Source organism: Anoplolepis gracilipes, chromosome 1 (genome assembly GCF_047496725.1).
Source record: "Anoplolepis gracilipes chromosome 1, ASM4749672v1, whole genome shotgun sequence".
NCBI lineage: Eukaryota > Metazoa > Arthropoda > Insecta > Hymenoptera > Formicidae > Anoplolepis > Anoplolepis gracilipes.
In genome coordinates, this window is record NC_132970.1 from 10524158 (window position 1) to 10668336 (window position 144179).

Here is a 144179-nt window from a genome sequence, read left to right on the forward strand (position 1 = left end):
AATATAAAGTAAACTACCCAACACGTTATCGTGATACCAACAAGCAGCGTTGATTGAATATTGATGTCTTATTTTCGCTTCAAACTAGATGGATTTGAAATAAAACGAAATAAGGTTTCTATAGATTAAAGCTTTTAAAATTCTATGTATTTTGCAAGAAAGTGTATTGTTATTATTTTTGATAACTATTTTAATTTAATTTACAGCAAGAGTTGGTTCAGAAACAATTTAGCACAAACTTGCCTGAGATACAATAATGATGCAGTTATGGACCACAACAAGGGTTTAACAACGACGTGACTAAGTGCACTAGAAGCTCCTACCACGTGGAAATTTTCTAAAATTACCGTAATCCTGTCAAGGACTTAAGACCACCGACCCTCGAACTATCTGCCTAACTCGAGATGGGCTTCGTTGTTTCACCTGCTAACGTGATTTCATGTCGTCGACCTAACCGTGTGGTCTTCACAACTAGTGGTCTTCTTTCATAATAGCTTCAATCTTCTTCTCGATATATATATATATATAACTTGTAAAAAAATATGTGTCTAATAAACGCGTTTTTGCCTTTTTTAAAAATAGCATAATATACTGAAAAATGTTTGTTTTTGTTATCCATCTTATTTAATTATAACTCTTTAAAGAAGACTCACATGTAATATCGTTATTCTTTATTTTTTACTTATTTTGACTTGGTCAATTCATTCTCTTAAGATGAAACGTGATTTGATGACATATCCTGTATATAAGTGTAAACAAAATAAAAAGTATGTATGAGCGTATTATACATATTATACAATTTATAAAATTTTAATATAAATCGTTTTTTTCAAGTATCTATAAATAGTTATATAATAAAATTTATCACTTACTATTTATACATATGTTTATTATAAATTATTATTTATTAAGCTAATAAATCTTAATTTCTTAATAACACAGTCAAATAAAATGTTAAATATTTAAAAATTTTATACATAACATCACATACAGCAAGTGTCACCTATTGACGAGCAGGTAGAAATCTTGTTGTATTCACATGGATCAATACCTCGCTTTGATGGTAAGCACTACATGGTGTACTTTCACTTATGAAGCATGGGTTCTGTTCTAAACTATAATATATTAAATTTAAATTTAACTCATTTGTGCTATTATTGAAATAAATTAACTGAAATAATTGTTTATAAATATGAGATACTAATCAATTAATATATTTAATTTTTATAAATGTATGTGCGGGATTTGTTTTTGAGAAAAAATTGCAATAAATTATAATACTTACAATTAGTAAAACTATTAAAAACATTACATATTAAAAACTTAAAATATTGAATATCGCCTATACAAAAAATGTTCGTTATTAAAAGCATTTAATTGTAAAATATATAATTTTTATTGAATTATTGCTTATGTATGTCATGCGTAATACATTTATCTTATTAATGATTTTTATAGCGCATTTGTGTTTATATATTAATATTATTCAGAAATATAAAAATGTGTCGTTTATTTGTTGGAAGTATTTTAATTAAATTAGACATCACTAATCACAAAAATTACAGGAAAGCCAGTAACTCTTACGATTCAATATGTTTATCTTTATTTACTTCATTACAAATGCACAAAATCAATTTTAATATTTACAAATTAAAAATAGCATAAAAAAAGAAAGTTTACAAGTGTCAGTATTAAAATCTGTGTTAGAATATGGAACATTCTTACTAGAGATATATGACTTTTGCATTAAGTATTGTAATAGATTCCAGTAAAATACTAATTTTAGTTTAAGAAAAATAATGTATATGAATTAAATTTTTTAAAATTAAGTTGACAAAAGGCATCATCAAAAAAAATGTTAATACAAGCATATTTATGTTGACCAGATGCAACTTTATTTTTTAATTAAAATAAATTTTATTATATTTGCGTTTCTTTAAGGATTCATTTTTTATGTATTAATATGCATTAAATATTATTTTATTATTTTCAAGTCATAATTTTGCATATTATTTCTTGGATATTTTGCTTATAATCCTTTTCAAAAATCTCAATAGACATGTACTTTCAAATATGGCAGTCAGCCATTTAAGAGAATATCGTAAGAGGGAAAGAACTATCGAAATTCTAAGATTACTAGTCGAAGTCTTGGCAAGCTGTCAGAACCAATAATACTGTGCAGTTTCAACATTGATTTTTCATCATTTCGCTTGCAAAATGCTGATATATACGGCTTCTATGGGTAGGATCTATGCGATTCTTGTCGTTATACTCGATCGACTTTTCGTCTCGCGGGAATATAAAAACGTGGGACAATCACGTGGGAAATATTATGGAATTATTTCCTGACAAACATAGACGGATATTGCATAAAACTATTCTATATCTTACACAATTAGCAAGATAAAATATGCATTTGAGAATATGTTTCACATTGCATACATTGTGTGAGATGTTTCTTTAAATTGTCTTAAGTATATTTCTTACTAAAAAAAACAATTTTTTAATATTTATTTAATATTTATTAATTATTCTATTATGCCAATATGTATTTTAATTTGAGGTATTTTTAAGAATTTATCTAAAAAAAATGGCGGCATTTTGAATGTTCATGTTGTGTGATTGATATTTTCTCTCTTAAAAAAATAATTAATTAAATCAATTTATACAAGTCGCTGAATTTTTGTGTCCTTGTCATAATTGGTAAGCTGATATCACTGCATTACTTTTTTAAAACATTTGACCTTCAATTAGATCTAAGTTAATTGAGTTTCTCAACCGGTACAAGGATGTATTCTTACCTTGTTTTTTACGATTCACATTTGAGATAATTATGTAATAATTGCTATATAATGTTTTTATTATATTATTATATTATCTGTTATTAGAGGATTCTTTATTGTAAAATAAAATCTGTGATTACTCAATCACATCAATGATTTTTAATAGCACAAGAATATTGTTGATGCAGACACCGCAGCTATTGTTCTTTCATATCGAATAGGCGTAGAATGATACTTATTTTGACAAATCATCGTCTGATTAATCCCATTATATAACAAATTAATATTGGATGTCGTGATCAGCAAAAATTGACTTTTAAAGTCTCCCCAATAAAATTATTTAATCAATCTTGATAATGCTGTTATATGTATTACATACATAATAATGAATGTGTTAAAATATTGCAATAATTGACTTAAAATCAATGATGATCTTTTAACGTATGTAAGAAGAAATACATATGCTTTATTGTAAGTTCATATTAATATCGCTGCTAATAATTTTGTTCACACATATATCACATTATCAATATTATTCAGCGAATTTCTTATGCACTATCACTAATTTAGCTCATCCGCTATTACTGTACATATATAATAATCTTTACGACCTCTTTAGAAAATTGATTGCTCTAAGATAACTGATTGCTATCAAATTGCACGCGTAGTTGATGTTTCCTCTTTATATTGCATGACAGTGCTTTAAAGCGTAATTTCTCTTTCACTGAATAGCGCATGGTTATTCTATTTTCCAATACAATTGTAAAAACGCATATACACATTATATACAATGTGTAGATATAAAGCATATTATTTGAATGTGTGATTTATATATTATTTATTTTATATTCTTTTATATTATTTTTTAATTCTTTAAATTATAGGTCTTTAAATTTTAATTATAATATTAAATGAAATTTTTTTATAGATACTATATAAATGAGAAAAATTTATAATAGATGTTTACGGATCACATAAACTTCTTATTGTAATACTTTGTCTTTATTAAAAAGAGTTTTGAAATAAATTTAACATTCCTCTCTTTTGACAACTTCCTAATTTATGCCATTTTAAGTTTGAATAGTTACAGAAAAATCTGTCGTAAGTTTTTTTCATATTCTTTACGCGTCTATTTACGTCATTTCACGTTATTTACGTTATTCATGTTGCTTCTTTGTGAAACAAGCATGTTACTTGCCAATTCATTGTTACACACATCAATAATACGAAATAATGTCTTGAAATTACATGTGATAAAGATATACGAAACAGCGTTTCTTCGGTTTTGCAAATTCGTTGCTTTTTCGTGACAATTTTTACTGAATCATTTCATTTCATTCACACAAATTCTTGTAAAATTTTTGAAAAATACAGACATTACTTCAATGATTATTATAACAATATCGCGCAGGTTATTTGAATATCTAATATTTCGCTCGTTATAGTCGCCTAACAATATTCAACTAATAATCAAAGCAACACAATCTTCTTAGATTTTTATTTCTTTTAATAATCAGTTTACAAATTATTGATTTTTATTAATATAATTGGGAATCGATATTAGATAAAATTTGCTTTTTGATAAAATATTATAATATTCGAATAAAACATCCATTATGTGACATCTTTGTCAATTTTTTATTTAAAAGACGAAAAAACAAATAGTATAAGTATATAGTTAATGGCTAATGCTATGTAAATGATGAGAATATTGGTATGTGTTGAGAAATGTATTATCCAGTAAAACAGTTTGAAATTTATGTCAAGTGCAAACATATATACGCAATGTCTTACGTGCACATCTGTGCAAAAATGCAATCAATGAAATTTGTCTAATATCTAATCTAATGCAATGTATGAGCTTTTTCAAATTCTGGCTTACACGCAAATGTAATTAATAATTAATTAATAATTTATTAGTTAAAAATAATTTTATTTTGATTAAAAAATATTATAAAATAAATTCTTGTGTAATATTTTATGTTCTTTAAGTATAAAATTAATAATTGATCAATGCGTCATATTTTTCATTAATTGAATTATTCAATTTCGGGATTTATATATTATTATATTTTTTCAATCCAGAAATACTTTACGTACTATAAGATATATATACATACATGTGTTTATGTATCTTGGCATGGTATTTGTCCTTGACGGCGCATAGCGAGCTATTGTATGTCGCGATCCTATTATCATTCGCACGGCGACGCTCGAATAGTAAGGTACGAGTATAATACCTGAGTGTTGGCTTACACCTTTTACCTATTTTTCCGCGCGTCGAATTTTCTTAATAATCTTGACAAAAGATGCCCGTAAGTTAAAATCTTTTTTCTCTAATTAAAACATAATTAATAAATTTATTGATTCTTTAAGCGTGGTTGTTTATACAAATTTTAATAAACTCTAATTACAAATTACAAAATTAATTATTAATAATAAATATTGTCTAATAAATCGTCGTTTATTAGTTGTGATCCAGTCTGAAAATTTTGAATCAATTTAAAAATATTATACCAGTTTAAGAAGTTTTTATAATAATATCGTATAATAAGCTATTTTTCTATTTTATTTTTAATTATATATTCTGTATTAAATTTTGTATGATACTTTGTATAAAATTTTGTAATATAATTTATAATATATTTTCTGTATTATAATTATATCAAAATGTACGTACAATATTAAATATTCGTATGCTATTAAAATTTGTAAAGTACACTATATTAAATTTTGCATTTATTATTCTGTGTTCTTTTATATATTTTATACAGTAGAATGATTTGTTTTAAAATAAAGCATACAAATATAATACAGATTTTACTTCCTCAATGATATCCAACTTAATGAAGGCACTTGTGAGGGGGTTTGAGTATTCTAATGAAGCTGAGAGCTGTGCTGGCGGAAATGTAGTTACCGGTCACTCATATCGGACAGGTCGAAGGGTAAAAGTCAGCCCAAGAGAGATATGCATATTACATGTCATGAAATATTTCATATATTATCATCAGTTGAGTGAAACGCGGATCTGGAGTCCTTAGAAATTTGCCACGACAGCTACTCGATAAATGCAGGCGAGAGGCTGCAACGGCAACGCTTGCCTGATAATCGATTGAACATTTGTTCGGTAGACTGGAAGTGCCCGATACTCTCTCGAGGAGAGGTAAAAGTGACGCGCAAGCACGACGTTTCCTCGTCACGGAAGCGGAAAGTGGCACCGATTTGTACGAACCAACGGGAACAACGTCTTTGCAACGTGACGAATGAGATAAAAATCCATATAAGTGTCGCGAGACATCTTTGAAGAAGACTTTCTCGTGTCACGCACCCAATTTCATCTTTCCTCTCCGCGCAAAATTAACATTCTGCATCTTTTAACGCTAAACAATTTGTATAACCGCTTCATAAATGTTAATTAAATTTTGTACTATTGCGTCGCGTTTTTTCATAATAATAAAGCATACATTAATTTTGGAAAATATTCAACAAGATAATACAATGAGGTGTAAATATCTTTTGCTTATATATAATATATAAAACAGGCAATTTTTATTTTTAATAGTGAATAATAAAGTAATAATTATCTTAAATATTAATTTCTTAGAAATTTTAAATTAAAATTTTTAAATTTTTAAATTAAAATTAACATTTTTTCTTTTATTTAGATTAAGATATCAAGCACAATCATATTGACTACATCTTTCGGCGTTGAAATATGCAATTACTATACTTGATATAATTAGTGTGAAATCGTTGTTTCTAAAAAATATTTCCTTAGGTACTTGTAAAATTATTCTTTTATTATTTATAATAGAATTACTGATTTTGATCTACAACGACTCTAACAGGGTATATTAATGTTCTCTACATACTTTCAAATCTTCTTTGAGCTGCCTAACACGTGGCTATAGTTAGTTAGCTCTAGAATGAATAAGCGCTCTCAGTGGATCTCCACCGGATCCTTATCTTTCTGCGCGGATATACGATACACCTTACATGAATCATGCAATCAAATCCCGCGCACAATGTCGCAATGTCGTGATGAATCTCACGTTGATCCATCTTTAAATAAAAAATCCTACCGGTTTTACAAGAGAAATTCTAGCGACGATGTGTCGTAATTTTTTGAAGTCTGTAAATACGTGTACAAAAATTATAGCTGCATGAATAATTAGTGGAATTTTTATGCGATTCCTACGCGATTATCTCACACGAATAACCTGCCTGATTCGTTATGAAATGTTTTCACTTAGGACTAATTAGCAGATCATGCATGAAAATACGCTTATTAACTGACTATTCGTGATACGTTGAATTGCGATAAATAGATAAATGTGTTTAAATTGAAAACTAATACAATGCAAAATATAATATTTTGAATTATATCCTTTAATAATTACTAGCTAATTATTATCAATATAAATAGTATTGTTGATATTCGTATATTCGCATTTCAACGAAAATTTCACTGTAATCAAAATCGGTCTTGAAACTCTTGGAAGATTACAGATAAAAAGTTTCAAATAAGCTCAAATAATAAATAAAAATAGGCTCAAAATAATAACAATCATAATGATAATGATAATGAGCCGTTTATATTTCAAAGAATATAAAAATATAATATTTACAACTGTCTGTACTGCAATTTTCAGATATAAGATTACGAATAATCATGCAGCAGAAATTATTCTTCGACCATTATTTTACATATAGATACATAATTATTTAATTTAACTTTAATCGCGAATATAAATCGTGATTGTAAAAGTTCCGCTTATTTCTATTTTTATTTATATCCATTTTGCTTGTAACTGAGATTAATATTTGTGCTTTTCCTAAGTTATTAATGCACGACAGAGAGTAGACTAGACTTTCGTTATATATTATAAGACACAGTTTCTCCGTCCGCGGAGATCGAGTGAGAGTCTACGTATAGTTGAAGGTATACGTGTTTGAATATTCCGAGCGCGTGTTCAAATAGTTGCAGGAAACTTTCGTAATTACCAATACACGAGCGCGAGTAATACAGCGCCCGATAGTAATTATCGTTGTCGTGTGAGCGTCGTGCACCACAGATTTCGTCGCGGATAAGAGGGCTGTCTGTCGTGTTTATCATTTTATTGGCAAATTTCATTCCTGGACGAGATCTGCTTGAGAAACTGAAAGGTTCCCAGTGCCGTTCAGGGATATCTAGATTCCTTAGAGCGGTTAAAGTGTCGTGAAACAATTATTGATGCTTTATTATTAATCTTCAATAATAATTTATTACAATTAACGAATTATTAATGAAAAATATAAATATATTTAATCAAAAATTTTTAAATATATTTTTGCATTTTAATTTATTTTACAAGATGCGTATATAACATTTTTTATTGCGATAAAGGGTATAATAAGACAAATATGATATACGAGCAGCCACTTTTTTATTTCATTTTTATAAATACATAATACATATTTACAAGTTTTTTACAAAAATTTTTATAAAAATGCTCTAAGATTGGTCATATTCATGTAGGTACCTGCGGAAAATTACATAAATGCGGACTAATTATACCTAGAATGCGGATGTTTTCGGAGCCATGGATCAATAAAGCTGCGAATTTACATATTTTCGCCAGTGCATGCCCCGCACGATTAAAACTGGCGAATGCGGTTAAATTAGCCACGATAAGTAAAACGTAGAACATATCTCGGGTTAAAAAAAAAAATCGCAGTTACACGGAAATCATTATTGTTACATTGGCAATACCTTCATTGAGGTTCGCGGCTTCTGTCCATTTCTCTCTTACTCTTTATCGTAATGCATACCATATTTACATATACGTTACGTATTACTTGTCAAACTGCATCGTGCTGCAGAACGACATAACATTTTGAACACGGATCGGTCTTGGAATCGTATTACGACTATTCGCCCGGAAAAGGCTATCTACACTTAATTAAATCGCCATTGCAGTCGCAATAAATAACTTACCAGTAGGTAGTAGCAAAACACATACCACTGGTTTTAATAATTTTTTTTTTTTTTATAAATTCAGCGGAACGCGGGCTCGCTTATATTTACCGGTCTTTTTATAAACAGATATCTCGACTGTAATACCGGAGCGGATCGCAACTCAGCCTCGCTCGCTTTGTTCTAGGATTGCACTGTCGTACACAATGCTTTCTGTTGCTATTAATTGTGCACACCTTAACGTTACTGCCACGCAAAGGCGTGAGTACCCGTAATATAATGCACCATAAAATACGACTTGCACTTTCGTAGACTTCATTATGCAGATAACGGACGTTCTTGTTGCCGTATACGGGATTATTATGGTGTTAGATAACAAGACCACAAGTAGAGAGTATAATATCAATTTCAATATTAATGCCGTTGATAATAGATTGATTGTAAATAACCTTTGAAGAGATAAGAAAGTGTGGATTTCATTTACTGTATGCTGTTTCGTAGAATTTTCATTTTTTTACGTAAATACTTTATGAATTATTCACTATGCTTTGAGAAGGAACTGATCTTTCTAAATTCTTTGTTATCGTATACTGACACATACTTACATTATTCTATTTATATTGTACTAATAGTTTTTCTTATCTTGAGAGCTTTACATAATCCAGCAAAATTAATGAATGATAGAAATATTCTCATGCTTTTAATCATGAATAGAAAAACTATTGTTAAAAAATTACTTTAGATTCGTCCTTCTTTCAATGGCCACATATAACGCCGCGAATTTATCACCAATTATGTAGAATCTGGGAGACGATCTTGATCTGACGTCCAAAATCTTGACCTTCTTTAAGTCGTCATCTTTTTGCTATCGTTCGATATTTAGTAGTAGAAATAAGTGAAGTAACCTGCAACATATAGATGAAAATTCAATTCTTTTCAAATATTTTTATGCATTTGGAACGTAGATGTATAATATTATATGTAGATTACGTGTTTTCAATGTCTTCAATTGTCAAAATGCATCAGAAAATAGAAAGAGAGAGCATACTTCGGATCACTATTCTATCTTTTTTTAACGTTCTTGTCAGATAAGCTGTCCTTGTCACGCCAACGGTAATTTAAAGCATGCTCTCTCTGTTCAATTTTTAACATATTGAGCTGAACGCGCAGTCTATATATTATACATCTATGATTTGGAGTAATACTAAAATAATATTTTTTGAATTCGGTGACAGAATAATCGATTATGTCAAGAGATATTTCCAAATTGTTAGATTTAGACAAAATTTATTTCTTATAAATTTATCGCGGCTATATTTCTTATCGTATATTTTGTAAATCTTTAAGCTATGCTAGAACGACGTGTGGGTTTAAAGAAACTATTCTGATCTGTCTATCTGTCGTTCCGCTCGCAAAACTGTAAGAAAGCAAGGGAAAGATTAACTTTTGTTTTTCCAACTGCTTGTACTTTCGCGCTCGGGATGCTTAGCAGATTCCGTCAGATTCTTCAGCATCGCAAGTAAAATCACTTTTAAACTTTCTCGATTTTCCTTACGCAATCAAATTTTAATTATCTCTTTCTCTCTCTTTTCCTCGGGTGTTTTTCTCATTATCTTTATCCTTCGATATTCTCGCGTGACTACTCGCTATCGTAGAGAATTCTTAAATTTATCAGCGCGAGATTCGTTCAACAGTCCGTGTGATTTCCATCTACGATTGCTATCGCCGAAAGCCTCGGAGTGCTAATACCCAGAGCATCTGAACGTCTCTAATGAGTAGCGAGGGGTGATACCACTTCAAAGCTGCTAATTATAAGACCCTCGTCACCTTGTCTCTCCACCCGCCATGGCAGCACTGACCCCATCCCTTTCGTTTCTACCCTTTGATTAGTAGGTGCTCGCTTTTCCGGCCCCCTAGTGGTGCTCTCTCAACTCTCTCTCTCTCTCTCTCTCTCTCTCTCACTTTCACACATGTGCGTTAGCAAGATCGTACGCAGTGTCGATAATAAAGTCGACCGCGAAACGAACGAGGGATTCGAATGGAAGCCATTAAGGGGACCGAAAAGAGTCTGCTAGTTCTGATTAAAGTCAATTTAAATGTCTCAACAACGAATGGTAGCGTTCAGAAATAATCGTCAGGTAAATGGTGGCGAGCGAATTCGGCTTAAAAATAAATTGCACGATTAAAGCGCGAATTTTGCTATTTCCATCGTATTTCTGATATTTATAAATGATCTCATTGATTTTATATTAAAAGATTCAACGTTATGCAAATTACAGAATTTGACGTTAAACACATGCATGACTTTTATTTGTTTGTATTATGATTTATTGTCCAACGATGTTAAAATATTTGCTGTATAAAATGTAATTAATTTATTTAATATATAATAATAAATATATGTATAATCGATGACAAAGTGATAAATATCTCGTAAATAAGTTGCACTTTTTTTTAAATAAACAGAACGTTACACTGCCAGTATAATATTATTTGCAACTGTTTAATTAAATATATTAAATCACTACTCGTATTTTTACATCGAGTCGCTATAAAATTTTTTTACACATCCGTGCAACGTCTTTTCATTTCCAAGTTCTAAATTAATGTCCCGTGAAAAAGTATTTAACAGAGATATCGTTAAGTTACGAAAGTTTCTTCCCACAGGGAATACCGACGACGAGTTTTCGGGAAAATTCGCCCTCCTTCTTTCAACCCCTGATAAATTTCTGTCAAGGACGTTCGGAGGGGTCATCAGTTTTTGCGTGTTGTGTAATTAAATGCAGATCGTCAAGTTTAATGGTTATTAAAGGGAATAGCCATTTGATCCAGAATGTTCCTAGCTTCCATTTTGTTTGTTTAGTCGCACAAGATTTACAGAGTTGCTCGTTGTCGATATGAGATAATATTATGCGTAATTGGCAAGCGCAGACAAGAAGATTCGCACGCGCTCGTTTTTACGAATATCTCTTGAGTTTAAGAAATAAAAATGGTTGCAGAAATAATTCATGAACGGAAGTTGCTCGCACGCAAATTGCATCAATCTCGCTTCTTCTCATTTTATTAACCCGATTAGTACGTGTTTCAACGTCTTTCAACGATTCTCAGCGGCTTTATTTCTCCTGCCAGAGAATTAAATTATACTTTACACTCGTTATCTGCTAACGGGCTGGTTAATCTTCGAAATTGTCCCGATAAAGCTGCTACCCTAACTACAACCTCAGATCTTACTTTCAGGCTTAACGTTTCTCGCCCTTAATGCGCTACGATATTAATCACGGCTCGATTGCTGAGATTTCTCTCTCGCGTCGAGTTGCGTGTATTAACGAGTACGTAAGTATTATAAAATGCGAAATGTGCAGGTCTTCCCTCGATATTCCAGCTCGCGTTTCTCCATCCAGAGGAATTTATTTGCTTGCCACTCACTTCTTTTGCGCCGTACGCGAGTTTTATAATATCGTTATATATATATAGCAATAGCCCTCATTAACTTTTATAGAACCTGCGCATCACATAGCGTTGCATTATATTCACTTGATATGTTTTCTTATCTAATGCAAGACAACAAATGTCTAAAGAAATATATTCACTACTAAATATAATTTATGAACCTTTGTTCTTCGTTAAATCATAACCAGCCCTCGTAAAATTGGGCAATTATTTGCCAACGGAAATACATGTCGGTTTATGAGAATAAAGCTTGATTGCGTCGAGCCGATTGCAACAACGTACTTACGCATTACGCAGTTACGTTTTTTCTGCGTTTTTTGCATTAAATTTCGCAGACGCGCTCAATCGAAAGAGTTCTCACTCCTTTTATCGATCAATAATTACAAACTTGACTACCTGACTTCTCGAATAACATTGATCTTTCAGAAGACAGCCTGTAACGAATCCGATTAAAATCGTCTCTGTTGTTTTTTTTTTTTTTTTTTTTCGAAGACGTCATAACATCTGTCGCTTGCCATAGGGAGAAACGTAATTTTATTATTAATATAGTATTGAATTATGGGCAATCATTTATTCGAATATAAACATTTGTTGGCAAAATTTTTCAATAAGTTCAAACATGAATGTGTTATATAATTCTTCCAATCGACTAGATACATACTTTATCTTTATGCATGTTATATATCACTGTCTGACTTTCGCTTATGTTAAAAAAAAAAAAAAAAATCAGTTGGATCAAACTATCATGAATCAAAAAATTGCCTTTGATATCGTAATCAGAATTAAACGAGAAGGGACATGATTCGCGTGGATGATAAAATAAAGTGCTCGAACTTGACCGCGCATGACCGTCAAGTCTGATTCGGTCGGGTCAAAGACGAGCGTTGATCTTCGCGAGATCCTTTCTTTCAGATCTCTGTCTTTGCACAAGTATATGGTATAACAACGCGTCACTGACCAAAAAGGCAACCTTGTCGCCTTGTCGACCTCGTAACACCTGTTACGCGCAATGGAGTAACTTAAGTAAGGTTACGCGCAAAACGGGTTTAAGCCATACACGAGGCCACGTAGCGTCGAAATCGCTTTCACTGAAACCGTCGCGGACGCTCCAAGTGTGTTCCAAGGCTGAAGATTCATCGCGCGAGAAAACCGGTATCCAGCTGCGTTCGCGGAAGAAGGAAGTATAAAGTTCCAGCTCACGCTCCTTTTCTCTCGTGGCAATCTTTTTTTTCTCTTCCTTCCTCTCATAATGTCTCTCTTTATATCTCTTGATGAGTCTATTTCGATAACAGGTGCGAAGGACGGCGCGAAAAAATGAAAGCCGCGAATACGCTTAAATTACCGGAAGAGACGTTGCCTACGTATTACGTCGCGGAAATCGAGCAGCTGATTACGCAAGGAAATCTGTATGTATGTTCTACAATATGTTTGGGGTTTGTATATAATATATTCGTGAATATATGTAGAACTCGATCTCACTTTGTTCCCGTTTCGAGCAAATGACGGTAAATAACGATTTTCTTGGATATAACTGACAAGATAATGATCTAGCAAAAGTTTTCATTATTAAAAAAAGATAATTTAATCACCGTGACCTAATTATGAATAAGCGGAAACATTTATTGAACATTTACAAAATTTAATTATAACAAAAAAAAATATATATATATATATATATTCCGTTATATAGATTATAAATATAATTTCTCTATAAACTTACCTGCATGTAATGTTATCTATCTGCTAGAGTGCATTTCTGGCATGCTGACGGAGATTTACTGCAGTGCACGTTACTAGAGAGTGACTAAAGAACCCACGTACCACATATTAGTATTGCGTTTCGCTCTGTCGCGGTTTATCTCCTAATCGCGATCGCCTAATTCAATGGGAATTGTAAAATGGAAGTGACAAACGAGACGTTAAAGCTTAGCATGCTCGCAATTGCAGCCATTTATTGTAATGCTATCCCCACGTACAGTTTCTCGAGGATGTAAAAGGAGGAGAACTGATATTCTTGAACGCTGAACGATGGGATATCATTAGCGGACTCGCAAAATGACGTACTTGTAGAGATTCAAGGATTAACGCTAGGGGAAGTAACAAAGTCGACCTTCGTGAGAACGTAATGATTTAGGGTAATGGGAAAATAATTTCTGCGGTTTGCCAATTTGAATTCAATCGTGTGTATTCATCACACACAATCGGAATTACATAATTTTAATTTTTTAATAAACCAATTTTTTGTTATTACATAACATATAAAGGAAGAGATCGAAATTTGTACAACGATTATACGTACGTCAGCTTTGCAACGATTATTTGCTATTTTTTTTTTATTAAGTTACAGTGCATTTATATATTATAATATCTTAACAACTATGAAAATTGTTCAAACAGTCGCGCAATTCTTTCACAATAAAGGAAAAACCGCGTTAATATAGTCAACATCGGTTGAATATTACATTTGCACAATTTTTTTTTAATATCGCATTGAATTTCATTATATTATCAACGTTAACGTTTTATATAAGTTCGACGATATTAATAAACCAGTAATGTTATTATAATTACACATCGTATTTTTTTTCGCGACAAATTTACATAATTGACTAAAACACGCTCTTTACTTAATAATTAGTCTCGTATACATAGATATTCTTTTATCGCGTGATGTCATTGCTTTGGAATGTTAACATGCGTATTAGCTTTATGTGACTTCTCGAACGGTTCGCAATAATAATTACAGTGTTACACATGCACGACTACTTTGAGACAAAATTAAAATAAAATTAAAGTTCGGGAAAGGGTTGTGGGTGTAATTATCGACTTATTTTACAGATGACAAAAATAAATAGTGCTTATACAATATAAGTTGGGTGCAAAGAGGCGAACGAGGCATTGCGTGATGAGAGATATGTACTCTCTCTCTCTCTCTCTCTCTCTCTCTCTCTCTCTGTCTCTTTCTTTTCGTTGCATTCCATTATCCTTTCGCTTCGACGACTCTTTAAATTATTTTACATGCAGGGATTGGTCATATGAAGGCTCGCCGACTTGTATTCCACCACCGATCCCTTTCAACCTTCTCGTATCTTTTTTTTTTACTATTTTTTTTAAAATGCCCCTCCAAATATCTTTTGATTCTCAGAACCTGGTGAACGAATTACCTGCGGAGGGTGGCACAAATCCATATCCACTCGCGCCCACGATGACGCCACTGGTATCAGCCGAGTTAGGTGGCGGCCCAGGTGGGAATAATACCGGACCTACGGAAAGAAAACCATAGGTATTAAACGCATTCTCACAATCTCCTCGTAGAAGCTGTAATCGTTCTCACGATTCCATTCCATGTTCGTCATGATACAAAAAATGTAAGCTTTAGTTTACGTTTGCATTTTTTACCAGTACATTTTTAGAATTTTAAGGCAATGTTGAATTATATAAGAAAAAATATATATATAAGATTTTTAGCATAATTTTCACTGAAAAATCCCAATTATTGTTTCAAGAATATTAATCAACAATTTATAATCAAATATTGTAATACAATAATATATACTTATTAAATGTGTCTAATAAATTTGATAATTTGCAGATATATCAAACAGTATTACTTATATGTAATATCATAAATAACAATATACAGGGGGGAATCTATTATTTTTATCAAACTATTTGACAAAATTGAGAAGACTTGATTGAATTTTCAAATCAACTACAAAGATTATTATTGGTTTTATGTGCGATTGATCACAGAACAGAAAATAAACAATATTATTAACATATTAAGTATAAAAGAATTTCACAAAAGCTTGATTAAAAACTTCTATTCACGTAACAGAAAAATCTTTTTTATACACTATATTTTAAATATTGTATTTTATTGTTAGAAACACATGTAATTATAAAATATTATTTAATTTTATATAAATACACAATTGCATATGGATTATATTATTGTAAGATCTCTTAATATCATAATGTTTAGCGGTAATAATATTATAATTACCGATTACGTGCTCGTGTAAATTACTCCAACTCATTTATTATCCATTTAATACTTTCGAGAACTGACGGAAGCTATTATTTTAACAAATATAAACGGCATGTAATAATTTTACCAACGTTTAAAAGTAATTTTAAAAAGCAATTGTTCTCTTTAAAAGAAACCTTGTGAGTGAAAATTACTTCCAAATTGCTTTTATTTATCGTACTACTTACATTATTCAATAGAGCGCATTCAATAATAGCATCACGTTGTTACGTGCATGTTGGTGCATTAAAAGAAAGTTGACTTTGTCTACAGAGGAGCAGTGAAAATCCTTTCTAATACCAGGAAGTTGTTTTCTTCATGTATTACATTAATCAATTTGCTATAATATGATATATATATATATATGGAGATATTATCTAGATACATTTAAATTTATGAAAATAATTATTTTAACGATCATAACATATAGATGTAACACACCAGTTTTCGCGTCTTTTCCTGTCTATTATTTATGATCAAGTAGTAATAAAAATATGAGAGCTAACCGCACCTTCAATGAGTAATCGTTATGAATATTTAGCAGTAGGAAAACGGGCAATTTATTTGACTGATGTAGACTTCTGTTATCCCGATGATCGCAGATTCCTTGTCATCAGCAGTAGCCTTGATATGAATGAACGCGAGATAGATTGTCAGAAGCGTTAATCGTTTATAAAGTGCAAAATAATTTACATTTACATTTAAAAAGTTTTAACGTTTAACTACAAAAATTTTAAATGCATGAGCTAGAATAAGGAGCATGAATATTACAGAGTAGATATAGTAATAACAGAATAATACGTTCTATTAGAATTTCTATTGCGTATAAAACTTGAACGTTAAAATTTGCGTTGGCTGATTTGAATTATGATTTATATGACTTAAACTACTTGTTCAGCATTTCGTCAGACATATACTATGCTATATTATTTATCATACTTGAATTTGAACTTGACACTCATTCCGATGCCGTTACACGCATAATAACGCTGGAACTAGTTGCAAGAATCGAATATCCTGTTCGTGCAATACTGTGTTTATGCATCGTTTAAATAACATGAAGTTCAATCAACCTTAGAAGTCGAAGAATGCAACGTTAACATGATATTGCAATATTTTTAGAACATCACGTTTAATTTGTATGTTTAGAATTGTAAATAGTTATTATATTTTATTATATTAATTTAATTTAATATTTTATATTTAATTATATATATATATATATAATTATATATTTAAAATTAATTATATTAAAATAAAATTTTAACGTAAAGGAAATTATATTTCTCCATATATACATATATAAATCACATTTTATATGGCATTATAAAATTCACACAATATTTTCTATAAAATATTACCATATCTACTAATTGTCAATTATACCCAATACAGGTACAGTATAATTGACAGAAACTAAGTGGTCGATGCACTACATTATAAAAATTTTGCCATAATTTACGATGCTCACGATACATAAACACTAGCCTTTCCTTCCGTTACACGCGTACACAAGTACAAGTAAATTTCTAGTTAGTCTTGCTGTTCCGGTAAAAGTTCCATACCGTCTAAGCAAGGTATAGGTATTGCATTAACTGCGAAACTCTACAATTCAATTCGGTCTCGTTCTTCTCTATTGCAATCAATCGTTTGATTATACGACAGTGCACTTTACCAAGAACATTCCTTTTATATCTTGGATCGCTTTACGGTCGAGTGAATATACCCGTCATAAAAACGTTCATTGTTAGATTGTTAGTGTTGCATAAATGTTATATAAATAAACGCGGTACAAGTAATGAGAGCTGTAGTAATTAATCCCCTAAAATATTTCCGTATAATTTTTTTATCAACTTTATTTATTAGTTTTCTAACTAAATTTTACTCTAAAACCATTAAATAAATTTTCAGGATTACAACAATTTTAAGCTTTTAATCTTTAGTTTATTCTAATCATTATATGTCAACTAATTTAATTTCAAAATTGAGTTATGATTTGAAAAAAAATAAAGAAAATACTAATTATCCAGAGAACATAATATTTTTATTGCGAGTTTTTATATTAAAACGAAAATTATATATTGTTGTATAATTCTAGTTTTTGATTATTAGTGTTTCGCAAATATAATATACTGTGCCAAGATTTTTCAGATTAATGCTGCAATATATGAAACAATAATTATACTTTATTTCGTCTTTCGATAATCTAATAAATGAGAATTCGTTTCCAAAAGATATTTTACAAGATAGAACTTTCCAACGATTATGGAATTCTAGGGAGCAGTGTCAGAATGTCTATCTTTATTTCGTAAATGAAACGAGGCCGTTTCTTGTTGGCGTATGCAAATGGAAGAAAACAAATTATCGTAATGGTACGATTTTCAGCTTCCTGATAATAGAGGATATACAAGGGGAAAACGAACGCTTCCGAAGCATATCGTAAACTTCAACGAGCACTCGAGAAATCTAATAATAGCGTACAAATAAAAAAGGAAAGCGTAATTGTTTCATAGCAAGCATGCAGCTCCAGTAATGATATAGCAACAAATCATCTTCGAACTATGCAAATTGATGTAGCTGCAATTATAAAAGTGCAAAGGTTACCTCAGATAACCACATCAGAAAAGTTACATCAGAAGTCTCTGTGTATTTGGACAATTTCCCAACTTTATATCGTAATAAAACATTAATGATACATCCAGTAGTAAGTTTAGAAAATAAATATAATATAGGATGAGTCACAGAAACCTGACAATTTTCAAAATAAAATAAATAAATAAAATATAACTTAAATATTTAATTTTTAGTAGATAATAGAATATATAATCCTATTTGAGTATATTATTTGATCTTATTTATTTTTTACAATTAAAAAAAATTTTTGACATTTATGAAATTTTTTTTTCATTTAATTTACATTGTTTTAGTCTATCACGTAGATTCGCATCGCTGTTTGCATCATTGTCTTGTATAACTAATTAATTTAGTTGTAATTGTAATTTAATTTATAATGTAATTTTTTTCCTTTATATTGATTTGAGTTTGTTAATATACAGAAAAATTATAATTATAGTATATGGAACATACAAATAGCAAATGCGAATCTGTGTGATAGACTAGAGAATCTGGAACTAAATGTAAAAATTTTTTTTAATTAAAAAAAATAAATAAGACCAAGTAATTCTCAAATAGCATTCTATATGGTCTATTGCTATCTGAAAGGAAATAAATTTTTAAGTTATACTTTATTAATGAGTATTAAGTTATATTTTATTTCTTTATTTCATTTTGAAACTCGTCAGGTTTCCGTGACTCATATAAAAATTACATGTCAATACTTTATGTAACTTAATAAAATGCTAAAATTAATGTCATATTATCACTATTTTTTAAAAAACTTACCTCTATTCGATCTCGGATCCCTTACTGCGGTTTGAATATAAGGACTAAGTCCCGCGAAGAAATGTCTGAAATTCTGCGCCGAGACTGCTGTCAGAATAGCCATGACAAATGCGACTAGAATTATCTGCAAGTAAAAGTTTGTTCATAAAATCATTTCTCATATAGATACAAGGTATACTTTCTAAAGATTATATTAATTTTCTGTTTCCCCATAAATTTAAAATTAGATTTTTCTCTATACCAACCTTATCTATGATAACAAAAGAGATAATTATTCATGGAAATTTCTAAAACACATAAGAGTCTTAATTTATAAATTGTAGACCGTATTGTGAAAATTGTATCATGAAAAGGAAATATAATGTATGGGCTAAAAAACAATAGATCTCACAATAATGCTTAATCTTATACTTTTGAACTATATTACAAAGAGGTGCAATCTCATTTGCAAGAATGTTTCTTCACAAGTACACGATATTAGCACAGGACTTTATTAGCACAGGCCTAATTAAAAAATCTGTCTCAATGAACATTCACACATTCAGAGAATATACCGATGATTTAAATAGATCCAAATGAAAGAGATAGACGTAAGGAGCTAAGAACATACTTTATTCATTTCATATATATAAATTGTCGGCTATTAATTATAACAAAGTAAGAGATTTTCACGTAGTATCTAATCACTTGGATTCTTATGTAGCAATAGCTGACTGACGAAACTTGCTCTGCGTAATGCAAACAAGTAATCAAATTACCGCGAGGGTAATTTTATTCGCGTTACAACTATCGAAAAGTGACCGTTATTATAATAATTATCGGTATTTTATACCAAAGTCTCAGGTAGACCTGTCAGATGCTAAATAATGATACTATCTGCATAATGAACCAAGTACAGGCTTTAAATTATCGAGATAGGCTTAAAGAACCGGTAGAAATGTTGTACACAGTCTTACTTTGAAAACTGTATGTTGTGTAAAGCATTGGAATTACATTCCTTTCCCTACAATCAAACGGCCACGCGCTCCCTGATCTTTGAAGTTATATCGTCCGTGACGAAAGTGCGTGACAATTTTTACGACTGATCGCTAACCACGTTTCTAATATATAATTTTCACCGCAAGCCAAAGAAATTTACAACTTTATAATGCTACTTTTCTCTAAGCAGCTACTTTGCGGAATATTTACAAACAAAATATAGGTACTTTTTATAAAATCTTCATTTTGTCGGAAACAGTTTGACACAAAAGTGACCAGAAAATTAGATAAAAATTTTAAATCTATTGTATATTACATGAAAAATTTATTTAGAGTAATTTTATCTATTTTTTATTAATAATAATTTTGCTTTTAATAGCAGCAATCTTTATTATTCGTGATTTATCAGTTTTAGACGTTATAACTGTTTCGTGTTTAATTCTTCGTCTTTTGCATTACTATATGTATGTGTGTGTGTGTGTGTGAAGTCGTAAAAAAAATCCTATCTTAATCAAGGTATTGAAGAAAGTTACAAGGAGTCGGTTAGATTCGCATGATGCAAACTATATTCGCTTTGAAAATTCGTTATCGTGACATAAATTTCGTAATACTTGCGCAAACTCGAGAAAGGTGGATGAGATCTTCGAACCAAATTTCTTTTTCCCTCGAGATCGTTCTTACGTAAAGTATCATGTCTGATGAAATCATTATAGCCGATTTACGAACCTCTTGACGCCATTCGGAGCATCATCAAACTTGTCGAAGGACACCGTTCGTCGGATGTAATTACCAAGCCGGTTCTTGAAGTAATCGCGAATAAAGGTTATCTCAATCGGAATGGAGTGCAATACCAGTTTGCTGCCAGAGAGTTAGTTTGTCCGCGAGATTTCTATATCAAAGACAAGGTGAGCCGCCGCCACGGCCACTTTCCGCCTCTTTTTGCACGGTTTTCTCTTACCGGCGCAATGTCAAGGCGAATGTGCGCTCGGTGGTTTACCTTTAAAATTCGAAATCCGTACGTACCTATGCACGCGAAAAGTTTCTTAAACGGAAGTTTGTTGTTTATTTGTCGCATACAAGTAGACGTGTATCCGTTTCGCGCATTTAATATTCAAACAGGAATCTCGCGAGACCGACAATTCCTGTTATGTTATAGCTTTCGGATTCTGAGATTTTAATCTGAGAAATCGGTTCTAGAAGTCTGAACTTAACTTTTTCTAACGATGATCTGTATAGCTATTTAATTATGACAGAAAGGTAACGGCGAGATATATGGTCACGATTTGTTATTTCTAATAAATGCTCGTTTCACGCTTGACAATTTTGACGTATTTAATTCCAAACGTGCGAATTATTATCTTACAAGCGTAAGACAATAATTCAGTGTATCTACTCCCTGAAAAAACGTGGAATTTTCGATAATTTTTTTTGTACAAAATCAGAGAAGTCTTATGAAATTTTCTTGGGATTCGGGAAATTTTTCCGAAAATTCTCTTTTTGATAATTTTGCTCTTCTATTGTAAACAGTCAATCGTATGTGAAACTGACGTCTTTTTAAAAGCTCATTAATTGTTGATAGTTCTGATTTTTTAATAGTTCTAGAATACTTTTGATAGATTATGAACAAATAATTCTGGCTATTAAACAAAAAAAAAAAATAGCTCAGAACAACTGAAACGCCAAGTTTATGCTATTATTCTGTTCACTGATGTTTTTTTAAATGCTAGACTTTAAGCGCTTCTATGCATAAAAATTATTAAAATATTATTCAAATTAAATCTCAGATGCCGGACATATAAGAGATTCTCATATCTCCGTTCGTCTCTAATAAATTATGCATATGTATAGGTATATGCGTCATGAATGCCTTTGCAAATGTATTGAAGTTGAATTTATGCACGTATCGATACATTTATATATTTTGTACAATATATATGGAAAATGTATGTGTTCTTGATATCTGCGTAAATTTATGTGAAAGGTATTAATGAGATCCTTTTTGTACATACTATAAAGATAATAAATTATGTATTTGTTCATGTATCACAATATTTGAATATTCCTTCGTAAATATAATACTCGTCTATATAATATATATATAATATTAATAAATAAAAATTTCTTGTATATATATATATATATATATGTTAATATTTCACGAAATATATTCTACAAATATTCTAATTTTTAAATCTATTTTAATGTTTATTATATATTTACTCTGTGTAGAGAAAAAGTACTATTATATTATTTCATCGCGGAGCAAAGAATATAGAGAATTAACACCTACAACGCAAAGCGTATTACGGGAAAAAAACATCGCGGATGATTCTCGAAATTGATCGATACTATACGCAAAGACAGTCGCATCATAATCGATATTACAGTAGTTTATATGCATACATTATTCGAAATAACAATATTGTGAATCTTATATTATATTTTTACTTTTGACTAGTTTGCGATTCTGGCACAGTGAGTTGTGCGTCTGCTTGCTGTGCCTAAGATCTCGGATTCAAATCCAGAAATTTCGAATTTTTCTTCGATTTAATTTGATCGCCACCTCTCAGATGGCAATTGGCAACCCACCGAAGAGTATCTTGCCACAAAAATTTCCTCTATCTAGGCCGTTCTCTATCGGAACCGGCAGTAAAAAGTAGGTCCCTTTGACTGCAGATAAGACGCATTCTGCGGTTGAAGTTAGAGGGATAAAGCCATCCTCCTTCAGGAGATGACAGTTGAGGAAAAGGGTATAGGAGATGTAGGATTGTAAAAAAAAAAAAAGTTGATATACACGGCAAACCCTGAGGGGAGTCCGGATTAAACCAATATATATATATATATATATACTTTTGACTACCTGCAAAGTTTTTCATTTGTCCACTAAAAACTGTTAACTAAGTTAACTGTTAACACTAATAACGTCGAATAAATTATAGTTAAGCTATCGTAATCGACGTTAGACATATTATAAAGATATGTAAATTGTTATATGACCTATAATTTTAATTTTCGTTTTCACTATTTTTTCATAAATATTATGGTCATCTTTCCGTCACTATGGTCATCTTTTCCTTAAAAGTTGGGTAAGATGGCCAATACTATTGTTGTACTATTTTGATAATATAAAATTTCTATTAAATATTTTCCTTTTAATTTTGATAATTTTACGTAATTTAAGCTTCAGTGAAGATAATATGCCAAACACTATTAAAAAAATAACAAAAATAAAGGTATGTTTTTTGCATTTTAAAAAACTATGGCCATCTTACCCGAGTTTACTTTATTAAATATTACTTGTAAAACAAAATATATAAAAATATTTTTACTTATGAAATGTCTTGATGATATTTAAAAATTTGTCATTTAACTATAAAATAATTTATGCGTAATCCTTTATCAGGATGTCTACTTTCTGGAAAAATATGAAAATGGAATTTTCAGGGCTTTTTTTATATCTGGAAAAATCATGAAAGTCTCATAGAATTTTATTATGATTCAAGGAATTTTTCGAAAGATTCTTTTTTTGATAATTTTGCTCTTATATTGTAAACAGTTACCCATGTGTGTGTGAAACTGGCGTCTCACTTAGTGGAAACTCATTAATTGTTGAGAGTTCTTGAGTTTTATTTTTAATTTTTTTTAATTTTTAATAATTTTAGAACTTAACAAATTAAACAAATAATTTTGGCTATTAAACAAAGAAATGACTCTTGACAAATTGAGACATCAAATTCGCACTGCTTATTTTGTTGGCTGACGATTTTTTTAGCATTATGATTTTTTACCGACGCTAAGAATTATTTCACGGATATTCACGTATAGCCATTGGTTCTTTTTCATCCCTTTTACTTTCTCATAAAGAAAAAATTTGTCTAAGACATTTTCCGTTTCATCCTCTTCCAGCTCTCTTAACAGTTTAACCAGGCATTCATATGTTACTGGAGAGTTTTTTTGATATATAGTAGTACCATTCCTACAATATACACCTACAATATACATGATATTATAATTTCTAACATGTAATTTCATATACATATATTTTTTCTTTTTCTTTCATATAGTATAAAAAAATAAGTTATTTTTACACTTATATAAAAGCATAGTATATATTAAAATAGAGAGAATTAATAAAAGAATTAACAGTTTTTAATAGTTTAAAGATATATTATTGTCACTTTTTCTGATTGATTTTAATTAATTTTGATATTCATTTTCGTGCTGTCATTCATTCACAAGCATTTGTGCAAAAAATATGACACTCTTTTAAAAGGTAATATGTTAAAATATAATCGATTGCTCCATACATTTTTAAAAAACTTGCAAAAAAAGGCTTAAAGGAGCTTAAATAACAGATTTATCTAATGACGTCAATTTTTGCAATAACCAGATATAATTCAATCAAACATAATACTTATATAACATTGTCACAATAATATAATAAAGAAATTAATAAATAAAGAATATGTGATCAAAACAATTTAAGACAATATAAATAAAATCAAATAATATAACGGTGGACGTTTCGGCCCGATTATTTAGGTCTTCCTCAGCGCAATAATTACTTTAAATTATACATGGATATGTTAAGAAAACGGACATTAAACATAGATTAAAAGTTTAGCGTAATCTGTTAAAATACGGAGTCGCAATAAACGCATACTGACGAGAATATAAAAAATAGACAACATTTTCCAAATAGTACATTGGCCCTCTCTACTTCGATTGTTTAGTAATATGTTAATTTTAATATTGAACTGAAAGAATACAAAACGCAAGGAACAACAAAATTAAAATCTGAATGGACGATCGATGACGTGAAGCAAATGTTTATAAAGTGTTATATTTCGTAAGTGGCATTAGCAAATGTAATATATTCATATTAAGAGAAATGTATTAATTTAATATAAAATCTATTAAATTATTAAATTACATATTGTCGACTGATCGATGATGTCGAATAAACTTTATTAAGTTTTGTATGCGATGAAAGATGCAAAGATAACAGTATGATAAAAATTATTTGTAATAAATAAATAAATATTTTATAAGTTTATTAAAAATATTTATGGAATTATAATAATTATTATAGTAAAATAGTAATTTATATTTGGTTAAACATATATTTTTATCATTTTTATTATTTGGAAGTAGCATATAGCGCACGCTTCACTGAACTGTCAAGAAACTGTCAACAAATTGAATTACCTAATATTCACTTTTCAACGTCATTGATCGTTAATGAGATGCATGGAAAAAGTGCAACAATATAAATCTTCAATCATCATCATTTTTTTATTATGGATTTCTTGTCATATCTTAAACGCTTGAAAATTCTATAGTAATTCTACAAAAAGTTCTATGTGTAAAAATTATTAGAATATTAATCATACAAATTAGATCGCTCAAGACGCTAGACAAGATTTCGTGTCATACCGGCGTTTCGATCTAATTTGTTTAATAAAGATTCTAATAATTTTTACTTAGAACTCTGTTCGGAAAGTGATTGCAGAATGACACAAAAAAGTAACACGAAATTTAATTTAAAGTCGATAGGACAATCGAAATATAATCAGTGTCTTATCACGGTATTTGTACGTTTGGCGTCTCAGTTAATATTTAATTTTTTTAATAAATATTCCAATAATTTTTTTACACATAGAACTTTCTTCTGAAATTAAAAATGATTACAAACTGACACGAAATCTCATTAAAGTCGATAGAACTATCGAAACACGATCAGTGTCTCATCTCACAATCAGTATTTATACATTTGGCATCTTAAACGATCTAATTTGTTTAATAAATATTCTAATAATTTTTATGTACATAACTCTTAAATTAAAAGTGATTGCAGATCAATACAAAATCTAATCAATTGATAGAATTATTGAAATATGACAAGCTTTTAATTTGTCAATTTAATTTGTTTAATTAATATTCCAATAATTTTTACACCCTTTTTGTAGAAACTATTGTGAAGTCTCAAGCGCTGAAAATCTAGCAACAAATGCTTAAAAAATCGTCGGCAAAGTGAGACGTAGTGTGACTTCGCATCTCAGATTGTCCTGAGTAATTTTTTTGACTTAATAACCAGAACTAATTGTTTAATTTGTGAAGAATTCTAGAACTGTTAAGAATGAAGTTAGAACTTTCAACAGTTAGTGAGTTTTCATGACAGCGTTACACAGTCAGTCAGCCAAACAAATTATATATTTAAAATATATTATAAATAAATATATATATTTACTTATTTATTTATTTATATTTATATATCTATTTTTGTTTATATATTCAATGCCTTAACATACATAGAATATAAAGTACATATTCTTTATAATTTTTAATAATAAAAAATGAAAATTTTATGCAAGTGAAAAATGCTTATTTTATAAAAGTTTTTTAAGTACGTTCACAAATCTACACTTGAACCTTAAGAGGCTCTGTTTTTCTTTTGTATAAATGATAGATAATGAATGTAATAAAAGAATGTATTTTAAAGATAGTTGTATTAAAAAGCCTTGGATATTCTGTTTACTTGAAATTTTGAAAAAATACTCAAAGAATCAGGGAATTTTTTATAAGATTTGAATAGATGCCCTATAATGTGACCTCGAAGTATTAAAAGCCTTTTAATGATGGAATGAGTTCGGATGTTGTTCGATAAATATGACTATCGCATGAATAAGGGGGAAAAAAACGGAAAGACAAATTAATATCATAGATTGCAGGACGGCAGATTGACAGCGCTTTTAATTAATAACATCCATTAAAAGAGCATAAACGCATGTTTCATTGTTTTCGATTATTTTTCTGGCAAAACGAGAGGCACGCTTTCTTGTTTCTGATTTTTATCGTTCGCGGTCGCGTGTGCTAAACATATCTAATTCATTTCGTTCATTAGACACATACAAGTATTGATCTCGCGACCTACGGAAACCAGGTAGTCACGCAGAAGTCATATCATTAAATAGAGATTGACAAAGCACACTAGAAAGATTAAACATAATATGCGTGTCAAAAATAAGTTTTCGTAAAACCTCTCATTTTTATGCGAGAGTAAATTAGACAGGACATGTATTGTGACAATTCTTATAGTAAATTATGCAGTTATTATAACTCTAATTTTTTTCTTTGAAACAATCTAATTTTAACGATTAAATCTTTCTTGGAAACTTGTCATGTCCCTTCAGTACGTAATCGTTAATATCGTCACGCTATAACAAAATTAAACATCGAGACGTTAAAAATTGAAGCATGAAATAGCAAGAGTGACAGAAGATCTTGATTGCGTGAAACTACGAGCAACCTCGATGTAGCATTTATTATTACCGTAGTTTCATTTCTCGTTCACACAACTGTACAAACAAGGTGAAGGCGAAGCACACTTTTATTTTCGCGCGTCGAAATGGAAATCCACGACAATGAGATAGAATCTTTAAATAGAATAGAATAGAATAGATCGCAGACTCGCGATTGCGACACACACTAAGTCAAGCGGAAATTCATTGACAATGTAATAATATCCAGGAAGAAAACGTGACGCACGAACCTAAGAAAGTACAATACATATGTATTATTTAGAAAGAGCCACGCCGTTGCTTGTCATTAGTAGCATCGCCGCCTTCGTTTCTACGAGATCGCCTACAAAATGCGGCACACATGTGCGTAAGACTGTGACCGGCGAGATTATGTCGGTCAGATATCTCCGCGAATGTGCGGATGATTGTGAAGGAAAAACCGCGGCGGCTTGTTATGCGCGCGCGAAAAGACCGCGCCAGTCGGCAATTTGTTTTACGATCTCGAGAGAGAGAGAGAGAGAGAGAATCGATATCGCGTGCAAACGATCGATCGGTGTGCAACCGATGGATGCAATCACGCGCGTTCTCCGCTCAAAGGTTGCACCCGCGCGTTCGTTACCCGCGTCCCGAGGAGAAAAAAAAAACGCGGCGTGTCAGAGCAATGCGGGCGGACAGCGGCGCGGTTTCATTACGCGGGCGGTATTTCACCGCGCTGTTTTTTGTCCGTGCCACGACGATCCGATGTATCGCACTGACACATCGATGAATATTCAACATCTATGATATAATAACTCATGCGAAGCGCACATATCCCGTTGTCACGATATTTATGGGATTAGAAATGATTTTTTCGAAAGATATTGGAGCACGTGTCACATATTATGTGACACATTGCCAAGATTTTATGTGGTGTATTAATTTATTATGTCCCCGTGTGTTGCGCGAAAAATATAAAAACTTTTGAATAAACGTTAAAATTATTTGTGATTTCTGTCCTTCTGTCCTTAAAGATCACTTTCTATTTGCAAATTTTTACTAGACAGCCTTTTCACTTGTTATGTGAAAAATAATAATTTAAATAATGATTTGAATTTTTAAAATTGAAATTATTTTAATATATCAAGTTATTACTTTTAACACGTTAATGACTTATTAATTTATTTATACAACATCAATATGTCAATTATTCAATCATAGATTTTTATATAGATTCTTATTTATAGGCTTTTTCCGGAGAAAAACTTGAAATAAAAAATTTTATAAACCGGTATAATAGGCTTAATTTCACTAATCTGCATATGTTTTGCACAAATGTAGTGAGTGTTATATATATCGAGGGTAATATAACATAGGGGCGTGTTCTCAGTATTTTGAAAAATGAGATATTAATGCATAGCTCTACACTTCTTGCATCTTATAAAAAATCTGTGTACTAATTAGCCTAATAATTAAGGAAATACAAAAATATTTGCACATATTCCTATGTATCAAATGCAAATTTTAAACTGTTTTTCTCATTTCTGTCAAGTTGCGATTTCGGACTTGTGCCCCTATGTTATTAAATCTTCGATATTATCTAATCGTAAAGACATTTTTTATTCTACTTTGTTAATTTTCATACTGAAATAAAATAAAAAGAATTTCATTGATTGGTATACAAAATAAATAAATAAATAAATAAATATGTATATATATATATATATATATATATATTACTCAATATATATTAATTTATTGCTTTTAAATATTATTTATTAATAGTTTTAATTAAATGTTGATATTTATAAGCTAAAAACGCGCGCTTACACGCGATTGTTGATTTGGTTAAATTAACACATTTATTGCGTTTATATTTTGTTTATTGCATTTATACTTTGTAAATAAAATGGATGATTTTCCTTTTATATTCCTGAAAATTGATGTTATCAATATTATCGATAATTTGCAAAAAGAAAAGTTGATCTCTGATAAAAATATTATATAAATTTTTGGAGAATGTATGGTCAAATACTTAGTATATATATTATACATATACGTACACATTAAAAGGCGTACTTCCGCGTTTAACACCGAGTGGAACGAACCATACGTGTTCCTATCTACGCAGACAAATTTTTGCACCATTAATATTATTCGATATAATTAGATTGTGTTTACACAGAGAAAAAAAATTGCACTAATGAACAAAAATTTTAAATAATTATTGGCCACAAAATAATCTACGATCTTTAATACATTTGTTATTGCAAAAATTAGAAACCACTTCCTTATTCTACAGTTTCTATTTTTTGGTAGATAATCGACAACTCACATTAATATACAATTGTGTTATTGATCATATTTATAATGTAAACTATTTATAATGTATAATTAATTTGCAATTACTTATAACGTAAAATTAACGATATAAAAAATAATCAAATTAAAAGTTTAATAGAAATTAGAAAGAGACAGAAAAAGTTTAAAAGCTTACATAATTCTTACAATATATAAGTTACTTTTATACTAAAAGATAAAAAAACAAGTTTTTTTAAAAGAAAATTTTTAGCCAATTTTTCAAATTATAAAACTTTTATATTTTTTATTTTTGTATGTAAACGAAATGCACTTGCACATTGCAATAGATTGTAGTATAAATGTCGTTAAATTGCTTTTCTCGTTATGAAATATCTATTATAATGATGTTAATTTACATTTTGATGAGTAGTGTAGGAGAAACATGTGTTTGTTTTCTGAATGTGTCAGGAAAATCGTAATTTATGTTTTTTAATATTTTTTCATGTAAGGTAAAATATTAAAATCAATTTTAAAATCATTTATGTATTTTATAGTAGTAGAAGCATCAAAGATAATAAAAATGACGAGATAATTATCATTATTTTTCTGCTATAGTTGCCATTTTTATTTTTAAGTCAAAATACGGACAATTATTTTCGTTTAATACATTTGCATGTGTGAAAATTAATGACAGAATGTAAAAATGAAAAATATAAATGTGTAATTTTCCATAATTTCACACCGGTTGAAATAAATCCAGGTAATGGTGCTGTAATTTCTTTCGAGGAAATGTTACGGGAATTCGACTCGAAACGTTGATCTCAGCACGCAGAAAGAGAAATTACATTTGATTCTCAACACCAAACAGTTACATATCCCAATTATTAATGTTTTTTTAAATGTAATTTTCGATTTTTAAGTTACGCGATGCGAGGTGTGTATAATTAACTTTGTTTATCTCGAAGCAATCCGAAAGTTAATAATGATGTCGTTTCGTATAAAATTACATCGTTTGTGAGAAATCTGGGCAATGCCAATGTTCACGCGAATTTAATACAATTTGAAGATGTTTAAAGGAAGATTATCCTATTTCTGAATATTTAAATGCGGTTTGTACCATTATAAACTGTTTAGTATTCACATACTTGCTTAACGTGTCGTGATTAAATTCGTTACGCCAACGATGCCGGAGTCGGTCAACACGAATGCGATTTTCTATGCCCGCATAAAATTCCTTTTTAACACGGACATATGGTCGACAATTTTCTCTCTCTCATAAAAGCCGACGGCGAAACAAAACTGTAGTCAATATTACGGAAAACATTTGCAATTATTACGTGAACATTTAAACATAATGACCGAAAAGAGAAAAGAAGAGTGGAAAAGCAACTATGAGAATCTATTGTTTAACTTACAATTTTTCAAACGGTTAGAGAAAATTGCATGTCACAGACGACGAATACATCTTGACAACAATGTTTCTTTTGCGAGGAAAATAAATGTTACTTTCTTTGCTTATTCTTTCGTGAGCTGGCATTCTTTTTTTTTTGTAAAATTGATTTGTTGCATGTAATAAAATTATTTCACGGTAGTTACATATAATCAAAACCGATTTACAAAATATTACTTGAACGAGCAATTCCGTAAGCTAAAAATAATTTTTATGTGTGTATGTATAATACATAGTAAGTAGTAAAATGCATATTTATTATTTCTTCTCTCAAAATCAGCTTTTTGTGTCCGGAATTTAAAATTGCTAGAAAAGCTCCCCTAAATAATCAAGTTAAACCATTAATAAAATTTAATTAAGATATGTTGTTTTGATTATATTTGTATGTGAGACGCGGTAACTGAGAATTACAAGAGCGCATCATTTTACGCTACATCATATAAAGTACTGCCAAGTGAAAGTATACGCACTAAATTCATTCCAGAAGAAGCACGTTTGCTTCTGTGCTAATATTACAACGATCTCGCCCTTGGCAGTAAGCCAGCTATTACAAAAAAAGGAGAAGTGTTGAAGGAATGTTCATAATAAATGCATATAAACAGAAAATACTTCAAATGTATGTTGATTTAACAAAATTTGCGACAAAAGAAAAACTTATTTTATATTTGCATTAAAATACTACAAAATAATATAAATAAAATTTATGAAAAAGAATAATAACACACACCAAAAAATAAAATATTTCTCGATTCAAAATATCAGATTAAAAATAAAAGTCAGAGTATAAAAATTTATTTATTACGGATATTATGTAATAAAGATAGTAAAGAATATGTTTACGCATAAGTAATAATTCTTTTTATTTAATCAGAATACATTATTATTTTTATTTTTTATTTTCTCTTTCTGTTTAACACTAGAAAGTACTTTCCTTTCTCTTTTGTTAAATAATTCGTTAGATAAACATAACGTGGAAATGTAAGCAAATATTTCTAATGCATTGTGTTATCTGCAGTTATATATTATTGGTTTTTGACAACGTTAGATGAAAGAGATAGTGCTTATTTGCGAAAGTGGAAAAAACTTAAAAGAAATGTAAAGTTATTCTTGATTGTTACGGTTGGGTAATTACTAAAATATATAACAAAATACCGTATTATGTTCTTTTAGAGAAAATTAAAAGAGAATAACATTAAAAGAGAATAATAATATTAAAATATATATATATATATATATATATATATATATATATAATTCAAACTAATAAAATAAAGTGTATGTAATAAAATTATCATTGGATTTATACGTATAAATTATTATGCATATAAATGCATATAAATTCATGAGAAATATCTACTGATTATTTTTGTGATTTTTATTTAATGCATTGTAACTTGTTAATAAGCGCACAAATTATAAATGTATTGAAAGATTATATATTTCGTCCATTAATGATAATTTACGAGAAATAGTACAAATATAATTTGTAAATCAATAAGATCAATTTATCAATAAAAAGATACAAAACAGTATCAATAAAATAATACTTTTAGTAGCATAACTAATTTCTTAATAATATTAAGCACTTTTCAACCAATTTTTATATTCTTATAAATCAATGAATTTGCTACATAACTGATGAGACATACATAAATTTATTGATACAATATTTTTTAACTTATGACAATAATATTTATGATTTTTTGTTGTCAAAAATTATTAATGGGGGATAATGATATTTTATAGTATATTTTAATAAATAAACAGTCGCATGCGCACGAATTACAGGGTAAAAAATAAATCAAAAATAGTTGTAATGTTTCATCTAAAATGCGAATAATGATTATGTCTCAATAAATTCACAAGAAAAATAAGTATAATTTCATACAGAAAATTAAATTTTATGAAATTGTAAAAATTTAAAATAATAGATTTTCAAATTACATTAAAAAGCAAATAGAGTTTGTTATATAAGAAATGTATCAAAATCTACTTTTTGGCAAAATTAGTTGTACATTTTAAAGAAAATTAATAAAATAAATTAAATACTACAATTAGATTACGTCAAGACTGTACTATTATTGTATAAAGGCAGCAACTACTTGTGAAATCGCGAAGAAAATGACACGACTGTGGCTTTCTGCATTCCACTCGTGTACTGAATCTGTTCAGACTATGCCTATAATAAACCTGACTTGATGTATAAGTAGATTTATTTATGAGAGAACTTGTACAATGTATATATATATTATATTTTAAAATTTAGTTACTAACTTATTTGTGATATTAAAAATTTGAAAATAAAAGAAAAACATTTAAAACAACTACAAATTTAGAAAAGAATTGAGAGAAAAATAATATTTAGAAGTTTAATAAATATTTTTCGTAACGACTCTATTTTATTTAATGTTAGGGCAAATTATTTTCGCGAAAGTATTGACATCATTTTAAATTACTATAATCAGTCGAAAAGAAATATATTTTATATATAGACAATATTAATAATCACTTGCTAAGATATTAACAGGTCACAGCCTGACGTGTGAATTAATAGGCTAAACTTAGTGTCTGTAAAATTGCAGTCTATGCTGCACTAGAATTTCTTGTCATTGCGAAATTTTCACTAATAATTTACATAACCAGTTAAGATTATTAGTGCGACTTTCTCGCAATTTTGGAATGTGATAAATTTTAGATAACAATCGATATATGTATGTCGTTTTATATTATTGATCTTCCCTATAATTTTACATATTTTTAACAGGAAATTTTTATAAATCGAAGAATTGCACGCTAGAGCAACATAATTTGAATTGTGAATACAAATAATTTTAAGTCATAATTAAAAAAATAATTAAAACCAAAATGTTCAATAAATAACAAATTAGATCAGTTATCAAGTTATCAGTTTTTTTTCATATCACAATAATATTTCTATGCTCACTAATATAACGATCAAAAAAATTAAAAATGCGATGTTGTTATTTTTCAAACATAGTGTTTTATTGTTTCTCTTTCTATGATAAATATATCTTGAATTAGGCCTTATAGAGATCACTGATCTTTTCGAGATATAGTCATCAAACAAGCGTCTCTCTTAATAGCCACGTCACTCTAGTTACGTGTTACATAATATGTGAACGATCTAAAGCCGGTCGGATATGTCAGTATTCACCAACAAACGATCGGACAGCCCGGGGCAAGGCCGTAGACCTGTCTCGCTACGGGCTAGAATCTCGTGAATGAACTATTACTATATTTGCGGATTTCATTCGCTGCAGGAAGATATTAGGTGTACAAATTAATCCTCGGCTACTAAATTTAATCAATTCTATCACTTATTTAAACTAAACATTTTTTATCGCCATATTAAAATGCCATTTTGAAATACATAAATACGAACTTAAAAAACTTTAATACTCGACTCTGCAGCTAGCACAATCTCAAGAAGCAGTGTAATAAGCACAATGACGTCCGATAAACAGCATGTCAGACATTGCATGCTTTTCGCTTTCCAATTTTTGAAAAATACTGGTTAGGCTGAATAAATGATCTGTTCAGCCTTAAGGAAACATACTGTATCTTACAGCACGTGTAAACAGTGGTTCCAGAAATTCCGGAAAGAAAATTTTAATCTCGCGGATGATCCATGTGCATTTGATGGCACATGAAGGGTATATTGTATTATAAGTTGCTTAAATCAACTGAAACCGTCATTGTTAAGCGTTATCAGCAGCAACTAATTGTTTGAGTAACTCAATTGAGCAGATAAGACCGTTTACCGGAAGTGAGACTGCTGTATAATAACGTAAGATCACACGTGGCGAAAATCATCAATATATTCATATGAATCATATATTCGTTGGGTTAGGAAGTTCTGCCTCATGTGGCTTATTCTTCAGACTTAGCCTCTTCATACTATCATTTGTTTCGGTCCCTACAACACCACTTGGTTGATTCGCATTTCAAAACGCTCGAAGATGTTGATAAAAGTATTGACAAATTTATTAATTCAAAATCGCCGTCTTTTTATCGAGAAAGGATTCGTCAGCTACCTATTCGATGACAAAAAGTATATAGATTCTGATGGAGATTACTTCGTAAATTAAAATGTAACTTAATTTTTATAAATAAACAATAAATTTATTGAAAAAAGGCCGAGAATTAACTTGTACATCTAATATTATTCCTATATACCATCTTTACTACGAGAATAAGAATTAATCTTTTCCCTCAATTTATATATCCAATAATTTATGCTTAATACGCATAATGATGTATTGGAAAAAAGCATCATAGTACAAATATGAGTTAATGATATCTGATGAATTTTAGATGATTTTTTTTAATAGAAAAAATCACTTTACGAATATTTTTTCTTTTAAATAACTATATTTAATTCTGTTTTCAAACAATGGTTATCAACATTATTTATAATTAATTAAAATTATTAAGCTATTATTTCTTTTAAAAATTAATTTATGAAAGCTGCCTAAATTTATATATAGAATAGTTATGAGCTGTAGGAACACATTGTTATTTTAACAATGATGAGATCACGACAACGCATCGTTAACAGTTTAACTCTGCCTAATTAACGTGAATCAGAGCAATTCGTTTTCTTCCGTAATTTTAATTGCAATAAAAGTTATCGAGCAGATGCTGTAAACGAACCGACAACTAGACGCAGGAAAGCATGTTTTACTTTATGATCGAACACAAGGTTCAGTAAATAAGAACGTAGAAAGTTGAGTCAGAATAGTTAGAAACCTATTTTTGCTTTTACATCTCAAAGTGATGTAAATAAAATTCTCATTTACTCTCCTTTCTCTAATTTCAATGTGATACTACGGACACGTGGACAATGAAGCTAAAATGGAATCTAAATTTGATATGGGAATAGTAAATTCGCTTTCGCTTCAAGCAGAAAGTCCAGTACGAAATTTGTCGTTGCAAAAATATATTCGAGTAAAATATCATACCATGGAAATGCGATCCATAGGATATTAAAATTCAGACACAAAGCACATATCTAAATAAAATCATGCATGATATTGATAATCAATCCGAGAAAAAAACTAGCAAGTAAGAGTCAAAACAAACATTTGATGCTGCATTTCTTCATAAAGCTCTGCGTATTTATGGGGGGAAATTTTTAATATGCTCTTTATGGAATTTTTTTATAAATCTCACTAATCCAGGACAAAACACTCTTGATTTCGTATCACTTATGGAAGAGACAGAAAAACTTTTGATTCGAAAAAAATAACTTCCCCTTTTTTCAATTTCCATTTTTGATTTCACCATGAAGTACAGACGAGCGCGTGAAGTATCACAGACACATTGTACTTACGATTCTCATTTCTATTTCTTTCTTGGTCTTCCCGAAACTCGTCGCGAGACGGAACGAGCACGTTCTCCGCGTTCCCCGTGAACTGTACACAAGTCGGCCGCCAACTGCAGTTGCACTCTCGTTAAGCGGCGAGAGCCTAAGAGCAGCGCACGGTGGTGTGCCACCTGTGTCTCGCGGGGGTACGTTCCCGTTGATGGTCGCGGATAGTAGGGGGCTCCGGAAGGAACGCCTACTACTGTCCGTGTCTAGAGCAGAATAAAGGTTCCCCAAAGTAACGCTGCAAATCCTAGATAATCGGATCGGATGGGATCGGAGGCTCACAGCTGTCCGTCTCTGCTGGCGTAGAGGACCGTTTGACTCCAGGTGGGGGCCGTTCCTGGAACTTATATGTCGTCGTTGGAGGCCATCCGTGGCCGGATCCCTGTTCCCCTCTTCTTGTGTCCTCGCCCGAATCATTACCCTCCCGAGGGGCGCGAGTGATGGTCAAGGTGACCTTCGCCTCGCCGGAATATCCGTGGATAGGAAGCAGCGGGACAGCAAAAAGGCAACTTTGCAGATAGACGTTTGATTTGACATTTTATATTTGAAGTGTTAGTCATGAAGAAGAAGGAAGGATGCTTTCAAAAGTGACGTAACGAAAATATTCTTCCATATAAATTCATGAAGTGTATTTTGAAATCGAATAGCCCAGAAGATTTCTCGTGGACATATTAATAAAGTAACATTGATGAATGACGTAATAGGAATAAGAAACAACAATTTTGTTATAAAAATTAGATTACATAAAAAGAATCACCCATGATTTCGTCTGCGGAAATTAACAAAAAATGAAGTAACAATGCAAATTGTGATTAATATCGGTTAAATCACATTCTTTTTTTGCGAGAAAAAAGCTCTTTCTTCTCGATCATAAAGACAAATTAGCTGACATAATCCTTTATGGAATAATGCATATGGCTACTTAATATATTATATTCTAGACATTACATCTCAATGCCTACTGCATCGTGTTCCGGATCAGAATCCGGATCTGTATTCCGTGAGTGTAACATTATGACGTCAGTTACTGTTACAGAAGAATGCTTGGCATGCAAATCTTATCTCTAATATTTAAACGCCCTCTCCACGTCCAAAATTTTTAAAGTGACGGATTAAAGACGCATCGAAATTAAAAAATTGTTTACAAATATGACGTTCTATTAATCATTTATTATTAATTCTAACCATTAAATCGTATTTGACTATGCAGTGATAAAAGTCTCTCGAGATTCAGAATTTTATTCTATGATCAGTTTTAGAAATCTTATTTGAATGAGCAAATTAGTCAAATTATTTGCTGGATTTATATAATACTTAGGATATGATAAATTACAAGCGTATGATTAACATTTACAGCATTGAAGCATCTATTGATTTTATTATCATTATACTGCATTTAATTGCCCGATTGCATATAATTGACTGATTATGAAGACACGGTAATATACTATTCTCAGGATACTTCATGACTTTCGACGTAGGAAAAATTCCCGTCACACATATGTGTGTCATTCGTGCGTATAATAATTGCGGTAATAGGGTAATCGACTAGTACATCCGCGAATTATTATTAGAAAGGAAAAATTAATTATCTAATTCTTTACATAATCGACTACCTTGGAAAAATAAGATACTGTATTATTTTGCTATCTTATTAAAATTAGAAGGAAATATTCTATATAGATATTTAAGATTAATCTTTTCGATGATACGCATAGTTTTTATATAAAATAGAAAGATTCTGATTATTGCATCTGTCGAGATCATTCGAAATCGTGAACAAGTTAACGAGAACATCTGATCTCTATAACATGATACTATAATATTATACATAATTATGGTTTTGAACGAAACGACGTATACCATACACGAGATACTTTGTGATTAGCTTTGTTACGGCTATCAACGTCAATAGCCTGCGATTTAATTACCACTCTCTGTTATTCGAACGCTAACTATATCTGACCCATTTATCATAGTCGCGAGTTGCGATCGTTTCGAGTAATTCTTGCAATTTTGTGCTCGCGTTGAGAAAGTAATCGTAGCATCACGTAGTTCTCGTCACGCGTATAATCGCGGTTTTTTGACCTTCGTTAAAAATGGAGTTTTCAACCTTAACCCGCTAATTAGTGTGCTTTTAACCGCAACATCATGCAAGGAAAGACGAACCAGAAATGCTTTCCGATGCTCCGAGGCTCCCTGATGTTTAGTCACGAGTCGCAACATTGGACCTTGCACGATTAACTGTGACCCTCAGTTGCCTAAATTCGGTTTAATTAACGAGGCCACTTGTCCGAGAGATCTTTTGCTTTCGAGCGTATCGACACGCGTTTCCACCCGCGTGATTCCTTCTCTTTTTGTTGTAATTTTTTCTCTTTGTCAGTCTTAAAATGCAGTAAAAATGTACCGATGTAAATACCTTATAATTCTTTTACTTTTACGACAGATACAATTTTATAATACTAAGATATCGATATTAAGATTCGCGATGGCTTTATTGTTATTTGAATTATAATACACGTTATATCTTTACTATTATCTTTATTACATCATTTATGATAATACTTATGATATATCACAACACACAAAACGCAAAAACAGCTATAAAACATCACTATACCATGTGTTTAATTGTTCGTAATTAATGTTGCGGCAAATAATATATCTAAAGCATAGAAAGATTATCTTATCATATTGTAATTATAATAAGTATTGCAGAAGAAATAAATAAATTCTCGCGTGAAAAATAGAAAACAATTATATTTATAGAGATGACCTCGGATGTATTTTTGAATTCGTTTTGATTTCGTTCTGCTTCCTGGCCAAGCGAATTAAATTGGACCAAAAGGAAAATCTCGATTAATCGATCGAGGACGTGCTAATTACCGTGAACAAAACGTTGTCGTAAAATTGTATAATTAATTACGAGCGCATAGTAATGGTACTTATAAAAGTATAACAAGGCCATTGAACAAAATATAGTTAGAAGAGATGATTAAAAAAATGTAAACTGTAATATTTATGCAAAATGGGAATCGAATACATGAATAACCTAACGCATGTAACATGAACATCTGTAACATGAACTAATGCAAAATTCAGCCATTATCTACACGATCTTACTTGTAGATCGCTGGATTCTATTTTATGACAGAATACACGGAAGCAGTAACGTCATCGACAATTTAATATGATTGGAAAAAAGATTAATTATTGGTATGTTATAATTACCATAAGAATTATTTCTTACGTTACAACTCAGTATTTTGCATATATTTGCATTTGTCGTAGCCTTAAAACTTTTTGCATAAATTACTTTAATAATAAAAACATCAATTAAATATCTGTTAATTTAAACTTAAAAAATAAAATATTGTTATAAATATTTATGCTGTTATTAAAATATCAATTAGATTATAATCAATTAGATAAACATAAATCTCTACATATATATAAGTATAATGTCATTTTTTAATTTGATAGAGAATTTTCTCATTTTCTCATTGTTATATAAGTTCACTAATTACACTTGAACCGTTAGTCTTTAAATCAAGGATAGATACATCTATAACTACTGTATATATTTATGAAAGAATATATCCTTGCTATCAAGATTTATTTTCCAATCATCGTGAATAGCAAATATAAGGCTTTGTCCAATGTTTCTGTGCTGTTTTGCTACATCACGCGTTATAATTAATTAACTGTCACAGTTATGCGGATAATAGTAAACATTACCGTTGCATAATTAAAAACGCGGAAGTGAACTATCCGATCGAGGTTATTCGGAATATTTCGAGATGATAGATAAGCGCATCGTTTACGAGAAGTGTCCCTAAGGATCTTCAGCCTGAGAGGATCCGCTCGGAGAGCGAGTCTAACGAGCCTTTTTGTCGAAGGTAACGGAACGACCTCATGAAAAGTGCATTCGTACCGCTAATTATCTACCTTCGGCGCGCACAGTATCGTCTTACAAGTGCTTAACAAACTGGCAATTTACCAGACGCGTCACGCGTGTTGAATGTCCATGAACTAATTTCGTTTTTAACGGAAATTCGAAGAGTACCTACTTCCGGTAGTGGAAAGACGTAAAAATATTCTTCGCAATTTTCGTCCAATTTCTAATAAACCATATAAAACGATGATCATCCTTGATTTGTACAATGTAAGGTCATTTATGAAAGTTTGCTTGCCAAATCCCCAATGTCATATCGGATATATTAAAACAGCGATAATTGTGAAAAATTAGTTTAAAATGTTTAATTTTATTTAAGACGACCGTAGTAGTTTCCAATCAGATAATCCTCAATATATATGATACTTACAATAATTTATACACGAGAAATAATCTTATATATATGATAAAAATGTAATATATACAATTAAAATCGTAGTTATTATTTTATATGAAAATATAAAAAATATCTATCTCAGAACATTGTACAATTATATTAGTGTATTATATTCTATGAGATGTTAAATTTCACTCGTCACGTTATGATTGATTACGAAGTAGTCATGTTTTACCGCGAGATCAGGTAGTGAACGTTGAGTTTTCCTAGATTTCTTTTTTTCATTAGTTCCGGTTAATGGGTGAACGTTCCTATAAATCATTTGACGATTCCGATATATCAAGGACTGCAAAGAGTGCGTATTCGGTTTATAATCGGATTTCGATCATTTAAGTATCGTCTCGATGCCACTTTCGAGATGCACTTACTAAGCCGTTTTATTAATAGAAATAATCAAGAGCATAAATAAAACTTTTTCGAATATAATGATGTCCTTAGATTAATTATGTTAATAACTCTTGGAACACTTTCTCTGAATATATTTTATACTTTTTAATTTTTGTTTTATATTATTGAATTATACATATGTATAACTTTAATCTATATTTATAAAATATATATATATATATATATTTATTTATTTATTTATTTATTATTACATACGTAATATTTATAATTAACTAAATTAACATTTTTATCATATATTAACTAACTTAAACAATCTTAATTAATTTAGATATTAGTTAGCACGTGCTAAAATAAGAAATAATTATAATTGTCTATGACCTGGTAACGCTTTGTAATTTTACGCGTGAGATCACAGTCTTAGAGCAAGGTCGTTATTCTGCTGCCAAATCTAATCCAATTCCTACTTTGTTATTCGTATGGAACAATGGCGAAAAAAACATTTCCACACAGTTCCGGTAAATATCATATGAAACTTTAAAAATATTCTACAGACACGTGGAGTGACACATAGAACATGCTACACTAATTAGAGATTAATATCTTTAGCAGAATTAATGATCATGATCATACAAGTTGATCGAATAAATATTAGTCTCGGATAGAAGGAAATATTATACATATATGGATATGCAACATTCACATATATTGCAATTATACTTTGAATTATTTTGATTACCATTGCAAATTTTATGCCTCTAATACTCTAATGTTATACACAACACACATACATACATATATACGTTTGTACATCCCATACATAATAGATCTTCTTTTAGAAATGTTAAATAACGGCGAGAATTTTAGAGAATAATTGATTTCAGAAGGAATAACTTGAAGAACAAAAACTATAAAATAAGATATTGTTACCTAGATTATATAGGAGAAAAAAGAATTAATAATGGTTCAATACAAATCACAAATCTAGCATTTCCTATCAATTTTGTTCTTATACAATCTTTCGAAATATTCGATTGTTATAGAAAATTACTACGACCGGGAGATCTGAAATTGAGTTGAATGGTACATGCTACAAGAAACACGTAAACGGAGCGATGTCGTAACAATGTCTACAGTTTACATAGAGTAGGTCGTCCAAATTAACCCAGTTCTCGCGTATGGACACTATTGTAAAGCCCACTCTTGTTTTTTATTTATATGAGGTACCAGCAATTATTAATAAACAATTTTCTGTTAATCGTGATAAATTTTATCAAAAAAGTACATTTAATAATTGCAACAACAATGTTTTGTATTTTTATATTATTTTTATATTTACACGTCTCTCTGATTACAAAATATTTACGAATTCTATTTAGCTGAAATGTTTTGCATATAATAGCAATCTATTTTTTATGCCACTATATAATGGCAATCTGTTTTTATGCCATTCATTCTATTATCTGCATGCACAGTTCTCTCTTAAAAAAAAAAAAAAACAAAATCAAAAGTATCGAATTTATACGTTATTTCTTTTTCATGATACCAGTAATCTCGATGTATATTATTTTATATCAATAAGAATCTATCATTGAGATAAAAGTCATGTAATTTGACAGCTTAAATATAAGAAGAGTTAATAATGTAAGCAATTTTGTTGATTTGATGCAAATTAACACCATTGCTTTTGAAAGACAAAAAATCTTTTAATAAATTCTTCTCAAATTTGCAACAATATCTTGAAAGGCTGTTACAAGGATATGTAGAAATTGTGTACTTTGTCAGTTTTTCTTTTATTTTAAGTGCACAGCAGTCAAGTCTGTTCGTGGCGTATTGCTTTCGTTGCCGGGTGCATGGTAACTAAAGTTTGCTCGCGGCATATTGCTTTCACCGCCAATAGAATATTAAGCACAAAAATTACTTAAACAAAAATATTAAAAATAACATTTTTATTACAATTAAATTATGAGTAAGCAACAATAAAATATAATTTATTAGAAATGCTTGTATAGAAAAACTTTATAAAGATTTAAAAAATAACAGAAATATGATGATGTGATTTCAGTTTTTTTATATATTTATTTAAATAAAAATTATTTAAGAGAAGTCTTTTATTTATAAAATATCATTTTCTATTAATAGTAAAATAGTTGAAATACATAAATAACGCGCGCACATAGCGTTCATATAATTTACGTACTCGCCGTAAAATGACAGTTACATACACGCATGTAATGTACAAAATCAAGTAAATCAAACAAGTATCAGAATTCAGTTGGAAAATAAATATAATTAATTAATTAATCAAAACATTATCGTTATTTCAACACAATTTTGAATAATTTAAAATGTAATTTTTATTAATTATTGCAATTTTTTATTACAATTCATACTTTTACTAAAACTGTGAAAAGTATTTTCTAAAAATACTGTAATATAATAATTTTTTTATTGCGCAATTGAAGAGTAAAATTCAGGTATTATTCCAGTGTGAATTAAAATGATTGAGATTTCGTTCTTTTATATATCGTATTTTGATTGAAACTATTCGATTGGGTAAGTGGAAAGTATCAAGCGCGAGTAGTTGAAATTTGCGTAACAACAAATTCCTTTAGATAAGTCAGTGATTTGACTCAACGATTACAGCATCAATACACATATGTTGTACAAGCGTTTATAATTATAGTTTATATCATCAATGATTCTAGATCTTATATATGCGATACAAACGCGTATCCCCAAACATACAGTTTATTTTAAATGTAAATAAAATAAGAATATACACATTTTGCAGGAATTGAATTTACCAGAAGACGCAAGAAATGCGAAATAAATAATCCTATGTTCAAAGATAAGGTAGAATTCTCTGATTATGAATTGTTGCAATAAGTTGTTACCTTCTATATCAACTTCTGTACTTCTCTGAAATAATCTGTATTCAATTAAATAAATTTTGATCTTATAATTTTGTAATGTTTTGCAAAATTTTTTTTATTCTATTCGGATCTAATAAAATAAAATAAATATATAATAAAAGTATAGTATATATTTGTAAGCATGTTTTTACCTTAATATCATGTTATGGTTACTCGTTACCAGCATACGATAAGATGAAGAATGCACCTCTCTTCTTTTCCCATTTTATATCAACCTTTCAAGTTTATTTGTCGATGGCGACACTTTTAAATACACTTTGCACATTTTAGTTCAATAAAAAAGTTTATTAAATTTTAGTCGTTCAAGTTGATTATCAAATAAGTTAATTACCAAGTTGACTAGCTGATTACTAAATATTTCTCTTATAAATTTAACAAAATTTTGATTTGTTTTACATTAAGAAATTCTTCTTTATACTTATGATAATCGGCCTATCAAAAATAATAATTTTTACAAAATTTAGTCATATATTTTGAAACTTAATGTAAGATAAATTTTATTGGATTTATATGTATTTTATGAAAAATTTTACTATAACATTAAGAATATTAAATTTGTCAACATTGATATAACTGTAATTAAAATATAAATAAGTATACAAAAACTGTTGATTAATGATAAAAGTTGATCAATTATAAAATATATTTTTCCTAGATATATTTAATTATATATGTTTAATTATTTGCTTAGCATCAGTAAAGTGTATCTAAACATAAAGAATCAAATAAAAAACTTTTTATTGCGTCATTCCTAGGAAATCCCTCATTCATTTGACTTTATCGTATAATTATTATAATGCAATTGTTTTTAATGACTCACTCAAATCATGACAGTTTTTTACTATTCGGAATCATAGCAATGAATTTGTCTTGCTTGTAATTATCACTACCATTTTCGATGTTTCATATTGATGATTCATACGCTCGAAAGTCATTAATGCATTCTCTGTGGCGTATATTTTTGCAATTACATTTGATGAGTAGAAAATATTGCAAAAGTTTTAAATAATATAAGAAAAATATTATTTCTTATAATAATGACAAACGTCACAGAATTTAATACGTACTATAAAGATGTAACTTTTTTCTTTTATCTCGTAAGATCGAAATTATCCAAAAAAATGTTTAAAGTACACTGGTCGATCAAAATTATCGCATATGTAAATTTATGCAAAATTTTGCAAGATTTCAAATAAGCATAATTCCGTCAAAAATGGTCGTATTTGAAAAATGTTTTTTTTATTTTAAAGCTTAAAGTCTCTATTTTGAAAAGCATTTGACAGATTTTGAATTTCTCTTTTCCCCTTTCCGAATACGCATTTCTAAGCGTGAACATTTCCACACCTCTCTCGCTCAAATACAAATACACACACACACACACACACACATGATGCGCAAAGTTCGACCAGCACCTCCTCGTGGTGCGCATCGGGTAATGCTAATGCTGGCGGTAATTGACCAAAAATGCATGGGTAACTTTAAAACGCCATAACTCCGCGAAAAAAAATCGTATCAACCTCAATTTTTTTTTTTAATTTGCAAAGGAAAGTCTAAATTTTACGATGGTTGTCATGATATTGGCGAAAAAAATTTATTCCACTCCGTGGAGTGCGTCAAACTATGTAATTTTTTGGAAACGAAACACATCCTCACTTTTGAAAGGGCGGTGGAAAGGGGAAAGGAGAAATTCAAAATCTGACAAATGCTTTTCAAAGTAGAGACTTTAAGCTTTAAAATAAAAAAAACATTTTTCAGATACGACCATTTTTGACGGAGTTATGCTTATTTGAAATCATGCAAAATTTTGCATAAATTTATATATGCGATAATTTTGATCGCCAGTGTATATAAAATATATTTATTCTTTTTTTGTTACAAGTAATACAATTATTTTAAAAATTAAACATAACATTGCAAAATTGATGCAATGACTTCTGTAAACTTGAATTGCAAGAACTGATATTTAGAAGAAAACTTAAGTAACGTATACTTATTTTCACTGATTTACGTAATTGAAAGTAATTGAGTAAAATTAATTTTTGATCTCAAACTAAAGATATATTAAAATAATATAATTTATGTGCATAATAATACATCTTGAAACTATTACATTCATCGAGTATCTTCCTGTCTTTCAGAGGTAAAATTAATTACTCTATAGAGGGATTTTATGATCTCACGATGTCATTTTACACACAAAAGAATTAAACATGTTTTAAAGAAAGAAAGTGACAACTTGGTCAATGTCGTGCGAAAATTTTGCAATTACAAATACTCTTTGTATATATTTTATTTTAATATTAATTTGTATTATAACTAATTTTAATCTGAAGATTATAAATATTGCTATAATAAATTTTATTTTTGTAAGACAAGAAGATACTTGATGAAAGTAATTTTCAAAACACAAATTATTATAATATATATTTTATTAACAATTAATATAAATCGGTGTTTGATAGTCGACAAGTAACAATCTTATCTATCGCGCTATGCTTGACTGTCTCTATAATCTTCTACGTCATAATTAACAGTAATTTGGCCAACGGGCATATCACAGGAATACGAATGCAAATTAAAATAAGTATATAAAAATTCCGCATCTTAATGTCTATAAGGTCGTCGCCTATCACAGCGTATTTTTAATAATCCATTTTATGTCAAGAAATCAACAAACTATGTTTTTTTAAAAATAGTTTATATGCTTCAATTATTTAAATAATATTTCTTATATAATTTTTATATGGTTAGTATTCGTAAAATCCTTTACTTTATTATCAAGATAACTTAATGTAATTCTTAGTTTTAATCATAATTATTATTAATTGTCTTAAGAATTCAAACTTGAATTTGGATAATATCCTCCCAGAATAAAACTATCAAAAGCACCCACTCTTTATAAAAAGGTTAGCTAATGTTTGTTGTTACATATATCAATATGACAAGGATATTTTTTACATGAAAACAAAAATATCTTCTAGACATTCTACCTATGATACTTTAAAGGGAATACGTATATTGTTGGAGAAATAATGTTAGAGATTGATAAGGTTATTACTAAAGGATGCAAAGATGAATATATGCATTCAAGATTTATGCCAGAGACAGTATTGTGCATTACAACGAGTAAATGCACATGCGATTTGAATTAATAAATTTAATTTCACAATTGCAACGGAAAACTAACGTCAAATGAAAGAATTTATGAAAGATGCCGCGTTATAAATTTTATGAAGAAAACAATAAAGAATTACAAACTGTATGCCATGCAAATTTCAATGATTCTTTGATGTTGCGTAATAACGTGTATCTCTCGTTAAATAAAATTTTTTATCCTTCTTCGTGGTCCCGCGTTTGCCGCATCGAGTCACACGACATACATATTACAGTACATGTGTGTGGAAAAAAGAAGGTTGACTCTTACTCAATCGACGTGATTCAGAGAGTACGCAGGGTCGTGAGTCGTGAGTACCAGGCGACAAGCAACAATCTTCGTTAATGACTACGTAATACCGCGATAAAATTGTCTTAAGCGCTCGAGCTAAACAGTAGTACATGAAAAATTTTGTATGGGAAGACAATTATGCATTACGATAAATTAGAAAAATGCATCCAGCCAGAAGAGCTGATAAAGACAATCGTTAATGGAAATTCTTTTCCTCAAACGTTCGCAAATATGACATAACAATGGACAGGAAAAAAATTTCCATTAATTATAAATAATCTTTTTTCGATAACAAAAGTTACAAATTATTTCCATTTTATTTGCAAACTCAAGAGACTCATAATCTGTCATAATTGGTATTCACGAAGAAATACAAACTCATCTTCATTTGCATTCTAAATACGAGATAGAAATAGCGTACATAAAACACATTGCACATATTTTATAGTTTTATTTTCTTGATTGTACACTCCTCAAGAATTCTTTGTCGGCAGATACTTAACGCAATATGAGACCAGCATACGTGATTTTCCACAGCTGACGATTTACTTAACGTATAACGATATTTATATAATATACTCTACCGGTGTACATTTCCGCTTTATTTATTTCTCGGTCATAGTCGGCGAAATTACCTTGAAGATCGACGGACAATCAGGCCAGTTTCTTATTGTTATCCGCGATTGAGTTCATGAAATCAATTTTACCGCATTGCGGAAATCGTAATTTTATTATTTCTCTGCATGGCTTACTTGTTATAGTATTTTTTTTTTACGTTCCTTGTTGAAGCAAACGTTCAGCGAGGCACTCGCAATTTTCCGAATTTTGCAAATCGATGAAGAATTTCGTCAGCTACTTGAATAATCTTCCCGCATTTTGCTCTGCATAATTATTAACATTTGCGTAATATCGATTACGCATCTCGACATTTTCCCACGTTCCCTCAGCGCTAACAGATAAATAATTATCAGCACGCATTATGATCACATTTGTTTCATCGCGCGATAATATGTACATAAAAAATGTATAGTTTTATAGAGATGTATATACGCCTTATTCTTTAATTATTCCTTATTATTAATTCCGAGGCTTGGAAGCTTCAAGAAGAACAAAAACAATCACAAAATCTGATGAATTGTTTCTTTTTTTCCGTATTTTTAATATTTATTTTTATCTTTAATACTTGTTTTCATATTGTAAATTAAATTATTATATTGTACAATTAAATTTTATTACACTTAATTTTTATATAAATTTAATTTATAAATGAAATGTTTAGAAAAAAGAGAAATGTTTATATGAAATGTTTTAAAAAAATATATTTCCAAGGGAGAAAGGGAAATGAGAAATAAACTTTTTAAACTTATTTTCCATAATTTTTAATGCATGTTTTCTCCTTAAGCATCTTTTTATGATTGCTATATTCGGATCTTCATCTAAATTTGAGATATAAATAGCAAATTTTAACGACGTTAAAAATAGAAACGGTATGACAATTGAAAGGATAACTGACGTCATGAAATAGAAAAGATCATAATAGGGCCGATACCAAAATCTTAACAAAAGCTTTGGGGAAAGGAAATCGAAGAATTGACCATAACTGTATATATTGAATAACAATGATCGAAAGTACTGGTAACAATATTCAATGCATTTCCGTCAATTCTTTGTAGTCTGTGGCATTTAAATTAGCATTAGAGTTCGACGAGTTGCGCAAATATTAAAACGTAACGTCATCTTCCTTTTTCTTCCATTTACTCTTTTACCTTGCGACAATGTCGATCAAGATTCGAGCGAAAATAACAAAAAGAGTCTTGAGAGACATATAATTGCACCATATAAATATATAATAAACGCTACATTCGCGTACTTGAACCTAGAGTTGTGGTCAGTACGTGAGACCGATGTTCGCATTATCTGCCAATGAGATTAACATTAGCGAAAGTCTTGGCACGCACAGAACTAGTATATGCTTTAAAGTGAGATATATCTGCGCAAATATAATATTAATGTGAGTGGCATTGAAGGTATAATTCCAGAGTTTATGTGTTTATTTAATTGTTGTGAGGTAGAATTTGCCTCTATACTTTGTTTTAATCACTGCAGTGTAAAAAGCTGTTATTATTTATAATTAAAAAAATATTTAGAAAAACTTAACATTAAAAAAGTTAGTAAAACTTGAAAATTTTTTTTTATTTTCTTATATAATAAAACATATATATAATTTTTAAACAAATTTGTAAGTAAAATTGTAAAATAAGAAGAAGTAAAAAAAGAACCAAATTATTTATTAATAAAAATAGATATATTGGGAAAATGAAAGTTATTTTCTATATATGTTTGAAAATGTTATAGCTATAATTATTAATGATAAATATAAATAATAAGTGTATCTGAATTATTTTTCTATATTATATAATATTCACAATAAGCATGTAAGCGTGTTATGTAATAAATATATACGAGTTATATAACTATATAGCATAAAATATACAAATACATAGAAAGAAAACTTCGTGACAACATTTCAAGGTCTGATAAAGTGGCCTAGACCATTCGCAATTACATGCATTCCAGATCATCGTGAGACTATCCTCTCTCAAACATCAGTCAGTTGGGCGTGGTTGTTTATGGTTTTTATCATTGCAAGCCGCTGTCATGTAAATCACAATTCTTACAGATAACGTGTGGTCACTCTCAGACTGTTAAAGAGAGCGTCGATCATGAAAGCAAAGTGGAACATGTAGTTCAAGATCAACCAGAGCGCGGTCGCGCGTGGCAAGAAACGTACAATACGTATGTGTGAACCGATCTATATCTACGTTTATACGTTTATACGCGGTAATACGCATATACGCATGACGAATTGGTTCGCATGTATTATAATTTATATATATTTTTTTTTATTTATGATCCACAGCATCCGGAATGACGATGTTCCCTAGCGTTGAAATAAATTCCTTGTTGATGAACCCGATAGATGCGATCCAGTTGTTAAAAAATCCAGTTGTTAAAAGTTCAATTTAATTGTTGCACAAATGCATAAGTCTAGTTTAGCGATTCGCCGATTTCTTTTTCTATTATAGGTTTTCTCTTGAGTTTTAACAATGGTACCATAGTTCTCAGGAGAAAGAGAGGTCGATTGGAATCAGGAAACAACACGTATATCGTCGTAATCTTGATGAGAGCATAATTACGCAGATAGACTCGTAAGCCATGAATCATCTCATAATGCTAGAAATTGCAAGAGACTCAGTTTTAAGTCAATGTTTCGCGGAACCTGTTCATCGATGTTTCATATAAACACGCCCTTCCGACTCATCTATGAATGGTGCAAGAAGTATTACACTCGTGGATTCTGCAATCTTATTTATCTTTTGCATGTCATTATTGATTCATTGAAAACTACTGATTTCCGACGTTTAATTTAATGTCAGAATGATGTAATCTAATGAAATTGCATCTCATAATTATTTGCTATGCAAGATATCAATAGATATAATTAGTTTTAATATTTACATTTATTATTTATATTTAATATTAAACAGAAATTAAATATAATAATATCTAAATAATGTACAAATATTAAATATAATAATATACAAATTGATGGTAAATTACCCATACAGCATATATTTCTACAAACATCTAGAAAACAACTTAAAGATGTCTTATCGTTTTTTAGATATTTTAGATTTAAGATATTTTTTATTTCTATTTATCTAAAAATCTTTTTATTCACTAGTTTGATTTAAATTTTTTAAAAATCTTTTTAATGACTATTAAGAACAAATTCATTATTTTTATTCTGAATAAATTCCTACCGGTCTGATACATTTTTCTGTTAGAGGCTTTGAAAAACTAATCTTAAATGTTTGCAAAGTTGCGATGAGCAGACATGTACTTCAATAGACAATGAGTTTCATTGAGAGAACTCAACTGACTCTTGTCAACGTGAGAGCCTCAGGTTGTCGCAATCGGGGGCCGGTTGGCCCTCGACCCCTATCGTTTCACTCTTTCTTATCGTTACTTGGCACTCCTTTTTTATTTGCCATTTTAGTTGCTCTTTTTTCTTTTCGATAAACTTTTTACGAGAAATAAAATTTTGTGCTAACTTTTACTCTCATGAAATGTGTTGGAAAGAAATTACAGAAATCTAAGAAAAAGGTGGTCATCCATTTTTAAACACTTCTTTTAGTCTGTCACTTTATTCTTTATCCAAACATCGTTTTTTTGCTTCTTGTTATTTTCGCACGTCGGATGACATAAAACGCAGCTCTTCCTCTTCGTCCTCGACTACTTCCACTTACTCCCACGACTTGTAGTTTGAGCAGCAGCGACACCGATGAAACTAACGACACGAATGAGGTATATGCGAATTCCCCACTTCTTTCGTTATGGATGACCTCCCCTGTAGTCGCGTTCGAACAGCTTCGCAGGGATAAATGTACACTTGACGTCGACCACGAGACTTTTAGTGACAGAACGAAATCATCACTCGTGTTAGTTGTGTTCGATCGGTGGAACGGAATTTCGTACGACGGCGACGTCGTTGCGTGCAATTGGTCGGGGATCAAAATCAGGCTTATTTTTAAGACACATGGAGTTTACTTTCAGTGAAACCGATAAGCTGTTAAACCGCGCCAGCGGAAGCTTCGTAAGTCTTCATCAACGTAACTATCTTTCGTAGTGATACAGATTTTAACGCTAGAAGGGATTCGGTAATTGCTATTCATCTTTTATTTTGATGGGTAACGTAAATAGCGATCATTGTATTTTAAAGTTGCATAATTCTGATTAATAATAAATCAAGTTTGAAGACTTTGATAAAAAATATTAGACGTGAATGATAAAATGATGCTGCATCGAAATAATGTGTGCTCCTTCTAATGTTAAAAAAAATATAGTGGAAGTCTAATCTAATTTAAGAACTGAACGCGTGATTAAGTAAATTAACACACTTAATAGTGTGAAGATAAACGAATCTAGTGTTAAAACTGTGTCAACACTTCTAACACAATTGAGACTATATTATATAGAATAATCACAGATATTAGTTGAGGTGTAAACATATTCAATTTAATTTTTAATCATTTATTAAACATAGCACACATATCTTACATAACATTTATTTATGTAATAAATTTTGTATTTAATTAGCTTAATGTGTATGTGTGTGTATATATATATATATATATATATATATATATATATATACACATACATATTAAGCTAATTAAATACAATATTTATTGCATAAATAGATGTTATGTAAGATATATGTGCTATGTTTAATAAATGATTAAAAAAAAATATATATATATAAAATATATTTTTTATTATATATTCATATATTATACATATGTTAAATATATAATTCAAATATGAAACATAATTAAATTAAATACTCCTAATTATAGTGTCAACTACTGAAAATTAAATTATTTAAAATTTCTTAAATAATGTTAATAATAACTTTTAATTAATTATAAATGTAAAATCTTTTTTTTATAAATTTCGGACAAATAAAATATGTATATGTATATATACATACATATATATACATATCTTTTTATTTCCCCGATATTTGTAAAAAAAGATTTTTACATTTGTAATTTATTAAAAGCAAAATTATTATTAATATTATGTAAGCAATTTTAAATAAATTGATTTTTAGTAGTTATGACACTATAATTAGGGATATGTAAGTTGATTATGTTATTGATTATGTTTTATATTTGAATTATATAATGTGATAATCTTGTGTCAGAGGGATCGTTATGTTTGCAAAATAAAATAAATTTTGCACAAAATATTTACAAAATAGATACAATACTGTGCAAAAAAAATGCGATACTTATAAATTATCTTTATCTGTTAAATTTTAATTCGCGGCACTTGGATCCAAATAAGTAAATAATAATTACCACGTTTTAATTTTTGTACAAGAGAGAGTATACTCGCAAATTATTTATATTTTATATAAACTTTAGACACGTTAATAATTTTATACAAAATATATTATTTTCATTTACATAAACAATATTAAAATGAGTTTATATTTTTATAGAAATATTTAGAAACAATTATTTTTTCAAAAAAAACGTAAAATACTAATTCCATATAATTAATTGAAAATTAAGGAGTAAGAATATGAAATATATTTTTCAATAAGCGCAGATGAAACCAAGGTCATTGCATCTCGATCAATCGCAGATGACCTACTAGTGTGCATAAACAGGTACCTTTCATGTTGAAAGGAAGTACGTAACGCGAAGACGTAACACGTGACCGTGAGACCAACAAATGAATTGCGTGTAAATACTTTGCTCATAATGTCATGGCGTGATTTAAAGAAACAATGAGTTTCCTATATTAATTTGTAAGACATGTCCCATAATACTTTTTGCAGTAATATCTGACACGATAATCCATGACGCAAGGTTTATCACTTTACAAATCGTTTATAATTATGTTATTGCCACAAAAAAAGTTGAACTTAACACTATGCAAATTATTGTAAATCTTATACAATAATTTTATAATGATAATATATATTGATAATTTTTGAAACAATTAATAAAATTTTATTTTTATTTTTTAATTCTGATTTTCAAGTTTACTAGATGTGCATTTTTGACGATTTTAAAATTATTCATTATTTTTTATTATATAATTATGCATAAATTACATTAATTATAAAAAAAAAAATTTCTGAAATTTGTAATTTTTTATGTGAATGTTATTAAGAAATTGTTATTTGAAAATTATTTCTCTTACAATGTTAATTATATAGAATATTATGACATTACAATATTATCAAAATTAGCAACATATTTATCATCATGAGTCTCCTCAAAAGCCTGAGAGATTTATCGTGGAACTCGTTTTACCCTCTCTTTACATATATTATATGTAACATGGGAGTAAAAAATCAATAAGAAAAATTCAATATGTTTAATATAATGAGTAGTAATCTAAATTGAGCGTGCCACAGGCAAAAGATAATGGACATAAGCAAAATTTACATACTCAATTACAACCATTTGTAGTTTTAGAAACGACATACATAAATAATTGGCGCGTGTGCTCGAGTTTATTAACCTTGTTAGGGTTACTCTGGAAATAAGATAAATAGGCTTTAAATACATAACTTTGCGATTATAAATTATTAACTTTAATATGCCGATTAGCAACGTCATTAGAGATTATAATGGATCTCATTGTAATTTAAGAATTCCACATACTTCGGAAGAGATAAAAATTATTATACAATAATATTTGTATATTATATAATAATATTATTAAACAAGAATATTTTTCAATAAAAGAAAATTTTTCAAAAAAAATATAATGTGACTTAAAGCTTTATATATTTATTAGCAATTATGTTTTATTGTTAATGAAAATATTGTACAAAAAGTGTATTGATAAATGTGGAATTTTCCCCATTCCTTGCCCTCCAGTCACTGCCTGACGAGCTTGGAAAAAGGGTCTCTAACATCGATCATTTTTTAAAACATATTATTTACATTGACATTAAAATCATTATTATAAGAATATTAGAAAGAAATATTTAAAATATGTTGTATATGTTGGGTTCGCGGAATCAATAATATACATATATAAATAGAAATAAAATAATAAATACAATATTTATTAATATAAATTTTTTAAAAATTTAATTAAAATAAATGTAATTTTAGAAGAATACATTTTACCTATAATCAACAATAGATATATGATTTAATTTAATACTCTTTTATTTATTTAGAAATAATTAGGCCACTATTAGAGTTTGCCATTTTAATATAGTTGACTTTTGTTTAAAATTTACAATTAACACAAAATTAATAAATCTGTATGAATGTGATATAGGTAAGATGGACAGCGTTCGTACTTTATCTGATACCGGCAGTTTTCGGTCAGTTGGACTTGCCTCCATACAGGGATGACAGTGCTGGAAGACAAATTTCGCCCAATGAATTAGATTACCGAAATATATTAGCTAGATTAGATTTCCTCGGGGCAGAGAGATGCAGCGGAAACGTGATAGCTCAGTGGGCATACGAAACCAATGTCAACGAATATACACAGCTACAAGCGGTAAGACTAATTCTAAGACAATTAAATCTATTTTAAGAAGCATTATTTTTCTATTCTTTATCCTTCATTATTCTCTTTAAGCAAGAAATTATGTTATCATACTGCGCAGTTTCTGATACTGTTAACTCTTCCATTAATCAGGTTAAGAAATTTCGAAACTCTCTTTTCGGCACTGTAACCCGCATGTACACACACATATGTAGCCCTCTATATTTGTAATTTAGGCCACCTTATTTTACAATTACAATTACAATACAAATCTGTCTGATTCAACAAAATTATTGTTATTTAGAAAAATTATATTTGTATATAAATCAAACAAATAAATTTAAAAGTAATATTATAAATCAAAGAAGAATTTAAGAAAATATTTCTTCTCTCGTTCCAAAACAGCAATGGTCCATAATTACAGTTACAAATTAAAAAGACAATTCGCAAGGATATCTTTTATATAAATCTAATATAAATATAAAAATAAAAAATATTTTATTCTGATATTTATTGCTAAAATAAAAAAGATATATTTATTAATTAAATTAAAACAAACTACCGAAAAATATGCAGAGATACAATTATTAAATAAAAGTTTAGAAAGGCATTAAGCTTTCAACACTAAAACAAAGTACAATGATAATCATGGAAAATGAGCCGCGTACAATCGTATAAGTTTCTCATCCACCCTATAAAACGTCTCCAAAGGAACCTCGACCTCCTCTCGGTATCTTCTTGTGCGATTCTTCATGATGTGTGCATACATTGACTTGTCCATCGGTTAGCGAAGTACTGACTATTTTGTAGGTACATCGCGACACAATTTTCCCTGACATGAGACCGTTTGTATTATCCGCAAAAGGCCGAACGCCTCCGCGGGAAATTTTCCCAGGCGATGGCATTGTCATGATAGTCGTCCTGTACGATTTTGCAATCGCCCAGCCGTCTCGCCATATCGCTAGGGAACGGGAATTTTGTACTTTTCAATGCGAAATCCAACCAAGCTTGCGTCGCGTGACATCACGTTAACATAATCGAGATGCGGTTTTCCTTTTCCGTGACTGAAAATGTCGATGTACGGTAAATCACCGCCTTACTCATTATCGCCTAGGAAGTCATTAGACCTTTAGCATCATTTAGTATCAGTCACTGAAATTATTTTTCAAGCGATTAAATTTTTTGTATTAATGCAATTATATAAACTGTCTTTTAAAAATTTTTTTATTGATATATAGTTATACATGCATGCATACACACACACACACACACATACACACACGCGCGCGCACACAGAAACGTAAATTATTTCAATGATGATGATAAGAATATTATGTTGCGCCTGTTACACGATATATTTGCCTTTTTTATTTAAGTTTTTCTTATGAGTGCACGCTGACATGTTACCTGAAAATATGCCACATGGAATATATATATGGCATTTATATATTATGTAATCATCATCTTGCGGTTGCTTATGTAATAATAAATGTATATAATATAATGTACATAGGTAATATTTACTCTTAAAACAATATATTTTATACAATATAATTAATAATCAAAATTTTGACAAATAAATAAATAAATATATATATATATATATATATATAATATTTGCATTACTTTTACATTTAATTATAGAAAGACTTAAATACAATTTCACTTTCTTAGCTATTATATATTTTTCTGACAACAGGTTACTATCACGAAAAGACATAAATAGATACATTTTATCTATGCTGGTTTTATCTCTAACGGTAAAACCGTCGTTTACTGATTTGCGCTTTATTGCAACTGCGTTTCCTAATCAGTTACAGACAGATTTTCTTACGTTATGTAATTAACACACACACACAATATTATACAATAACACTTATACTTTCTTTCTAAATTGTCTATTACTTTAGAATTATATGCGACATTTATGATAGCAATACATAATTTTTATCATTTAAAAATAATTAGCATAATTTATTTATACATGTCCCTTTTTTCTGCGTAAATATTATGGTATAATTTTTTTCTTACGTAAGAATTACTTTTAATGCATTTTAATCTTAAATTATGTTTTTAGCTAGATGCACAACGGTTATATGCAGATTTCCAATATCAAGCTTGGCTTCTAATTTCCAGAATTGATATAAATTCTATTCAGGATCCTATAATTAGACGTCGACTTCGTTATTTATTCGTCGTGGGTCCTTCGGCACTGCCACCTGATCAATTAGACAGGGTAAATGTTAACTTTATTCAAATAGCTAAGCCGTAATATCGCGACGTTTATATTGAATTGAATTAAATATGTTTATAATACACACACGATATGTATTATAATATGTGATAAATTATTTTTTTACAGTATAATCGCTTAATCAATGACATGCTTGCGGTTTATAATGGGGCCACAATATGTGCTTATAACGATCCCTTCCGATGTGGATTGCGTTTATATCCAGGTAATATATCACAGATTACGCTAAATAACGATTGAATCGATATGATGCCACGTTCATAAATACTTTGTCGCGGCGAAACTCCGCGGGAGAGTTTACGTAAGTCCAAAATGCGCATGAAAGTGTGAAGAAATGGAAGACGTCACGCGCGCGCGCGCATCCGTCGAGGGAATCCCGCCTTTTCCGTTAATTTACGAAGACGTGTATGCCGCTATATGCGCCTCTAATTGTCTGTTATTTTTGCAATGTAAATCCCTACGACTGTTTAGACACAAAATAAATAAATAAATAATCATTTCGAGACATAGTAGAGCGTGCGCACGCGTAGCACGTGTAGAAAGCGAATAATTAATTAAACGAATACACTACGTAGTTAAATACAATTTATTGTAGGAATTTAATTACTCTCGCGTCTTGTGCAAAATGATGATTAACCACGTTGCAGCAGCGTACTTGGTGACTGAAAACAAATAATTAAATAAGTTTACGCGACTCGATCCGGCACATGATTCTGAAAAATAAATATTACGTCGCAGTTGCTTTATGATTAATATTCATGCTATGTAAAATGCACCGACTGTATATCTGTTATGTCTAAAAGAGTAAGGATTGCACGGTCAGTTTTTCCGTGGACACTAAAACATGAACGCTAGTTGAAAGATACTCGACAATCTCAGAAAATTTCGTGCAAGATAGTAATGTAAAAAAGGAATAAGCTTTAACACCGACATTTTTTTCTTCTATTATTACAGATATATCGCAAATTATGGCAAAGAGTCGAGACTGGGATGAACTGCAATACGTTTGGACCGAATGGAGAAGACGAAGCGGTACACCAATTAAAGATCTATATCAACAACTCGTTACGTTGAATAATGATGCTGCAAGATTAAATAGTAAGTTACAACATTAATTCGAGGCCGCCGTAAAAATACGATGTATTAAATAAAATTTGCAATGTTGAAACTGGTCAACAAATGATTCAAATATCATATATGTTTAAGTTATCTATTAAATAACAATGACACCGACTACATATTGCGAATATTATAAGTGCTTATATTATTATTTTTATAGATTTTACGGATGCTGCTGAATATTGGATGTTTCCTTATGAATCTCCTAATTTCCAACAAGATATTGACGAGGTTTGGGAAATGATACGTCCGCTTTATGAAGAACTGCAAGCTTATGTTCGCAGAAAGTTGAGAGAACTCTATGGTCCTGAAAAAATCGGCGGACATGCACCTCTTCCGTCTCATATCCTTGGTAAAAACAATGCATTATGCATTAATTCTACAATAATATTACATAATTCAAATATAATAATTTTTACAAGTAAATAATATATTCCTTGCCAAAAATTAGATAAACGTTTAATTTTTTTTAAATAGGTAAAATTTAGTCAACAATAACTTCGTTAAAAATAAACAAAATTTAAATCCAACAACAAAAAATTTTAAAACTTAAAATCTCTACCTTTGAAAGGCTACGTTTCTATAAGTTTGATAATTTTTACATATAGAAAACTACGAGGTGAACAAAATAGGGAATTTTCTTCTTATTTTGTAGACACATGACCAAAAATAATCTGCGAAAATTTGCGATTTCCTAATATGAAAGCGTAAAGGTTTCTCTACAAAATCGTTTTCTAAAATATTTTTTTATTGAGTTATCACGGATTGAATAAAAATTGAACATTTTTATTTTGATTGCTCATAAGTCCATTAAAAATTATCGTACCGCAATTCGAAAAACCAGATTATTAAAGTTGAAACTTTGCTCTATTGAATGATATAATAGTTAAGTCTTTTTTCAATAGACATTATGCAAACAAATAAAAATAACGTAAAAATTAGCAATTTTTCTTTTTCTGTTTTAAACTTAAAAAATAATGGTGTAGAACAACAATAAAAAATTTTCTTTACGTTCATTTTGTACTTTTAAGTATTTTGAATTTGACAAAAATTTGCTGAATAGCTATGAGTTTTTTCATGGTGGCCACTGTGATTTTATGAAGCAAAACAATGTACAAAAAATTGCTAAATTTAGTCAAAAAAAATGAAAAATAAAATAAAAATTTAATTAGTGTTAAAATAATATTATGAAAAAATTAGAATAACTTACAGAAATGTAAAAATAATAATGACTTTTCGAAAGTAGAGATTTTAAGTCTTAAAACCTTTTTTGGGTCAATTTTTAAATTTTATTCATTTTTAATGAAGTTACCACTGATTAAATTTTGTTTATTTTTTTCAAGAAAAAAATAGGTATTCTAATTTTTGCGAAAAGTTTATATATGTATATGTATATTTACGTCAATAATTTCTTGTGTCATAATTTCTAAATATTAATTATTTATTTAAATATATATTATTATAATATTATTATAGCTATATCATTATTTTTTTCATAGGTAACATATGGGGACAATCTTGGAGCAATCTCTTGGATTTTACCTTACCGTATCCCGGAAAAACATATCCCGATGTCACGCCAGAAATGCAAGCTCAAGTAAAATTATTTTTCACTTTTCTAATTTTGTAATATTTTATATTATACGTTTTATTATAATCAATATTGATCACAGCGTATATATAATTAATATTGATAATTATTAAATATATAAATAATTTTGATAATTGATTATATTGTGATGCATAGGGTTACACACCGATTGACATGATTCGAGTAGCCGAGGAATTTTACCTGTCCTTGAATTTGAGTGCTTTGCCGCCAGAATTCTGGGCCGGAAGTATAATCGCCGATCCAGGCGACCGTCCATTAATCTGCCAAGCCTCTGCGTGGGACTTTTGCAATCGTTTAGATTACAGGTGAATTCATTAATACATACATACATATATAGATAACATATCATCAAATAATATGTAAAAACTGTATCAAAAAAATCTTTTAAAGCCATCTAAAATTTTATAAATAAATATTACATTGATATCTTAATACTTTTAAAATGCAAGGAAAGAATAAGAGTTTTTAATATTTTTTTATTTAGGATTAAGATGTGTACAAAAGTGACATTGAAGGATCTGATAACTTTACATCATGAGATGGCACACATTCAGTATTTCTTACGATACAGCGGTCTACCTCGTGAATTTCGTGATGGCGCTAATCCAGGTATAAGAATATCTAGACTTTTTAATGTTATTTTGCAAAATTTTCTATAAGAATTAGGATATTAAATAAATACAATCAGAATATACACATAAAATAAATGGTTAAAATATACATATAATAAATTATATATATTGTATTTTGTATAAATTTAAATTTAAATTTACAAAATAATATATTATTTAAATTTTAACTCTTTTCTTAATTATTATTATTAAAATTGTAAAAAATTGAATAAAACAGATAAAATAAAGAATAAAACAAATCAAATAGTAAAAAATAAATTTTTCGCAGTGAGATAGTCATGAAAATAAATGCGAAAATAAAATTATATATATTATTTTTCCATGATAAATACATAGATAAACATAAAATAAATGCTCTAGCTTTGTGTCATAAAGCTATATTATTACGGTTTTAAAACACGCGCGACGACATCTATTGTTAACGTCACTGATCTTATCACAATACAATGCAATAATGAGAAATTGCATCACGCCAGGAAGAAAAAAATCCGAGCGAGGGACTAGGATAATAAGATGGAAATGGCTAGAACGATGATGGCATACAACATCGAACAGACGACACGCGTTACGTAAATGCACCGTTCGTTCTCGACCCAACTTCCGGAAGGCACAATCGACTTGTGCTTTTACAACTAATAGCGCGAAAGCGAGAGCGAGCGCGATACGCTCGAGGTGTATGCTGCGCATTACACTACTCGCGAATAGGCGAGTAGATGTTACTTGCGTACATTGGCGTCGGATGTTAAAATACTTTTATTGCGGTGCAATCGCGCTTTCACCGTCGCAACGGCCGGCCGGTCGGCCAGGCCCGGTCATTCGCCTTGTACCGGAACACGGATTGTTTTCGAAGCAACGAGAACTGCTTCGTAGAGGTGGCCTTGCCGATCGATTTCGCATAAAATCTGCAAGCAATCCCTCAATCTCTTTCTCGCGAAGACCCATTTGCTTCCATCGAAATCCACATTATATTTTAGACTTATTTTAAAATTATTACCCACTTTCGGACAGATTTTATTTATGTGTAGCACGTAAACAATTTTTATTCAGGATTTCGTCTTATTTTAATATACCATTACTTTTATACAATTATTTGTGTATTACATATTACTTATATCTCTTTTCATCTGTATTTCCTACTTACAGTGCTCAGTTAATGTTAATTTCGAATTATGAAATTGTTTTAATTGCACCTTCGATCGTTCAGTACGATTTGCATAAGAGAATGTGATAAAAACAGGAATAATCAGCGTCATCTGCTACGCTCGAATTATCGGTGCAAGCTGTAATTACATCCTGGTTAGCACTAAATCACATCATGCGCAAAAAGTTACCGGACTACCCGCGTAGACTGGAGAACCTCGTGAAACTTTGCAATAATCATAGACGGAACTCAACGACAAGCCATCTGTTTCATCTGACGTCGACTTTCACCGTGACGTTCGATTATCAAACCACCGAACTCCTTCAAAGCTAAAAGTGTTCTTAAAGAACAACACTCCAACTTTAAGATATCAAATCATGTTATAAAGAAAAATTCAACATAATTGTAACTCGTATTAAGACATTATTGTATTTTATCACACAATTGAAAGATTGCGATAATTTAGTATAATCATAAAATAAGCCCATAATTGACATTAATTAATTAATATTCATTATTATAAATTTATATTAATAGCTACGTTGTTTTATAATAATTTCTTGAAGAAAGCAAATTATCATCTTTGCCAATTTTTTTACAATATTTAGTTATTATTTTGTTATATCGTAAATAATTATATTATTTATATAATTATCAGGATTTCACGAAGCGGTCGGTGAGACTGTCGCTTTGAGTGTCGCGACGCCACGTCACCTGCAAACTCTGGGCTTAGCGAACAAATTCATTGATGAGCGTTCCGCGGATATCAACTACCTGTTTGCTTTGGCAATGGACAAACTCGTGATGCTACCTTTCAGCATTTCCATGGACAGATGGCGATGGGACGTTGCTCGCGGCTACGTCAACAGAGAGGAATATAATTGTCATTGGCACAGATTGATGGAACAATACACAGGAACGAAACCACCGGTACTAAGATCCGAGGACGATTTCGATCCAGGTGCAAAGTATCACATCCCGGCCAACATCCCATACATACGGTAAGTACCGTTTGTATTTCAACTTTATTTCATGCACGTTTCTGCTTTGAATTTTGAGTATGAGTTTCGAACTCATAATAATTGTCTTACGTAGACGTAAGAATTATTATTAGCTGATGCGTCAATTTTTTATCTTCTTTGACGATCAGTTATTATAACATTTGTGATTAAGATATGTGGGAAAAATTAAATAATAATGATAGGAAATGCAGGACTTTTGCAATCGTATATTTATTATTCTGGATAGTACATTCTGCAGAATATGATATTTAAAGATAAAATAACACCTGCTATATTTGAAATGTACTTTCGTGAAGTTTTTAATACGCCCGAAGCGAATAATCTCGTTGCGAACAATTTTCCGCGCCCGCGTGCCTCATGCACGAGATCAGCGATTTCACTTTCGATTTGCGATCTCGTGCTGCTCCTCTTATGATTTACTCATTGGCAGATCAGGAGAAAGAGAGATGGGGAACCCTTTCTCCGATTATCGTTACGCGTGTAGCCAGAACGATGCGCGTTTGAATTAGATTTAATACCTGAGAACCACATGCCAAATGATAGACCGCGAGGCAGAACAAGACGCTGATATTATCGAATCGGAAGTATTACGTATACGCACTTTTCTTCGTTAGTCATGCTAGATAAAAGAAAGTTCCATTTTTATCGACCGTACGAAATTAATTACGCATAGGAGCTTTTGCGGTACTAATTATCGGGTAAATTTTCCGGGTACAATTCCGGCCAAAATCGTGAGAATGACTTTCGCCAGCTCTACTTTTTCTTGTTCCCTGCCGGAATAAGAAATTGTACAATGCCTCTACAAATAGACATTGTTGGCGTGATCGAAGATAAATAATTCGTCACGCTGCATAAAGTTCAAGGATATTGGATGCCGATAGGAAAAATACACACGGAAAAATCTATCTCGTAACATTTAATCGATCTTTATCATTTAGCTTTTTGATCATTAAAAAACATTAACATATCTAGATTGAATCTGTTTCGGTACATAAGTTAACTTTCTCGCTCATAGGAAAGGAGTACAAGAGTTGCAAATTGCAGTGTAGTGTGAAATTTATTGAGGATGGATAAGCATATAAAGATAAGTGCAAATTAGTTTAGGCTTCTTGTAGAATGTGGTAATAGAATAAATTTATCTCAAGAACACTCTGTCATTTTGCTCTTTGGTTTTATTAAAAAGAAGCGAAAGGCATTGTACAACATAAAAGACATATGTTACATGTTACGAATCTCGAAAGAAACACACAATAGAACATGCGTTCACGGATATTTAAGTGTCGATAATATATCTAAGGAAATCGTTAGTACTGTCTACGCGGACTCGTGGCACCCAGAATCTTCATCTTTCACAACGCAAAATGGCTGTTCTGCAAACTCATTTCCCTCGCCAAGATTTGCGGCGAGTGGACGACAATGTTAAAAATTAATAAAATAAATAAAACGTCCGCGTTTCCTTCGTTCGCGGACTCGCATTCAAGCGAGTACTTGTCGCGCAAAGGAAACGCTTCGTTAACGCTCCCGAGTGAAAAAAATCAGCCGTCAAACGCGTTACAAATCACATTGTTCTCTACAATTATTTTCTCTTTGACGCAATACGTTGACAAATGTTGGCGGAAAAAATATTATCGAGATATATGTATTTCGTATAATAGGTGCCAATACGTCCGCTCGTGTGATGTAGTGGAGAATTTTTTTTTTTTTTTTTTTTTTTTTACGAGTTAACCGACTAGTGATCTATTTTTCAAATATATACACTATATATACATTTTTATCAAAATATTGATCAGTTGAGTTAACAAATTCTCTCTAATGACAGCTATTTATATAATAATAATAATAATGTATTTCTTTTCTTCAAATTTTTCTCAAAAACAAGCGAAAAATTCTCCACTGTCACGCTTTTTAATACTAATATCCCGAATGTCCCCCGAAGCTGTGTCCATAATCACCCCCGGAAAAACCGTGGTCATGCACTGGTACCGCCACCGGCACTTTTACAGGGTACGGAACCGCTTTGGGCACCGTCACAGCCACGGGCTTCGTTACGTGAACCGGAACGGGTCGGTCGTAAGGCACTTTTACGGCGTAGGGCACAGGCTTCTCGACCGGGACTGGTACCGGTTTTTCCACCGGATATGGCGCCGGTACCGGTACCTTAACGTGAACAGGCACAGGTTTTTCTACAGGTACAGCCACCGGTCGCTCTACGTGCACTTTGACCGGGTAAGGTACCTTCTTTTCTACCGGAACAGGCACCGGCTTCTCGACGGGGACCGGATACGGTTTAATTACATGTACTGGATACGGTCGTTCGACAGGCACTGTCACCGGATAGGGTACCGGCTTTTCCACGGGGAAGGGTTGCGGCACATGTACCGGGACCTTTACTTTATACGGTACAGGCTTTTCTACCGGGAATGGCTGCGGCACTGGTACCTTCACGGGATACGGTATTTTCTTCTCTACCGGATACGGCTGGGGCACGTATACTTTGTAGGGCACTGGTCTCTCTACCGGTATGTGTACAGGATAGGGCACCTTCTTTTCGACCGGATATGGTTGCGGTATGGGAATCGGCACCTTCACGAATACCTTTACCGGTACTGGTATCTTCTTCTCGATGGGATATGGCTGCGGTACCGGTACTTTAACAGGGTATGGTACTTCCTTTTCCACCGGATAATGAACCTTCTTCTCAACTGGATAGGGTACCTTTTCGGTCTTCACAATCGTGATCTGTTTGATTTTGCCGCCGTCGTCGCCTCCTCCTCCGCCTCCGCCTCCGCCACCGTATCCGCCACCGTATCCGCCACCGTATCCGCCACCGTATCCGCCTCCGTCACCGTATCCGCCATCGTGACCGCCAATATCACCACCGCTGATTCCGTGAGTACCGATGAAACCGCCCCCGCCGCCGTAATCACCGCCACCGTAATCACCGCCGCCGTAATCACCCCCGCCGTAACCGCCCTCGTGTCCCCCAAAATCTCCCTCGATATGACTCAATCCACGCTTATCCTGTTTCTTCTCTGTGTTTTCGGCATTTTCGCTTGGCGTAATCTTCTTAGTCTGAGCGAACTGCTTCTCCTCGCACACGGCCAAGGCCAGCAGCCCCGCTAATAGCGTGAGAAACTGCAATCGACAGAAATGCCGTATTGATTATATCAGCCTCTTACAGCATCAATGCTCTGTCTCTTGGACCATGAAAGAATACTATTCACGCGCTAGATACAGTCGTTAATGATTCGAATAATATATGCCATATATAACATACTCGGCCTCTCGATGACTTTTTGTTCTTTGATCATAAATTTTATCGTCTTTGTCACGATTTACATCAAGGAGAAATATTGATTGATAAAGTTTAATTGCAATTAATTTAATTTTAAAAAAATTGCACAGTAATTATTTACTTTAAATTAAATCTTGAACTTGAAAAAATGATACAAGCAAGAAAGCTAAACCGATTAATTTGTTAAAGTAATTGAAGCTAATTTTGCCCAATGTGTGACTTACCAAAATTCTCATGTCTATCAGGTGTCTCGCGATCTAGTTAAAGTCCAGACTTTACTGGATGCTTCCCCCCAAGGTACCACCGTCTTTATAGTCCGCTTTCCCCCAACGCGTATTAAGTGAGCCCCTCTGCGCTCTCGCGGAAAAGTGAAACACGCGTCTGGCGTTCGCCCGATGTATGTACACGGTATTATGGTATTTTTTTTTTTATAAATTCTAGACACATAGACAGCAATGCTTCCATAATCGTATCTAACGGTGTAGCAACCGTGGAAAATTGAATACCGGAAGTTATAACGGTGATGTTCAAAAATTCAAGAGAATATGTGATATAAAAAAAAAATATGTACTTATTTGTCGTAAAAAGAGATGTTCCACTATTTTTTATTCAAAATAGACAGATGCTTAAACTTTAGGGAAATGTTTAAAAATAAATAGAAAATTCTATATAACGTTTAATTACAAACACTATAATGAGTGAAAGGCTCCAGTGTCAAAAGAATTTATATTATCTGCAAAAAAATATTCTAAGATTTAATAGAAAGTATTAATTATTTTACACTCTTCTGTTAAATTTTATACGTAATGGTTGATCCTTTTACGTTTAGCCTTATTCACCTACGCCATTGGATACGATCCATTCCTCCCCTACTATTTCCCTTCTCTTTCCAACCTCTTCCTCCTTCCGACGTTTTACATCTCGTAGAAGTTTCTCGCTCGTATATCGCTGTCCAGCAGGACTCTCCCTCTCCGTATCCGGTCCCCACGGAAGGACGAGCGCGCGAGACTGTATAGGCTCGGGTTCTCTCGGTCGAGACGAGGAACACAACGGTAGACACCTAACGGTCTCTCCTACGGTCTGAGGGAGAGAGCGAGAGGAAGAACTGAGAACGGTAAAAGGAGAGAAAAAGTGAAAAGTTGAGGACAGGAGAGGAGAAAGAGAGAGACAGAGAGAAAGAGAGAGAGAGAGACGGATGGCGCGATATATGCAGAGAGAATATATGAATTTTAGAATGTACACTGATGTGAGATCGACCGCATTGTAATGTGCCATTTACTAAATACGCCGTACGGTAAATCTCCAATTTTTGCCACGTGCTTTGGAATAAGAAATACTAGACTCAGATAAACAATGCAAGAAAATGTTAGGAATAATATTTAAGAACCTATGGCGACTATTAAATTGAATTTCGAATGTGTAGAAAGTTTTTTTTCATAATTAAAAAATATACTAAAAAGATTAGTTTTCCAAGATCGCTTATGTATACTAATGACAAAAAGTAATACTAAAAAAAGCGAAATTTTTAAATGAAAAAACATAATTTGATACTATTCTAGCTATTTAGAATTAAAGATAGATTCACAAAAAATTGAATTCAAACACAATTTTTTTTGATAATTATTTTGTAAAAAATGTTAGAAATAACATTTAAGAATCTATGGCGAGAATAAATTATGATTGAATTTCGAATGTGTAGAGAGTTTTTAATTACTTATTTAATTACTATGTTTTTTTGCAATTAAAAAATATACTAAAAAGGTTACCGACTTTGTTTATGTATACTAATGACAGAAAGTAATATTAAAAAAAAAGACTTTAAATTAAAAAACATAATTTGATAATTCTAGCTATGTAAAAGTAAAGAATAGAATCGCAAAAAATTGGATTTAAAAACAATTTTTTAAAATAATTTTTTCATAAAAAACTATTAGTAGAAAAATTATAACAAAATTTATACTGACTAAAACACTGAAAATATATTTATATAGAATATAATTTTTGTCCGAATTCTTAAATCTTAATTTGATATTTTTAGATATAGATACATATCTATGTAAATTATATTCTGATAAAACTATATAGCGAAAAAATAAAAAGCGAAACTAATTATTACTAAAAAAGAAAAGAGTGAATGTTTAAATGAGTAGATTAAATCTAAAATTCGAGTTCAAATTTAAAATTTCTAAATATTCTTAATAATATTGACACACATGCGAACACGAACGCGCACACACACACACACACACACACACACACACATACACACAATTGATTAATAAGAACATTATATATATATATATATCTAATCACAATGTAAATCACCGTCAAAGAAAGCGGTATACTGTATAAAAAAATAAGAAAAAATTATGATATTTCAAATGCTTATAATACAGTTAATAATTGTCATATTGAAGTCACTGAAAAACGAAAATGAAACTTAAAGTCTATATTTTAAGAAACTTTTAATACCGATTGTATGAGAGATTAGTTTTCCAGTGGCGGATAACAAAATGAAGCAAAGTCGGTTAATAGAAAGTCTAGTTTAATTGCCTAGTGTGAATTAATTGATGTTGAATCAATGGAAAAGATACATAAAAGTTCAAATTTTTCTCTTCAAAATGCGCTATCGTAGAATTTGATACAGTAATTTTTGCTTAATTATGTTACTCGAAAAAAATGTGGATTTTATTGTATCATCCGCCATTGGAAACCTAATCATCTCATGCAAACGGCATTAAAAGTTTCTCAAAATACAGACTTTATGCTTCATTTTCGTTTGTTTACCTCGATATAATAATTATTAACTCTGTTATAAGCATTTAAAATTTCATAATTTTTTCTTACTTTTTTAGTGTACCGCTTTTTTTTACCGAAATGTATATACATATATAAAATTTACGTAATTTCTTCATTTAAATTAGAATCGTTTTATTTTCTCAGATTATGCCGTTAACAAGGAACGCATAATTCGATGTTCGATATAATTTTATGACAAATATAATTTTATTACGACAGTTTTATGAGTGTTAATAATCTCTCTTCCGAGTAAGCGTAAATAAGGAAGTGGTAGGTAATTAGGAAAATAACTTTAGTTATGTATTTAATTTTTCAATTTGTATATAAATTTTCGTTTAGGAAAACCAATTATTTATAAATCAATAAATATACTAATAGAAAATGCCATATATTACGGAATTAAGATACAATTGCTTAATTTTTATTTACGATAAATTAATCGATGTTATTATTTAAATTTACATAAAGCTATTAATTATGATAAAAATCAATACATCTTTCTCTCAGTATTAATAGGATAAAATAATTGTAACATACAATACAAATATCTGCAACTCTAGCGCTTCAATTATTCGTTATCTAATGATTGCGATCGCTGCCATTCATTGTCAGTGTTTTCGCTTTCTATCAGGACTTCCTCGTTCTTAGTATCACCTTCATTCTTCGAACCAAGCTTGACGGGAACCGGTACTTGTACGACATAGGGAAAGGGCTTCTTCACCGGAACGAGTAATGGATTCGTCCTGTACACCTCGTAAGGTTTGTCCACAGGTACTTTGATTGGAACAGAATAAGGTTTTATTATCTCTATCGGTACGGTTTTCTCCACGATGTACGATAGAGGATTTGGAACTTTGACGGCTACCGGAACTGGCCTTTCTACTGGCACTGAATTCGGTTTTTCTACAGGTATTTGGATTCTTACCGGATCTGGTTTAGGCACTTCCACCAGATGCGGTCTAGTAATCTCTACAGGATATGCTTTCGGCACTGATACCGGATATGGTCGGTTAACGGTGACCTTCACCGGTGCCGTTACTTTCTTCTCAACCTCATACGGGGTCGGTACCTTGACCGGTACCTTGACCTTGTAAGGTATAGGCTTGTCGACAGTATATGGCTGCGGTACCGGTATCTTCACTTCAACCGGAATCCTTTTCTCAATCGTGTATGGCTGCGGCACAAGTATTTCAACTTTATATGGCACAGGATTGTCAACCTTTGCCGCATAAGGAACTTGCTTCTTGACGTAATAAGACTCTGGCACCTCGACGGGTACGTTTACGTAGACTTTCACCGGATGAGGCACCTTTTTCTCGACTGTGTAAGGCTGTGATACATGTACTTTAATCTCGTACGGAACATGCTCGTAGATCGGATACGGAATCTTCTTTTGGATTGTTACGGATACCGGTACCTTCCTCTCCACAATCATAACTTTTTCGTTCAATTTATCCCAACTGAGATCCTTAAAGGACTCTTTGCTTCTCGCAAATCTTCTTTTAATATCTGACATGTTTCTGAAATCGATCTTGCTAAACCATGCACGAAAGTCTTTGTCTTTTATATCTTGAGGGACGAATCTTGTACTTCGTGAATATGGGCTCCAATCGTCCGTATCTTCCTCTGACTCTTCTTCCTCATTCACTGGTTTGTATCTGTCATAATTGTCATCTTTTTTTTTCTCTTTCTGCGGATCTTTCCTGACACTGGAATAGGACTCGCGGACAATCTTGGATTCCGTAGTGATATTTCCATTGTCGAGGTCCTTCTCCACTGCCCTCTCGGCTGCCCTTTCGGCTGCTTTTTCCACGGCGAGTTCCGCGGCCCTTTCGAGTTCCTTTCTGCGACTAGCCGATGATGTAAGAGCGATACTGAAATACAGAAATGCTATAAAACACTGCCGCTGTTGAAAGAAATACGTTAGGTAGAATATTCTATAGTAGTATAAAAATATTGAATATATCATATACCATACAAAAATTTTCAATAAGATAATCATTGATCAAATTATTATAGGCCATCAGATAAGTATTTAATTAGTATTTTATTCTGTTTTTGTTGAATAAAGTATCTTTGCTTTCTTTATTTAAAAAAAAAAGTATGTTATGTTTTTAGTCAAAAACTTTGTAATATTTAAATTCAACATAAAGTAAAATTAAATTTATCGACGGATTTGAACGGAATAAATTTCACAATATTATTATCAAGGAAAAATTTGTTATAATAATAATAATGCTATTAAGCCAAAGTATCTACCTGATGTCTCATGATGGCACCTTTGCAATCAGGACGATAGATCAGTTTACACTGAATTCAAACGGAAAGATATCTTACTATTAGTTATACATCGTAGACTACTTTCGCTGGTTCAACCACTTGGACCTTTATAACATAGCCTTGCACCTTTCGTGACAATTATCTACGCTTAAACGATCATTGTTTTACGGTCTGTAAATGCCGTTCATTCGCAGAGAATTAATTATTAATAAGTTATTTGTTTTAAAACTGAGACAAAATGTGAAATGCGTAAACAACTTGAATCATGAAAGAACTGTCACTTTAAAAAAAGATAGAAAAAAAATTTGATTTCTTTGCTTACATAAAACTTTTATTGATGTCAAAATTAAAGTTTATTTTATAAAATATTCTGTGTAAAAATATTTAGTTTACAATAACAGATTATGATAATAAATTTATTAGTTCAAAAGAAATGTTTTATATGGTTTGCATGTTTTAAAAGAAAATTTCTAATAACGTTTTATATTATAATATATACCATCGTTAGAAGAGTAAGTAATATATTTTAAAGATTTCAAAAGATTTCTACATAGACAAATTATTTGAATGATGACAGAGAAACGTATTTATTGTTGCGTTAATTTATTAATCTATACGAGAATGATTCCGGATTAATAAAGTTATTTATGATTGATTGATGAAAGCGAATAGGGTACTTTCTACATCGAATCGTAAAACTACGATTTTTTGCACATACGTTACGGAGTTTTATCTTCCCAGAACATTCGATCATATCTTTATATAATAAATTTTTTGGTATTTTTTCTATTTTTTATTAATTAAATTTAATAACAATAATAATTTCTAAATTGTGTTAATTTAAATGTTTGATACATGAAATTTTGCAAGATTTATGCGAATAATCAAAGAATATATTTATAAAGGAAGAATTAATACAAATCCAGTTTGCAAATATCATAAATTAAATAAACAACTTGTATTAAGTTTATCGCTTATGCTATATATTAAATAATAATTATTTTATTGGCAGTAAAATAATTAGATAACTCTTAAAATTTTTGTATTAACTTTGATTGATACGCAAAGAAAGCTATATGGCTCTTTTGTTTATAAACAACCAACATGTGTATTGCTTGATACGATCGATACTTTCTTTTATAGCAAATTGAATAATTTGATCGAATTTCTCGGATCAGTAACACTAGTGAAACCGAAACCGGTATAAAAGTGCTCTCCACATATCTTGCCTTCTCGAAGTTGCACAAAACTTTCCCGCTTTGGCAGTGGTTGTACACCACTTAACTTATACGCTTCTCGAAACTTTCTTCTGATACTTCCCGGAGATATAAGCCAAGAAAAAAAAACCCTTCGTCATTCGGACAATGACAGCTCTAGCTAAGCGCTATTTATCGCTTTCGTTTTTTTCATATTAACAGTGTATATAATCAAAAAAGCGTATCACATATAAATATGTTTATTATAATCGTGTATAATTATAATACCTCTCGAATATATATTATATATGTAAATTATACCTAGCCTTATCTTTACAACACGGAAGAATCTAAGTGAAATCGTAACATGATCGCTTTGAATACTTATTACGTGAACTATAATCATTTATTTCATAAATTTTATAGTCGTAAAGAAAACTATAATATGATATAAGAGCAACATGTCTGTAATTGTTTCACGTATAAGTACATTAACTGTGGATTCTATTTTACACCTGGAAGTGCTTTGTAAAAAATATAAGATACATTACGGTTGAATGTGTCTTGCTTTGTCTACAATATATAATTACTTATGATTATAAACATATTTCAATTATATACAAGTAAAAGGTACAAAAGATTATATGTCGATTATAAATTTACATCTAGTATTTAAATAACTCAAATTTTATAGAAGAAATCTTTTCTCTAGTAAATATGTAACGTGTATATACACTACCATCAGAAAGTTTAAGACCAAAGTAATAAATAAAGATCACGGAAGAAATACAAAATAGAAATGCTTGCTTCAAATTATAAACAAATTAAACTTTATTTTTAAAAGAAATACATAGTAAAACAAATAATAAAAGTTTTTAATTTATAAAAAAAGATCACCCTCTTTTTCTACAACTTTCAGACAAAGTCTAGGATCCTATCAATTAATTTTTTATTATCTCAAAGTCTATAGCGTTCCACTTCCTCTTTAGTATCTCCCATAAAAGTTTTTCAGGTCACTTAATTGGCGGCGGCTTTTTAGGCTCCTCGAGAAAATAATTTGTTTTTGCACGCTGAAGCATGACATTCTGCTGATTGTTTCTTTTTTTATTAATAGTTGTAGAATTATATTATAATACCGCAAAAATTAAAATAGTTTGCATTACTTTATGAGAAGAAATTATAAATTAAATTTATAAATTTTTTTGATCTTATACTTTCTGACGGTAGTGTATATTTATGATAATTATTGAAAGTTCAGATCTGTAATTAATTTGTATTATAAGTCTATGCCATCTATTATTACTACTGACGTTTCTCTACCTTGAGATGAAAAAATTATAAAATTAAAAAGAAAATTTTATTATGTATGTACGTGTTTATAATATATGTGCATACATTATCATATATTAAATAGTTTTTACAAAGTACTAATTTTGGAGACACTACATATTTTATTTATAACTTATAAAATAAAAAATAAATTATTAAGAATTAATACATTTAGTAAAGAATTAGATCAATTGATTATTTTATGTATTTAATTTGATGATAATTTTCATTATATATATTACGAATAAACTTACATTATGTCAATCAACTGTTTCTTATGGTATTGCGGAAGGAATAGACATTCCGTAATCAGAATCACGGTCAATGTCGTTGAACAACTGTTGTTTTGTAGAAATCAATTACATCTCGTCAATTCTCGTTTCACTGTAATTACAATGCAGCGAAAGTGACTGGAATGAAATCAACGACAAGGAGAGACTTTAATGATTGACTCGAGAGATTTAATGATTAAACGAATATCATGAGAAGTTAACTGTCGGCATTTATCTGATTAGATTCTAATATCAGTTCTGTCTTTACTTACTTCTTCTTTACGCGTTAATTGTTTGGAAGCTGTTAAGTGATAGCAATAAAAAAAGGTTAGATTAATTTAATTACATTAAATTGTTTTAACTGAATCATTACATGTAAAATGCTACTTGAAGTACCTATAGTGATTTGTTTGGGAAAATAATTTTATTCAACAACAATCATTTATTTTCACACTTACAATATTTTGTGGCAAAAATATGATCAGAATAATTCCGTATACTGTATATGAAATTCAGTATACTGTAAATAAAATGTAATAACAACACACAAAAGATAATATTAAAAAAGATAACGTTATATGACTTTACACACACATACACAAACACATATACATTCAAGTAAAAAAAAATCATAAAAATTTATATAAATAATTTTTTTTAAATAACAATAACATAATACTCTATTATTATTAATAGTTTTATATTCTGTATTAAAAATCTTATGTTTCTTTGATTGTCAAATCATATCCAGGGCGAAAATTAATTAATTTATAAAGTCTCTAGTAACTATAATTCTATTAACCTCTATTGTATAATTTATTTTCATGAATGGCTATACTCTTTAGGTTTAGTATCCCATGCACCCCTATGTTCTACCTGTCCATCTATTGGCACCGCGGCTGGTATCTTAACTGGATAAGGAACAAGTTTTTCGATGTGATACTCGACCGCTTTGTTCATCTCAATCGGTATAGGTCTCTGCACTGGTACCTTTACTGGTACAGGTACGAATTTTTTTACAAAATATGGTACCTTCTTTTCGATTGGATACGGTGCTGGTACGGGAACCTTTACCTTGACCAACATCGGCTTGTCCACCGGGACTGGTACCGACCTCTCCATATGCACTTTGACGGGTACAAGAATCGGTTTTTCGACAGGATATGGGACTGGCTTCGCGATCGGTATCGGATATGGCCTTGGTACTGGAACCGGTATCGGTTTATCTACCGCGATTTTCATAGGATAATGAACGATTTTTTCGACTGGGTATGGTACGTGTACTGGTACCGTCACCGGTACCGGTATCTTCCGTTCTATGGGAAATAGATCGGGTACCGGAATCGGTACTTCGTAATGTATCTTTTTTTCGATGGGATACGGTTTTGGTATGTATACCTTGACTGGGACGGGATGATCCACTGGAACCTTAATCGGATACGGGATCTTTTTGATAATCGGTACCGGTCGCGGAATTTTAAAGGGGACTCTGACAAGGACCTTCACGGGATAAGGTATTTTCTGTTCAATCGCATACGGCTGTGGAACGGGCACTTTAATTGGATACGATATTTTTTTAATCACCGGATATGGGATAGTTTTCTCTACGGGATACGGCACTGCGATTTTCTTTATAATCATTACGGTTTTATGCGCGTTCTCGTGCTGATGATGATCTAATACTTCATTATTGTGTATGTTTTGTTCACCTCCCCTGCTATTCGATTCATGACCATAATTTTTTGGCAAATCGTACTCGTCTTTAAGTCCATCTTTAAAGTATACAACTTGAGATTCTGAAACTGAAATTATTTTTCTTGTATAAATTACATTCAATTTTCTTTAACATTAATTACTATCATCTATTGAGACAGACATTTAAATAATAAGTAAATTTAAATAAAAAATTATAAAAAGATAATTATAGAAATAATATTTTATATATTTCATATGTGCAAAACTTTTCTACTTTTTTAAACATTTTGTGCTTATACTGTCTTATGTTTGTCTTATTTTATATGAATTCTAATTACTAAATATCAACTCTTATCTAAAAAGTATTGTAATGTAAATGAACAAATGTATGTTAGCTCTTACATCATTAATTTTATCAGAAACATATCAGATCAGAAGTTTTTCTGATCTGATAAAAAATTCTATCAAAAAATTACTAATTAAAATCACTAATTAAACCATATTACTTACATTTGTTATCTTTTGCCTGATTTAATTTGAACTTGTGTACGTTCATATTGTTTTTATGAATGTTCCCTTCTGCAATATTGACCCTATTATGTCTTATATGAAAAGGCATAAGTTGATACTTTTGTTGTGCTGCAGAAAGATTATCGTACTTATATACATATTTATCAAAGTTGCCGTGAATTGAAGAAGTTGACACCATAGCCACAAAAAGTGATAATAAAAGCATCCTATGTTCCTGCAAATACCAAACTCACATAATTTCATAAATCTATTGCATGTTTTTTGATACAGAATAAATAAGAACTATTTAAAAATATTTTTATTATTTATAGTATAAAAAGAATAAAACGGATTTATAATAAAGAATTTCTACCACACTTTAATAAAACTTTATTGTTTTATTTTAAAAGAAATTTGACACAAACACTATTTGAAAACAAAAAATTCTGCACAATGACATAGTTTCACAAAAAAACACTTATTCACAAAAAACTACTAAACGTTTCCAATGCCATAAGAACGTACCGCTTGTCTCATCCTGAACGAGATAATAGAACAACCTCTTGGGAAAAATCTTCAAGCACCTTGCTCGAGTTAAGAGTAAATAGATCGTATACTTTTACCATCTTATATATATGGTTACCACAAATACGTTGTAATTACTGATCTGGAGCACGCAATGTCTTCTTCAGAGGGGATAATCACTTTCGTTACTCATTACTCGCATAAGTGAAACTGAAATTGCTTTTTCGGAATAGCAAAAATCATCTGGAAAAACACTAGCATGCTCTAGTTCCAACAGATTTATTTGTAAAGAAAGTGATACTGTTCTGATAGTAAAACTCGCTCACTTCTTTTATGGAATCTTGACATTCTCTCGGATCTATTCTCTTGATAATGATCTTGAAATGATAGTAGATGTTGTTGCATAAAATAACGGAAATAAAATAAAATAACAAAATAAAAACTTGTATTTAAAAAATCACTAGTAAAAAAACGACAAAATACAGAAATAACTTATAGAAAAAATTGTTTTTCTTAAAGTCGAACGTCAAAAAGCCGTTTTTCAAAAATTTATTAAAAATAACTCGATTACTTTTCACTTGTCTCTCAATCATCTCTACTTTTATCGGTGAAGTTTGTGTATTTCTCGCATATCGCAGTTTAATATTGCTGGAAACATAACCGGTTTCTTGAAAACAAATCTAAATGCAGTAAACTAGAATTTGTTGCTACTTATCACTGCTTCGTCAAGATAACGTCTTGAATAGAAAGTGAAAAGTATCAAAGACCTTTTCACATTAAGAAAACTTGCATGGAAAGACCTGTTTGGATCAATTGCTAAAAAATGATCATTTTTGCAAAAAATTATGATTATATAATATTTCGCGGCGATCAATTAAGATAGTGAAGCAAACATTACTATCATAGTGAACGTACATTAATTAATTTCAAGTTACATAAATGTTTTTATCTATATCGAGTTATATAATTACAAATTAAATTATTTTTAATATCTAAAAATTATATATGAAATAGTTTATACATAATGTTGACATTAACTAAATTATATAAACCATTTCTTAATCGTCGTTTGTTACTAATTTGTTTATTACTATTTGTTTATTAGTACTTAAACAGATTAGTATATATTATCTGAGACGATTTCTTATCTAGATTCATTCAAAAATAATATCGCAAATTAATTGTGCAAAACGTTTTCAAGAGAGATACATAATAAGGGAGAAATAATGATGTAGTAAGGCATTTAAATTTGCATTTTAAGTGCTTTCTGAAATGCGATTGATAGTGAATGTAAGATGAATTTTCCAACACTATCGCAAGGAGAAAATAACGCTCGCATTGCTTCACATTGCTTTGCATGAATTTCACGATGTGCACGCGATGATAATCGTGATCCGTGGATCACCGATTTTCATTATCATTTTTTAACCAGTTCGCGTGCCAAACATTTAACGCTCGATAATAACCACATGGCCGTAATTGGCTGTTCAATCCACACGTCGTTACTCGCGAAACATTATTCCAACCTTTTCAAGACAGATCGTGAAAATGGAGAGAGTTTATCCTCTGATGGGACGAGTCTTTTCCAAGATGCATAAACCGGGAGAAACATAGTATGGTGTAAAAAAAGAGTCGCGTTTATAAATGGTTTGTTAACATTGTAACGCGAGAATGCAGTTTGACGTTTCTTGCAATGACGGCATTAAAATTCTTCTAAATGAATATTCACGAGAATTCCTTATATTTATGTTGAAGGAGGAAGTCGAGGGCGGAAGCGCGAGCGCGAGTGGTACGCTTTGAAGTCGCTTCCGGATATCTAGATTATAACATAAATGAAAGATTTATCAAGCGATAAGCATGAACGATAAACATATACATTCTCTGTGCATAATTTACTGAAACATCTGCTTAGAATATGTTTTTTAAATCGTACAGCAAATGCTATAATAATAGTAATTTTCCAAACATGTGTGATGGCTGGTTAGTTAAAAAATTATTCTTGCGTGATTAATTATACAATATGCTTTCAATATCCTTCTAATTATAGTTGTTTAACATGGCATACTATGGTTTAAATCTTGAACTTAACTTATAAACATCACTAGCAAGTTAATAATTTATTTTCAAAGAAAGAGAGAGAAAGACCCGTAAATCAAACGTTATTAATTAATCGCGACATCTGTAGAATTAATGCTAATAGACTTCGTACATAAACTTATTTTTGTAATTAGTGTCCTCTTAATAATGACGGAACTACGTGCTTTGTACGCTCGTAAACTTTCTTACATCTTTAATATATAGATTTTACCTTCACTCTCTCGAGATCTCTACGTTGTTAGATATACATATATACTTTCTAGCACACATAAGATAGCAAAGACGATATATTCTAGTAATAGGAAGCGACACTGTACTGAGAGATTATATCTATTATTTAATCTTCTAATTATGTCGCTGCGGCCTGCTTAATTCTAGCACACTAACACGATCCCATGACATGTGATGACCGATCACAAATGTCTATATCTGTAGTTATTATTACACCCTAAAAATATAACATATTATTAGCAACCCAGGTAGCACTGTTCGTTTTATAAACGTTTTCCAAACGTATCTAATACGAAAAGATACGTTTAGAAAACGTTTATTAAACGAACATGTGCTACTTGGGAATAAGTAAAATAATGTGTAATAATAAAATAATAATCAGTAAGCAAAACCTAATAAATTAAAATGCAATTATTTGTAATATAATTATATATTATAAAAATGTATATTAATATATACATATTGTATACTTTTCATAACATCAGCTTTTCTTAAAATTTATTATAAAAATATGAGCTTATTTTGTAAGTAACAAATTGATGTACTTTAAGCTGTGCTCTCTGATAAAGTCCTACTTTATATTCTAGAGTTAAAATTACCACAAATTATCATTCACGATAGCAATTGCAATAAATTACCCCTTTGTAAATGTCAAATGCATAATAACCAAGAGCGCAAAGTGGATCGTGATGCGTTTGCGCATCATTACTTTCACTTATCACGCGTTCACACAATACAATCTATTAATTTTGAAGATAGATTGCTGCTTAAATAGTAACGATCTGCAGTAACTACAGCTGATAGATAGTATTTCTCTCACGGTATGCTCAAATGAATTTTACGAACCGCAATAAAATAAGCTATCAACAGATGATAGAAATGTACAGGTAGAAAAAGCATATATAAAATAGATATAAAAAAATTTTAATATTTGAATCAAATATTAATGAAAATACTCATATAATATATTTCAAGATTATAAAAATCGAAGAAAGATATTATATTTTTAAGATTAATTTTCTGTACTATTGTATAAGAAATTTATTTGTAACCGTTAGCTTTTGATCTCATAAATTGCTCGGAGAAAACATAATCGAAGATAATATTATAATACTTTGTGACTTAATAAAATTATTTCATTTAGGCAGAGAATATCCTTGGCTAAAACATCTTTATTATAACAGCAAATGTAAAAGTATCAAGCTACTTTACCGGTTGTGTTTACCGGTTACTGTCGTTGCAAATGATTGAGAGAAATGCCGTTCCTTTCTAAATAGATTTCGAAGACAATTATTTTATAGGATATATCACAAAAAAAATTTAACAATCACCTTGTATAAATTATCAAAAGTAATTATACAAAAATTTATTTGTTAAATTAAGAGATTTTGTTAAAAAAATATATTTCAATTTTATATATATATATATATATTTTTTTTTTTTTTTATTCTAATTGCATTATTTAACGCTGCAAATATATGCATTGCCAGGCCTTTTACAAAATAAAGAGAGTATTATATAAAATATCAAATAACTAATTTGATATTTTATATAATATTTGTCTCTCTTCTCACCTTTTCTATTACCAATGCAATTAGGTGATAGAAAAAGGTAATAGGTAATAGAAAATTTCGTAACAAAATTATTATTATAAACACGAAGGATAAACATGATGATGGCGACAATCACAAAAATTATTAGTTTCATTAATATGATGTTACTACTAAAAAAAATAAAATTATTAATTTAAACTAATAAATTAAATTTCATAATTTCTCATTGAATATTCGAACATAATTAAGTGCGAAATCTGACTTATTTTCTTCAATCTTAAATATCATAGAATTCACAACGATTAGCAATCAATTTTTCTGTTATTAATTAAATGTCAAGTTAAACGTCTATTAAAATAAAAGATGAGGTTTTTTTAGATGATAATTTATCTAAAAAAACCAAATTTTTCAATCTCGAATAATTTAAAATCTATCGAAGCTCTGACATTTAAGCAACTATCAGCCTTCTCACGTTACGCTCTGGTGTTCGTGATCTTAAGATCTTTATAGTACAACATCTTTTAACAAAGGATGCAAAACATCGTGTTCGTTTCGCGTAATTGTCTTAAAAGGAATAGTTTCGCGAGTCAAGGCGAAGAGGTGCGGCGGGATAAATAAAGGAAGCGAAAGGACAGACCCGCTCCGGGTCTGTGGAAAACCGACGAAAGGGGAAGTGGACTCTTTACGGCAGCACGATCTTTCTCGGCGAGGCGAAGGGGAGACTCTTACTTTCAGCCTCGACGTCGCGTGCGCTAATGGCACGATTGCATAATCGTTCCCGTGGTCCGGATGAGCACGTAAGTCGCCGTTCGTGAGTCAAGTAGCAAAGCCGCTTCGGCCGAAGTGGGTCGTGCAGAAATTAGTCGCGGATGCACATCGACTTTACCTTTGCAAATATCAGGGGCCCCTACAAACAAAAAATACTAAGACAGAATCACGAAGACCGGAATGATAAAATTGATCAAAGATTAATTATCTCGCGCGCGAATTTTTTTTCATTTATCTGCATGCCCGATGCAGAGCAGTTTATCGTAAATCAATAATAATCTGAATGAGTCATCCATTGTTTCTTTTATATCCTCTGCTTAGAAATTTTTTCTTAAATTTCTATTTACATTAAAACCTTCTCCTTCTTTCTCTTTCTATATAAATTAAATCATTTATATTTTTCTTTCAAAAAATTTTCCAACAGAGAGATTCACAAGTACATAAGATACATAAATATATAAATAAAGATAATAAGTAAAGGCAAATATAAATTTGTTAGTTCTCTATTATTCAATCGTTGTGACGTTTATATTATACTTCGTAAGATTTTCGAAATTTTGAGAAAGTACAAACATTTAATCATGACATCGATATTAATTAAAATCACGGAAATTTATACATACGTGTAGGGATAATATCTTATTTTATCCGATATAAACCATTTACATATATACCATAAGTTTTCGTTGAACGCTAACTTTGTGGAAAATCTTATTTGCTTATTCTTAGCTTCGTTATATTAATTTAATTAATATAATTGATATGGATTAAGTTATATAACTTTCTTGCGAAGGGAAGAACATCACTATGGGAATTTAATCAAACTTTAACGTTTCCTGAAGAAATATAAGCATAGGATAATGAAGGTCAAAGTATATATATAATAAACTTAAATACATGTTTATTAAATATATCATACATTTAATGTATATATTTACTTCAGAATTTCATACACGGATCAATACTTGATTTTAGTTTCTTGTATATATGTGCATACATATATGTGTACGTATGTGTACATTTTATTTGTTAATAATTAATGATATATGAGAGGAAGAAGATTTAGCGGTTAATAATATAAAAAATTTTAAAAACCAAGTTTGGATAAAATAGTATTAATAAAACAGGAAATAAATGAATCGTCAATCACATATTCAAAAAAAAAGAATAAATCTTTAATAAAATATAATCATTAAAATGTTAGATAAATGTTCAATTTATTTCTAAATAATTTTCGAATATATCTATAAAATTAAGATAGATTTGTAAGAGAGTATAGTGATGTATACAATCAATTTGACAAAAGCGCGTTGACAGCGAAAACCGAATTGACGACTTATCATGCAATTTCGTATTGTCAATAGAATGCAGCGATAAATCAATAATAAATATAAGATTGTTATAAAAAATATAGTTTAAGATAATTTTTAAAAAGTTGATATTAGATTTTTTAAACATGTTTTTTAATGTCATTTTTCTGATCTATTTGCAAAAAAAAATTCAGTAATATAAACAATATATTTTAATAAACATATTGTTTATTTAAAAAAATATCATTTTATATATTATTAAATATTATTAATATATGTGTATTATAACAATAATATATTTTCAAAAATAATATATTTATATAAAATATATATTAAATCATGCTTATTTGCTGTTGCTTTTTGCTAATTTTATAATAATTTTTTTTAAATTTAAAATATCCTTTTTATTTTATTTTCTCTACATAATATTATTTTACATATGCTTTCTTGCAGCATTGGAATATGTTTTTATCGTATAACATTTTTCTATTTGAAAATTATAAATTTAACAATTGTTGAGCACATTTTGGACATGTTTATTATCGCCAATTTTTGTTTCTTTTAACATCTGTTTTCTAATTTTTTTTGTAAGAAGGAAAATATAGTAAGAATTAGGATAAATAGTTACAAAAGATATGTAGCCATACATATAACTCTACTTTACAATAATATTTATTTCATTTTCTGTAAAAAAATACATACTTTGCTAATATCGGTACAAAAGTAAGACAAGCGAGCTGCTCTCGAGCGAAGATCGCTAAAGACGAGTACATTCCTATTGGTCATTCGTTCTTCCTAACTGGCACACGTCGCCGTGCCGCGCTCTCGTTGCGATTATCATCGGAATCGGAATACGCGATCGTCTATCGGAGATCGTCTCCGATCCGATCCAGGTACAAAGTGGCGGATATCGCTACGCCGCACGGCAACGTTTTTTTTTCGAATCGGTCCTTCGTATTCTAAGACAAGATCCTCGCGGTTATCCGTCATCGCGCGCGCTGGAGAGTTTCTCGTACAAACGACGACGAAGAACCAACAGGGAATTGTGATGTTAGTGATGATGACCGTAGCCACCGTAGCCACCGTAGCCACCGTAGCCACCGTAGCCTAGATCGCCACCTTCGTATCCACCGGAGATGTAGCTCTCGTGTCCGTGATGTTCGTGATGCACCGGCACAGCTACCGGCACTTTAACCGGGTAAGGCACAGGCTTCTCTACCGCGTAAGGCACGGGCTTCTCGACGTGAACGGGATACGGCCTGTCAACTGGGACCTTGACTGCTACCGGCACTGGTTTCTCGACCGGGTAAGGCACTGGTCTCTCGACTGGATACGGTTGCGGTACTGGCACCTTAACCGGAACTGGCACGGGTTTCTCGATGTGTACGGGGTACGGCCTGTCAACTGGGACCTTCACGGGGTAGGGTACCGGCTTCTCAACTGCATAAGGTACGGGCTTCTCAATGTGTACGGGGTAGGGCTTGGGAACGGGTATGTGAATGGGACGATCGACTGGAACTTTGACTGGATAAGGTACGAGCTTCTCGACGGGGTAAGGTTGAGGTACGTGAACTGGAACTTTCACTGGTACTGGGACTGGTCTCTCGACGGGATACGGCTGTGGCACTGGTACTTTTACCGGGACAGGAATGTGTTTCTCTACGGGATAAGGCTGTGGTACGAAAACCTTGACTGGGACAGGACGATCGACCGGTACGTGAACCGGATAGGGAACCTTCTTCTCTACCGGATACGGCTGGGGGATGTGAACGGGCACCTTCACGAAGACCTTGACTGGATAAGGCACGTGCTTCTCAACTGGATACGGTGCCGGTACAGGCACTTTGACGGGAACCGGTACGGGTTTCTCTACCGGGTAGGGCACATGTTTCTCCACGGGATATGGCACGGCGACATTCTTCACTACGGTCACGGTCTTTACTGGATGGTGCTCGTGATGACCAATATATCCGCCATATCCGCTATATCCGCCATATCCGCCAATACCGTATCCACCGCCCACATCGAGGCCGACATGTCCACCAGATCCGATGTCGTATCCACCGTCATAGCTGTAACCGTAACCAAGTCCTAGCAAACCGCGTTTTTCTTGCTTCTTCTCGCCTCCGGACTTCGCTTCCACTGATTTCTCGACTTTCGCGGTCTCTTCCGACAATACTGTCGTAACCACGAGGGCGGCAACTGCCACGCAAATCTAGAAAATACACATTATTATCTCTCATTATGCTCGACATGAGTAATATCTCGATTATGGTTCATTACTATATATATATATAATATTTGAAATGTTCAGTCTCCACGAGAAAACGAGCTCTCGAAGGACGCGCATGTATTAAGAAGTTTATTAAAAATATTAAATATTAAATCCGCGAGTCTGAGCCTTTCTACTAATAATACATGCTACCGCTCATATCTTTGATATTACTCAATACATAAAGATCTATAACGAGATTAATTTTTTGTATGTTTAAAAATATTGTAGTTTAAGATTAAATACACATATACATCACCGCACGATGTAATAAAAATTCTTTAGAATTTTTGCAATAATTCAGAATTAAAATGTCGTGACCAAGAAAGCGTATTGGATATGAAGACGATCGTTTATTCTGCGAGAGTAAAACTATTCAAGTCGCGTAATTGTCCGACATTAGTATGCGGAATGTTCGTTTGGAAATACACTCCGCGTGCAACTCGTTCGCGGAATTCTTTAATAATTTTTTTTTTTTTTTTTTACAACCCGAATTTATGTGCGCGTTTAATCTCTCGAATGATCCACACCCCCGGTTATCTCGTTCACTTCTCGTAGATATTATCTATTTGAGCCTCCTCGATATATACACGTTCACCGACGATTCTCGCTTCCCGACAACGCGACACTAGGACGAAAAGTATTGCAAACGATTCGACGCAGGACGTACCAGGATTTTCATTTTTGCTCTCGCGATGTTCCGGGTGCGTCCAGGAGTGAACTGGATGCTGATTGCCGTCGGTTCCTGGCCTTATATACGCGGCACACTTTCGCCTTCGCCACCCGGGGCCCGTCGGGTCCGGGGCCCCAAGTCATGTACCCCCACGTTATACCTCTTTGTTCAACTACGACGATGACGATCCTACCGTCCAAGCGACCACCACTCCCCTTTGGGACAGACACCTTACTCCCCCTCTTCAATTTCCCTATACATACACATGCACGCACGCACGCGTAAGCGCGTTGCGAGGCACAAACTCTCCTTCTTCAACGAACGGGTCTCGTTCTCTTCCTTTTTCGTCAAATACTTGTGCTCGCGTTGCCTGATTTTTTTTCTCACATGTCTTCGCAGGTATCTCGACTGCGCTTTAGTTTTATATGATACTTTCTCTGAAGAATGACGGACATACCGATTGGCCGTCGTAACGTCCCTTACGTTAGTATCGGAAGCCGTCGACGAGACATTGATCGTATCCGCGTGCCTTTCCAGTTTGGACGAACTTAGATTGACAGTTCGTAAAAACTCGCCTCTTCGTACGTAACGTTTCACGAGAGTTTGGATCGAATAGATTCGCCTGCCGGCAAATCTGTCAGCCGATACGGATATCGTTAGTAATCGTGCGGGCAAAACGTGACACATCATTCACGGCGACTGTTGTCGACTGTCACCGTACTATTAACGCGTGTCAGTTCTGTACCTTGCGAAAGATTTATAAGTTAATATACAAGTTCAATAAAATTTTACAAAATTTTATTGAAAATTGTTGAAAGTTAAATTGTCAATTTTTGGTGCTCTGTCAAACGTGCTCTAACTTTCGTAATGCGTAAACTTTATTGTAACTCGTTACTCCATTTTGAAATACAGTTAAAGTGTACTTGAGTTGGATTTTAAACTTTTACTACGTACGTTATTCGAAATAGAAATACTTCGTCATTGGAACGGAAGCCGGAAAAATCTTATCTAAACGAGGAGGGGGGGGGGGGGGATTGACTTGCAATCGGTGAAATGCAATCGAGGATTTCGTGTCTTATGGAATTTGATATTTTAACATAGGCACATGGTTATACAGTTGTTTAATTATTACACAGAATTATATATGTATATTTTCATTAAACTTCATTAACAAAATTTTTTTCTAATACTAATTTCTAATCTATAATAAATTATATGCCGCTCATATGAACGCATGTACATGCTCCTAGGTAAGAACATTGACATGCACCAATCTAGTTTCTCCGTCAGTAAATTATACTAATTTCCCACCCTGTCTCTACAATTTTGTGTCCCCCTACAAGAATGCATAATTCACATTCCAGCATTACGTCGAACTTTTTTCACATGCTTCTAAATCTAAATTATAAATTTTCCACTTTCCATTTTACTTTCCGAATAGTAGAAACGTAGCTTCCTTTGCTTTATTATCCCAATCATGATTTTAAATATGTATATGTGAAAAATGATGAAAATCTTAATTTATTGTATGTTATTATTTATAATTCTCGCAACAAAAAATAATTAATTGTAGGGCTAATAAATGTCAAAAAAGATCACTTTAATATTGTAAAAAAAATAAAGATTTAAAGAAAAAATTATACATGCTAGATAAATGATTGCAAAATCTTGTTAGACAGATTCGAAAATTAAAATTCCTTTTATTTTCTAATGTTTTTCCCTGCTAAAAACGTGTTGTATGCCGATCGTAACTGACGCAATGTAACATGTTTCATGCTACGGGCACTTCAATACGTTATTTTTCGTGGCAATCGACTGCAACGGTCACGCGAATTGCGCGCGATCAACGTCATCATCCATCCTCTCCCTTTCGCTATTACTGTTCCGTTTTCGTCCTCACCTTGCCCAACGCCTCCTGCCGCGTAATGGAGACACATACATTACAGACAGCGCAAGACATGCCGCTAGAATTTATCTCCCGGCAATCTCGTGGGTGTAGCATTGCTCTCTTTCGAGGGACATGCGGTTCCACATCACAATCCCGCTCTAGAGACGGTGAAGTTCCGCTTTCCTTCTCCTCCTCCACTTTGCACGCGGTCAAGTATGTCGATGTTTACCGCTGCATTATACAAGGGACATGATCACCTTACGCGACCATGTGTGCCAAATGTGTGTGGTATTATATCACTTTACTTAGCAAATATATATATTTAAACAAAGAAATGTATTCGCAGAAATTTATAGCATGCAGTAACAATTTTTTTTATAAGCGAAAGTATATCATTAATATGTTTCGCAATACGGAATAGAGAGGAAAATAAAAAAGGAGATTATTATTATATACTTTAATCGAAAGATACAGTTTCAATTTATGTAATAATGACGAATCAGTTTCTGAGGGATAAATCGAATTATAATTAAAAATGTTCGTGTCCTGGAAAATATTTTTAATAATTTAGTACAAAAGTGCGGCCGATAATTGATAATTGAAAAAGTTTATAAATTGACATCAATAAAAAGAAAATTAATTATAATTTAAACAAATTGTACATTTAAAATGTAGAAAAATTAATAGAATCTATATATTTAATTGGTTAAAAGAATATATATAAAATATTATAAGATTTAATAATATGAAGTAATATAAATAATATAATACATATAGACGAGATAATAAAAATGATAACAATTTATATAAGAGTTTATATGAAAAGGCAGAATTTTCAACAGCATGTGGGAATCGTTGGATTCATTTTTTTTCATCCAGTTTCACTTGCTACACTCGAAAGTTATAATATAATTAAAATACTCTTAATATTCCGGAAAAGTTTGAAAATATAAGAAAGCAACGCTTGATTTGATCACTTTCTCGAATCATCTCGACAAATTCCTCTCATTATGTTTATTAAAACTATGTAAATCGTGGCTTTTACTTGCACTAAGAAATAAATAAGATTTTAATAGCAGTAAAAACTATTATTGTAGATTTGAAAATGGCGTCTGAAATGAAATACTGAAATGGATCGGAATAATAGAGCTTACAAATAAATATTTTTTATAATTTTGTAATGAAATTACGGATCTGAATTATTTCCTCATCACCAAGGTCTAATCAAGGTTAATCAAGGTCTGAAAAGGAATATCTCCATATAGATGGAAGAACTTGAACTTATTAAATATTATTACTATTAATGTAAGACATCTACTAGAACTCGCTGTCACTTTTTGTGCACATGTTCTTGCACTTATGGTATTTAAGGACAAGAAGATATGAAACACGAATATGCCTTAAGATAGTAAATATAAAAATGATATTGATGAAAATTAAATAAATAATTGCAAAGAAATATCAAATATGTAATACAAGTATGTACAATGTAAATATTTAAATAGCCTAAGGTAACTCCATCATTGCAGATCCTGATGAAAAAAGATGAAAGTTTAGGTAATGTCAACATATAAAAACATGTAATAAGTACGATTAAGTACGACTTACTTTAATTCAGATCTGTAATTTAATTACAAGATTATAGGAAAATATTCATTTGTAAGCCCTATTATTCCGATCCATTTCAGTATTTTATTGCAGATGACTTTTTCAGATCTACAATAATAGTCTCTCCACTATAAATAGTTATTTGTTCTTTAGTGCAAGTAAAAGCCACGATTTACACTGTTTTAATAAAAACATAATGAGAGAAATTTGCTGAGATGGCTCGAGAAAGTGATAAAATCAATCGTTGCTCTCTTGTGTTGAAATGTGTTTAAAAATTTTTCCGGATATTAAGAATATTTTAACTATGATTTTCGAGTACAGGAAGTAAAACTGAACGAAGAAAGATGAACCTAACAATTTCTGCATGCTCCCCAAACTACCTAAAATGTATCTTTTTTTAATTTTTCATCATTGTTTTCTGTTTAAACTTGTCATATTTATTCAATTGTTTTCGTACTTTACAATATTAGTGATTAGCTTAACATCTCAATTTTAATGAAATCTTTATTTATGAGGCTATTATCTCGCTCTAACTGAAAAAGTACACTAAAATGATCGAAGCGATATCAGGATACCTGTCATTCAGGGCGAAGGTCTCACCTCGAATCTATTCAACCGTATAACCTGATTCAATCATCTTGCAATACGATTACTTCCCTTTGAATACGAATATGATGACTTGATTTTCACTCTCCCGCGATGCTATTTGAATGCGTTCGCCCACCCGTTAAGTGTAGGTGAGCAAGGAAGATTAATCGATAATATTTGCCAGTAAAATACTCGCAATTGCAAAATCAGATAGTTATTTTACTGTGCCGAATTTTGCAATTGACAAAATTTATGCCGAATTTTATGTTCTAGTGCCTCATCAAATTATTCGTGCCTTGAATTCGGTTGTTTACAGAAATCTTTTCGCTCATAATGTTGCAATGTGCGAAAATCATTCATTAACGCGTAATAATAATTACTATAATCAGAAATATTATAATTTAATGTAGCTATTTATAGGTCGGTTATAAAACCGATTATAGAACTGCTACAACAATCCGGGACGGCTTACTTTTGAATTCCTTCCTGAAACGTGTTTAAGCTGGGAAATCGTGGATTTTATTAATTTTGTCGATGACTTCATGGTTAATACTGGCTACGCAAGACGTAATATATTCAGATGTCTTGCGTGTTTTACGACACTTTCGTATATATTTTCAAACGACAGGTTCGAGGGAACCATTACAATCGTGGAAAGTAGAAGTGTCGGAATACCGATCGTAATATCAAGCCGTGATCTCCGGGAGGATTACCTGGTATTACGTAAAGGTCGTTGCCGATGAAGAGTCTCTCTCTCAGTGAAACGACTACATACCCACCTATGTATTATTGAGCGTCCTTTCTTTCCAGCCACCTGTCGGCAATTTTATTCTATGCGGAGTAGACGGGGTCTATCTCCTGTCAGTTCCATAGAGATCGAGATTCTTCGTAACTTCACTGACCCTGTTAACATTAGCCTTGCAGATAGCTCTTTCAAAATTCACAAAAATTGGTATCCAAACGTGACTTGTTGCATTAGCTACTTTTAAAATTATTCTGTGTAGAAGCTAGAGTTATTACAAATTTAATAAAAAAAAACATAATTAAATCATTAGGTGCAATTCTGCTCTTTAGAAATAACATAATGTAAAAAATTGAGAGTTTATAGAATAATATTAATTCATAATTTTATATAAATTATACAATTGAAGCGTTTCTTACAAAAAGTGTCCTTGTTAATAATCCAGAAAATCTCTCTTTCAATCAAACTTTTTTTTATTGCTAAATTCAAAATAATCAAAATTTCACGTTTTAACCCTAAAACGCCAATATTTCTTATTTTTTTATGTCATTTATTTTGATAAATGTGATGTGCCTTTCATAATTAGATTTTTCGAATTTCTAAAAAATTAAAATTTTGATCTATTTTTGAGAAGAACGCTTTAATTATTATCAAATTTTTACGATTCTGTATGAATATTTGTTATATTTTCCTTCATTTTATTAATATATTATTCAAATCGTTAACTTCGGGTTCAAATTATGTATTTTAAAATTAATTAAATAATGTCAGTGTAACAGAAAATAAGCTTATCGGTTTAATATATAATTGCATTATCAATTTTGTATTTTATTTTTCGAAATTACCCTTATACAATAATATTCACACAAAGCTGGTTCAACGCTTATTATAAATATGTCAAGATACGCGTAAGAGGCATGTGGTATAAATTAATTAGCTTTCTCTCATATTTTACAGGAATTTCGTAGCCGGTGTCCTTCAATTCCAACTGTATCGCGCTCTCTGTCAGGCTGCGGGACAGAGATTCATTAACAACCCAAGAAGACTGCTGCACAGATGCGATTTTTACAGAAGCCCTGAGGCCGGTGGAATCTTGGGGTAAGTATTGAAAAATCTAAATCACCGTTCTCTCTTAAATCGGATAAACAGAAAGTTTCAACGTCATCTTTTACGCTACGTCTTGCGCAAAATCCGCCATACCCGTTGAAAAGCGGAAACGCAGGCGTAAAAGCGGCCTTTTGATAATCAGTTTTTAATCTACGTGTACTACGTATATACTTTCGCAATGGCACGTTTCGTACAAACGCCAAGATCGATCGCCAGCACGGGCTGCTTCGTTGAAAACCATTCGCGAGTAAAAAGAAAATGCATAAAGCAAATTTTTCATACAGGCAAATCGCGTCGCATTTTTACGATTGAAAAAGCGCCACTATTTTGCATCCATATTTCAACGTTCAACATGTAATACAAAGTAGGTGTGCAATGTGAAGCAAAAAAACACAAATACCGGCTGAACGATGCATTAAAGCCTCGTATAGTGCAGGTGAATATATAATTGGTAACTATGAAATACTTGATAACATTGAGGAATATTGATTTGACGTGTAATTAAAAAAAAAATATTGACACAATTTTTTTGTTTTCTTTTCTTTTTTACATGAATCACATATTTACAATATTCACAAAAGGTTGACCATTTGAATATTTATACATTTTAACAAAGATAAATATCTAACGCAAGTATTTACATTGGAAAACTATGGTGTAATTTAGGTTAAATAAAAAAAATTTAGATCATGGAGAATGACACACCAACGAGAGAAAGGAAACAGGATGGAGGAAACCATTCAATGATATTGCGTCTTTATCATTTATTGCTTTATATGTACAATTTTTTTCCTCAACATATTGAGAGAACGCTGATAAAAAAATTAAATTTAATAAGTAATTTTTTTCTAAAATATTTTGCTCTAAGATAACACGTATATATGTATTGTCGCAAAATAATATTTAGAATTATATTGAATATACATATAAATGTTTTATTTTAAATTTATTTATTTTGCTAATTTTGCATAGTTTAGTATTAGGAAGTTTATTATTTAATCTCGTTGTAATATTCTTGAGCTCTTAATTCCAAGGATAAAACTATTGCCAAAAATGTCTTTGAATGATAAAAAGAAGACCGTCAAAAAATTCCAAAATAGCGACGACTCGTTTATTGCCTACTTTGTTTTCAAGTTGTTAATTATGACGACGAATGACTACTGTCGTAAACAAGAATTTGTGGTTCGGTTTAACTTGACTATACAGCCACAGAGAGCCAGTCCAAAATGTCAGGAATCCGTAAAATCGCACCTAAGCAAGGTGGGGCTGCGAACTCGATCGATACTTTATTCCGGGTCTTGACATTTTGGCCCCGAATTTTTTCACGATTCAAGGTTAAAATTTATGTAGAAATTAATGCACGTGTGATGGTTACATCCGTATAGGAACTGGAATCTCTTGAAAAGAAAACGAAAAAAGATCGTCGCGACTTGTTATTTTGCCAATCGCCGCGATAAATTTAAAAATGAACGGAATATTAGTTTTAATAAAAATTCAATAATACAAAATTATGCAAAACGACCTTGTTTTAACAACTTGACATCATAATTTTTACTAGCGCGTGCTGAATTATTCAGAAAAGTTTAAATTTGCAAGTTAATTATATATATATTAATAAATAATAAATAATGTAAGTATTATCTGTATATATATTTATACATATTGTAAATATAAAATGTGTAAATTAAATCGTTGCATCTATTATAAGGATATTTGAAGCTAAATTACAGTTTATTTCAGGCTATGTCGCGTGTATAAATCCGCCAATTTAGTTTTATATCACCACCACACAGACGTGTAGTTGAATGCATCTAGTTTGTGCATTTATTCATTGTTACACAATTCCATAATATTCTCATCCATTATAAAGTTTCTACCGTAGCTATATTTGGAATATGGAGCATAAAATAATCTTTATGACGATTTCGACATTCATAATTATGTATCTTCGCAATATTTGTTCTCATATGGATATCTTGTGAATAATCACTCATCTCGATATAGACACTACTGACTGTAACTTGTGTAATAATACGGACAAATGTTGGTACCGACAAAAAATAACGATCCTAAATTAGTAAAGTCTTAATTTTGTTTTGAAACATACGTTAAACAATGATTTTTATCAACAATCTATCGATTTTTATAATATGTATTTTAATATTTTTTTTTTACAGAGACAAATCTTTTTTAAAAAAATTTTAATATACATGTATATGTAATATTAAAACATTAAAATTCAAATGTAGCGAAAATAATTCTTATTTTGATTATACAATTGTTTTTTTTTTTTTTAAATTATTGCACAATCGCTCTCTCTAAAAACTATAATGCCGTACAACCCTCTGTCAAAAACGCTCTCGTAAATGATTAATAAAATCGTTCAATTAAAATACACGTGATATAACGCACGGGATATAATAATACAACGCGCTGCTTTGCGAAGGGTAATGCTAAGCGAACACCTTTGTAGCATTAAAATAGCATCGTATTTACATAGTCTTAACGTGAAAACGGTCGGCGCCAGGATTGCGGTCTTGCGTCGTTGATTACGAGGCGCATTATGCACACGCGAGCATGATCGTGATCCTCCCGCGAATGTTGCAAGATGCGTACACCACAGTAATGACGCGTGTTGTTAGATCGTATCGGTCTACCGTGCAAGAGGCCGGATGGATTTTGACGGCGCCTTCACTTTAACGGTAAATTACAGCTTGCACGTACTCGAAAGTTAAATAATTTTTATCTTTATACATACATATATATATATATATATATATATACACACATACACATCCGCATACACGTGACACGTGCGCGGATAATTTCTGTGTATCGATAGAAAATTCAAGTAAACTCGGTTAAGAATCGTATCACCGATCGTTTCTCGATCGGATCGAACCTTGCCAGTCTTCTGGCGAACGTTATCTGGGTTAACGAGAGGGAAATCTCTTGATACGGTTCCGCAATTCCGCCGGTCGCCAATCCGGTATTTGTCTCCCAACGTTATTACGATGCGTCATGTCGTTCCAACTACTTCGTTCAACCGAGATAAATATCTCTATAATGATAATAATAATTGTTGGTACCCGGCTACGGAAAACGAGGTGCGGATCTTAACTTGCGGAACGGTTAACACACGTAATCAAGCTGATGCAAAACTGGGAAAAAGTGTAAAAATATGAAATGAACGTAATATTGATATTACACACACATCAGTATTTATATAATCTCTCTCTCTCTCTCTCTCTCTATATATATATATATATATATATATATATATATATATATATATATCAATTATATATTGATAATATATGCAGTAAAATTTTTTATAATATATAAGTATATAATATGAAATATATGTAATATGATACCATTTCAACATTTATTAAATGAAATGTTTCATACACTGACGTTGTATCAATCGGTGCATGATTAACTTAAAAACTATTAAAGATATATAAAAATATTATAATCTGAGCGACCTTCACATATGACTTATAAAATATTTTAAATAAATTAAGTTCTGGCAGGTTTATTGAGTTGATATAAAATAATATAATAAAACTAATGTTTACCATAAAATGAACAAAATGTGCAAAAAAATCTATTACTATTTTACCATGTGCATTTATTACTGTAAAAGGAAGCAGAATAAAACACTCAGGTTTAATTGAAACGCATATGTTTCATTTGCAATTACGAAATTGCATTTGAATAAGGAATTACATAAAATGACAAAAAGCATTAAATTGTAAACACTATTCAGATGATGATAATTTATGGTAGAAACGTTCGCATTTTCTTTTTTTTTTTTTTTTTTTTTTTTTTTTTTTGCGAAATACATACTTATGAACTCTGAGTTCGTGGATTTGCTCATGCGTATTTGCAGACGTAACTTGAACAAAGTTTTATGAACAATGAAAATCATATATATGCATAAATCTCTTGGCGGAAACTCGATAAGGATTGTTCCGCATATGAGATAGGGTTTGTAGATCAAAATTTCTTGGCAACTGACCAAGTTGCTAAGGCTTCCTGCAATATGCATAGTTTCCGCATGGAAGCCAAAATAATATCAGTAGAATAGAATTTCATTATATGTATATACATAAAAGGATCAATATAGTACTAAATTTCTTGTAAAAATTGGACAAGGATTTATACAGTTGTATGTAATCAAAATTATATCTAATTATCACAATCGTGAAACAAATAAATGAAAAATAGTATTTCCAACGATCACTCGTCAATGATAATTGTAGGATAAATTAATCTAAATTATATTTATTGTCGAAATCTATATCTTTCCAACATTTTTATCATTAAAATATATATATCCACTTATTATTCATATATGACACTCGTGGTGCATTATCGGTGTTCAAATGGAATTTCATTCGGATATCATTTACGTGTACGAGAACCGAGATTTCGCTGAGTGCACGTGCTGACTTCCTGTAATCGAAGGACGATCTCGAACTCTCGCTTTACGACGCGACAACGATGACGATTACGAAAGCAGTATACGTGGTAAAAACATGCGTGTGTCATGTAAAGGAATGCAAAAACGGTTACCATATCACGAGAGAGTTCGCAGTTAATACGGCGAAGAAACTTGTCGGTCGGGAGAGCGCGTGTGTTACGCATTACACTTCCGTTTTCGCTACGCAAGATTCGAGGGCGTCGCACGCGCGGTTGGAGAATTGCTCTACTCGCACATGACTGCCGACAGCTGCGTAATATAGATTCGTATTTCCGCAAGCATAAGCCAATTAAAGCGCACGATGCAATTGAACATTTGAAATCAACAAGGAGAGTTTTGTAAATATCATTTTGAGTAGAGCATGAAAAGTTTTCCACGTGATCCTTCTACTTGTCTAATATTTTTGTTTTGATATTAATTTTTGACGCACGTGACATGTACAATTGTTTCTTGTATGTCAAAAAATGTTACAGAAATCATACTATTCATCGATTTAATTTTTGCATAGATTTGAAATGTATTACACTTTTAATGATTACTTTGAGAGATATTAACTAGTTTCTGATTAGCAATTTTAAATTGCGGCACATTTTGTGATTCAAGTTTAAATTAAAATTATTCCATGTAAAATTAATTAAAAAATTTTATTAATTAACGCATTATATTAATATTAGATTCATTTATATTATTACATTTATCATATTTATTTACGTGTTGATTTTCTGAATTGCAAAAGAGACATCATGGTTGATTTATTCCATTCGCTAGCTATCAACGCTGTGATTTGTGATTTAAACGTAAATGTAAATTGGTACTTCGTCCTTGATTGTCACGGACGATCACGCGGAGGATCGCAAAAGAATCATTTGAAAGTTCTGCTTCGATCAAGAAATGGTGGACACATTTTGCAGTATACTATAAAACATTTATATGTCAATGCAACCGAGCATAACTACCTTGTAGAATATTCTAAATGTATAAGATTATCTCTACATCCATAATCACAAGAAAAAATGTGATTTAATTTTTAAAGCAGTATGTATTTTATTTATCTTACAGTGACAAATTAAAAATCTATGATTATTACAGATGATAATAATGTGATAAACAATTTTATGGTACTTAGGTGTTATGTATTATATATTATATCTCTAGATTCAATTATTTTGCCACAAGTTAACTCTTTCTTTTTTATTAAAAAAAAAAAAAAAAAAAAATACGTTTGTGATAAACGTATGATATTTGCCTATTAAGATCTAATCAAAATATTTGCTCGCCCACGGCATCTCTCGTTGTGAAATGCATCACTGCATCGTCGGCAGAAAGGTACAGATTTCGCCTACGTATAAACACTGGAAATTATGTAATCAATATAAATTAAAACTAAATATATAGAGAAAGAAAACCAGATAGAAAGAGAAAGAGATCGAGCCTCCATTGCACCAAAATATTTTTATTGATCGAATCGTTTCCCATGAAAGATAACATAAAGTATAGCGGATACATGAAGGTTTCTTATTTCGAGAACGAGGCCTCTCGAAGGAACCGGAAGCGACAGACGCGATTGATTTCTGCGAAATCTCGCACGGCGAAAAGACTCGTATCTCGTAACGTTGGCGCCGCGATTGCGGCAAACTGTCGGTCGCACAGTTTCTGATAACGTGAAATTACTGCAGCTAGATAGTCACTATGACGTAACCGATGCACGGCCCTGAAACGATATTACGAGTGTCATATATGAATAATAATATTGTTCCGATTGATCATTCTTGTTCGACCTAGTTTTGTGAATCGTATTGGATATTCAAGGTTTATTGAAAAATCTCAGTATAATAATCAAATAAAAAATTTCAAGTAAAAAAAGAATATTTAAATAATTTCTCTAAATAATTTCATATTCTATACCAGATGTTACTTATTTTGCTATATATGAGTAAAAAGATATGCAACAATTCAACGATTTCTATAAACATGTAATATAATATACATAAATATTTTTAAAAAATATAAAAACTATTCTAAAAATCTTATAAAAATACAAGTCTATTAAATCACAATCAACAATTGGGAAAAAAATTTGCGCAGCATAACATTTTATATACTCGCGAAATTTTTTTAAACGAGCATCAAAGTTAAGAATATTCTAAATTCACTGTTACTAAGCGTTGCGCTGTAATATCATCGCGATCCCATAATTATGCACAGAGGAAAAGTTGCGAGAGTTGGCCGTTAATCCAGCGATCGATTTGAGAGGCGCGGGATACTGCCACTGTTGCATAACTGCATAGGCCGCGTATCTAAACAGCCGTCTCGTCGACACGATGCACCAGTTCTCAGACCGTAGCATCGCCTTTAAAGCGTCGTTTAATCTTATTATTAGATCACACGGCGTTACGGGCTTGATGATGATCGTAGATAGTGTCGACGACTTGATCGAAATTCATTTACGTTCTAACGTTTATCTTCTTTTAAGATGAATTTATTATTGTTTCGCTTTTTTGATTAAATTTGCGTTTTATGATTAATATTGAAAGTGCAACGAAGCAATAATGTAACAGTTTTTTTGCGTTTCTTTACTACTCTAGAGAGAGAATTATATTTTTATTTTGTAGAAAAAATAAGAAATATATATAAACAAGAATGACAAATATTTGAATTTTTAATCTGCAAATGGGACATCATTTTTAAGTCGTGGCCTATATTTAAAATTAAAAAGTTAAGCGCATACATTTAAATATTCTTTATTTGTGTTTACCGTACTCTACATATTATACAGGAAGTGGGAATAAAAGAACAGGGGATATTAATTGCGAAAAGCTTATAACGTCTATATTTTTTGTGCTATTTCCAAAAATTAAGTGAAAATAAAAAATATTGTCGAGGATCAGGTATGCAAAATAAAACGAAATATAAATCGTACAAGATATTAATATAGCGAAGTCAATTAAGTAGCTTGTAATTGTCAAAGATATGATGTCGATGTTGATATAAATTCTTCTTTAGAATTTTAAAACAGCGGCTGAATATAATAAATTTCTCGGTAACATTTCGTTGTCATAACGCAAAATAAATCGCCTGGGTAGATTGAAATCACAGTGGAAACGGTTTACCGAAGAAATGGATTATAGTGTATCAGAGTAGGAGTCACCACATAGCAAACACAGATTATTAGAGATAAATATCCCGGTTATAGAAAATTGTGGAATTGACGGTGGAGTTATAAACCATTATAAGCCATTACACTTCTCATTATGCATCACGTGCTACGTTATTTTGCTATCACGATTCCGCAAATTCGCAATTCTTATTCTCTCTCTTTCTCTAGATATGTTCGCGAGAAGCACGTTCAACACACAAATGAAACACACAATGAAAGAATGTCGAGTCATAAATAGCTCGTAGCGCCACACTAACAATAATGCGCGCATTATTGAATATCCACCTACAAATAACTTGAGCTTAGCCTTTATATAATCGTTTTACTGGATATATGACGTGTAATTTTTTTTTTTCAATGCCGCAAAGTTTCCACTCCCTTTGTCTAATAAAAAATGTCCTAGATTTTATTAAAATATAATCCGCCAAAGATTAATAGTTTTAGCAACTTTTTAAAATTAAAGTTGTAGTCAAATAGTTACTTTACAAAATCTTTTAAAGTCATTTAATCATATAATAAAATTGTTGTCAAGATTATTAATAATTTAGAAATTTGATAACAAGGGGATTGATAAATATATTTTCTTATTAATAATATTTAATTACATTAAAAACTTGTAACTAACGAAGCAATATAAACGTATTGTTTACATAGGAGATTAATGGAGAAGGGTTCGTCGATTCCATGGCAGGAAACGCTCCGGGAAGCCACTGGTGAGTCCAGATTAGACGGATCCGCTCTTAGGGAATACTTCCGGCCATTGGAGGACTGGTTGAGGACCGAGAATTTGAGAACGGGAGAAGTTGTCGGCTGGTCATACGGTAAGAAACATTTATTACTTGTTTAAATTTATAATTCGACCGCCGCAATACTCGCCGTATTCTGATTTACAACGATATTCTACGCGCATTTTCAGTTATAATAGTAATTATCTATTATTTATAACCGGATCTGCGGGGGCAGAAATCGATCGACATGTCGTTGCAGAACCGTCGTAGTGCGAACCAATGCCTTTCGATGTAACTTGCTACAAATTATGCAATTTCCTACCGTAACAGATTGAAGGTTGCAGTTCCCACGAACTACTTATACCGGTAAGCACTACAAATGTTCATTGTATGACGACATTCGACTGTGAATTACGATCTGATGTACGGTGAAATTATTGAGATTAACGACTTGCACCTAGCAGAGCATACATCTTGCCAAATTTTTAACGCCGGTCACCGGCGAATGTTATATAAAAACGATTACATAGGAAAGAACTCAGATATGTACATGCACGAGGCACATCGCGCTGCGCTTATCCCATAAATTATGTCGATGCATTTCGAAAGCACATAGCGGAACATTTCGAGCGGAATAAGTTATGAATTCTCGTAAATAAAATAAAACGTATGTAATACGTGTTACGTGTTAACCGTTATAAATTAAAGAATGTCTCCAGGAAACGAAAAGAAAAACGGGCAAGAATTTCGGATAAAAGTAAAGCACGACGATCGTGAAAACGATGTTACATATATCACGAGGCAAGGAAAATTTAACTCTTCTAAAAAACAAAGAAAAAAAGAATAAATAAAATAAAAAATAAAAAATACGTAACGTATAACTACAGCGTTGATGATGCAAGGCGAATGCGAGCAATGCGAATTATTCGACGCAGAAAAGGCCTTTCTAGTTCGTCGTCGAGACGGTTTCTTTTCTTGATATATATATATAACTGTAGGAAATGTTCGCGCTATTTCCGCGATGGAACATAAAACCGCGGCGCGGTTCGACCCGATCGGGAACACCCGATTGTAAGGTTCTAGCCCCGTGGGACTAGAACAATATTGCGAAAGCAAAGCGCAAAACGAGGAGAGGCCGCCGGTGCAGAAGAGAGCTAGGAAAGAGTATAAACATAGCGGCGGGGGAAAAGAAAGGAGAGGAGTAAACGAGAGTCGTGAGACATTCACGTTCGACGACTGACTGGCACTCCGGTTTCCATCGAGAGGTACAAGTTGTGCCGATCGAGTAATAGTTCCCCGATGCATCCGTCCCGTTCTTCGTTCGCGCGAAGGGAAGCCGAGACTTGCACGTGCACATGCACGCCGATATTATAGACGTCCGTCTCTCTTTCTCTCTCTCTCTCTCTCTTTCCCCTCTCCCCTCCTCCCGTCGCACATGCACCGTTTCTTCTCGCGTGAGAGCGAATATCGCGTTCACGCGGTCAATCAGGAACTGGCACGCGTGATTGAGCCGGATCGAGAAATCATTCGACTTTATGGCGTACGTAATATTATGTAATGAGATCACTAGTCACATGGTTGGTCTACTTGCACAGGATTAATCCTCAACAGGAAATAACTATGTCTTTGGCGAAAGATATGAGGTGATTTTGTCTTGAAATCAAGATATATTATATGTGTTAGATGTGTTTAAAAGGCTTAAAATTATTAACTTCCTCTTTATGTTCACCGTAAAGAAAATGCAAATCACGAAATGAGAAGATGGATTAGTCATGGTAAATATATTCGTCATGTCCAGTCGCAGCAGGTGAAAAGACAACGTAATGTTAGAGAGTTGTTTGAGAATAACCAATTTGCATTGCAGAAGTTCGTTTTGCCCAATTGCAGCGGTTATGCAGGCAACGGTTAGTATCGTTAGCTTAACCTGAATTTGAAAATAACTTGGACATTTGCAGCTCTTCTTACATAATTTCTCCGTGTATGTCTTGTCAATATTTTTAACGGAAACAATCGACTAAATACTTACGGGAGACATGACGCATAAATTTGAATTATTTTAGCAACAAACATTTAACTGTGCCAAACGAGAAGAGTTTCTTTCTTAAAAATGATTCTGGTGGAAAAAAGTATATGCGAAACTTATATGTAACAACGATTAAAAAATCATAAAATGCAATATAATTTAAATTTCAATTCAATGTTTTATTTTCTTTTTTTATTCGTAACTTCTTTGATCCACATGTTACACATAAACGATATAACAGAAAGATAAAGAGTAATAGTTTTGATTTACTAGTATCAAATTCTTCTGGATTCAAAATTCAAATATTTTTATATTTAAAAATTGAATAGTACTAAATTTTTACCTTGTTACATGTCAAAAAGAGTAAAAGTACACAGACTACAATTTATCTTAAATAATTCACTCTCGCTCTTTAGACACGCGCTACAAAAATATAGCTGTATATAATTAAAAGTTAGATTATTCTATCTCTTCAAAGAAATCAATATTCTATGTACTTATTCTATCTAGGCATGTACTACCAATTATCCTATCATATTTCATTCGAGGAGATTGATGTTATTAAATTTTTCCAGTAATACACTTATAATCACAAGAAAGATCGCTAATTTCTCATCAAGCATAACTATGATATTTATAAAAAAACCGAGTTAATACATCATACAATCTGAATGAAGCAATATCTCATTGTGAACGATGCAAGATAACAAAAGGAACGTGTTACTATTAAGTAGCTTTACGTTTCTATTTCGTACCTTCCGCTATAATTACAACTGACAAAATAAGATTAAACTGTATACGCGGGAGAAACCGTTATCTGATGTGAGACATAAGATCGATACGAGCGTTTTTAATGTACGAACGAATCAAGCGGAACACGTGTTTCAATCGATGAATTTGACGAATATCCGCAAAACTGAAGAAACAAAAGTCACGAAAGGAAAGGGAGATTGGCTACCTCTCCCTTTACTCGCCGCAAGGTTCTGTTTTTCTTCCTGTCGATCTCGATTACGGGATTTATTTGTAGAGCGGTTTATTTTCTCTCTTTCTCTCTGCCTCCAGCAAACGGTCGTTTGATTTTCATAATAAATTTTTTGCCCAAGGAATATCACGACTAATCATTTAAATAAAAATGTTTGTTTACGTTAAATATATTTTGTTGTATTTTATGTAAGTGTTAGAGAGGCGACTGGATCATGGAACAAAATGCAAAGTGTTTGTTGTGTTCGCAGGAAACCATTCTTGATTCACAAGTCTGAAAGCAATTATACAATTTGATATGATGTTAATATGTTTCAGATGGCGACTTTTGCAAAAGAAGCATAGAAACTGCAGGTCTGCAGGTCTACGGTAGCGGTTTTTACAATGGTGGTTCTACATTGATCCACGCATCTTGGATCACAACAGGAATCATGTTGACACTTTGGATAGTATCAACGCTCTATTAATGCATTGACTCAGGTCACTACATTATCGGGCATTGATAATAATAAAATAAAGAAAAGCTCGCTATACATCGTTAATCTGCCAAGATACCAAATTACATAATCATATTCCTATAAGGATTGCCGCTGAAAAGTTTTGAAAAAAATAATTAAATTATCTACTCAAATATTATTTAGTCAAGTCGATTAATAAGAAAATAATGATTATTACTGCCAACAAATGTGCTAATGCGCAAAAACTGAATATTTTTTGCAAGGTGAAAAGATATATATTTTATTTTAAATATAACGCGCTATTAATTACGAGATGTTGTATGTAAAAGAAACAAATTTTTATTTTACAATTAAGAATATATATATTATATAAAGTGTGCGTGAAAAAAAATGTTGTATGTGTCGTGTGTGAATGTACATAAATAATTGTATACGCTTGAACTGCTCATGGTTCACATTCTGTAATTATTAATGTTGATAAGCAAAATAAATGTATCTCTTTGTTGTAAATGCCTAATGTATTACAGAACTTTTATAAACAATTTTATTTTTTAAGCATTTATGAAACGTAAAAAAATATTTCAATTCTTTCAATATCCTTATAAAACCGAGTTATATCATCAGGTATATCTAAATATCTTTTCTCAACGATCGAACTTTTTTTTTATCGAATCTCACAACTGTCATATAAAAAAGAGAACTCGTTAATCGGAACCTTTACTTTCGCGTTTGTTCAGAGAAAAGGATTTTATTCGATAGGGAGAAGACATTCCTCAATATGAATGCATAAGAGTTATTTGACAATAAAGGCTATATACCAGGCAGCTCCCTTATCTTGCGTAATTGAAAGTCGGCGAAATCGTAAGTGAAATCACGCTTCTGCTGTCAAATTACTCGTAAATTCAATCGAGCTCCTTCGTCACCTTATTAAACATATCTTTTATCGCTACTATTATAATATATTGTTCGTACTCTTTTTAACGAATTTGATTCGCAAATCGTGCTTCAATTTGTAAATTACGCACATACATACATGTATGTAATTATATATGACGATAAATCCATTATTTTTTACGTATATTATTACAGTAAATTATACTAAAATATACTAAAATATTAAAAATTTTAATAACATTGAGTATATAAAAAAATTATGCTAATTAACCATAAAAATTTTATCCAATATAATTTAATTAATATAATGAACATGAAATTCAGATTTTTGCAAAATAGTATCTATTTTTCCAATTATAAACGTCAAATTATTACGTATAAATATTATTCGAATAAGAAATCGTACAACAATAGGTTTGGCGCTTCTATTAAATGCTTTTCTTTTACGGCCATTTCCATCCGATTTTTCATTGCAACGTGGTCGACGCGTAGGACGACAGCTTTCACAAGTAGTGACAAGAGATGCCATTATTGTTTGCAAAGTCACGTCACTAAAACGTAATTGTACAAAGGTGGTCTCTGTCCAGAAAGTGGTCCGCCCGCCTTGCGTAAGGAGAAGACGCGGAAATCGACCGCAAAGGAAAAAAAAAAATGTTTGCATCATCGAACATGCAACGTGGCGTTTCATCGAGTGCGAGCGGAAATATTCCTGATCTTATCACTTCTCAACGACGTAATGCATACACTTATCGCGACGACGAAAACGGAATATTTGATTTCAATACTGCAAACTTGCAATGTAGTGTATAACTTACTTTTCTCTGCCTTTCATCACATATATTTACTTATTTACAATTAAACTGTATTTCTAAATTCATAAAATTTATGTAAATTGCATAGTTTTTATAATTAATTAATATTTTTTATTTTACATAAATAATGTTGAAAAAGTTATATTAATTTTTCTACGTTTTATTATATACATATTTTTTTTATAAAAAATTTTTAATTTATTTAAATTAAATTCCTGAATTTTATCAAGTTTATGGCATTAACAAATAATTATAATATTTTCTACATCATTCAATATGAATTCTCACATTGAAGAATGAGAGAGCTGTTGTCAATCTTCATATATTTAACACGATAAACTTCCCATATTTTCGCAACGATCAATTAAATTGTCAAATTAATTATATAGTCTATAATAATTCCTTATGTAATCCAGAAATAAGTTACTTGCGCCAGGAAACATTTCGCTTCTTGTCGAAGAGAAGATATGCGATTCCATTAACTGCAGCGACGCGTATCGATCCGCGATTTTAATTCACTCCCGCCATATTACGATAGGTTTAAGTACGGAAATTGTGCTAGTAAAAATTAATTTAAAAAAATAGTAGAATCCTTAGAATCTAGCTATCCGAATTGATCTACCTTGTTATGAAATCTCAGATTGCTTCACAATTAAGCATCGTATTATTTTAAGTTTCTATCCTGAAATTGTTTTGAAATTCTTACTTAACGTGAGTAAAGTATTACTTCATGGATGCACACTAAACATTACCTCGGTAACGTTGCGTTCAAAAACGATTCGTATTTCAGTTGATACATATCTACCAGTATTAATCTGAAAGTGAGAAATCGAGTAAGTTGTATGGAATACATAACGTTACGCCAGACATAGGCGTCAGTTATTAAATATATTAAATATATTAAGTCTCATAAATTCTTTTGTATTTTTATTTTATTTACTTATTTATATTTTATTTTTAATTCGATCAAATATTAAATAAATATTATATGTGGCTTCAAAAAGATTTAATAATAATTTTCATGAATGAAAACACTAATGAGAGAGTATAATTTGTACCAATTATATTTTCTATTATATATTATCAAGTACTAAAATATTAAAGTTTCATGTATTAAAGTTTTATAATTTCAATTAGCGATAAACAGCACGTTATATAGCTGTTGAGGAGATGCTGTTGATTAATTAAATTATTTTCCCCTTTTTCTTTTTTGTTACTTCTACTTTCGCAACAGAGTGATGAAGTAGTGATAGGTGAAGGATAAATTTGATGAAAGAAGGCATTGACGAAAGAAGTTTCTCTCTGAGTGATAATGCTAGGATTAAGCAATATTGATGGATAAAGCTTGATGAGAGATGCTTCTGGGGACCGATCATAAATCGTTCCGAGATGAAAACCGGTCCGAGACAGACGTTGGGTCGACGCCCATGGGGATGGTCGGTTTGGCGATCTGCCCCAAAACTGGTCCGACCGGTTGCATAATCGGAAGACCGGGAAGTTGTGCCTTTCCGCGAAATGTTTGCAAGACGCACAATGTGAGCCGGCTGACTGGACGCCACTCTCGTCCACTTTCACCATCGGTTGCACGCACAGTTTTACGCTGGTTTTAGCTGGCGTGATACGACCACCGATTATGTATATCGATGATCAGCCAAAATCGCGACGGAAGAAGAAAGAGAAAGAGAGAGAAAAGAGAGGCGCACAATTTCGTTGGCCAACCGGAATCGGATGTAATCGGGTTTAATTGTAGCCTCCTGGAAAGAAGGTACCTCTTGACCAGATCCTCTCTCAACGAAATCGTCCGTTTCGAAATTGTGCGTGAAAGTGATCCTGAAAGTGGTTCGATACCCCCTTTCCTTTTCCTCTGTCGATACGACGGCATTGATACAGATGCATGTTTTATAGATAGCAAAAAAATGGATGTTTCGTATTTGCGTTCACTGGGTTGAGCAATCCACGAGCCAAAGTAGACGCTGACGGGCTGAGGAATCGGTTACGTCATGCGTGGAACATACAGAATTATATATGCAATCGGTTCAAGCAAGATAGATGACACGAGATGGACCGAATATCGAAGGAGATCGATCATGCATTAAGTACTTATGGGCACGTGCTTGGAGACTTTGTCAGACGATTTCGAAACTATTGGTGAAAGTGATCAAGCTTAAAGAGATTAAATGATAAGTATAAATTAAAAGAAATACTGACTCATCTAACTCTCGAATATGTATGTGCCCTGAGAGAGGGATGCGTTGGCATATCAAATAAATCTAATTAGCATATTAAAGTATAACTGGTTTAATCTTTCCGATAAAATATACTATTTAAATTGGCTTTGCTTTTCAACTTTCTATTAAACTTAGCGACCGACTATGTTTTTACATGCACAAACAAAATCAAATAAAAATCAATCAAAATAACTAATTTTTTCTTTTAGAATTATGTATGCTTTAAAACTTCAAATACAGAAAGAAAAGTATAAGTACAAAGTAACATTAGCACGTTATTATCAAAAGATTATTTAAAAATATAAAATTATTTTAATAGTTTTATTAAATTGCAACACACATAATTTCACAACAAATGCACAAATCTTTTGTGTTAATATTAATATCGGAATATGTTTATAATATGTTTTTACTTATAGTATCATCATTGTTAGAAGATCAAATCAGCATCAAAAGATTTTGACATTAGAGACGATTATCTTTCATGATTATCTTTGTTTGGCTGGTTCTACTTGAGAAAACATCGCATTATAATTAACATCATGACAAAGCGAAAGATAATGAAGGTTTTCTGTCTTTTAAAAGGTGAGCTTTTGAGAAACGAGCTGCACCGAGATCGTTATGGTGATCGTAAAGATTATTACGTCTACGAAACAAACTTGGGGTCAACGATATCCCAGAATAATATCTGGCATTACTCGGTTAGTAATGAGGGTAATTATGATTAGTCCTGTTCCAACGAAACAATGCTCGGCCTTACGCAATGCAAGACGTAGAGCGGCACCAATGTCACTGCCTCGTACGATTGGATCGTTGATTAATGCAACAAGTCATGTTGGTTGTGATGCTAAAAATGCATATCTTTAATCGTAAATGAATTTCATTTAACCATTATTTTTCTTTAAGCATATTAATTAAGCTTCTTTCAATTAATTAGATAATTAATCAATTTTACTAGAGAATTTATTATTACGTAATATATATTATGTAATTTTTTAATATCTTTTTATATAAATTATAAAAATTATATATATATTTTAATAATTTCCTATATTAATCAATGAGATTACTATAGAAATACTTATATTATAAATTAATTAATTATAAAGTTTTCATAACTTACATGTTGCAAAATCGTAAAAGTCTTGAATCAAATCAAATAGATAATGATGACAAGTTTGCAAGTCTGTGAATTCTTCGCCAAATGTATTTTCTAGATATTGGCTTACACTCTTGGCCGGAATACTCATTAGCAGTCTGGTTAAAAGGGAATTTCTACTTCTAGTTTTAATAAAACTTAATTGGTAGCTCAAAAAATAGGAAGTCAAACTTAATATATTCGAATAACAAAAAAGAGGAATCACGGAATTGCGTTTTAAGTACGTATTTATTATCGAAAACGCAATTTTCAGAAACGCGCTTTCTTTCACTAAAAATAGGTATATATATGTATGTATGTATGTATGTATGTATTCTCTTAAAAATTTATGACACAGAGCTATGTACAAATGTTATTTCAATATTAAAAAACGATCATTATCATATTAAATAATTTTGTTATTTAGTATGATAATGATTGTTTTTTTAATATTGAAATAACACATACATGTAATCACAGACATATTAATCTTATTGAATATGTATCTTATATAACATATTTAACTTATAAATTTTATATAATCATTTTAAAATAAACGTTGAAAATATTGCGTTGCAATTTTTATTAAAAGTTTCAATATTAATATTCCGATATTTCAATATATTTAAGAAGACGATTTTTTATACACATATTTATGTATCGTAAAAAATTACCTTTTTTTTATTTCAACTTATTTTCAATTCCTATTTTTTTCTCATAGGCTATTTATTAAAATAATAAATAAATTAATTAGCAAATGTAATAATTTATAGACGCCACAAATAAAGTTATTTTATGTTTCATAACGCTTTTAAATATTGCACATATTTAATAATACATTACAATATATTATTGGCAAAGAACATTTTCTTTTATTATTAATTTATTCGTGTGATTTATTATAATACATAGTAATCGCGTAATCTTATTGCTTATTGTAACGAAACTTTGATAACTCGTTAAAAGCATAGATTATCATTGCGCTATAGGAGACGTCTAACAATAAGAGAGTTATGATTTTTTGCTCTGAGATTTTTACTTTGTTACTGTTCTCTACGAACAAAATTTCTGCAAACCGACTTTCTATTTCCTGTGTCCAAATCGCGTATCTCGCAACGCACGACGCATGAATTGAACGTTTCCCGATCAACGTTCAGCATTAGACAACATGACATATTAGCGTAATCGTTACGCAATTTCGTTGTTCCGCGCCATTCTGTCAATTTGCAATCGAAATCTCGTAAAGGCGGTTCCCGATGCGAATGCAAAATTGCATAAATCCATTGAAGCGAATGTCGAAGTCTTTCCCACGCAATAATTCCATCGCTTTTATATCATTCGTAAAATCAATTATATCTGTACTCATTTTTTACATCCACAAACGTCGTCAACGTTTATGAAGAGTTTTTCTCGATGTAATTATTTTTAAGCAATCGTCAATTAATGATAATCGATAATATTGTCGATCACAATCGACGCAAAAAATTGCACCGTTTAAAATAAAAGGAAAAGTCAAATAAAAAGAGCAACTAGATGTTATTTATAACGACTTCTTGTGCCTCGGCGGGATCTTGTTTATCCACTTTAGATGCAAGGACGAAAAGAAGTTAAGTCGATCTAAATGCCACGGGCGAGTCTATAGTTCTGGGACAACCCCATTTTCTTTCTTCGATTTCTCATGCCGGCAAATCGCTGCGCTTAATTGTAACGTCGCGAAAAATGACTCGACAATTTCGTTCGCTAATAATAACTGATCAATAAAACGAATGCTCGTCAATATACATAATTGCTCCCGCTAGTTACGCATTCTTTAAAAAAATCAAATATTACAATTAAAAAAAAATATTAGTAATTAATATAAAATTTATAAGAACTAACATTATATTTTCTGTAGCGTTATATTTATGCACTTGGTTTCATTCGATAAACTAAAAAGTTTGTAGAAATTCCGTTTTATTTATTGCAAAAAAATTAGGATGTATGTTATGATGTTTCAATCTGTGTTTACAATCGATCACATGTACAAATAGACGATAATAATTCATGTTCATCGTATCGTTTCTCTCTCGACACGTTTCCACAAATTGAAAATATTTTCAACGCAGATACCTGATCCGGTATTATTAAGCAACGATGCTCTCAACGTGATTTTCCACAAAATTGCAAAATTAATCAGCATGGCGTTAGTACGCACCATAGAGTTAGTACGCAGATAATTCTGTCACTGAAATATTTATATTAATTAACTTCGTTATATTGTTATAATTGTTCAGGAATTTTACATAAAAACAAGTAGGTATCTCTGGAAAAAATAATTGATGATTTGCAATCTATATTTAAGTACTATTTCGGCTATTAAAAATATTTGTTTAAACATATCAGATAACTTACAAATGTCAAAATGCAGTTTAATAAAATTTACAAAAATTAGCGGTTACTTTCTTCAAATAAACAAGCCGTAAAAGTATTAGCATATGTGTATTATGTAGAAAACTTGCCCCGAAGTAAAAGTGCATTATTTTTATATTATTAAAAAAAAAGATTGCGCTCGACAGGTGATCGCTCAGAAAAAAATTGTTTTCTTTAACCAGTAGCGAGCTTTTACCGTGCGTGATAAATAATATACATATAATATATAATATATAATAATTTAAGCATATAATATACAATTAGCAGTTTTATATCACAAACTTTTCACCCCAGCAATATTCGAATTTTATTCATAAATTTCAGTGTAAACTACATTTTATTATGTAAATAATAAATTAAAACGATTAATTATGAATAAAATATGATGCACATTACGTTGATAAAATTTATTTAAATTCTATAAATCTAAAAAACAATATTAATGGTTCTTATATAAATAAAAAAAAAAGCTAATAAGAGCCGAAAACGGTTAAAGGCGCGATTTAAAAAAGAAATAAAAAATAGAATTTGTTAAATTTATTTTAAACATTTCGGTCCCATCCCATAAATATCAATTTTAATATAATGGAAATAGCCTGGTATGAGACTGGCACATTTAAAATAAATTTATGAATTAATAAAATCACGAATTGTAGTAATCTCTTGAGTAGTGAAAAAATATCGGGGCTTTACCATAACTCGATCTTAAGACCTCTCAGCTGGCAACCACTTTATCACTGATTATGAGTCACACACTGTCCCGTATCACTATATTTTTCTTACTGGCTTATTTGTATATTTTTGACGCCTACAGAATTCTATTTTTTATTTCTTTTTTAAATTGCATCTTTGACTTTGCACTCAGCTTTTATTAGCGCATTTTTTTAAATTTTAATTTATTGTTAATATCGAGAGCCTTATGATTTTTATAAATTCTTATATAATTTTCAATAAGTTCTTGTATATTATATAAAAATTGTATAATATGCTTCGAAATTAATGAGTAGTTTTAATTTTATTCATATATTGTTAAGTTGCGCTTTTTACACATTAAATAATCTCCACAATACATCGCGCAAATAAACGATATACATCTGGGAAACAGAATTTACGTCACATACTTACATGTGGCTACCTTGCGATTATAAAATGTTTGTTTAGCTATCTGCAGTTGTACGATAAGTAGAATATATTGCAACATATATATAAACCGGTATTTGAAAATATAAAACAAAGAGATAAGCCAAAAAATAAAAAAAACATGTCTACTGTATTTATTCTATAATATATTTTGCTATAATGTATTCTCAACGCGAGACAATATTAATATATTTTAGATTAATTTATAATATAAGTAAAATATTTATGATTTATAAATAAAAAATTATTAAATATTTATATATTACTTAAAAACCGAAAAAATGCATTTAACAGTCATTAAAAATTTTGACAATATTAACACGCAAAATTATGCCAAGGCTAAGCTAGTTTTTTTTAACTAATGACTAATTTCTGAAACATTACAAATGGAGCGTTCCTCCGTAGTTACTAATTACTCTATTTAGCGGGATGTTGTGCAGTATTATAGAATTAAACGGTCGATGCTTTGAGCGAGAATCCAACCATAGTACGATCTATTGCGTGTTGCGAGAATAAGAGGGAAGACAGTGAATTGCTCTTCCAATCATCTCATTACACGAGTCTGCCCGCTCTCGGCTATTCCGACAGACAACTTTAACTCCGGCTTTCGCGTATTCTATTCCAACTCTTTTTTTTTAACGTGAGAGCAGTTCTGTATCCGAAACATTAGACTATAAATGAAATTAAAGCTATTATACTGCAAGAAAAAGTTTATTACAAAAAATGTAAGTATTATTAATTTATGCAAATTATGCAAGCGAAAATATTATATATAATGTATAATAACAGTATGGAGTAAATATAGACTATATATAAATTGCAAATGATGCAAGATAATGTATAACATAATGTGTTTTGATTTTATGCAATTAATACCGCAAAGTTACACTAAACATGCTTATAATATATACTTAATAATATTCATAAATTCATATTATGGAATAACATAAGTTTTCTGGTATTACGTTTGTTGCTTATGTTTCGTGATAGATGGAAAGTCTCTTTTTGCTAAATTAGATATGGCGTAAGAAAGGCCGATTTCTGTTTCAGTAACCTACTTTTTCAAGAACACAGCTTGAACATTTCGTCATTTTCACATGCTCTCGAACTTCATATCGCTTGATTAACCAATCGATTTCTTTATTATGCAATATCGATCCCGCGTTCTTCTATTGTTGTCATGCTCTACTGATAACTCGCAATAATACTTTGTTGATCGCAATGTCAATGTCTCCACAGGATATCCTCGTCGCTTTGCTAACTAAAGTACCAGCATGACGGTACCACACCCTCTCTCTCCCTTGCTTCAAGAACGAGGGCCCATACGACCTCCGTCCCTCTAAACGTGCCCTTCCCTCAACTCTTCGGCGTGATCGTTGTCGTAGTGTTCGTCGTTGTCGGAGGGTCGGAGTTCATTGTGCCACAAGTGCATTCCGAGTGCCGGCGACGCCAATTGCTCGTTACGAACCTGGGACCAGTTGCGAATCGCTCTGTGAAAGCGACAGTAACATTTCCCGGAGCGAAGGCTTGGCCATTGTAATAGTCTCGAGTAGTAAAAACATCATAGAATACACGTTTGTGTGCCTTTGTGCGCAAAATGATATGGCATTTTCGTGAGAGGGTAGTCCGTAGTTTACATTCGCAACACGAATTCATTTGAATGCGCGTCTCTGCAATTTTTACGAAAGATACATGACGCGAAAACAAAGGAGTGTGCAAATATCTTTTATAAATTTTAAAATATGAGCGTTTTAACTAAATACTTTAACATGTTATTTTGTGTGAGAAAAAGAAGTGAAAAAATAATTTAATTTTTATTTTAAATGCCACATTACTGTTTAATGAAAATTAGTTCAATTAAAAACCAAGAACGTAGCTGAACATGAGCTGAAACTAATGAAGTGATACAACATTTAAAGAGTTACACGGATTAAGTAAAAAACTGCAGTATTCAATGTAAGTAAGAAATGAGAAGACAATTATTTTTTATCTTATATGAATGATATTATAATATATTATTTTATATAATGTATTTTGTGATAACTTCAATCATATTAATTTTAATGAAGAAAAATTTTTAAGCACGTAAATATTATTATATTGCTAAAGAGATTAAAAAAATATTTGTGCATTTTATTGAAAAGTAAAATAAATACTAAACTGAATACGATTATTTTTTCATAGATAGACGCTGATATTAAGATTCTGATTTTATTCTGTTTTTCGAATATACGTGTAAACGTTAAACGTTTATCTGTTTACATTCACTTTCAAAAAAACGTTTACACGTAAGACTCGCTATTATGCGTTTAAACGAAACGTATAAATGTTTATTAAACGTAAAAATATTCGGAAAAAGGTTTCTAATAAACGGATATGTTAACAATACGTGTAAACGTGTTTTCGTTTATACGTATACTAGCGAACCCTAATTTTAACCCGCAGAATGCATCGATGCATGGCAAAATAGCGATAATATGGCGCATATCTTTTATCCTTTTACGAGACCAAATGCAAAAAAAAAAAAACATTTTACTCCACTTTCTTTATTTCTTAAACTATTAAACGAGAAAAATTGTGTTTTAAATCAGAGTAGTGTCTAATTAATACATAATTGTATTAATTAGGTACTAATAATTATATAAGAGTATAATTATATAAGAGCCCTCGTAAAAGTTTTCTGTGAACCGCATAAACTGAAGTAACATTGACAAAATTAATTTGCATCTATATTTTATTTAAATTAGTCTTACATATAAGATAATACACTCTCGGTACATTCTTTTGTTAGTTTAGATATTTTGATAATATGATATTGTGATTAATATTCGATAATTGCACATGATCGAATTCTGTACATTACTCTTAGAAGTCTTCTAATCAATGGTCTTTAGAATAAAATATTTAAAGTGGCTTTCGAGGACAAAAAAGTTGATGACCTTTGAATTAATAAAGAAATTAATATTCTTAAACTTTATTTTAATTGCACAGGTTTAAAATATTCATGTCTTCTATGCAAATTAAAAAATAAATCTAACATGTATTATTTTATTTTAATAATTCTAATACATATAAAAATGTAGATACACATTATAAAATATGAAAAAAATAATTATAAAATAATCTGAAAGATGCAAAAACCTAGATCAATTAATTCTTAAAATTTATTAAACGAGAGAAATATTTCTCTCATATTTCATATAATTATGTATAAACTATTGCCACAATGTTTTTTTTTCTAGGAGAAATAGAGAAATTTGGTTTGAATACCATTAATTTACTATTTAACTATGAATGACATGACACGTAATAAATTAATATATTCGATTATTCGGCTATTAATCAACTATCAGCTTTCACAAGTATATATTACGATATTAGAAAACTCGATTGAGATACTTTCTTACGAATTATTGAAATCGGTTGTCGTAACATTTCTAAATAAGAAACGGAGAATTCTCACGATTAAAACAGCTGGTCGACGCGTTTGAATAAGCGACGACATCTCATCAACTTCTTGTCTACCTTGTGCTGAGTTAAATAGCAGAAAAAAAGTGCTGTATGCGCCATGTGTGAAATTTCAAACTCGTGATGTTGACTATAGTATTAGTTAATTGAATTAACATATCGTAGCAGTTATTCTAATCAAATAATTAGCAAAACTTTTATTTCTTTCGCAATATTGTTACAAATGAGTCTAAAGTTAGCAATTGATATTTTAAAAATAAAATAAAAATAATTATCTAATATAATATATGTATAATTATGAAATAATTATATAATATATTCTCTTATTATATCTATATTTTTTTCTATAAGTATATCAATCATATTATATTAGATTATTATTTTTTGCAATAAAGAATATAAATAATAACATTGCAAAACACCTTGAATTATAATGATATTAAACAGAAATAATGATTAAATAATTAAATTAAAGAGAATCACACGAAATTCACTGTTCAAAATATTCTCTCTCACAGAGAGTATTGATTTCGTCTGTTTAGTGGTTCATTCTGTCATTCAATATTCTGCATTATCCTTGTTACGTTTTGACATTCAACGTTTGACATATATTCAATATTGAATGTCACACTTGTATCATACTACGATCGACCAATTGGAGTCACAGTTAATACTTCCTCTCAGAAAGGATCTTTTTGGAGGGGACATTTGTGATAACCCCATTTCCGTTTATCCTATACGAATGTCTAACAGTTATTACAATAATATCGTTCCTTCCCCCCAATAATTGTCCAAATCATTATACAGGGTGGGCCAAATAACCTGTGACAGGCTATTTTCTCCGAAACTATTGGAGATATATAGACTTGAATTTTGTTTTACATTAAATGATACATGGGGGCTGATTACTTGGCGCGTAGGAAAATTTTTTGGGGGGACTTTTAGGGGGACAAAAAGAAGATACTCCTTATTTTTTTAATTGAATGGGGTACATTTTTTTAAATATTCAGGTAGCTTTCATCAAATTAACAACATTTACTTGAAACATTTTTTTTTTATCTTTGTACTGTTAAGGAGTTATGAAAGATTTCAATTTGATTTACAGAATACATTTATTAATGTACTCTAAGTTATTTCAACCTTGTTTACAAACATGTTCGGCATTGAGAAGGTATATTATTTGGCCCACCCTGTATATTTTATATAGTTATATATTTTATGTAGATGGATACATATATATTTTTTATGGTATAGACATATAAAGATTAATTTATATTACGTATTCCTTTCCTTGCCTTACATTATATCGACAGTAATAAGATACTTTCTATTCGGTAACAGCTTTTTCCTTCGTCTGACTAGTGACATACGAGAAGATGGAAATGTCACTTTTACTCGAACAACACCAACTATCAAGGTTCTTTCGATGTAGGTTATTTTGAAGAAATTGTATTTAAAATACAAAGCTCAAATACTTTTTTGTCATACTAACAATAGTAAGTATGTTATAAAGATACTGCTTTTAAAATATGTTTATACAAACTGTATAAAAAAATATATTTAAAAATACATTTTCTAGATCTTGTAATTGCACTGAAATGAATTTCTCGGAGATTTCGTGGATCTTCTTTCTGATCGTGGCCTTTGAAACGGTGTCTCTTTCCAGCTTGTTGATCGGAGATCACGTGTGTTCAAGAGTAGAAAAGTTAGTGTCCTACAAAAAATACAACGATTAAATATAAGTGATAATTATTATTTTTGATAATATTATCGAATCTATTTTATATATATTTTTAAAGAGAGACCTTCACCTAAAAGCCTTGACAATGAACCCGGCATGCGTAATACGCCACATATTATTATGCATGTTTTGCCGCCGCTGCATACCGTAAGTTCGATAAGGGAACTAGTCGATAACTAATTGATCGTACATTACAGTTACACAGTTACGTCGTACGAGACTTACACCGAGCCAGTTGTGGTCAACACGTTCACTTGGTGTTTACAAATTCCCCCAAGATGCCCCAAGACGCGGACCGAGCTACGACAACGCTATCGTATAAAGGTGAGTTCTAATTTTGTTATTAATTTTAAATGTAATTTTGTGATTTAAGAAAATATCAATCCCATCATTTAACGAGAATATTTTTCGATATCGATCATTTTTTATATTACGGATCGTTATTCTTATATCACTAAATAATTTTCTCGACACACATTCAGAAGCATTAGCACAATTAACTTTGTCATAAAGTCATTTATTTTTCAATTTTTTTTATCTGAATTTATTTGATGGTATATCTTATGCGTATTAAAAAATTTAGAAGAAAATGATTAGAAATTTTATTAGTAACAGAGAGGCTGTTATTTGTGTCAAGAGAACGCCTGATTTCACTGACAAAAATGCATAATTCACGCCTAATGCAAATATCTACGCAGACAAGACTAATTTTATTTTTCATCAGTGAAATCTACAATGATGAGAGCATAAGTTTCATAAGCTCTCGCAATGTCGTTAACTCATAGAATATAGCTCGTGGAAAAGACCCATTTTCCCAGGCTCTGTTCAAAGGGATAGGAAAATATAGTTATATAATCTTATACAACAAAAGAATTATCATAAAATTTATTTCGTAGAAATTTCGAGCGTACAATGGATGAGAAAGTATTGCTCCATTAAAAAATTAACATTCTTTTTATAATTTAATCAATATAAAATCAGTACCTTAAAATATAAAATATATAAATATATAAATACAATATATGAAGTCGATAGCTTAAAATTTCTCTGCATCAAATATAAAGACGTGACATACAATAAAGAAATAGCTTCTCCACGATCGACGAAATTAGAATTGTCGAAAGAAAGGACACACTCGCTAAACAATAGATCTATAATTTATTCTAATGACAGGGATTGCGTCGCAATAGGAGTTACATAAACTCTCATTTCCACTTCTCGTTACGGAAAAGTGTCGTTCCCCAAGCATCGCGAATGGAAAACGATCGGCCTGCGGACACGGTAAAATGCTTCGCGTGGCGAATACCTATGCGGGTACCTATGCGGTAAATCGTGTAACGCCCCATATATACACAATGCAACAAAACAACCTGCCTATTCTCTTCCGCTTTTACATTCTTACTCTCCGTCTTTCTCTCTTGTGACACGCACATCCTTGTTCTCTGTCTTCCTCGTTGTTGCTGTTCGAGCAGGGAAAGTTTGTATCAATAGCAGTAGAGTCTGATTAAGTAAATAAATAAAAAAGAAGATAAAATACACATATGTGTGAGCGTCGGAAGGAGATCGAGGAGGGGCGACGAGTTGCAGCTATAATTACGCTCTGTGAAATGCGGAATTAACGAATCGCGCCGAAAGAAGGAGGAACCTGTCCTGTCTCGGGATTACGAAACGATCCAGAAGAGGACCATTAGCTGAAAAAGATTTCGTACAACTTTGCACGGCACCTCGAGAAAGGAAACGCCGGAAGTCGACAATTTGCGAAACATTTAACTCGAAACATAGCAGGTAGATGCAGATATATCTTCGATTTTCACGCGATAATAAGACACAGTTTCTCGAAAAGTACGTATAAAGAAGAAAAGAATGTATATATTTTTTTCCGTACAATTACTTTTTTCCAAAGAATACACATCTAATCGTGTGATAAATAAGAAGATAAACATCAGCATCCAATAAATTACAATTACACGATTGATTGTATCTCGTAGAAGATGCAAGTATGCTCGTGTTCAACGAACAGGCCTGCTTATAATTTAACGAAAGATCGACATCGAATCTTGATATCGCTTCAATTAAGGCACGAATTATCGAGGCGTGGATGTAATAATAAAGCCGAAATGTGAAATCTTCCGTTAATTTACTTCCTGTACGATCGATAACATGCCGCACGAAAGTGAGTCCAATATTTAACGACGATGAGATGTGACATATGTCATGCAAACAGAGTAGCGAACAATAAACGTAATTGATGTGTAAAAAATATCATGTGTCATTGCAAATGACTGGTCATGTATTCCGGAATTAATAACAGATAAAATTTTATAAATATATATTTTTAGTATTTAGAGTTAAAATTTCAATATTTGAAAAAATTGTATACATTTCATACGTCAATTGTGATATTAATTGTCCATTTCTTTCTAGAAAAGAATAATATATCACTTTTGCCTATTTATAAAATATTTGTATTTAACAATAAGAAGACTAAGAAAAATTTCACTTTTAAGGAAAAGAGAGAATTATGCAAATAACTTCTACATAAATTACATAGACAAATATATAAATATTCAATCAAGTTAAACATTAGAATTTATCTGATATTTATCCTTGAAATTTTTGGAACTTATTTAAATAGAGATTTTTTTTTATTTTAATGTATAGCATTTTATTATGTATTTTATAATGTATATTCAATTTATTATATTATTAAATTAGATATACGAATAGTCATATTTACGAATTTCCGTTAAGCTTAATCTATTTATTTGTAACTTATTGTTAGCATTGCAATTCGTAAAGTTATATAACAAGAAACTCAGGCTTTCTCACAAAATTCTATGACAGTCGAATAAATTGCCCATTTGCCAATTAGACTAACGAGGCCGGGCTTTAAATTTTTATGCGTGTTCAAAGATTCGCAGCTCGAGAACTTAACCGGAAGTGAAATGATCTTGCCCGAAGGACGTTTCGTAATTGACATGTCGTACTACTGCGTATTATATCAAAGCTAAAAGAGAACGATCAAATGTAAAATGGAAAATACCATGCGAGGCATTCCCGCGCTAAGAACTCGCGCATACAAAATGTAAGGTAATGCAAAGTAGGGTTCACGTATATGTATGTACGTGAGATACCTTGCGCGCTACTTATTACGTGGACAATGGACTTATTTCATACAGTTTATGAGAAAAAAAAAATATTTCGTCGTAATATCGATAGTGTGTCATGCATACTGCTTTAATTAGCATGTTGTTTCGAAACTATTGCACCTTTTTTTCTCTTAAATTGTGGTAAACATAATGCTTATTTCTATATAACAATTTGTAAAAAGAGGATTTTTACGTATCTATAAGAAATTGCAATGCATATTTTAATATATATTATACATTTAAGTGAGTATTTAGAAAATATTTAGTAAACTAATACGATTGAAAAATCAAAAGAGAAAATAAACGAATAATCATTACATTTAACAAATATGTCAAACATAATTACCGAAATTACGAGTAAATTATTTCATGCGTAAAAAAAGAAGTAATCTCTTTTGTCATATCATTGTAGAAGATTTTATTTGATATTTATCTATATCTATATCTACATCTATATCTATATTTATTTATTTATATCTTTGTTCCGCTTATAATAAAATTAAAAAGAGATATAAACGTTACATTATAAAAACCGTAAATTAAAATTAAACGCTCAACTAAACTTGCTTAATCATTTCCGCTTTCACCTAAGAGCTGTCTGAAAATTTATTTGCGTAATATACATAATCAGCAAAACGTGCTAATCTCAATAACTGGTCTCAATTTATTGAGCATTAAATTAAATGCAAGTGGTATCAAATGTTTATTATCCATTTTAGAATTTTACAGAGAGCATCCATCCTGTTATTATCTTATAATCTATATACGTTTATATTTGAACTAGAATTACATACAAAAAATTATACAACAGCTTTCATTGGAGTTTTGCCAATTCGACATTTATCGTAAATATAAATCGACTCATTGAATCACATGTTCTTTATGATTTCGCCATACAATCGAAGGTTTCGGCTTATTAGCATACTATCGAAATGGTCGATCAGGTGTTATGTCGTCATCGTGTAGCGTATAGATTATGTATGAGGAGCAATGTAATTGATAACGCAATACTTATGTAAATAAAAACGGGACTTTAACGATGGTGCGAATCCAAGCAAATGCATTGTGTAAATAAAACGTCTGTCGTCATTTCGCTAATTACTGGGTGTGTTCTTGAAAGTCCTTGTAATAAACGTGCGAATTTTGGAAAATAAAACAGTAACATTATTCTGACTCTGGAGCAACATTGCGAGCGGGAAGAATCACGAGAAATTTTTGTTTTATTTCTGCCATTGAAAAAAAACGAGCAATCCTTTCGCACGAGTTAGAGACGGAAATTATTAGTCGGGAATAAAAAACCAGGAGTCGTCAAAATAATGCGCTATTAATTATCTATTATTAAAGAATTATAAGAATAATTAATATTACCATAAATTGTGAAATAAATTTGTAAGTTTTGTGAAAAAAAACAACTTATAACTATTAAATAACGCAACGATAAGAAAACGCAAAAAGATTATTTTTAATTGTTATTAGCAATAGTCTGTAATATTGGCATGCATGATATAATTGACATTTATCATTGCAATGTCGCCTAACAGTTGAATTAAAACAAGAATGTTCGATAAAAAATCTGAGCAAGATAATATGAGCGAGAATTATCGTTAAACAAATCGAGGTCACTTGTCGTTTTCTAACATTCTAGAAACCATCTGAATTACACAACTTTTGAGTAATAACGCATGAGCATTAACTCATGGATAAAACTCTCAATATAACTCCTTTATAAAGATATAAATCGGAATATATCATCTATCCGGAGAAAGAAAGAAAGTATGCATAAAAAGTTACAGTTCACCGACTTTATTGCCACTTAGATATGTTGTAAAGAAGATTATTCTAAGTAATTCCCTGCAAGAATCAAATGAAAGACAGTGTTAGATTAGGAGATCTCAAATTAAAATTTAAAAATTATAATTTTAATGCTTTTTTATTATAAACTGCTATTAGAAAATTAATGTACGTCGTACTAATGCATTCGGCATCTAACTAGAAAAAGTTTTTGTTTACATTATTTAAAGGATAGCTATACATGGTCATGGATATTATGTCAGCGATTGATTTCATTTATTTCTCCCAGTTCATTAACAGCTTTCAACATGACTAATAAAAAAATAAAATTTATGTAATTAATTTTTATAATTAATTTTTGTTTATGCACATGTAGTTCATTTTTTCTCATTTCGATGAATAAATATTTCTATTGTCAAAAATATTATTTATTGAATGCATGGACAGAGTAGAGGAGGAGTCCTTCTTTTCTACACCTGCGTCCTAAAAAAAATCTAACTTGTTAACCCAATTTGTAAATAGTGGCGTTAAAATCAGTAAAAAATAATCTTTTATGCATATTTACCTCTTTTGAAATTAAAGTTACAAGTTTATAGCTATCATTTATTATGTATAAATATTTATAATACTCATATTATTAAATTACAGAACAATAAAAGGAAACTATTTATCGTATTATTATGTAACTGATTTGTGTTAGAGAGGTATAATAAAAATTAAAAAAAAAAACAGAAAATGTTATATAAAAACAACACGAAACAAAAAATGATTGTTTCTATGCTTTAAAATATTTTGAAAAAAAATATGCTTATTGATTTGTGTAATTATAAAATTTGTGTTCATTATGACGCTTTTGACATAAATAAAAAAATCAATACATTGAAATCTCAAAAGAGCGTATTGCATTCCCCCATGCGTTAAGTCACGCGCTAAATTCCTCTCTGGTAACACGCATGAATAGATAACGACCCAGTGATGCAGCGATTGCACAAAGTTGTGGGCGCAATACGGACAGACGTAGAGAAATCTGCTTATGCAAATTTAGAGTAACCGTCGTTCAAAATGATACCTTCTCACGGCCCTGAACTTAGCAAGAGTGAACCAGAGAGAACGTACCAGAGCCCTGCACGATGCGTTCTAGTGAGGTTCTAGTGTCAAATAAAAATAAAATGAGGTGACAACTGCATTTGTCATCTCTCATATGCAAAACTCGATAACATTCACTTGACATCGATCGTACGTCAAACATATGGAAAAAATACATAATAAATATAATATATCTTTAATATACTAAGAAATAATATACGTGATTATTAATATATTATGATTATTTATTAATCCTGTTCACATAATATTCGAACTGTCACCGAACTGTCAAATCAGAGATGTCATATTCGGGTTGCACCAGCATGTCAAATCGTGATAAAAAATATGACACACACAAATGAAAACTGCGTACATGTGACATATGCTTCAAAATTAGATTTAATAATTCAAAAAACATCTATTGAGAACGAATTCAAAAATCATCAAAAGAATTATATAATTAATCACTTATAAAAAAATCTTTGTTGTAGTTCCAAAATTAATAAAAGCTTGATTTTCCAGGAAAATTTAAACCAATTTAAACTTTATATTTGCGTGTACATATTCTCTTGAGAGATACATGCGTGTTACACAAAGTTTTCTCGTTACTATCATAATTTCTATGTAAGATATTGAATTATAATTTATTGTTGTAAAAAATTAAGAAGCAATTTTAACAATTTTAATTTTTTATTATACAAGATAAATTCTTTTATTTTATAACTAGTTTTATTGCAGATAATGTATTCTCAGAATTAATCATATGAAATAATTTATAACCAAAAAACATTAATCATCACAGGATACATTGTCAAACAAATAAATATATAGGAAAAGTAATATTATAAAGTATTGAAATAAAATTATATTTGCTTATAATTATTTTAAATAATGTGTAATTAATATAAATTTTATTAGAGGAATTAAAATTTTAATTGAGAAATTATAATTTATATTATAAAATTAACACGTTTAAAATTTTATTGAAACATTCCTGTATATACATAATTTTTACCCAATCCGTTTTGTCTTTCTTGTTTTAAGTAAATTTTCAATGATTCCCAAGACTTAACTCGTGAAAATATAATATACAGTTGTTCATAATTAAAAATTCTTTTCTTAAATCAATTACGATTTTGTCAAATGTCTATCCTTGTAATTTATCATATTTATTATCATAGCAAAAAATATTTTAATCCAGTAGAAATTGCCTTTTTTAAAATATTATTATTACAAGCTTTACAATAAAGTTATGCAATTTAGAACGACTATTTCTCTTTTTTCTTATCATTAGTCAGAATTTTAACAAATTGTTTCTTAATTCTAAAATGAATACTCTTGTTACTTTATTGCACAAACTTTTGCTGATGTTCAAATTTCTAATTAGCATAATAACCGTGTATTTTCTTAATCAAAGTTCATGAAATGGAAGGCTCGTTGGATTAAAAGAATTCAAATATTCTGTTAAAAGAGCTAGATTAATATCATAATTATTATTAATTTTCTCAGTACTATCACAAATAAATTTACAATTTGTTTTCTTACTTTGTCTACATCAACAGTTTGTGCGGAAAGTAATGTGCACACTTTGCTGCAAGTCTGTACTGATTGTGTTTGATTATTTCTTTATATGTATCTTTTATTAATATTCGCATTAAATCTCAGTAGAACATTAATATTATTAAATTGATTGTTCAGAGTATCATTATCTAAATCGAATGAAAAGTGAACAAATTTATGTTTATATAATAAAATGCGCATATTTCATTAATGAAGAGATATCAAAATGTTGCCATAAAAAATTAATTGACAAATTTACAGTTTTAAAACGTGTAGCTTTTTGTTTAAATATTAATAATATTCAGAATAACGTGATAACAATATAATCACAATTAGCGGTCTTAAATATTTCATACCAAGATATAATTTATAATAGAGAATAAAATAATTAAAATAAAATCTATATTTACAATAGATTGTAAAAGCGAGAAAACATTATGCTATTGAAATGATATTCACATACAATACTGCGCTAAATAATGATATAGTTTACTATATTGTATATGTTTCTTGTCGATTTTTCTTGATTGTTATCGAATAGAATCGTGTGAATGCTATTGAGATAATACTCACATATTGTGTTAAATAATAATACAATTTACTGTGTCCGTTTATTGTATATGTTTTTTATCGACTTTATTGATTTATTTCCGAAATTGATAATGTCGATAAAAAAACCACACAATGCAACAAACTATCATTATTTAGTTCAGCGCAATATTGTAATTAATAACTATCTCTTTTTTGTGAAAGAGAGTCACGTTATGTAACCGAAAGGTTTGCTCTGCAAATTAATCATGTCAGTTACGGCATTTAGTGAGAACAAAAAAACTTTTACCTCAATTTTCAGTGCAATTAGTAATTTGCTGTAAAAAGTTATGCTGTAAAAAATGATTTTAAATACACATGTTTATTGATTAACGAATATAGCTTAGATTTTATATATGTAAAAATTAATTTGATGTTAAATATTAAGTTTTACAGTCAAGAGATAAAAAAACATTTTTTGATGTTGATGGTTTACCAAAAAATTATTATTCACAAACATCATTTCACATATTTCAAATTTTTAGAATTAAATAACGCGCGTTTCTAGACAAATATATTTAACAATTACTTTAAAATCAGAATTTTATTAAAGATAAAAAGAAAGTTTTTATAATCATCATTTTTATATTTAATGTTTAATTAATTTTTTAAGCTTCTATCATTTTGCAATGGTTTATGTGTGACTAATCATACATTACAAAGTTATACGTTTCACATTTCATTTCTACATATTTTTAGAAAAATAATATTTCTAGAAAAGCATCTCCACATTGTTCGAAAAATCCGTAAATGAAAAGAGTAACAATAATTTGGCAGCATATCATGTATATGTCAAGATAAATTTCTTGACAATATATTATAGTGAAAGTGAAAGAAAGCATTCAAAGTTTATCACACCCACATCAATCAATTTGCATATAATTCAGTTTATATCAGAGACCTTGTTAGTGTTTCTAAAAGTATATTATGAAGTCTCTGATGGCGTGTTCGGTTGAAAAATTGGATCGCGTAAAATCTGCATAATAATGCGTTTTAAAGGTGTATATATATATATATATATATATATTAAAGGTCCGTTTTGCGAACGGAACATCATTCGTAATGAAGTAAAAGGGGAGAATGTTACCAACCGTTCGATATTGGTCTGCTGCAATCTTTCAGGCAAATTTCACGCAACGCGATCACTTCTCGGCCACAGAAGCGTGAACGGCGGCAAAATGAATAACGTTTGCATATAGAACAGAAAAGGAATGGTCTTAATTTATGATCGTGAACACCAATTTTCTCGTGCGTATCTTTTTACGTCACAGAGGATACATATATATATAAATCCTTAAGCCGATTTTCTCGTGCGTATCCTTTTACGCCACAGAAAATTTATATACATATATATATATTCTAATGTTCGATACTCAATTGATTTGATGAAATTATTATATTTAAGGATCTGTTAAAAATCAAAATTTGTGAAAAATATTTGACAGCAAAATACAACATATAATAATATATATATATATATAATATAATATATATTTTATGAATCTCTTCTCTCTCTCTCTCTCTCTCTCTCTCTCTCTCTCTCTCTCTCTCTCTCTCTCTCTCTCTCTGTCTCTCTCAAATGTGCTTCTGTAAATAAAAATATGATTTATCACTTATAAATAATTAAATAATTAAAACTCTAAAATAAAAAAATCTAATTTGACTATTATCTTTTTAATTTAATATATTTGCATACATTTTATTCCTATTTATTGTTATATTTTTTGTTTTTTATGATTATAAATAAATTTATTATGCAAAGAACTTGTTACGCGCGTATGTTTTTAATCTTGTTCCCTGTGATCCCCCTTCATTTTTCATCGCGTGCTCTCTGCATTCCACGCCAGCATTCTTACTTTTACTCTTACTAATGATCAGAATCTCATGCTTTAGAGAGTGAAATAACGATCGTCTTATCTCCGGAATTCTTTCTCGAAATTGGAATCATCGGTGAAATCGTGCGCGTTCTCGAAATAAAAAAAATAGAACGAAATATTATTTAATAGTAATATATTTAAATATTATCTCATACTAATGCTGTAAATATTAAACATTTAAATCAACGAATTATTAATATACGACAGCAAAAAGTTATTAATAATTGCCGAAATCATAAGCGCACTTTGTGAACGGAACATCATTCATAATAAAGTAAAAGGAGAGAATGTAACCGATTGTTTAGCATCAGCTACTGTAATATTTCAAGTGAATTTCACGCAACGCGATCACTTCTGGGCCACAGAAGCAGTGAACGGCGACGAAATATAATAACGTTTGCATATAAAAAAAATAATGTAGATAAAAAAAGGAACAGTCTTAATTATGAACACCGATTTAAACGCGCATATTTTTTTATATCAGAAAGGATTTATATATTTTCGAATCTTCGATATTCAATTCTCAATTAAGCACAAATCACGTCATAGGATTCTTGGAAAATAATTGTACTTAAGAACCTGTCAAAATTTGAAATTAAATTTTATTAAATTTTAAAATATTTTTTCAACATTGTCTGTATTTCAGTTAAAATATAATCATGAAATATACGCAACATATATTATGTGTGAAATATGTATGTATTACAGACGGAGGAGAAATCGAAAACTGTAAAAGAATGCTGCGTAGGATACAAAATGCTGATGACTCACGACGATACACACGATACGGATGCGAGATGTCTACCGTTCTGCGAAAAATGTCTGGCGGGTGTATGCATCGCGCCAAACGAATGTCAATGCAATCCTGGATATCACGGAAATGATTGCGCCCATGGTGAGTCAAAATTAAAATCCATTAATCAATATTTTCGTTCTTTATGATATAATTTTTAATTTAGTAATTTATTATTGTTTAAATTTGTAATTTTTAAAGAAAAACGCAGTTAAAGGCAATAAATGAGCCATTAATGTGTAATACAAATAATACGGTGATTTAATACATTGTTAAATTAGATGTCATAACGCCGTAACAATAATAATTAAGCGGTGTGAACGGTGAAATTAAATGACTTAATTATGACAAATTCGAAATTATTAAAGAATGTAAAAAGTACATAATAGAAATCGAAATAGAAACATTTAATTTTTATATGAGCGTCTCGTCTTATTGTAATTTTTACATTTACAATTAAAATATATTTAAAGATTTTCATATATAGATTCTATAATATATAATTATGACATAATATGATTATGATGTATTATTTATAATAATTATTTTTTGCTTTCTGTGTGATTTCTAAAAAAGATTGAACAATTGAAGATATTGAGAAAAGAAATAAAAAAAAAATTTTTTTTTCTGTTGTATTTGCGAATTTTATTGTATTTCTTTTTACATGTTTCTCGTTATATGTATAGCACTTTTAAATTTACTAATTTAATTTTTCAACACATATGATTACTTAAGGCAGTACTAGTTTCATCTATAACATCTCAGTAAATATGAAAACAATCTGTTTACAAAGATCTGTCTAAAAAAAGATAGACATTTTAGAAGGTTGTTAAAGCTCCTTAGTTAATGATATTTGTTATATCTATTTATCGAAACGGAATTATATTTGCAGTGCTAATTAGATGCTAATGAATCTCGCTGTGACATTTAAAAAAATATATATGTAAACTAAGGTAATAAACAGTTATAAATATACATACAAAGTCGCGTGTAGTAAACCTTCGAAGAACTTTAAAATGTCCGTATAATTAATAGACTCACTGCTAACTTTCAAGGTCTGTGCGATTTATAAATTCAGCGACAGTTTCGAAATAATCCTCACTTGATAAATACGTTTGAAGCGAAAAAATAAGCGATGTGTACCTGATTGTAAAAAAGAATTAAGAGGAATTGAGGGGATAAATTCGAAACGGATAAGGACAAACGCGCATATAACGTAAAATTTCACGCTCTACAAAACAAACCGACTTTCCATTATCACAAAAAACGAATATATGAAGTGACTGTTTTCAGAAATAAATAATATTTCCACGTAACTCAATATATAATAATAATGAGTAGGTTTCATTATTTTCACATCTCGTTAAAACTAACTTTATATTACACATCTCTGTAAAATGTTATAATCGAAATTGCTATAAAACAAAGGCGGCAATCCATTAAATATTAATTATTCTAGCGTAATAGAATGCATATAGGATTTTTAAAGCAATATTTATTTTTTTTCACATTATCAGCTTTTAATTTTTCCGCTATTTATGTTAACACTTACTAAAATTTATTAATTACGTTTTTTACCATTTTCAAATTTACCGAAATTATTTTACATTTATTTATTGTGAGACCCCATGAGTATTGGAATTAATAATAAAAAATTATAGATTTATCGCGTTATCAAACAAGCAAAAGTTGCATGCAACTGTTGCATCAATATAATCGAGGGCTTCGAAAGTTGCGGAAGCCCGGAAGTTACGAAGCCGTTACTTTCCCATGAATGTTCAAGAAGGTCGTGGGCGGAATGGAGTCGATCAGATACAACGTCCGATATCATAACATATAACATAATCGTGATATTAACGCTTTATAAAAGATATGCGCACAATAATAATTTCATTCATCTTAAAAATATTTCTTAAATACAGTTACATCTATTTCTTGTTAATTTCAACAATTACATTTAATTATCTGTGTTACTCCATTAGCTAAATTTCCAATATTAATATATTATACGGAAATGTATTAAATTATAGCCTAAAATATTCATGAAATATATTGACATTGTAATTTAAAATATATATTTTTTTTAAGAAGAGAAATAAATATTAGTAGAATAAATATATTAGACATTATTTCTTGTATAACGTAAGTATTAAAGAATTATATACATATTTATAAAATATTGAATATTAATTTCATTCAGGGTGCCCGATAGGAACCTGGGGTCTGTATTGTATGGAAGTGTGCAATTGCGGTATAAATGGCATCTGCGATCCTATAAATGGCGCTTGTCAATGTTCCCCAGGATTGCAAGGACCACAGTAAGCGGTTAAAAAACTCGCATAAACAAATGCTTTCGTCAAGAAATTAAGACAGCAAAATGTTTAACATGTTAAGGTAAAAATTATGCAGTGAAAATGATTATTTTTTTGCAGCTGCCAAGAGCATTGTGCCATCGGCCAATGGGGTCCAGATTGTGCAAACAACTGCACATGTCAAAATCGAGACAATAACTGCGATGCCGTAACCGGAAAATGCACAAAGGATGACGTCTCTTTAGTCGAAACATCACCCGCTTATTATGTGCGGAGCTCTACCACTGAACGCGTACAAACACCCAGAATTAGCAACATGGAGTATACAGAACTTGTCTCGATGCCGCGTGAGACTACCGAACGCCAGACAGAAGGTGAGATAATACGTTTATCGAAGGAAGTATTTATGTGCGCTTTGCGCAACTATTTCCTCCACGGATGTAGAAATGACTCTTCAGTTTTTAAACGTTAAATACAGTTGTATACAAGTGTCAAGAAAAATTTGTTAATTAAAATTTATTAAAAAATTAGTTAAAGTGTTAGTATTAACTAAATTACATATTTCTTACTCTCCTTGTGCGTCGTGAAAAAATTATTTGTTAATAATGTTTACTTGACAGACTACCGTAATTGACAGTACTCTTGTTATGTAAATGATAAACTGTTTTTAGGTTTAATATAATTTAATAAATAATTAATAATAGAGATTAACGATATTATTATAATGTATTATAATATTTAATTTTACTCGTAGATATCAATGACAGTTGGAATAATACGAATTACATTCCGGAAACAACGAGTCCGGCAACTGCTTCGATCGCGATCCCTCCTCAGAAAGCAACAACAAACGAGACAAGAACAAAAAATCTTTCGACTACTGCTCGTCCTGTAATTGTACTAGTCTCTGTTCCTGAACGCAGAAGGGACGTCGAAAAAGATAGGCAAAAGTTTGCAACAAAGGACACGTTTCTCAGACACGTGCAAAATGACAGAAGCATCGACGTGCCAAATATCGATTATGTAAAAACTATTCATAAAGATAATATTTCGAGAGGTATTTTAAAAATAATTATAAATATCTTTACATTTCTGTATTTGATATCTACTGAAACAAAGTATTTTTCTTGACGATAGACGACATTCAGACATCTACGCCGATTCCATTGGACATCGCTCTAATTGTCGTGGCTGCGATTGTCTCCCTCGGTTTGACTTCGCTCGCGGTGGTTATGGTCCTTCATATGCGTTCCAAACTATTCGAGACCGTTCGTCTTGGCATCTATGACGACGAGAAAACCAAGAGCCAAGAACGCGAAAGCGTGAACAACGGAAGATTGTCCACAGTGGTGAACGCTAGCCTGCCTCGTGAGTATCGAGCATTACATTCACTTGATGCAACATTCTCTTCTGAATTGTTAGTGAAATCTATGTCCTTGACCCTGATGTGGTCTAGCCATGTAACAGCCACGATCATAGTCTTGACCGTCATAACTATAGCGAAGAAACTATAATCGATCATGCGATATATCATCTAATTCCTTTGCACAATCGCTAATCAGCTCTCTTGTATGCAAATGTGCATATATCTGTCGATTTCGTTACAATTTTAGCACCTCCGATTCGTGTGAATCCGATATTTGCCACTACGGAACCGGAAACGATATTGACTGTCGACGGCATCGAGTCCTTGAATACTTATGCTAATGGTGCCGCTACAATCGGTCTGCGAATTTCCGGTAACCTTCGTGGTAAGTTTCCCAATTTTTTTAAATTAAGAAAATTTACCTCATTAAACGCAATATCATAATAGGTACAAAATTAATCTTCTAATTTAGCTAATTTTCTAAGAAAATTAGCTAAATTAATAAAAAAATTTAATAGATAATAGCTAATGTGACAGTTAATAATCTATATAATATAGTTTTATATTTTAGTGAAATTATAATTGTAATATTGTTTAATATTATTATAATATATTGTTGTTTTAATAAAAAGACTAAAAATTCTTATTTATTGACATTATTCTTAAAATATTTAACTTGTATTACTATAAATCATAGATCTGTTACAAGACGGCCATTACGATCGACCATCAGCAACTCTGATACGTCTACAAACAAACTTTGATCATAATACGGAGCATTTATATGATGAAATACCTTTACAAACTACCGCGCTATCCAATCGCAAGGATGTGTGATAAAGACATTATATTTATGATCAAATCTACTTAGTTAATAATGCAACATCGTTATATGAAAAAAACATGAAGAATTTTTAGACGAAATCTGTTATGGGCAAATAATCGATGAAAAGTCAATCGTTCGATTATATGGAAAAATGTGAAAAAACTGGTTTCTGATCTTACGCACAGTTGTTGAACAAGTTTGAAGGTTGAACATAATTATAATTAAGTAGGATAAGCAAAAAAACAAGTCGTTTAAGCATCATACTGTCAATGACCGCCGACAGAATTTAACCAGTGGAGCGTGTAACTTTCTGAATAAACTATTTCAACGGAATGACGTCAAACTAAGCGAGACAGAATGCACTAGATTACGATTGCGCGCAAATGCGCAATTAGATGGAAAGCGCGAAATAATAGAGTCCCATGTAACAAGCAGGAAATGTGACGTGACGTACTATCATTATCCAGATAGTATTAAACATTTGTATAATTGATGCGGAGCTATTTGCTTATGAATAAATAGATAATAATGCGAAAATAAATTGCCTGATAAATCTGACAATTTTACTCCGTATTGGCGTAATTTACTCAGTTACATTCTTATATTATTAAATTATGTTGCGTAAATTAATAAATTAATCATTTTTGTCACAATTAGTATTATATACGAGCAATCTTTTTGCATTAAATATTGACGCATTACTCACGGAACAAAGTCAAACATTGTATTTTTTTAATTTAAAAATTTTATTAATATATAAATTTTTTATAACATTATTTTTAACAATGTTATAAATTTTTTATATAAATTTTAAAATTACTTCATAGAATGTATATATATATATTCCTAAAAATGTAACACTTTTTCTACGCCAACACATCTTTCACACGTTTCATGTTAATAATATATATACTGCGTTTCCGAGTTATATCAGTAGTGATATGTAAGTAAGTGATAATTTAAGCAATGGTATAAATTCTTAATCATAAAAGGAAGTACACTTAATAATTTTTTGTATTAAAATAAAACCAAAGAATTAAAATCCTAATTAAATAGACGCAATGTATATGCAATGTAGAAAAATATAATGTTAATATATATTTCTATAAAAGTTAAAAAAAGTTTTAATAATTATGTATAATAAATTAAATAAATTATGTACTAAAATATATATAAGTATATATATATATATATATAATATCTATAATATATATAAATCTTAATATAATCTCTTAATTTTTTAAATTATTGCTATATTTTTGTGTTAATGCTTTATAAAACATTACCTTAACTTTGTATGTTGAAATGTTTTTGTTAAAAATTTGGAATCATTGAAAGAGGATTAATCAAATTATAAGTTATTATTGTTGATAATAATTTAAAAAATTCTACTCATCTTTATATAAAAAATAGTTTTTATGGAAAGAGAAAATAAAAAAGCCCTTCTTTATATCACAAAATAATCTGATCCCTTTAATTAAGTATGAAAAAAATTACATTCTACAATAAATAGTTGTACTCGTTTCAAAGAACTGTTATTTGTAGTCAGCTTATCATAATTAAATGTTGTGTACATTTATCACATTTAACATATTCTTGCGCTGTCTTATTATCACTTTGATTCGCTCATGCATTCATTCCCGGGTGATGTCAGATGGATTGTGTAAACAACGCCAATATGTATATACTCCTCGTACATATCGGCGTTGTTTATACACGTGTAAGCGAAATTCAAAATAAAGTACACATACAGATTCAAAAAACATATATGTTTTGTATAAGAATTTAGTTTATCTCTTAAGACCATAATGTTTATTTTTTTTGAAAAAAAATTATTTTCTCTCAAAAAACATTATATGTATATAAACGTTAAATTCAGTATAATCTTCCCTTCCGATAACCTTCCCTAACTTAGATAAAATGAGTGAATAAACATTTCTTAATTGTAATAACTTCCATATTCATTACATATGTATATTTTCTTATACTTTATAATTTAATATACATGGCGTAAGTATAATTAAAAAAAAACAATTTTTTTAGAATTTTAACTTTAAATTTAGAAGGATTTTGCAAAAGTAATTTTTACGGTATTTACATAACAGCTAATACAATTGTACATAATTTACAAAATAGCTAACGATATTATTAAACTAAAATTTAATTGTGATAAGTTATCTTTTTTCTTCACCTTGTGTACAAAGTTACAGCTTGCACTGAATCATTTATTCACGCGATTAAAATCGCCTCGAATGAGTCAATTTTGTCCCAGTTATAGTAATGATCTAATCAATAATTAGAAAAAAAAATATAAAGAAATGGACACATGAACGCTTTATTGGCCTCATTAAGGCTCTTTGACATATCGATATGCATAACTGATAACCGTTTCCTTGAATGAGTGCTGCGTAGTTTAATCTAAAAGATGAAGAACGCTGGCCTCTGCGACACTATTATCACGATGATGCCCGCTCTCTGACCGAAAATAAGCATTCAGTAGTAAATTTGAAATCGTTCATGCAACATGCAAAGATTGTTGATCTGCTTGGTCGTTCTTACGTGCCTCTGTGTCAGCACTTGGGCCACGAACGGTATAAAGGGTCGACCGCGTTATCCTACAAGCGGAAACTATCACGGTAGCACCAACTCCTCGCAAAATGGTCTTTGCTATAAAACGGTGCCGTGAGTAATCAATTTTTTAATTTGAGATGAGCGCAATAATCCTGACAATAACACAATTTAATATTATTTCTTGCTTGAATATTCTTTGTATTTAATATAAACGTACACTAATTGTAAGAATAATACAAAATATATCTGCTTATTGTAGATACAGTCATGTTTTGGCTTTGAATTCTAGTGCATCGCCTTATAATACCATCCCTCAACCAGTAGGAGGACAATCTGTAAGTAACTCTCTTTTGACCGAAAATTTTCTCATGTTCGTGTTAATTTTGGACAAATATAATAAACTAAATTTCATAAATAAGAAAATAGATTTTAGAATGCAATGTTTGTACATTCATTACAAAACTCGATATAAACTATTCGAGTAGGTCTTTTAAGACGACAATTATAAGAAGAGATAAATCTCCTGTTTATTAGCATAATGGTGGTTGGATTACTATTTTGGATTGTTGCGACGGCTACGAGCGCAATGTAACGAACGGTTTATGCGAACCGCATTGCGATCGCGGTTGTTTCGGTGGCCGCTGCACAGGACCGAATACTTGCAGCTGTCAGCCGGGATGGCGTCCCGAGGATGGGGTTTGCATGCCTGTCTGTATATACCAGTGTCAAGAGAACGCCTATTGTTTCTCTCCGGAAGTGTGCATGTGCAAATTAGGCTACGATGAGGTAAATGGTCAGTGTAAACCAATCTGCCCTGACGGATGCAGAAACGGCGAATGCGTGGCGCCGCGAGTCTGTCAATGCAGACCAGGATATGTTCTGAATGAGCGTAAAGAGTGCGTAGCCGCTTGCGAGGGAGGCTGCACACACGGCACGTGTAACGCGCCGGGTGTATGCACCTGTCACGAAGGGTAATTATTTTATTTTCTCGAATATCCTTTCACGCAATCTCCGGTGACTACACAATATCTCTAACATAATTAAACTTTGCCGTACTTATAACCCTGTACATTTTTGTAATCTCTTTTTAAAGAGCGGAAAGATATCTATGTATAATTGATAAATCAAGATTAAGTTTATCGAACATTATGCTGCAAATAATGATACATTGTGTAATTTTATGCAAGCATATAAATAGTTTATCTTTTAATTTTTATACAGTCATACTGACAGTTGCGTAAGTAATGAAAGTTATTTGTATTAGATACTAAAAAACTTGAAATATAGATAATTACGTCCCGCGTGACATGCGTATTAGATCTGCGAAGTAAACGAGTTTCGCATACACACACACACGCACACATCAAAGGAGAGAATAAAATTGTTATTGTGCATATGGAATTGTTTGGTTACTGTATACAAAAGACAAGACTGTATACAGAACATTTTCCACTTGCTGATCGTGATACAATATTTTCAACACATTCTTTGACAAAAGGTCGTAAATTATTTTACAGATACGCCAATCCTCATGGCGACCGTGAGTCCTGCATCCCTCACTGCCCAGGCAACTGCGACGGTGGCGAATGTATCGCACCAAACATTTGCAGATGCAAACCCGGGTTTACACATGATCGTACCGGCGGTTGCGTGCCGGACTGTCCGGGTGGCTGCGACGGCGGCGAATGTATCGCGCCCAACGTTTGTACATGCAGATCCGGATACACGCGGGATCGTTACAGCGGCCAATGCGTCCCGAGTAGCCCTGGCTCATCGCAGTGTGGATACGGTTACACTGTCGATCCTGATACTGGTAGATGCATCCCTGCACCGACATCCGCCACTCCCCCATCGCCTTCTGGCGACTGTAGATGCGGTCCACACGGCACCTGCGATAGGAACTATCGATGCATCTGCCAACCAGGATACGTGATCGCTCCCGGTACCGGTAGATGCTTTCCTCAGACATCCTCTTCCAACGCGACCAGTTCCCAATGCAGATACGGTTGCGGTTCGAACGCACGGTGCGTCGGCCCGAACGTTTGCGTCTGCGATCCGGGATTCCGCATCGATCCTGATACGGGTAGATGCATCCAATATGAGGGAGATGGTACGGATGTGAGCGTGTGTCAGCATTCGTGCTTGAACGGCCAATGCACGGGACCGAATCAATGCACCTGCAATCAGGGATACACTCACGACCCACGTGATGTCACACGTTCAAGATGCATACCGGTATGCGTAGGCGGATGCCCGAACGGTGTATGTACTTTGCCGAATTTCTGCATTTGTAATCCTGGATATCGAAAAGAAAGCGGTGTCAAGGGTCGACAAAGATGTGTTCCGCAAGAGTAAACATTGTTTTCGAGATGAACGGAAGAACTGATGATACAAAGGGTCCTAATATTTAGATCAGTTTGACAAAGCGAGCATATATTCATCCCTAGATATCAGACAAATTGTATAATGTCAATATGTAACGCGAAATTCATAATAAAGTACACATAAAGATTTAAAAAAAAACATAGAGATATATTTCATGTGATAGTTTATCTCAAAACAACAATTTGATTAATTAAAAAAAAATTATTTTCTCTTAAAACATTATACACGTCCACATAAACGTTAAATTCACTATCCCTTCGGATAATCTAACTAATTGTAAGATAAAGTAAATGAATAAATGTTTCTTAATCATACTGATTTTCCTAAATTTCATATTTTCTCTTATACATTTTATACTAATATCGTGATTTAATATGTACATGACATAAACGTAAAATTAAAAAAAAATACCTATTTTCTACAACTTTTATTTAGAATTAAAAAAAATCTGACAAAAGCGTAATTTTTATAATTATCTGGTAACATTATTCAGCTAAAATTTAATTGTGATAAATTATCTTCTTCTTCCACATTCAGCACAAAGTTACAAGTTGCATTGCATAATTTATTAACATTATTAAGTAATTTATTAACATTATTAAGCTGCGTCCAACGAGTTAATTATATTCCAGTTAATAGCAATAATTAAATCAATAATTAAGGAAAGGATAAAGACACAAACACATGAATGCTTTATTGGCTCTATTAAGAAGATGATCTCTTTATCAATATGCATAACGATTTCCTTAAACAAGTATTACGCAATTTAATCGAGAAGGTGAAAACTACTGACCTTTAAAGCACTCTTATCGCGATGATGGTTGCTCTCCGAATGAAAATAAGAACAGTAGTAAATACGCGATCGTTCATATAACATGCAGAAATTATTGATTTGCCTAGTTTTTTTTTACGTACATATGTGTCAGCATCTGTGCAACGTACAAGGGACATCGACCGTGTCGTATAAACGGACACTATCACCAACTCCAGTGGACCAATTTCTCGAAAAATGCTCTTTGTTACAAAACGGTGCCGTAAGTAATTAACATTTTAATTCGAGACCAGTGTAGTATTGACACTAATACATTTTAATTATCACTTTCACATTCTTTATATTTAATAAGTACGCGTATTAATAATAATATAAATATATCTATTTTTGATTGTAGTTCCAGTTATGTTCTAGCTTTGAATACCAGCGGATCACTTTACAAAATCATCTCACAACCATCCGGAGATAACCAACCAGTGAGTATTTGCTTTTTTGGACCGAGAATTTTTCTGCGTTAATTTTTAAAAAATAATATAATAAATTAATTCTCTCTTTAGGAAACAAAAGCTTTGAATGCAACATTTGTGCATTCATTATTAAGACATAACTTATTTAAATCTATATATTATATGTATATATAAAATAGAATGTTTATTTATATGTTCCCTTTAAACTTTTAAATTCTTTGACTGATCTGGACCAAATTTTGCATAGTTACTATCTAGAGAACTCTGCGGAAAACATAGGTTTCCATAAAATATAGCTATACTCTTTTCTTGATTTCATTCTCTTGATCCTTTATGATAATTTACAAAAATTTGTGCTTTTCTCATGGTCAACATATGTTGCGTTTGCTTTGGAATACGCCAAACCACTTATAAATTCGTTTCAAAGAGAAAAATAAAAAATATTTTGTATCGCAAAGCATTAGAATAATAAATTAGCCACATGCAATAATATATGTACATACTTGTTGTTAGTATAGCAAAAAAAAAGTAATTAATTTATATGAATTTGTAAGTTCTTTTTTATTTTGTAAAGATTATGAATTAATTTTAATATTATTGTTCGATTTATACGTTTACACAAATGTTGATGTTTTAGATATAAAAAGCCCGGACAACGCCGGGTAGTTTAAACTAATAACTCCTATAAAAATGGTAATTACAAGGATAGATGAATTTTTTTTATATCTCATTGTCCGTAGAACGCTAGTTGGGTCACTATTCTGTTGCGATGGCTACAAGCGAAATGTGACAAATAACATTTGTACGCCCGTCTGCACGTATAAATGCCCAGAGAATGCCTACTGTTTCTTACCAGAAGTGTGCGCGTGCAAATTAGGCTACGAGGCGGTAAACAACCAGTGTAAGCCAATTTGCCTTGATGGATGCATTAACGGCGAATGCATGGCGCCAGGCGTTTGCCAATGCAAGCCAGGAACCAGGCTGGATTATGACAACAAATGTGTAGGCGCTTGTGAAGAAGGCTGTGTATACAGTACATGCAAGGCACATGTATGCACCTGTCACGAGTAATTATCTTATTCTTCTCGAATATCCTACAATCTTCAGTGTCTATGAAATAGCTCTAGCATTAACATGACATTCTACAAGATTATGAAGTTTTGCCTCATAATTGTGGAAGTTACACTTCTAATCTCTTAAAAGGGAAAATATAAATGATAAAAAATATTAAATTTTCTGATATTCAGTTATAAGAGTAATTATACATCTGGTAATATTATATTGATAAATTTACGTATTATAAACAAGTTAGTTTTTAACTCTTATACACGTATGTAAACATTTGTATAATGGATGTTATTTATACTTGAAGTATAGATAAATATGGCTTTATATGCGTTATAAATTTGCAAACAAAAATTTTATGAAACAAAAGTATTGAACTATATATATTGAATTGTCAGTATGCAGAATGTTTCGTAGTTGCTGACTGTAATATTTTCAACATATATTTTGACGAAACGTTAAACATAGAAAAGTTTAACATTACATGAATTGTTTTACAGACATTCCAACACTTACAATAACCTCGAGTCCTGCATACTTCATTGCCCAAGCCGCCTGCAGCGGCGAATGCCCCGCATTGAACATTTGTAAATGCAGGTCCGGCGTTGCACGCAACAGATTCGGTAAATGCGTTTCCCTGACAGATCCTCCGCAATGTCAATACGGTTGCGGCCCGAATGGACGGTGCATCGCAGATGAATTGTGCGAGTGCGATCTAGGATTCACTAACGATCCTTTGACGAATAGGTGCATCTTAGATGACGGGACTGATGCACCTGTGAGTGTTTGCCAGCATCCGTGCTTGAACGGCTATTGTACCAGGCCGAATCAATGCATCTGCAATCAAGGATACACTCAGGACATTGATGACCCTACAACATGCGTGCCGGTATGCGAAGGCGGATGCGCGAATGGCGTATGTATCCTACCGAATGTCTGTATTTGTAATTTCGGGTATCGGGAAGAAAACGGTCGAAAGGTATGTGTTCCGTAAGTATATCCGGTTTCCGAAATGTAAAAAAAATGACACAAGATGTATTAATAATACTTACGTTACTTAAATTAGTTTAACAAATTAATGAAAATTTTACGCATTATAACTCTAATTAAGCAAGTATATTCATAAACTCACAATTAATTCAAAAACAACATTTATATTTTATAATATATTTATAACAATTATATTATACACGATTTTTGAAAAAATGTATCAAACAATGGTTAAACAATAATCAAGCAATGTATCAAAGAATGAAGTAGAATATTATTGCACATTTGTAATTAAAGTATAATTAAAGTTTCTATATCATAATAATTGTATACTTTAATGGTTGATACTGTACAAAAATTCTTGAATAACGTTATGTAACAGCAATCAGCAGATATAATATTTGAATTTTATTTCATTGTACAAATAATTTATTTGCTTCTGTTATCGTTGCGCGCGGTATGTATATCTTATATTTACCCATGTATGTATTTTACACACATAGTAATGTCTTTTTACACAATAATGCCTTTACTCTATTTATCTGCAGATATAATTTTCTTAGAACAATTAAAGTGTCAGATAAAAAAACTCTAGCAGCAAATAAGTATATTATCTAATAATAGCATATTGTGCTAAAAGACACGAAAATATCTTTAAAACTAACAAGCAATCATTTTTAGTGCAATTATTTATTTGCATACAGCTGATGCATCATAAATGGATCGACTGCATCCTTGAATCAGTCAACTCGATGTTTTCTCGAGAAAATATAAAAGCGCGGAGAGATATCTCTATATAATTGATTTTATGATAAATCAATATTAAATTCAAACATGCAATATTACACAAATAATTATACTGTGTAATGTTATGTAAATATATATAAATAATTTATTTTTTAATTTTTATACATACACATCGATATTGGCATAGATAATATTATTTGTATTAAAGAGACAGACACTAAAGAATTTGAAATATAAATAATTACATTTGGCGTGATGTGCATAATACATTTGCAAAGTATTACGAGTTCATCAAATGAAGGCATTAAATTTTTATTATTTTACATTTTGAAGTATACTTGCTGATTGTGATATTTTCACCTAAATATATTCATTGACGAAACATTCTAAATTATTTTACAGATACAATCAATCCTTAACGATTATGACTCTTGTGTCTCACACTGCCCAAATATTATCTTTAGCTCATTGCGGATACGGATATATCTATCAGTATCGATTCTGATATTGATAGATGTATGTAGTATCAACATTCGTCATCTTCTCCGATTCTAATAACTTCTAGATATTACGGTTATATGTTACTTGCGTTCAGCATAACTGAAGTTTCTGCTAAACAAAATACGTGATCAATCTCGATATCGAGAGATGCGTTCCCCTGGTATCTTTCAACGTGACTAGTTTGTAATGCATAAGGTTGCGATCTGATAGCATAGAATGTCACCTTCAACTCGTACGTTTACGATCTAAGATTCTGCATCGATTCTGGTATGAACAGATGCATCTAATACGAATGTGAGTATGTACCACCATGCTTGCCATTCATGCTTGAAATATCAATACATGGGACTAGATCTGTGTACTCTCAATCAGAAACATATTTATGAATGATACTCATGATGTGACACTCGTGACAAGGCGTGTATCAATATGCGTGAACGGATACCCCAACGATATATCCCTGCTACCTTGACGAATTTCTGTATTTCAGTCTTGGATATCGAAAAGGAAACTGTCAAAATTCAGAAAAATGCGTCCCACGAGAGTAAACACTGTTTCCGAAATGTACGGAAAAATGTATGGCACAAAGCGTCTTAATACTTAAAAGATTAGTAGTTTGACAAAGCGAGCATATGTATTCATTCCCAGATAATATTAGATTGTATAAATGCTAATAAATGTAACGTGAAATGCATAATAAAGTACACATATAGATTCAAAAAACATACATATTGTATGACAATTGATTATAAATATCATATTTAATGATTTAATGTTTATCTTAAAATCACAATTTAATTAATTTTTTATGAAAAAAAAATTATTTTTTCTCTAAACGTTATCTGATTATTTGAAGAAAAGATTATATTGAATTTAACATTTATATGCATATAAACGTTAAATTCAACATAATCGTCCCTTTAGATATTCTAACTTTAATAAAGTAACTAAATAAATG

The 144179-nt window shown here is 30.9% G+C and overlaps 9 protein-coding genes across 10 annotated transcripts; 4 read left to right on the top strand and 5 right to left on the bottom strand.

Annotated features, from left to right (window-relative positions):
• Nucleotides 1-8200: 8200 nt before the first annotated feature.
• Wat (worker-enriched antennal transcript) lies at nucleotides 8201-37113 on the bottom strand. Its single transcript, XM_072911283.1, has 4 exons — nucleotides 36981-37113; nucleotides 19622-19745; nucleotides 15354-15452; nucleotides 8201-9644 (listed from the first exon to the last, which is right to left on the bottom strand). The coding sequence occupies exons 1-4, from the start codon at nucleotides 36987-36989 to the stop codon at nucleotides 9619-9621; spliced, it is 258 nt and encodes an 85-aa protein (XP_072767384.1). The 5' UTR covers nucleotides 36990-37113; the 3' UTR covers nucleotides 8201-9618.
• A 15403-nt stretch (nucleotides 37114-52516) lies between these two features.
• On the top strand, nucleotides 52517-105055 carry Ance-3 (angiotensin-converting enzyme Ance-3). The gene is made up of 13 exons (XM_072911258.1): nucleotides 52517-52754; nucleotides 55976-56203; nucleotides 58269-58427; nucleotides 58554-58650; nucleotides 59400-59543; nucleotides 59725-59916; nucleotides 61064-61161; nucleotides 61312-61481; nucleotides 61661-61785; nucleotides 63608-63950; nucleotides 92560-92700; nucleotides 101010-101176; nucleotides 104406-105055. Exons 1-13 carry the CDS (start codon nucleotides 52698-52700, stop codon nucleotides 104552-104554), a joined length of 2070 nt encoding a protein of 689 aa, XP_072767359.1. The 5' UTR covers nucleotides 52517-52697; the 3' UTR covers nucleotides 104555-105055.
• Nucleotides 65140-67562, bottom strand: LOC140676329 (uncharacterized). The gene is made up of 2 exons (XM_072911271.1): nucleotides 67491-67562; nucleotides 65140-67106 (listed from the first exon to the last, which is right to left on the bottom strand). Exons 1-2 carry the CDS (start codon nucleotides 67500-67502, stop codon nucleotides 65883-65885), a joined length of 1236 nt encoding a protein of 411 aa, XP_072767372.1. The 5' UTR covers nucleotides 67503-67562; the 3' UTR covers nucleotides 65140-65882.
• Nucleotides 70634-72336, bottom strand: LOC140668400 (uncharacterized). The gene is made up of 2 exons (XM_072897385.1): nucleotides 72325-72336; nucleotides 70634-71971 (listed from the first exon to the last, which is right to left on the bottom strand). Exons 1-2 carry the CDS (start codon nucleotides 72334-72336, stop codon nucleotides 70634-70636), a joined length of 1350 nt encoding a protein of 449 aa, XP_072753486.1.
• LOC140668416 (uncharacterized) lies at nucleotides 75965-77884 on the bottom strand. The gene is made up of 3 exons (XM_072897409.1): nucleotides 77873-77884; nucleotides 77348-77582; nucleotides 75965-76944 (listed from the first exon to the last, which is right to left on the bottom strand). The coding sequence occupies exons 1-3, from the start codon at nucleotides 77882-77884 to the stop codon at nucleotides 75965-75967; spliced, it is 1227 nt and encodes a 408-aa protein (XP_072753510.1).
• Nucleotides 84486-86862, bottom strand: LOC140666235 (uncharacterized). The gene is made up of 2 exons (XM_072893190.1): nucleotides 86774-86862; nucleotides 84486-86046 (listed from the first exon to the last, which is right to left on the bottom strand). The coding sequence occupies exons 1-2, from the start codon at nucleotides 86783-86785 to the stop codon at nucleotides 84883-84885; spliced, it is 1176 nt and encodes a 391-aa protein (XP_072749291.1). The 5' UTR covers nucleotides 86786-86862; the 3' UTR covers nucleotides 84486-84882.
• Nucleotides 105056-113742: 8687 nt separating the features above from the next.
• LOC140667602 (uncharacterized) lies at nucleotides 113743-134736 on the top strand. Of its 2 annotated transcripts, none has more exons than XM_072895708.1 (11): nucleotides 113743-113891; nucleotides 117976-118130; nucleotides 118214-118339; nucleotides 118573-118699; nucleotides 129135-129321; nucleotides 131420-131537; nucleotides 131652-131905; nucleotides 132286-132588; nucleotides 132669-132899; nucleotides 133145-133282; nucleotides 133595-134736. In XM_072895708.1, exons 3-11 carry the CDS (start codon nucleotides 118233-118235, stop codon nucleotides 133732-133734), a joined length of 1605 nt encoding a protein of 534 aa, XP_072751809.1. In that variant the 5' UTR covers nucleotides 113743-113891; nucleotides 117976-118130; nucleotides 118214-118232; the 3' UTR covers nucleotides 133735-134736. The 2 variants fall into 2 exon arrangements, with proteins under 2 accessions (XP_072751809.1, XP_072751799.1); XM_072895698.1 differs by lacking the exon at nucleotides 113743-113891 and adding an exon at nucleotides 114591-115122.
• A 1447-nt stretch (nucleotides 134737-136183) lies between these two features.
• LOC140671046 (uncharacterized) lies at nucleotides 136184-138817 on the top strand. Its single transcript, XM_072902105.1, has 4 exons — nucleotides 136184-136405; nucleotides 136554-136629; nucleotides 136829-137265; nucleotides 137812-138817. The coding sequence occupies exons 1-4, from the start codon at nucleotides 136248-136250 to the stop codon at nucleotides 138647-138649; spliced, it is 1509 nt and encodes a 502-aa protein (XP_072758206.1). The 5' UTR covers nucleotides 136184-136247; the 3' UTR covers nucleotides 138650-138817.
• Nucleotides 138818-139141: 324 nt separating this feature from the next.
• LOC140672752 (uncharacterized) lies at nucleotides 139142-143952 on the top strand. The gene is made up of 5 exons (XM_072905472.1): nucleotides 139142-139713; nucleotides 139849-139927; nucleotides 140009-140985; nucleotides 141166-141188; nucleotides 141484-143952. Exons 3-5 carry the CDS (start codon nucleotides 140609-140611, stop codon nucleotides 141975-141977), a joined length of 894 nt encoding a protein of 297 aa, XP_072761573.1. The 5' UTR covers nucleotides 139142-139713; nucleotides 139849-139927; nucleotides 140009-140608; the 3' UTR covers nucleotides 141978-143952.
• Nucleotides 143953-144179: the final 227 nt, after the last annotated feature.

Excerpts from the sequence above, each read along its gene's own strand:
- LOC140668416 (XM_072897409.1), bottom strand. Across the intron at positions 76,945-77,347 it reads TCAGGCAAAAGATAACAAAT|TTTCAGAATCTCAAGTTGTA; the intron begins GTAAGTAATATG and ends AAATAATTTCAG.
- LOC140671046 (XM_072902105.1), top strand. The coding sequence starts at position 136,248 with ATGCAAAGATTGTTGATCTGCTTGGTCGTTCTTACGTGCCTCTGTGTC. Across the intron at positions 136,630-136,828 it reads AACCAGTAGGAGGACAATCT|CATAATGGTGGTTGGATTAC; the intron begins GTAAGTAACTCT and ends CCTGTTTATTAG. Across the intron at positions 137,266-137,811 it reads GTATGCACCTGTCACGAAGG|ATACGCCAATCCTCATGGCG; the intron begins GTAATTATTTTA and ends ATTATTTTACAG.
- Wat (XM_072911283.1), bottom strand. Across the intron at positions 15,453-19,621 it reads GGATCCGAGATCGAATAGAG|GTCCGGTATTATTCCCACCT; the intron begins GTAAGTTTTTTA and ends TTCTTTCCGTAG. Across the intron at positions 9,645-15,353 it reads ATTTGTGCCACCCTCCGCAG|GTTACTTCACTTATTTCTAC; the intron begins GTAATTCGTTCA and ends TATATGTTGCAG.
- LOC140667602 (XM_072895708.1), top strand. The coding sequence starts at position 118,233 with ATGAATTTCTCGGAGATTTCGTGGATCTTCTTTCTGATCGTGGCCTTT. Across the intron at positions 131,538-131,651 it reads CCAGGATTGCAAGGACCACA|CTGCCAAGAGCATTGTGCCA; the intron begins GTAAGCGGTTAA and ends ATTTTTTTGCAG. Across the intron at positions 132,900-133,144 it reads GGTGAACGCTAGCCTGCCTC|CACCTCCGATTCGTGTGAAT; the intron begins GTGAGTATCGAG and ends TTACAATTTTAG.
- LOC140672752 (XM_072905472.1), top strand. The coding sequence starts at position 140,609 with ATGGTAATTACAAGGATAGATGAATTTTTTTTATATCTCATTGTCCGT. Across the intron at positions 140,986-141,165 it reads CATGTATGCACCTGTCACGA|TTATAAGAGTAATTATACAT; the intron begins GTAATTATCTTA and ends TCTGATATTCAG. Across the intron at positions 141,189-141,483 it reads TAAGAGTAATTATACATCTG|ACATTCCAACACTTACAATA; the intron begins GTAATATTATAT and ends ATTGTTTTACAG.
- Ance-3 (XM_072911258.1), top strand. The coding sequence starts at position 52,698 with ATGGAGTTTACTTTCAGTGAAACCGATAAGCTGTTAAACCGCGCCAGC. Across the intron at positions 58,651-59,399 it reads TGGATTGCGTTTATATCCAG|ATATATCGCAAATTATGGCA; the intron begins GTAATATATCAC and ends CTATTATTACAG. Across the intron at positions 101,177-104,405 it reads AGTTGTCGGCTGGTCATACG|ATGGCGACTTTTGCAAAAGA; the intron begins GTAAGAAACATT and ends AATATGTTTCAG.